Here is a 144179-nt window from a genome sequence, read left to right as displayed (position 1 = left end):
AACTAAAATTTTTGATTTCCTCATTCTCTTTGGCAATTTGGTGAACATTGGTATGCATCTTATCATTAAGCACAATAATCACCATATCAATTCAACCTTTAAATACTAGTTTCACCATTTTTGGCCGGGTTACTCAGACTTCACCCATAACATTTTTGCGAAAGTTTAATTAAATCAGAGGAACAACATTAACAATAAGAAAATAAGAAGTTCTTTCAAACATTATCAAACTCGCATTATTCATGTTATTTATTTTGAAAAGAGAAGTAGAGTTTTGATCATACTTTATCCTTGAAGTACTCCTCAATACTCTAAAATTGCAAAACTTAGAACAAACTATACTATTCAGTTTCTCAGTAAGTAATTTAACTTTGATTCCAATGAGAAGAACAAAAGAGAGTGATAGTTTAAATAGGAGAAGGGAGGAGATAAGGAGTCCTATGATGGGATATATTTGAATTCCACAATGAATGTATAAGAATTTAAATTGGTTTGGGAGTTAAATAAGTAGGAAAGTGTGTGTAACTGACTCCCATTACCCATTAAATATTATTTGGATCAGATCAAAATGACTAAATAACCCTTTGGTGAACTGACCCACTCTTTTAGATTCTAGGGTTTGTCTTATGGATAATCTGACGGTTCGTCGGTTCCACCATCAAGCCAAAACTTGATTTATTTTGACTTACTGCGATGGTAAATATGAGGTAAATATGATGGTCCATCAAAAGTTTGATTATCTGCTGTGGTGTCCATCAGCTCTTATCCAGAAATCTTAATTTTTAGCTCCATGTTGATGGTAACTTTGATGGTCCATCGAGCATGTGATGTTCCGTTAGCTTAGCCATCAATCCTTATCCAAAATGTCCCTTTTTTCCATTACTTTGATGATTTCAGCGATGATCCATCAGGTCATTGACAGTCCATCAACATTGCCATCAACCTCCTTTAACTTTATTAGATTCTATTTTCCTATATTTTTGTTCCTAGAAACTTCAATAAACACATAAAATTGCACCAAAAGAAACAAATAACTCTAAATGCGCTTACAATAAGACATTGTAGGTTGCCTCCCACTAGCGCCTAATTTATTGTCGTGGCATGACTTAGTTATCGATTACTTAGACTTCATCGTGATAAACTGTACTTAAATATTTAACTGAGTCTATTGGACTGATATATAGCTTGACTCATTGCCTGTTGACTTTGAAGACACTTCCATCTTCATTTTCAAGTCCGGCTACTCTAGATGAGTAGACCAGTGTAAATTTAAACAAGCCAGACCACTTAGACATAAGTTTACCCTGAAAGAGCTTCAGTCTGGAGTTAAAGAGTAATACCCAATCACCTTTCTAAAAATCTTATTTTTCAATCCTCTGATCGTGGTATTTCTTTATGCTTTTCTTGTACAGGTTCGCTTTTTCATAAGCCCCGAGATAGAATTGATCTATCTTATTCAGCTACCCCTATCTTAGTTCTATTGCCTCCTTCCAATTTAGATTTAACATCTTGAGTGCCTACAAATCCTTATAATCTCGCTCAATCAACAAATGACATGCCTTTCCATAGACCAGCTGATACGATAAAATCCCAATGGATATCTTAGAAATTGCCTAATATACCCACAAAGCATCATCGAACTTTCGAGACTAATCCTGTCTACTTGCATTTACTATTTTGGATAAAATTACCTTTATCTCCCAGTTTAAAATCTCCACTTTCCCACTGGTTTGTAGGTGGTATGGTCTTGCTACCTTATGCTTTTTCACCCCATAATTTTCCAATGCAGCTTGGAATACTTTGTTGCAGAAATGGGATCCTCCATCACTTATAATAGTATGTGGTACTCCAAAGCAGGAGAAGAAGTTCCTCTTGAGAAAGGCAACCTCTTTCTTACCTTTATTTTCAACCAAGGAGGAGACTTCTACCTATTTGGACACATAGTCCACAGAAACCAAGATATACTTTAGACTATAGAAGCTTACAAAGAGCCCCATGAAATCAATACCCCAAATGTCGAACAATTCAACCTCCATCATTTTTGTCATAGGTATCTCATGGTGTTTTGAGATCAACCCTTGTCTCTGGCACTAGTCACATATTCTTACAAAATCATATGTATCCTTGAATAAGGTTGGCCAATAATTGCTACTTTGAAACACTTTTCTTGCAGTATGATAACCCGCATGGTGTCCCCCAACTGTGGAAGCCTGGCGGGCTTCTAGAATATTCAGCATGTCAAATTTTGGGATGCATCTTCTAATGATATTATCTGTACAACTCTTGAATAGATATGGCTCATCCCAGAAGTACCTTTTGGCATCATGGAGGAATTTCTATTTCTGATGGAAGGAAAGATCTTTTGAAATAAGATCGCTTACCACATAGTTGGCAAAGTCTGAGTACCAAGGTACCCTTTTAAGTACAACAACAGGGATTTTCTCATCAGGGATGCATCATTAATTTCAAGTTTATCTGTGACTACCTGATTTCCCTCAAGCCCAGATAGGTGGTCTGTGACTTGATTTTCACATCCTTTATTGTCTTTGACTTTAAAGTCAAACTCTTACAGAAGCAGCACCCGTCTGATTAGCCTTGGATTAGCATCCTTCTTTTTTATCAAATATCCTTGGGTAAGATTAGAGAAGAGGTGGCCAGACTACTGGCAGAGATTCACCCTTTCACTGAGAAAAACATTTTGACTATCCCCCTAGTTATACCTTTATTTTTTTAGATGGTAACTCTATGTGGACCTAGATGCTTTGAATTATTCATGGAGGATGAGAAGACTATCCTTATAGTTAGGATCATGAGAAGTAGAGTTATAGGATCATAGTATACCATAAGATTAGGCCCTAAAATGAGTCACACATGATTTGAGGAAGACTGAATTTACTGATAGGTAAAGGTATACCGACATAGCTGAAGGTGCATCCTCCAGTAGTGTACCACCACTATCAACTCTACTAGTCGAGATACCCCTACATGGGGATGATCATGATGTAGATGCCTAGTGTATCCCAGGTATGTCCTTATTCCATTTATTTACATTATTTACACGTGTTGGGTATAATACACATTTTTTAAATTAAGGGTGGGAGATAACATAGCCTCCATAGCTTTTTTTTCATGTTTCTTTTCCTATCGGCCATGGTATAGTTGTTGAACCAACATGTCTAGGTTAATATTGTCACATATTGTGTTGTGTTTTGTGTAATTAGGAGACATTTTTGTATCTAAGGTAGTTATATGTTTTTATGATGATTTTTAAGAGAAATGATACCCCTCAAAAAAATTATTTTAGAACTATGTGATGTGTATATATATGTGGCCTTTATAGATCTCGTTAAGGCATTAGAATTAGGGACATGATAATCATTGCTAATAATTACATGAATTAGATAGGTATTAGCTTGTTATGTGGCCATGTGCCATGTGTGTATGACATACTACTTAGTCCCCTTTGTGTGTTGAATTCAGAACTTGCCCGGTTAATCTTCCCTAGGTTGTAGGATAATCGGTTAGGAAATGATCATAGCCTATTTTTTAAATGAGTCTATTTTTAGCTTAAATGACCTTCCATGTGTGAAAAAGTATCCCCTAATCCCTATTTTTAGGCATATAGCCTATTAATTTTGGTACATTTTTCACCTTCCTATTTTTGTTAAAATGAACATATTTTGTCCATGGTCTTTCTTGGATATTGTGCATCTCAACCCAGAAAAATCACTAAGTTGAAGGTGGCTATCATAGGGGTGCGTAAGTTGAAATGGGTATGAATGAAGGTATAAGAGGTATAGTAGTAGGGTTGGGTGTGGTAGAAAGGGAAAAAAGAATAAAAATAAAAAGAAAACAAAAAGATTTTGAAAAGGATAAAAAGAAGAATAAAAGAATCCACACCCAACCTGAATGTGCAATAAAAAAATAAAAAGGGAGAAATAAGGGTTAAAAAAAAGAAATTAGTTGATAAGTGGACCCCAAAGTAAGTGTAGTGCCAAGGAGGCTAAGTTATTAAATATATCCATATGTACCATACCATCCCCCAAGCCTACGTTACAAGTCGAATAAAGTTGTATAGTGATCCTAACTTGACTATATAAAAAATATGGTAAAATAAAATAAGGGCAAGCCTATGGTATTTGAGGTGCATTTAAAGTATCCTAGGTTTGGACCCTTAGAAAATTTCTAGAAGTCTCATTCTTCGGACTAATTATGACTCATAGTATGAGTCGTGAGCTGTGGTATGAGTGGTGAAGACCTATCATAAGTTGACCAATGTTAGTTGGTGGGATGATCTTGGACACTAAAATAGATATGACTTGAGGGTACGAGTCATAAGGCATGGGTGCGAGTCATATAGGTGACTCATAAAGTGGTCAGTGTTTGATCTTCCTGGTGCTGTATTCTGCTAGAGATATGAATCACGGGTACGAATCGTATACTGAGGTTACAAGTTGGTTGGATAATTTATATACTAGATAGTGTCTGATCCATGGTTGAGAATTGGTTACTGTTGGGTAGGTATCAAACGTAAGCTAGGTTGCGACTCGTAAGGAGGTCAGTCGTAATCCTGGGTTGGGTTTTTATGAGATTTAAGTGGGGGTATTCTAGACATTCCCTACTTACCCTAATATGGACCCACGACTTCGAATATACTTAGGAGTTGTTTACCTTATTATTTTATTCTTAAATACTTAGAATCTCTTCCAAAACATATCATAATTCCCTTAAGAGCTTTTAGGCCAAAAAGCTTGGGTTTCAACTATGGGATTACTTTGGGGCTTGTTTTGGTGAATTCATTCCATCAATTTTCTTGGTTTAAGGCATAATTCTCTTCCCTACTTGTAATTTCAATTAAAGGTATGATTATATGGTTGATTTCATGGTTTTTACTCTTGCATAGTTTTGGTTTTCAATCATTGATTTGGGGGTTTTGATGTTAAAGGCTTGGTTATGATTTCTTATGGTTTTAATTATGCTTTCTATCCATTAATGGTGGTTTTGGATAATGGAATTACATGGTAATGGTTTAATGGTAATGGAATTTGGTTTTAGTTGTATTATGCCCCCAAAGTGTTTAATAAAATGTTTATAAAGAAATGTTCATTGAATTGACTTATATTAATGGAACTCTTGCTTGTTTTCAACTTATATATGAAACCTTAAATATTTTTAAATGGTTTTCAAAGGTTAATAGCTAATTAGTGATGCTTGTGGAGAACATGGCCAATAGGTTAATATGGTAAATGAAAAGGGCACCGAGAGTCCCCTTAATCTAAATTGTTTGGGTATGGGTTGTACTTGCAAGTATGGTGGTATGAAGATATCACTAGTTTATCAAATATCCTTGGTTAATAAATGGATAATTGGATTGTTTGGACTTGGTTTTAATTAGGCATTGATGGTGGAAAGTGTAAGCTAAGTCATGAAAGGTGGCGATCCTGGGGGGATCAAAACCAAAAACTCATATTTACCGATATATGGTGTCTTTGATGGCCACGTGTGAGTGTCACTTTTATATTAGAGAGATTTACTACTCATCCCAAGGTTATTGCCTAGTTGTGCATCTATATGCACCGGGACCCTTTTAGTAGGGGGAGTTGAACCCATATAGCCCATGGGTGGTAAGACGGCTAAGCTACATGACCTAGGTTAAGGTTTTTAAATGGCATGCTAAACCCGGTCCCTTATCCCAACACTTATATATATAAATGGTTGTTTGTATTGGATGGTTTTCACTTGGTTTTGATGAATGACATTAATTTATCCTTATCTTGATATTCATACTAGTGTTCACCCACTAACCTATCTACTGGTGGTTGTATACCCATGCTATGCAGGAACCAGATGTTTGACTCTACCTTCATAGTAATTTATTAGGGGACAACTTATTAGACTAAAGTGGTGAGCTTCCATCCTTTCAGAAGGCATCATTTTATGTTGGACATTCTTAACCTTCTTATTTTCTTTCCAGGTATTGTTTTTGTCTATGGTTGGGGGCATGTCCCAATTAAATATTTTTATTTTTTTAGATAGAGGCTTTGTGGTACTTTTGAGGGTTGGAATGGGTGAGATCGATTATAGTATTGATCATGGCATCGAGATGGATATTGGGGATTACACTGTTGGACGTATTGTTGGTTGTTCCATCGTATTATATTTTGGGTTTGACTTTTATATTATATTTTGATATCCTCTTTGGTTTTCTTTGGTATGGATGGTTAGGTTAGTATGGAAAGACTTGGTTAGGACGATCATAGTTTTGATCTTATCCCAAAGTCTTCATGAGAGCATTGTGCAATCTTGAAATATGCTCAAAATTCAGCTCATCTAAGGCTGTATAAGGTGGCAGGGTTGGGTTAAGAAGGTGGTCCCTGGTTCGAGGTTGACTTGGGATACCCATTACAATAAGGCCCAAGTTTAGGCTACGTCAAGTTTGTATCAGAGCCTTGGTTCATGGTCAATTAGGAGTTTACAATGTCGTGTTGAGTAGAGTCTTTGTAGGGGTATGTAGTGCACCACACTCATAAGGGAGACACTGCAAGACATCTAAGAATGTTTCAGTTTCTTGGTATTATTTCTTCAAGCTTGACTTTTCAGTCTTGGAAACTCCTCTAATCCTTATTTGTTTATCTTTCTTGTCATCCCTCCTAGATATGGAACACAAGGAAATTCTTCTATCCCATCTGGGGATAATGCTGAAGGAGTACGTCCTATATCTGGCGTAGATCTTCGATCTCATTGTCTTATTCCTGATTGTACCAGAGTTCCCCCTATTCCTCCCTTTTGCTCTTTAGGTCCCTCAGGGTAATGTAATGAAAGTAGAGTTTCATCAATATATGCATGCTATTGCATAACTGGTTAGTTCTCAGGCCGAGCGGGGTACGACCAACATTATATTTGATAAGGCCACTAGGCTTGGATAGTTTATGAAGATGGGTCCTTCAACTTTTATGGGAGTGAAGGTGGAGGAATACCCACAGGGCTTTCTTGATAAGATGGAGAAAATCTTTTGGGTAATATGGGCTACTAATATGGAAGTAGTAAACTTCGCATCTTATCAACTCAAAGAGGTTGCTTATTTGTGGTATGTGGAGTAGGATAGAGATAAAGGTGATGTAGAAGAGGATGGTTTGTGGAAGGCCTTTTCTGATGCCTTCATGGATCAGTTTTTTCCTCAACATCTGAGGAAAGCTAAGATGGAAGAGTTTGTAAAACTTAGGCAAGGAAGAATGTCTATGAAAGAGTATGCTTTAAAGTTTCATCAGTTATTGAGGTATGCTCCTAATTTGGAGGCTGACATGAGGTTGAGAATGAGGATGTTTGCTTTTGGGATGAATAGAGATCTGATTTTTGAGAGCATGATAGTTTTTCTCATGAAGGATATAGACATATCAAGGCTACCTATGCATATGCATCTAGTTGAGGATGAGAAGAGAAGGCAGGCAGAATACAGAGATAGGCAGGGTAAGTGGGGTAGATTTTCTATTGTGGGAATAGTGGGAAATGGCAGAAAAAGAAGTGGGGGAGTTTTGGATCCATATCTACTGCCATTGCTCTTTACCCCCAGTAGTTGGGCGACAGGCATCATCATGATGGTGACAATTCTCGATTTCAGGGAGCCCAGTCTCAGAAAAGCAGAGGTCAGTCTATTTCTTCATGTCCTCCTTGTGGATTTTATGATAGTCATCATTAGGGATTTTTTTAGAAAGGTAAGGATAAGTTCTTTAGGTGTGGCCAAGTAGGCCATCGGCTCAGGAATTGTCCATCTAACAAGGTTGCTACAGGGGCAAATATGATTTTGGTGGCTTCATCTTCTGTACCTACACCCGATGGTGTGGAATCTTCTTCTGTTGTTGTGCCTAGTTCTAGTACTAGTCAGAACAGGTTGTATGCTTTAGCATCCCTTTAGGAATCTGAAGCATTGCTTGATGTTGTACTGGTACATTACAACTTTTCTTTCGTGACAAGAATTTTTTACTTGATCCAGGTTCTACCTTTTTCTATGTGACTCCTTATATAGCTGTCTTTTAGTTTTGACCTAAAAGTTATTTTAGATTTGTTTTCATTTCTGCCCTGGTAAAAGATCTTATCATTGTTGAATGGGTCTATAGAGGGGTGTGGTATCTGTGAGTGGTAGGCAGACTTTTGTGGATATGTTTGAGTTGGGTATGGTAGATTTTGATGTAATCTTAGGCATGGATTGGTTGCATTCTTGTTATGTAAATTTTGATTGTCGAACCCGTAAAGTCATCTTTAGGTTCCTTGGTGAGCCGAAAATAGAATGGGAAGGTTGTTCCTTAGAGCCTAGGGGGAAGTTTAATTCTTATCTTAGAGCCTAACGGTTAATCTCTAAAGGTTGTCTTTATTACTTGGTCTGGGTTAAAGATTCTAATTCGGAAGGTCCTCCTTTGTCTTTAGTCCCTGTAGTTAATGATTTTCTAGAGGTCTTTCCAGATGATCTTCTAGGTGTTCCTTCGGTAGGTAAATATATTTTGGTATTGATTTGCTTTTGGACACTCGTCCAATTTCTATTCCTCCATATAGAATGGCTCCGGCTGAGTTAAGGGAACTCAAGGAGCAAATTAAGAATCTTCTAGATAAAGGGTTAATTCATCATAGTGTTTCCCTATGGGGTGCATCGGTGTTGTTCATTCGCAAGAAGGATGGCTGTCTTCGTATGTGCATCGACGACCTGCAGCTGAATAAGGTAATAGTCAAGAACAAATATCCTCTCCCTTAGATAGATGATTTGTTTGACCAGTTGCAAGGTGCAAAGTTCTTCTCTAAGATAGATCTTCGGTCTAGATACCATCAATTGAAGATTAGGGAAGTGGATATCCCTAAGACAACTTTTTCCAATAGGTATGGGCATTATGAGTTGTTGGTGATGTCATTTGGATTGACAAATGCCCTGGCAACATTTATGGATCTGATGAACATGGTGTTTTGGTATTATTTGGATCTATTTGTAACTGTGTTTTTTTATAATATTCTGGTGCATTTGAAGAGTGAGGTAGATCATGCTAATCACCTCTGTGTGGTGTTATAGGCCTTAAGAGAACAAAGGTTGTTTTCTAAGTTATCTAAGTGCAAGTTTTAGTGGAATACTATGATTTTTTTTGGGTCATATCATTTCTAGTGAAGGGATCATGGTGGATCCATAGAAGGTGGCTGTGGTAAGTGGCCACCGACCTTGATTTACCTCTTTTGTTCGGGGATGGTTTCCTAAGGTTTTCTTATACTCTATGTATAGCTTTTTGACATTTTTAGTTAGTTTATTCACTCTTGAAACTTACAAACATATATTTTAATCTGAGATTCGATTTTGTTCTGAGGATTGTTTTGTATTGATTTTGGTTGATTATTGAGTTATAGGCTTTTGGTTTTATTCATTGATTATTGTTAAATTGTTTGAATGCTTTCAATTATGAATTCCTTTTATTGTTTCACAATAATTAGCGGTTAATCCCCTTAGCTAGGGTTGTGGGAACACCGGCTAAATAATGAAGCAGGATAAGTATTTAATCCTTCTACAATATTGTTGCTGCATGCATTATGGTTTTCATCAAGTTTATTACTCTCTTAATGGTTACAAATGTTAGGATCGCACATGTATTTACTACAAACCCAAGACAAGGTAAAGACAGGGAAAAAAGATCTCACAACAGTGATTTGGGGTAAATTACTGAAATAAGCTTATTTGTATTATCTACTTAAAATGGTTAGCTCACATATAATCAAATTGAGACCGAGATGAGATAGTTGAAATTGGGGTCTAATTTAAGGGTTAATAAGGGGATACTTTGAGAAAAAGATGAGATAAATAAAATTCAACAAAATGGTACCGATAGACAAACAGTGATACCTAACTTACCAGATTCTACATGCACAACAACTTGATAGTTGGATTGAGCACTAGAAGCCTACCGAGTTAGAAGCCAAGGGAAACATAAGACTAGTGTTTGTTTTAGACTATTTAAAACCAAAGCAGTTGAGTTTGATTACTATTTACAATTACAAATCCCCATTTACTTTTAGTATTTCCCATTAATTTTAGGAAATAAGAGATATAATTCCACGTATTCCCTTGGGATTCAATCCCAACCTAAGTTGGGTTACTATATTTTGCTTCAATTTCTTTAGCCTTATTTTGAGGCATAGCTTTGGGCGACATCATTATGTTACATGATTAGAGTTATCTTGCAATTCATTATTTATGCCATTACTTGTATTTATTCCCATAAGTGATTCTTTAGTAGGATATTAGGTTTACTGATTATGTGTTATGACTGTTCAAGGGTTTGATACTTAGGCCGATCTATTGAGATAGATATAGTGGATTTTGATATGATTCAGGGCATGGACTAGTTATCCCACTATCATGCAGTCCAAAATTGTTTTGCCAAGATTGTTAACTTAGCCATGCCCGACATACCCACTATCGTGTGGCAAGGAGCAATTAGCCATGAGCCGACAAGGATTATTTCTTATATTCATTCTAGGAGGATTATTTCAAGGGGTTGCGAGTCTTATTTTTCTTATATTCACGATGCTAGTGTAGAGAGTCCACCTTTTGAATATATTCTTGTAGTTCATGATCATCCTAATTTCTTCCATACCAATCTACCTAGTCTTCCTCCTAAGCATAGTATTGAGTTTATTATTGATCTTGAGCCTGACACCCACCCTATTTCTATGTCACGTTACAGTATAAATCCTATCAAGCTTAAGAAATTAAATTCTTGATTTTAGGATCTTCTTTGTAAGTGTTTTATTTGACCAAGTGTGTCTTCTTTGGGATCTCCTGTGTTGTTTGTGAATAAGAAAAATGGCGCCATGAGTATGTGTATCGATTATAGGTAGCTTAACAAGGTGATGGTGAAGAACTGTTATCCTATGCCTCACATTGATGATTTGCCTGACCAGCATCCAGGAGCAATGATGTTCTCTAAGATTGATTTGTGGTTCGATTACCATCAGTTGAGGATTTAAGCTGAAAATATCTTGAAGACAACCTTTAGGACACGTTATGGTTATTATGAGTTTCTAGTGATGTCTTTTGGGTTGAATAATCCCTCAGTTGTATTTATGGATTTGATGAACTGTGTGTTTAGGCCTTATTTAGATTCCTTTGTGATTGTTTTCATTGGTGACACCTTTTCATATTCAAGGAGTAGAGAGAAGCATGTGCATTATTTGTGGATTGTGCTCCAGACCTTGAGAGATCATTTATTTTTCACCAAGTTCTGTAAGTATGAGTTTTTGCCTGATTTGGTGACATTTCTTTGGCATGTGGTGTTTATGAATGGGATTATGGTAGACCTAACAAATATTTATGTTATTCATGATTGGGCTTGACTTGCTTCTTCAACTGAGGATTTTAGCTTCATTGGTTTGGCTAGTTATTATAGATGGTTCATTGAGAGCTTTACTACTATTGCAGCTCCAATGACCATATTGGCTCAAAATGAGGTTCCTTTTTTATAGTCCTAGGAGTGTGAGTCGAGATTTAGAAAGCTCAAGGGATTTCTTACTTCAGCTTTTATTCTAGCTCTTCTGATTGAGGGTAAGGGATTCATCGTGTATTATGATATTTTGGTGCTCGTTTGGAATGTGTAATAATACAATAGGGCCATTTTATTACTCATGCATCAAGGCAACTGAAGTTACATGAGCGCAACTACCCCACTCATGATTTGGAGTTGAAGGCGGTAGTTTTTACGCTCAAGATTTGGAAACATTATCTTTATGGCGTGCATTGGGAGATATTCACGGATTATCATAGTCCTCAGTATCTCATGACCCAGATAGAGCTTAATAATAGGCAGTTTAGATGGATGGAGTTGCTTAAAGAGTATGATATCTCTATCTTGTATCATCCGGGCAAGGCAAATGTCATCGCAGATATCTTAAACTGGAAGGCGGTGAGTATGGGTAGCTTGTCTGGTATTTTAGTTTCTTAGAGGCCATTGGCATAGGTCATTCATTACTTATCCAACTTGATGGTACAACTTGATATTTCATACCCTAGGAGGATTCTTACTATTGTTGAGGTGAGGTCCTCGCTATTTGAGCAAATTCATGATTGCCAGTTTGAGGATAAAAGACTTTGCATCATTCATGACTAGGTGTTAAGTGGTGAGTCTAAGAGGGTTACAATAGCTTCTGAGGCTATTTCATGAATTGATAGACACATTTGTGCTTCGGGAGTTGATGACTTGATTCATTTGATTTTACATGAGGCTCATAGCTCCAAGTATTCTATTCATTTGGGTACAAGTAAGATGTATAAAAATTTAAGGTAGCATTATTGGAGGAGTGGTATAAGGAGATGTGGCATACTTTGTAGCTTATTTCCTATGTTGTCAACGGGTGAAGGATGAGCATCATAGAACTGGTGACTTAATTCAGAGGTTCCCCATTCCCTAGTGGAATTAGTAGAAGATTACCATAGACTTTGTTAGTGGGTTGCCTTATACCTCTCATAATTCTGATGGTATTTGGGTCATTATGGATAGGTTGACCAAGTTGGCACATTTCTTTCCTATTCAGATGTCCTTCAACACCAAGAGATTGGCCAGTATCTACGTCAGTGAGATAGTCCATTTGCATAGTGTGCCTATATCTATCATTTTAGACCAAGATTCAGTGTTCACTTCTAGCTTTTAGAGAGACTTTCAGGAAGAGTTAGGTGCTCAGGTGGATCTTAGGACAACCTTCCATCCTCAGGCCGATAGATAGTTGGAGTGGACTATTTAGGTTCTCGAGGATATACTCTAAGTCTATGTTATGGATTTTTGAGGTCAATAGGAGCAACACTTAGCCCTAGAAGAGTTTGCTATAATAATAGTTACCATTCGTGTATTGAGATACATAGGAAAAAGTTGATCCTAAATTAAATAACACTGATATAGATCTGAAACAAATGAGAATGATTCATGCGATAACAAAATCGAAATCCTTTGTCTCTAGTATAGAAGGTATAGCATAGCACTATCCACAACCACCAACTGGCTGAATAGCTTCATAACCACCACCACAGGCTCCACTACCTCTTCCTCGTGTACCTCTGGTAGAACCCCTAACTCTCACATCTAAAATAAGTGTAGCTCTAAACACAAAGCAAGGGTAGTTCCTAGCCAAGTGGGTGGTCCTATCACATATATAGCAACCTCTACAACCCGACTTGATAGGAAGAGGTATGACTAGATCAAAGCGTCCACCCAAAACTACTGAGCTAGAAGACCCACTACCTAAAATTTGTAAGGCTGACTATATGGGTCTACCATGATAAATATGAAAAACCCTAGAATCCCTACCTCGAGGAGTGTGTCCTTTGAACTCTCCCAATTGGTGCACCCTCTTGGTGCTTTTCTGAGATGCTCAAAGAATACCCCTAGTCATTTTAGCATGATCCGCTATACTTTGAAATCATGCTCCAAACACTACCATCTAAGATGTAGCTATCTAAATAGAAACATCCAACCTATTCAAAAACTTTTGAATCTTCTCAGATTCAGTAGCAATGCTGACATAGGAATATCTTAACAAGGTATGAAAGCATGCCTCATACTCTGAAATAGTAATGGACCTCTGCTCCAGGTTATCAAACTAATCCTTCATCCGATCCCTCAAACTGTGAGGCATGAACCTCTCTAAAAATTCCTTAACAAACTGATCCCAAGTCATGTCGAGAGAATCAAGAGGTATGCAACCACCAAGTGACCTCCACTAATATCTAGCGGCATCCCTTAACTAATAAGTAGTATACACAATATCATGCAGCTCAAGAAAACCCATGTTATGCAACTTCTCATGATAGTCAATCAAGAACTCATAGGTATCCTCATCCACAACACCACTGAACCTAGGAGGAACCAAATGAGTAAATCTCTCAAACCTTTTTTGATCCTCAAACGAAAAAAATACACTCACGATAAATGAAGGCATGGTAAATCTGGCAGGCTGAGTACTCACCTAAGAAGGTAACATAAAAGAAGGCTGAACTACTAATCTCAGAATACTATACTCAAATGTAGGTTTTGAAGAAGGAACACCACTCAAAGTTTGTAGAGTACCAAAACCAGAAGTAGGAAACACAGGAGGATCCACACTAAGGGGTAGAAGAACTCCATCAATATACTCTAGCACAGACGTAGGTATAATACTCAAAAGCATAGAAACTCCAGTAGAAACCAAAGTAGCACCCTCCAAATGGGTCAGTATGTAAATCAACAACCCCTCCAAGACTAGGGTAGAAGAACTCGGTAGAGTGGAAGTAGGACCCATATTCCTAAAATGATCAACATAAGACTCAGGGGAAAGTCACCTAGCACTACTCCTAGATAGGGAAAATTAACATGCCTAACCACTACCCTGAGCCCCTCTATGACTCTTAAACTTACCTTTTATCCTAGGCTCTCTTCTTGGATGAAGGTCCAGCATCTCTAACCTCATGAAATCTAGTCATTACCATCTGCACAGAAAGCATAAAATATGACTTAGAACATAAGGTATGAAAGAAATTTTCACGATAAGGAAAAACTGAGGGACATTTCTTAAGGACATCCTATAGCCTCCCGAAGATCAGTACAAATATCTACATATTAATTTCTGAGACTCTACTAGACATCTCATTCTTACATCATTAAGACTTATAAACCTAACTCTGATACCAATTTATCATAACCCTAAAACTAAGGGTCACAATGGCACTTATCGTGGCAAGCCTTGACAAGTAAGTCTATCACAAAAACTAATACAAGAAGGGAAAGTAATAATAATATCCCAAAGTGAGGATTCAAGAAAAAAGTTGAACCATACAATATAATAAAATCAGAAGAACATAACCAACGACATCATACTATAATCCCAAAACCTGGTGTTATAGTGTAATAACATCACTAGTACAACTCAAGAAAAAAATACATAAGATATTCAAAATAGGAACAACTCTGTCTCTGAATGCAAAATAAATTAATAGTTTAATTAAAGAAGGGTAGTAATAAACTATGGAAGCAAGAATCTCACTGATACCTTAAATAGCTCAAGAGTGTCACCCACAGTGAACTATCATAAGGCACACTCAAACCTGAATCTATATTGAAAAGGAGTAGTAGGGGTCAGTATGGTACACTTGTACTCAGTAGGTATCATAGGCCGATTGAGCAAAGCAGAAAATAAAGCATACAAAATACATACTAAGGGTATGCCACCTATAACTAGAAAATATCCCACAATGGTAGCCTACTTCGTATATACTAACAGTTCTATAATATTGGCATACACCATAACATTACTAAAAAGAAAGACAAGTAGACAGTTATCACACATACGAGTATGAAGAAAGAAATACACATAGGTATGTAGCACACCAAGGAAAATAAATACATCAAAGAAATATAAAAAGTAGATAAAAATGCAATAGAGATGATGATCATAATGATAATGATGATGATGATAATAATGATAATGATGCCCGAGGTTATCGTATCACCTCTATATACACCTATGAAGATAAAGCTTCCCGACGTAGGACCCATGATGGGGTTCATCAACCCATATACAACCAATATCAGATACTAGTATCTATATCCATAACTTTTCTTTAGCATATCCATCGGTAAAGGGTATTAAAGATGTCATATTTTTTGTAAGAAAAAACCTGTATTTCCAGTATTTTCAATATTTCCTCAGTGGTATCAATGTTTCATGAATGTATATAATATTAAGATATGATGATCACAACCAACCATAATGAGTATTTCAAAATCCAACTAATAAAATAACCAAGTAAGCCATAATCCACACAATATTTCCAACCATCCATGAAAGTAAACATAAACCATATCCTAAGAGAGTAGAATACAATTAAATACACCATTGATAACACATTAGTCTTTTTCATTATACAAGACACGATTAATTTCATGCATACACAACCAACATTATCATAAAGGACCCTACATGGTCACTCATAGAAAATAATACTCTAAAATTACCAAATACGATAACATATAGACCATCACATAGGCTCAACATGATAATTATAGAAATTTTCATGATTAGTCTCATACCCTTAACATGATTTTGTATCGACATTAACTACCTAGCCCAGTCTGAAGGAAGTTAAGCCATAACCTATTTTGAATGCTAAAAGTCAGTCTCAAAACCTTTAATTTGAAACCTTACTCCTCATGAACAAACTCAAAATCAATTAAATCTTACAAATAGAGAATCTATGCATATAAAAAAGCCAACGATACCCATATTTCCTTTATTCAAGTTAGGGTCAAAGCAGACCCACGAAATAGATTTTCAAAAAAGAAAGGCAAAATAATAATTTTGTTTTTGAAATATGTTTTTCATATTTTTAGGAGCCTACAGCTAAAAACCCAAGCAAAATGAGCTCCAAATTTAAGAAAAACCATGTTTAAGCTTTACCGGCAAAAATCATCAAAATTTATTTTAAAATCAAGAATATAAGTTGTTTTAAAATGAAATGGAAAGAAAAGTAGTAATTATCGAATTAGAAACTGTCCATGTGAAAATGGGTCAAAATGGGGATTGATTTGAATAAATACAAGTTTTAGTCCTGACATGCCAAAATCCCCAATTTCTACCTTTAAATTCGTGTTTAAACAATAAGTACATGAAAGAATTTTGGAAAAGTAGTTGAAATAAGCATTATGGAGCTTACCCAAGCTTAAAAGTTGAGGAAATTGCTGAAAATTAAGAAATCCTATGATCCAAGTCTCAAAAATAGTGAAAAATGACAAAATAAAGTATTTGTAGGAACCTAGACTTTGCATACATGACCAAGTGTTGCATATGCGGTACGGAGTGATAAGTGGTGATTTTAACACTCAGTTGCACTTATTATTAGTGCACATTACCTTGTTTTGAATGATTAAATGATACATATTCGTGGCTAGATGCACTCATATCCACTCTTTGCAGGCATATAGTTGAGAAGATCAAAAAATATGGATCGAAGCATAAAAATGATCAGAATGGAATAGGAAAAGTGCAGCTAAAAGCTTAGAGCATAAAATGGCCTCAAGTACTGTGGTCGCGGCCTGCTAGCCGTGATCGCGGCAGTCAATCAAAGTTAGCCTGCGGTTGAATAGCTACGGACGTGTTCAAATATGCGCAATCATGCCCAAGTGGAGGAAACAGTCAGGGGAAAATTTGTAACTGCACATGCTGATCTCAATTTGAAAAAAATAAACTAAACATCATTCATTCCATTCCATTCCTTCTTACCTAATTTTTTAGGTTTTGGCTTGAGAATTTGTAGACTCTATTTTCGAAGAAGAAATATTGTGTAAATTTTTGGGTGAAGAATATAGTCACTTCCATTGTTGATTGGGAGAGCCAAATTTAAAGTAACATTCGCTTAGATCTTCTACAACTTTGATTCAATGGATATTATGGGTATATCTATGCTTGGTTATCATACATGTAGCTAAATCCCCCTTTTGGGGTTATGGGTGAATAGGGATTAAAGTGTGTGTGGGTTGTGATTATTAGCATCGAATTTTGTAGTTCATATTTATGGGTTCTATTATTATTATACTATTTTGGTTGGGATTTGATGGGTGAAAGCTCTAAATACCCACATGGGTTTGATGAGTGAAAGCTCCAAGCACTAAAAAGTTCAATACCATCTTCGAAAAAAGGGTTTTAGGTGAACTTTAGGAATCCATACATCCTCGAAAGAGGGATATGGGTACCAAAGCAATGATAGATAATTATGTGTGTAGTTTGCTAAATTTTCACTATCTTAGACATAAGGGTGAATGTGACGTTAACTATGCCATGGGTTTCATCCTAGAAATAGGGATGCCTTGATTGAGGTTGTGATTGCTAATTGTTGAACACACCCATTAGGTATTCGAAAGAATCAATGGGTGAAAGTTTGATGTTTTGTTAAAAGGCTAATATCAAAACCTATAACCAAGTCTACCCATATTTGAAATACTAAAGTGATGTTGATAATTAGCTCCCATATGTCACACCCTTAGTAATGCATAATTCCAAGATCCGTGCATAATTGTTAAAACTCTAATTATTTGTAGCCCCAAATTTATACTAGAAAATTTCAAAAAGAAACATTAGTGTAGGAACTCACCTCCCTTATTTTATATTTTTGTAACATTTGTTTGAATTTAACCTGTATCTATTATTTTGAATTAATTTGATCGCCACTCATATTGTTCCTCGTGGATCCGTCCTTGACTCCAAAGTTGGGTAAATATATTGACGATGATCACCTTGCACTTAATTAACATGTAAGTTGAGCGTTATCAGTGGGTATTGCAAATGTGGACGGATCTCATAAACACAGAACTCATGATTGTAGCACAGATATCGCATATGCCATACTCATGCCTACTTTGCCGAGTCAAGTACGTGACTAGCCACTCGCGGTTGCTATGTCACCAGCACCAGCTAGAGACTTAGATTTATCTAAGTATCTACAGACCCCCTCGAGATTCATCTAGAATCCTATGAATACAAATGGACTATGTTACCCTAGTAGATTTGATGATTTGAATTTAATGGCGTTATTAAATTTTTTTAAAAACATCATTTTCACAAAGTTGACCCCCAAAATCCAATTTCACAACTTTTTGAATTGACGGTTAAATGAGATATAAAAGCCATAAAATTATACCAACTATGTTACCACCCTAAAATCGACCTTCCAGATCTACTGGCATAGTCTGTTTTGCCAACTAATGCACTATAACGACCCTTTAGGTCATTTTTTATATTTACACTTATTTTTACTATTAGATCTTTCCCATAGATGCCCCACATCATTTATGAATTTCTAGGATTGGCAATTTGCTTATCGGACAGTTCATTTAGTTTTAGAGCCAATTCTCTGTTTAGAGTTTTTGCTAGTTCCAAATGGCCATCGAGCAAAATATTCATGAAAATGATCTCAGATGCAAATTCTAACTATGCCGGAACTCTGAAATATTGATTTTAGGCTTGGTAGAACTTTGGTTTGGGTCCCAACGGACTGATTTTATTTTGATCCAGCGGTCAAAAAGTTGAAAATTAGAAGTTTCGGTGTTTGACCTATTTTTCATCGAAACAACCTCAGATGAAAAATCTGACTTTTCCATTTTATCCAAAATGTCAAATTTTGTATGATTAAATAGTTCATTTGCACATACGGAGTTTGAATAAATCTTGAGGCATTGTTGAAAACTTGGAAAATTTTCCAAGTTTGCTGGTGCTAATGCTTATGTGATCGCACAAAGGCTACTTTTAGAGATGTTGCTTCCTCTTTGATATGATATTGGACCTTTAGTGATGTTATTTCCTCTTGGAAGTAATAATTGGCCTATAAAGATGATATTTCCTCATAGTCATGATATATGACCTATATATATAAGATGTCTTATAAATGTGATATGTCTCATAGTTATGAGTTATGCCTTATATAATTAAGATGCCTCCTAGATGTGAAACGCTTATTGATATCATGCCTCCTAGATGTGAGATTCCTCCTCTATGTAAGATGATTATAGATATGCCTTATGGCTTATAGAGAGGTTATGCCTTATAAATACTCTATGGCTTATCTAAAATGATATGAATTATCAATATGATTATTGAGTTGGGTTTTGGATATGTATGTGGGCCAAATGTTGTGATTATAATGTTATAATTGTTCCAAACACATTATTAGGCCTAAGGTGGTGTTATGTTATGATTTGACCATTGGGGAAATGTCTGTCCTTGTAAAGGATATGATTTTAGTTTATTGATATATTAATGCTTATGGTTCAATTGTATGAATACTGGTGATGAATTGCATTGATTTGGTAAATTCATGATCATTGAATTGATGATTGATATGATTCTGAATAGATTATAAAATTATTATTATTGTCACTAACGAAGGGCTAAAGCCCACTTTCTACCTTAAAAATGGATTTCTTCTTAATAATAAATGGTTTTTAGTGAATAACTTACATGTAAAGAGGTTAATAATGATGTTTAAAAAGATGTGAATGGAACAACTTTTCATCTATAATTTGATGCTACTAATTATTTCGGTCTTGAGAAATTATGACCCTTTATTCCCTTTTATAATGATTTAGTCTCAAAGTTCACTCCGAGCAACAAACATATAAATTTACACTCTTTTAGCCACGATTTGAGCCCATGCACTAATCATATCTAGATACACATCACTCAAATACAAAATAGATAAAGATGATGGATAGATAATATAAATTTAGGGTAAAACCCGATGAAAGTTATAATATTCATATTATGTATATATGCTTATTGATAATGTGATATTGAGGATGAGTGATGAATTATGGAAGTATACTCTACCTTTCTTCACTGTTCATGTTTATTTACTTTAGCCCTTGTAGGGCTTTTTCTTTACTTTAGCCCTCATGGGGCTTGAACTTTATGTTAGCCCTCATGGGGCTCACTTTCTATTATTGACATTGATTTAGATATTATAATACTATGATGACACCTAGATATATCGGAGGATGTAATGATGATATGATGATACCCGACAAGGCCAACAAATATTATAATGATGTGATGCTACCCGACAAGTTCGGAGGATATTATGATAATATAATGACAACTGATAAGGAAAAAGGATGATTATATTGATATGCCTATATGTACATCTACCGATTTAAGTCTGGCTAGTCCCATCCATGACAAATATATATATACCCGACAAAGTTGGAGGATGATTATGATTAGTATGATGATGATGATAATAGTTATAAGGATAAATATGGTTATGATGATGATGATGATGTTTAAAGTATTGTGAATTTTTTGGCATTCATTTTTGTATGTGCATTTCCTATCACCAGTATGCGCCTATATCTATCAGCTTAAATGGAGGGGCTCGTATAGGTATGAATGATGACTATGCCTTATGGTGTGTTGTATATTGATTTAACCTTCTAAGCCTAGGGAAGTAGGGGAGTGTGATAGGCTTAGTTAGGTATTTGATTGTCTAGACTAGCCAGTTACTCGTGCTGCTATTGACATTATTATTATCACTGTTATTATCATTGTTATGATCATTGTTATGGCTAGTATATTATAGATTGGTCATTGATTAGGTATCGAGACTTGTGGCATGATTTTTACTTATTTATCTTATGATTATATTATTATGCATGACCAGTTGATTACTTAATATAGGGATTAGGACCCTGAGTATTCTAGCACTAGCTCCTTCTATGATTATAAGGTCTTAAATGGCTAGTCTAATGATCTAGGTTATACTTTGAGTAGATCTTCTTATATATATATATATATATATATATATATCTTTATTTACCTTTACTTTGTATATTGACTAGTGATATACGATATAGTGTTTAGATTCCTAAGCATGGCATGAATTAAGAGAGTGCATTCTTACTACTTCCTTAGCCTTAATATGTTAAGTTTCTTGGACATGAGTAGGATAGGTTATCCTTATTATCTTTTTGGTGTCTTATATGGTAGTTGGATATTTGGGTGTAGGTTTCCATTTTATTTATATGTTATATATTCCTACTTTATCTTTGAAGCTCATTCGGAAGTTTCCTACTAAGTACCATGTGTTTGGTAATCTTACTACACTTTTGCATCCTACAGATCATAGTACAAGTTATCACCATTAATGTGTGCATTATATAGAGTAGCCATGGTTCAAAGACTTAGAGTGAGCTCCTGACATTTGGAGCATTACTTATCTCTCTCTTATGTATTAGACTAGTCTTTATGTTGTATTTAGAGATAAGTTATATCATAGTAATCATTTGTATTTCAGTTTGAACTCTTGTTATACTAGCAGTTCTTTTACTAATACAGCCAGGTCTTAGGATTATATTATGTAATTGATCTTATATTTTAGATATTTCACATTATTTTCTTTATCTATCTGAGTAGTCCATTACCAGCCATTTAGGACTATGGGTTTGGCTATCCTACTGGTGGGTTATCGTAGATGCCATCATGACCTTAAAAATTAGGTTGTGACAAATTATTATCAGAGACTAGGTTTCACCAGTGTATTAGTACAAGAGCTAAGTGTTAGTAGAGTCCTGCAGATCGATGAGAAGATGTTCGTAACCTATCTCTGGGAGGCATAGGTTCATTCTTAGGAAATGTATTTCTTGACTTCTTTTTGCGTGTCAGCATCGCTATGAACCTTAAAAACATTTTTTGACTATATTTTATCCCTAAATAGGCGATTCAAGATGGTCGATAGATGCAAATAAGACTTTAACACATGTTTTCAAAGCTTCAACGTAGTATCAGATAGAGAGTCAGATGGATATTAAGGATCTTCAGCATCAGCTAAGGATTTGGGGCCAGGTAAGGCTCTAGTAAAGGTCGTGACTACTTCATCACTTTGAGGTTCAGTATTGGGGATTTAAGTCATGTTGCAGACAACTCTCAGCAATGGATAATCTTTAATCATTGAGCAATTCTCAAACCAAAGTTGGGTCTATTGGTGTTCAGTAGGGTTCTTTGCGAGATTGTGAGTATGAGATTGGATTTCCCGTGTGGGCTAGGCATTTTCCTATGCTATATCCTTCTGAGCAGGTCATGGTGCATAAAGTTATAAGACTAGCATTGTTACTTTATTTGTCAATAGAGAACTTGATAACAGCTGGGTCTTTCTTCTCTCAGATTGTTGGTCATTTGAGAGCCATAGAGAGAGTTTTTATTAAGACTTACAAAGGTTGCAGCAAAAGGCCATGACCTTGGTATCATGCTATTGGTATTTTATCCGTGAATAATGATCCTTCTGGTAGAGTTCAGCTTCACTTACAGCATATTGGATCTATACAAGTAGCATTTTCAACTATGAGTGGTTCTTAAATTAGTTGTAGTAATTGTAGTAGGCAGAGTTCTCATAGATCATTATGGAGTTTTTTGTATGGGTCTTTAGGCTATAACGTTCATTCTAGATTATGAGTGGTAGTATCTTAAAGTATTCTAGGATCTTATTTTGGATGTGTCGTGATGGTACCCTAACTTAGAAAGTGCCCCAAATATGAGTTAGTTGATTAGATAGAGCTAGCATATATTCCCCGCCATCCTAAAGTTCTTCAGACAAACTATGATTGCAAAAAAAATGATCATTAGTAGTAGAGAGTGCTCTCAACATTAGTTAGCCAGCCATTTGTGCTCAGTTTGTGTTCTCGCTATATTGGTGATTGAGAAGTTTTCTACGGTGGTAAAGAGATTGGATATTGGTCTAGAGAGTGTCCTCAATGTAGGATTAATAGTCTTTCAGCTTATTCAGATGATCCTCTTGATGATTGTGGCATGTTCAGTTAGATATAGTGCAGTTGGTGCCTCAGTTGATGATTTAGTTGGTTAGTTCGAGTTTAGACCCATTCAGATTTATTCTTCCTTAAATTTGTCAGGCATGAAGTTATGGATTTCACCATGATTGGTGTGATTTATTTCCATATATTTACCTTTTCACTATGTGTATTGGGATCTCTATACCTACTAATAATTATATGCCTTGATGAATTCATATTGATTATTGTGTGTCTTGTAATTGAATTCATGATTATATGACTACCTCTGTAGCTTATTTGTTTTAGTAGTGGATGGGGTAAATCTATATTGATATTTGCTCCCTGTGGATGTAGCTTTTGGATTTGAGTCTCATTTATCTTGGACATTGGTCTTATTATGGCCCTTGAGTGGTACATGATATTAAATTTCATTTTGGTAGTATCTATTTATTATATTTATATTGATATTATTGTTACAATTGCTATCACTACTTGAAGTTAGTGATATTATTACTTGATATTATTGATCCTCCTTGGGTAGCTGTATAAACTAGTGTTATCTACTTAGAGTTTTATTTCTTTGCAATTCTTATCTAGTGGCTTGAGTAGATATATCCCAATTTGATGATTTCTTTCCCATAGCAAGGCGAGGTTGATTGTTTTCCCTCTTGGTTAACTATTTTAGAATAATTGTGGAGTCAATTGTGGTGTCAAAGGTAAGTTGATATTCTGTGGTTCTATATGGTTTTAGAGTTAGCAATTTAGTTATATTGCCCACTTTTGAGTTTGAGACTCTTATACTTGCGCCTAGGTTGCAAAAGCTTTTTGCCTTGGCTAGTTGTTTCTATATGTAGCTCATTTGTTAGATTGACCAGTTTTGGATCCGTTCTTTGCTTATGGATATATGATTGCCTGATAGTGGGTTTGATTTTAACATTGAGATGTGCTGAATTTATATCTTAGACTTGTTGTATTCATCTCCGGGTGATGGTTCTCCCTTGTTATTTGTATGGAGATTGGATGCTTCATTCTCACCTTGATGTGATTCTTGTCTTCTATGAAGTTAGGAAGATAACGGTAGGTGGCCTTTTCAGTGATCAGTTTCTAAGTTAGCAAATTGGAAACTCCTTGTCTTAAGTTATTTTATTTTTTTGGTGGTGATCTTGACATTGACCTTGGTTTTGAGATTGGTATTTTTTTCTTCTTCCATGATATGATTCATGAATGGATCAAGTGATGATTTTCCTATTTGTGTGGATTTAGAAAATCCCTATTTCAGAGGTTGTTTGGCCTAATGAGGCTTGGTGGAGTGTTTCTCCTCGATAAAATGAGCCTATGGCTATTCTTTGTTGGGATACAGTATTGGATTGGTTAGGTTCCGGCTTGAGTGCTTTTCTCTGAGTTGCTAAAGTTTTGCCATCACTAGTGTGATTTGTGGACTTTATGAGTTCTTGAGTATGCTTTGATTGTTCATGCCCTCCAGAGGATATGGAGTTGATTTCCTATGTTTTTATCCTTGGTGTTAAGATTTCTTCTTGGAATTGTAGAGCTTGAGTGCAACCTCTATTTTCAAATTGTCTTAGTTCAAATGTCATGTATATGCTAGGATGATAAGTACTTAGATGAAAGCCTATGGACCTGGTATTGGTTCTCTCATTTTTGACCTAAAGTCTTCAGTCTACTTTGAAAATTTTTGATGACATGCTCAGTGGAGGTAGTATGCTTGAGTTGGATTTAGTATGGTTTCATTCTCGACTGATGGGATATCTTGAAGTGAATCATTCAGTGAAGAGTAATTATGCCTTAACCTTCTGGATTTCAGTCTTCGTTGCCATCTGGACTAGCGGCACCATTAGTATAGATTACATTCCTTAATTATCTCAATGTGTATGGCAAGATAGCGCCTTATGATCTTATTCTCACATTTGTTGTATGGACTTTCAGCGGATCAGCTTCAGCTCTTCGAGTTCTTTGTGATGAGATTACATGAATGGAGTTCATTTCATTTTTCTCCTGGTTTGGGTTAGATAGCAAGTATGGATCGGTAAAAGAAGGTCATTTTGGATTTGGAGTCAATTTTAGGACTCATGCCTTGATTCACTTTTGGCTTGGATAAGCCTTAAATTGATTTGTGCGGGTGTCAAGATTGTATCAGTGTATTGTGGTTAAGATTTGCATGCATCAGCCATTTTTGATTCAGTTGAAAGACAACTAGTGGTTGAGATTGAGCTTAGACTGTTTGGAAGTGAATACAGAGATCTTATTGGAAAAGGGATACTCATGGCAAAATCCCTTAGAAGTGTTCTCTCTTCTTGGAGGTTATCTGGGAAATCATTCTCAAAGCATGAGGGCCCAGTACCTCTTCATTTTGAGCTTTTGAGATTTTTCTATCCATTGACTTTTAGGGACAAAAGTCCTTGTAGCAGTGGATATTGTAATGACCCTTAGGACTTTCCTGTAGCTCCCCCAAGTCATTATGACTTTCAGGGACTAACAGTTTATTGACTAGGAAGTTCGTTTAGTTTTTAGAGCCAACTCCCTATTTAGAGGTCTTTGGTGGTTTTAAACTCCACAAAAACTTTAGTAAAATGATCTCAAATGCAAATTCTGACCATGTCAGTAGCTCCAGAATATCGATTTAAGGCTAGGTACACCTTTGGTTCGGGTCTCAATGCACCCGAGATCATTTCGACCTATTTGTCGAAAAGTTAGAAAATTGAAAGTTTAGGTGTGGGACCATATTTGGTCGGAATGACCTGGGATGAAACATCTGACTTATTCATTGCATCAGAAAAATCAAATTTAGTATGGTTACATAATTCATTTGTGTATATGATGATGGTTATGATGATGATGATGTTTGTGGTATTTTGAATTTTTTTCATTCGTTCGTGCATGCTCATCACTTATCACCAGTATGCGCCTATATCTATCAGCTCATATGTGGGGGGAGGCTACATAGATATGGGTGATGACTATGACTTCTGGTGTGTTGTATGTTAATTGAACCTTTTGAGCCTGGGCGGTGGGGGTACATTAGGCTAAGTTAGGTATTTGGTTATCGGACTAGCTAGTTATTTGCATTGTTATTTATATTATTATTATCATTCTCATGATCATTGTTATGGCTAATTTATGAAAGATAGGTCACTGATTCGGTATCTATATTTGAGGTATGGTTCTGACCTCTTTATGTTATGATTATATATTATAAATGACCAGCTGATGACTTGATATATGGATCAGAACCCTAAGTATTCTAGCACTACCTCCTGCTATGATTATGACGGCTTAAATAGCTAGTCTAATGATCTAGGTTGTACTTTGAGTAGACCTTCTTATGTATATGTGTGTGTGTGTATGCATACCTATCTCTATGTAGCGATGGTTTTATCGTATATCCCTTCCTTTTATTGATTCAGATTGTATATTTATTCCTTGCCGTTTTATACTTCTATATATCTTCCTTTCACTTTTACTTTGTATATTTGCCAGTGATATACGGTATAGTGTTTAGATTCCTAAGCATGGATAGAATTATGATAGTGCATTCTTATTACTTTCTTAGCCTTAATATGTTAAGTTTCTTGTACATGAATATGATAGTTTATCCTTATTATCTCATTGGCTGTCATATATGGATGTTGGATATTTGGGTGTAGTTTTTCATTCTACTTATATTTTTTATATATTTTCTTTATCTTTGGAGATCAGTTGGCAATTGCCATTTTAGTACCACATGTTTGGTACACATACTACACTTCTGCAGTCTCTAGATCATAGTACAGGTTAGCGCTGTTGATGTGTGTATCATGCGAAGCAACCCTAATTTGGATACTTAGAGTGAGCTCCTAACATTTGGTGTATTACTTATCTCTCTCTTATGTACTAGACTAGTATATATGTTGTATTCGGAGATAATTTATATCATAGTAATCATTTTTATTTCACTTTGTACTCTTGTTATATTATATGCACTTGTATTGATACCACCAGGCCTTACGATTATATTGTGTAATTGATCTTGTATTTCAGATATTGCACATTCTTCCCTTTATCTATCTGGGTAGTCCGTTACCAGCCATTCCAGACTACGGATTTGGCTTGCCTACAGTGGGTTATAGTAGGCGTCATCATGACATGAGAAATTGGGCTGTGACATGTACAAATCAACAAATATTGACTGAAGTCAATATAAGACTTTTCAAGTCACCAAAAACCACAAACTCGCACAAAACACAACGAAATGCACAGAAATCGTGCCAAGCATCCCCACACCTCAAAAATGCCACAAATCAACCATAGAGAGGGATAAAATGGTCAAATAACACAAAAATAAATATTTCACATAATTCACCAAAAATTAGGTCATTACACATATCGGGGCCCAAATCAGCCCCTAAATTCTAGGGATTTAAAGTCCTAATTTCTACGAATTTATAATAAAATGGGGTAGAATTTGATGGATAAAATAATGAAAAATGACCAAGGAATGTTAGGCTAGCTTACCTTAGCTTTAATGGATGATTGCCAACTCTTTCCTCTCTTTAAGCTCTCAAAATGGTGAAAAAATAAAAGTGAAAATGAATGAGAAATTTGGGTGAAGAAGAGGATTTAATAATCCCATGTGTCGCTTAAGCGACTCAATGATCGCTTAAGCAATCCACCAAAAATTTTGGCCTTCGCTTAAGCGGTCGAGCACTACTTAAGAAACCTCCACATAAGTGACAAGGCCATCGCCTAAGCAGCTGGGTTGGGTCCAAAGGCGGTAGCTAAAGCGATCCCCTTATCACATAAACGACCACCGCTTAAGCGGTTGTACTAGATAGTGCCATGTACCAGATTTGCTAAGTTCAAAATAGACACGGATTGGGTGCTTGAAATTTGTTCTAAATTTTGTTTGCGCAAACAATTAAGTGTAATGCCCCGAATCTAGTACCCAGAATGCTACACGGTGCTCATGACCCCGAAGGACCATAAACTAACCTATGACTGATATTTGTACCTGTACATTGCATAATATGACATAATAATGCGGAAACATGCACTGAAAGGCCATAAGGTTCAATACTAAACATAATCTTAATAATAATATAACATCTATGTGGGGTAATAGAATACCCAAACCAAAACTGGAAAAAATTACTGAAGGCTAAAACATGATAGTCTAGAAAGCCTCTAACTGACTGAACTCTCTGAGTAAGGAGTTAATGAGATATGTCCCCAACTAACTCCAACTAATAAACTAATTAATGAGATAATAGGGAATAATCATGTCCTCAAATTATGAGGACTCACTTCTAACTCTGACTGCTAAAACTGGAATCTACTGTTGATCTAGAGCTCGTGTCTCTGAACCTATGGTGTAACACAAAAAGAAAGCACCATAGCGCAAATGCGTCAGTACAATGGAATGTACTGAGTGTGCATATGAGGTAGGCTATACGCAAGGGTTCACATGAATGATCAATGCTAACTGATTGTCTAACATGTATGTAAGAGTACATGCATGAATACATAACTGTAACTGATATCGTGATAACATGATTACTGAATCTGAATATTGATAACATGACATACTGATAACTGATAAAACTGATAACATGAGTGACTGTATCTGACAGTCCTAAATCTAATGAAACTATCTGAGTTCTATTTTGTATCTGAGTCGACTGTATCTGACAGTCCTGAATGCTGAAGAACTATCTGAGTTCTTTTACTGAGAATGATACTGAAACTGTGGGAAGTAGTTATCTGACTGACATTCCCCTGATACGTGATTATTGTTGAGTTGAGGTCCAATCTGTAACCCTAATCGGAAGGGTGTCAATATTGTGCCACTAGTAAGGACAACCTGTGGGCGATCCTCATCTGATAGTGTCCCCTATACGAGAATGGTGGGGCCTTTATCTGACCATTCTTATCCACCTCATCAAACCTTATCGGACAGTGTTGATGTCTCAACCTATGCTCACTTCATAGTTCTAGAATACAATGACTTCTAAGGATCATACCCTCATCTGATAGTGTGTGTCCCCATCCTTGGGTTCACTTGGTGCTAATTTCTACTCCCATCTGAATAGACACTGAACATGATTTAACTAAACTAGACATGGGGTGAAGTCAAAGGATTCGTAACTTGACTGAGAGTATCGAGAAAGCATGACATGTCTCTAGACACACAGCTAATGTTTCGGGTACAAGTACCCCCAGGACTCGATGGAAATAAACTGATGAAGCATGACTTCTTGAATACATAATAATAACCATACTCCATAATTCATTTATTGAAGCATTTCATCAAATAGGTGATAAGCATAAACTTATACATACATGGGGATTTCATGATATTAAACTAGTTGGGCATTTTTCCTTCATCTAGGAATTTAATCAAACATATTGTAGGCATAGTACATGCAAACATCATTATTCAATAATTAAACATCATGGTTTAATTCTAATTTCATCATTCAAGGGTTTAGTCATAGGTTTGCATGAATCTATATCAATAATAATTTAACCCACATAGAATTTATCACCCAGCATGGAGTAGAAATCAATTTCTCATTATCAACATGAACAAGAGCAGCCCAATCATGAAATTCAAAGGAAAATCCATAAACTTGAATTTAGAAAAGGGATTCTTGGGTTTCATGGACGAAAAGAGTCCATGAATGAACACTATAAATACCTTAGTTCATGATTTTGTGAGGACTGATAGTGAAACCTTCTTGAATTTGAATCCCCAATAGAAAACCTAGATTGTTCTTGAGAGAAACTAGTATATTTTGGATGAAGAATGGCTAAATCACGTGTGATTGGGTTTAAATAGGGGTAGGAAATTGACCCTTTTAACCCTTGAACGCGTCTTGTAATTTCAATAAATTTTTTCCGAACTGGGCCCCTAGCACGATGCAGCGCTATCGCGCTGTGTCAGTAGAATTTTACAATTGGGAAACTGAGGGATGGCGAGATGCGGAGCCATCGCATTGCCCCTTCCTTTGTGACATGGAACTTTGATGCGACGCGGGGGAGATCGCGCTGAGACACTAAGAAAGTACAATTCTGAATTTGGGCCCTGGCTCTGTGTGCCATAATTGCGAACCGCTACTGGAATTTTCCAAATGCCATTTCCTCTTGTGGCGCAGCACGCCACTGACTAATATGGTACTGTTTTACGATGGGAACTTGAAATAGTCAAAACTTTTGACCCGATTATCGGATTTGGGCGAATCTTATATCAATGAAAAGCTTAATGAATTTCCCACATGACAAAATTTGAAAATCTTGAAAATTCCTCATGGAATAGTCATCATTAAATTTAGAAGGAAATACTAGGCATTCTTAGGACAAAATTAGCTAGGAAAAAGTATAAGGTATTACATTAAGCTACAATACTAAATTCAACATTCTGGACTTAATGATACTATCAAAACTCTCACCCAAGATCATTTTAACAAAATTCAGGGCCCACACCTATAGTTTTATTTTTCATATAATCTTTCTAATGGCCCAAAATGAGTCCGAAAGCCTTGGGACCTGAACCAAGGATAGACCTAGCCTAAAATCAATATTCTAGTGTTGATGACGCTATCAAAATTCCTATCTGAGGTCGTTTACTAGGAGTTTTAGTATAAGACTAATTCTTTAAAAACAAAAGCTCCAAAACAGGGAAGTAAGCCTAAAACCCAAATAAACTATCTGATAATCAAACCAATAATTTTGACAAGTCATAAATGACCTGTACCAGCTGTGGAAAGACTCAAAATATCAAAAATACATGTAAATAAAAAAAATTACCTAGAGAATCATTACAATAACCTTTGATTTGCCTTTGATTTATAAATAAAAAATCAACAACGCCTATATAAATGAACTTTTTTCAAGAATAAACCGTACTCCTATGTTCATCTTCCGTAAGTTCACTAGTAATTTTCTTCTTTGTTTTTCCTTGAATTTCTTTATTCTTTACGCTATCATTTGTTTTTTCCTTTTAAATTATATCATAGATATACTTATCAATAAATTTCATTACTTCATAAATCAATAACATTATATGTTCTATTTCAGATATAGAGGTTATGATTTTGTTCTGTAGCTTATTCTTTCTCATATGTCGTTAGTGATTTTTCTGCAGTTAAACCTAGTTTTTTCTTTTGGTTCTCACTTGGTATTCAGTAATCATCATCAACATTGGTTCCTCGAGTAATTTGGATCGTGCAAGGCTCATTCTAGGAATAAAATTCCAAATAAGATCTTTTGTATACCCAAGACTCAAACCCGAGACCTCTGGTCAAGAGTGGATTAATTCCACCACTATATCACAAATCATGTTGGTCAATATTTAATTCTTTGAAAATAATTATTAATTGAAATAGAGGTATGGACTGCGTACATCTTACCCTCCCCAGACCTCACTATGTGGGAATACACTGGATTTGTTGTTGTTGTTGTTGTTGTACGGAACACGAGATATGGCAAGAAAGTAAATACTTTAAACTAATGTTATTTACCATGGTTAAGAGATTAAATGAAGTAAAATATGTGCTATTTAATCATGGTTAAATAACATAAACTCTAAATTCAAACACATGATATGTAAGAATTAAAAGAAAATTTTGGAAAAGAAAGACAAAAAAGAATTGTGGAAACTTTTCTTCTCCGTTTTTCTTGAATGAATAATAGCTTTGTACAATATCCTATATATACAAGTAAAGAACCAACTTAAGGACTCCTAAATAAGGTACATAATAACTAAGGGGATACATTTCTAAATAAGGTAGGAAACTAAGAGGATATTCTTCTAAATAAGGTAGGAAATACTACTCAATAAGGATATTCAATAGATTTACCGAGGGTGTAGAAAAGAGATAAAATAATATGTACATAAAATAATAGATGCAATGATTGCTGAAGTTGGGAAAAGATCATCATAATAAATTCAGCCCAAGACATATAGTCTATCATCAAATAATGTTGAGGATTCATCAGACGAATAATGAAATGGGTGAATAAAATGGGTGAACCAACCCGTTCCAATGAACAAATAACAGTATTATCCCAACACCTCCCTCAATTTGAAGGGGACGAACGAACACCAAACTTGCCTAAAACACTATGATGAAGAGGACCAGTGAGTGATTTTGTGAATATATCAGGTAATTGAGAGGATGGTGGAATAAATAAAAGTAAAATAAGTCCATATAAAAACTTTTGTCGAACGAAATGACATTCAATCTCAACATGCTCTGTTCTTTTATAAAACACGGGGTTCTTAGCAATATGTATTGCTACCTAACTATCTAAATAAAGAGGCACAGTCAATGATATTGGAATGGAGATATCTTGTAAGAGATAAAGCAACCATGTGAGCTCAGCAACCATGTACCTCATAAAATGATACTTAGTCTTGACGGAGCTAACAGAAACAAATGTTTGCTACTTTAAATTCCAAGAGATTGGAGAGCCCCCAAGTGATATATAAAATACACATGGATTTTCTTGAATTTGGACATGTTCCTCAATCTGAATCACAAAAGGTAAGAAACTCAAAAAAAGAAGAGGCATTAAAAAAATAACCTAAACCTGGTTCCTTGGATAAGTAACAAAGAACAGATAATGCGGTAGTAAGATGAGGTACACGAGGATCTTGCATGAATTGGCTATGTTTTTGAATAGTGAATGCAAGATTCAGCCTTATATGAGTAAGATAATTCAACTTACCAAGGAGATGTCTATATACAATGGGATTCGGAATAGAATCTCCATCATTTAAACTTAGCTTTACCATAGAAATAAGAGAAGATGAAATAGGTGACAAATGTGTGACATTAAATTCCTTTAGGAGATCTTCAAGCTGCGGCTGAAAGAACTACCTTTCATATCCAAACTCGGGGTCCTACCCCTGTCTTTGTGAAAGTATGATGCCATAAGGTTCCCTCAATACCTCCATACCTAAGAAAAAGTTTAAATCTACCAAATCCTTTATTATAAACTCCTCATGTAAAAGTAATTTCAATGCGTGAACCTCTGCATTGTCATTACCTATCAAAATAATATCATTGACATATAGTACTATTGAAATAGATGAGTCAAATTTTTTCAAAAATAAAGAATAATCATTAAATGAACCCTTTAAAATTAAGAGCAGCCATGAAACTTGAATACCAAGAGATTGAGTGAACCCCTTAAAATTAAGAGAAGCCGAGAGCTTTGAGTGCTATTTCCTAGAGGCCTACCAAAGTCCATATATAGACTTCTTAAGCTTACAAACATGAGTTGGTGATGGTGGAACAATCCCATCAGGGAACTACACGTAGACTTCCTCATGGAGATATCCATGTAAAAATGAATTATTAACATCTAATTGATAGAGCCCCAACTTTTTTTATAGTTGCAGCTAGAAGACATTGAATAGTAGTTATTTTGACAACCAGAGAAAAAGTCTCATTAAAATCAATACCTTCCCTTTGTATGTATCCTTTGACTACTAATCTAGATTTTAGAATTTCAATGCTACCATCACTATGTTTTTTGAATTTATAAACCCACCTATAAGGGAAATCCTTTTTTTAGGGGGTAGTTGGACCACGTCCCAAGTGTTGTTCCATTCAAGGGCCTAAAGTTCTTTGTCCGTAGCTTCTTTTAAAAACTTATGCAACATAGCTTGATTATAATTGGAAAGTTCTTGAATATTATAAAACTAATTCCACATATTTTGATTATTAAAAGTTAGATTTATGATAGAAAGAGAGACTGGGGAGACATAAGATAAGAAATAAGAAGAGTTTACATTAGCTAGGTGCACAAAATATAGTCTTCTAGATGACTAGGAATCTTGTTTTCTCAAGTTGATGATATCCTAAATGATAAAATATTATTTGTGGAACAAACATGGGGATGTATCTGGTCCATGAAAGTGGATGGAACATAAGATTGTACCTAGTTCATAATAAGAGAAGGAACACAAGGTTAAACCTAATCCACAGTAGTAGATGTAAGAGGCAAAGTTGAAGTGATTGATGAGGGAGATGGGATACTTTAATTAGTGTCAACATTATTATTAGAATCAGTAGTTGGGATTAATGTATGGACTGGAAAGTAGGAATCATTAGATTTAAAATAAGCAAAAGGAATGACATTTTTATGAAGCACAACATCTCTAGAAATAATGATTTTCTTAGTATCAAGAACTAAAAATTTATAATCTATATTTCCATGTGGATATCCTGAAAAGACATATGCAGTGACCCTTGGTGCCAACTTAGACCTTTGAGAGGATAAACTGGATACAAAACATTTACATCCAAAATATCTAAGATTATAATAGTAAGGTGATTCTTAAAAAGGACCTCAAAGGGCGTTTTTTTGTTAAGGATTTTAAAGGAAATCTATTGATTAGATAAGTTGCAGCCAAAAAATATCCACCCCAATATTGAATGAGAAGATGTGATTGGCATAAAAGAGCCCTAGATGTTTCTAACAAATGTCTATGTTTTTTCTACCATACAATTTTGTTGTGGAGTAGATACACATAAAGTTTCATGTTGAATCCATTTAGAAATAAAGTATTCTGACTGTGTTGTGTCCCTCCCTAACTCAATAACATTTTCAGATCTTACTACTTTGACCTTGGTTTGAAATTTCTTTCGACCATAGTTAAGAAAGATTTGAGGATTATGAAAGCATTTGACTTAATGCTTAACAAAAAGGTCCATATTCCTTTACTAAAATCATCTACAATGGTAAGAAAGAATTTATATCCATCATGTGTTGGTTCTTTATATGGTCCCCAAGCATCAATATGTATTAACTCAAAAATACCTCTTGTTGAGATGTTACTAGTAGAAAAAAGCAGCTTGGATTGTCTAGTCATAGGATAAATCACACAAGGAGTATCAAAATTCTAATAAGAAGAAATAGAATGAAAAGAAACATTTCTCATATTATTCAAAGGCATATGCCTCGGTCTATAATGCCATAATTTTTCTTTTATTTTAGAATCAAATAAAGCAAAACATGAACTAGAAGTGAAATTAAAATTGGACATCTATTACTTGAAACTAAATTGAAACCTAAACTAGGACTTATGATTTTCTTAACTGGGTCATTTGAAAGAAGATCTGACTGGCTTGATTTAAGTATATAAAGCCCATTTTTTTCTCTGCCAACTTTCAGTGGGCTCCTCAGAAATGGGACCTGAAACATGAAACAAGAAGGAGTAAATAACACATAATTATTGAGTTGCTAACACAATTTCTTTATAGACAAGAGATTGAACTTGAAAGAGGGTATTTATAAAACATTGTGTAACACAAGATCTGGTAGTGTACAGACTATTCCTAAATAGTTTACTCTTACTTTGTATAAATTAGGGAGACTCACCATGAGAGTTTTAGGTAAAACATTAAGATCTGACAAAATTGTTTTATTGCAAGTCGTATGCTGATTAGATCCACTATCTAATGACCAAGAATTACTATCAATGTTAACTATGTATGCATAAGAATTGAAAAACATAACTTTACCTATAAAACTCATGCTGGCAGAAGCTTTGGGAGTATTTCCATCCTTTTTTTCAATCTTGAGTTGTTGAAGAAGTTATAACCGGTTTCCAACATTTTCCTGTATCAAAGACCTAATATTTGGACCATTACTGTCTACCTGTTCTTCAGCAATGTAAAAACTACTGCTGACTTGAGTTGTTCCTATATATTTTCTCTACTTTGTGAACTTAAAAATAGTAGAAAATCCATAAATTCTATAACATTGGTACACAGTATGTCCTATTTTCTTATAGTAACAACAAATTAGATCATTATTCTTAAAATTAAAACCAGACTTCTTTGCTTTATAACTATTCAATTTTCTTTCTCCAGGTTGATTAGAGGCAACAAAGGATGATCAATCACCATGGTAGACTATTGGAACATGAATCTCCATCTCCCAATAGAAGGCAAGGGAGAAGATAACAATATATTATTTCTCACGCCGATGAAAGCATTATTCAATCCCATCAAGAACTACAACAATCTTTGATCTTGATGGGCCTTTTTCCCCTTTTCCTTAGCACCACACTCAGAGATACATGTTCTAACAAAAAATGTATTCAAGGAATCTAATTTATCCTATATTCTTTTTAGTTTAGTGAAATAAGTTTCACTTGTGTTTACCTGAGTTGTTTAACTTAACTATTTTTAAAGTTAAAATAGCTTGGCTCCACTTGCCTGACCAAATCTTTTTCAATATCCTTCCATAGATCCTTTATATTTCTAGAATATAGCATGCTCTTTTCTTCGAGAGGGAGTTTAGTAGCTATAACAGGACCATGCCATTGTACCTATTCTAAGAACTGTGCATATTGGAATCTAGGGACGGAGAAACCAACGATACAATAGGAAATCCCAATTTTTTCTTTGCTAAAAAAGAAATTATTATCAGCCTTCTTCAACCTCCATAACCTTTGCCTTAAAAATTAATGCAAACAAGATTCATTCTTGGGTAATTCAAGGGATGGAGGTAGTAAGGGTGACTTTTATCTACTATCTTAATTGCAGAAGACTAAGTAGTTGGAATAAAGCATCTCGGGTTTGGACCCTTAGAAAATTTCCTAGAATCCCATTCTTTAGACCCAATATGACTCATGGTACAATCCATATATTAGGGTACAAATAGTGAAGTCCTACCGTAAGCTGACCAATGTTAGTTGGTAGGATGGTTTTGGTCATAGGAATGGATATGACTAAGGGATATGTGTTGTATGGTTAGATATGAGTAAAATAGGTGACTCATAAGGTGGACAGTGTTTGATTCTCCTAGTGTTACATTCTGCCAGGGATACGGATCATGGGTACAGATCGTATGCTGAGGTTATGGCTTAGGTGGATGAGTCATATACTAGATAGTATTAGATCCATGGTTGAGTCTTGGTTATGATAGGGTGGGTATCAACCATGAGGGATGTTATGACTCGTAAGGGGGTCAATCATGACCCTGTGTTAAGTTTTTATGGGAAGTGGGGGTATTCTGGATATTTCCCTACTTACCCTAATAAGGACCCATGATGTCTAATACACTTAAGAAGTCATTTACGTTATTATTTTATTCTTAAATACTTAGAAACTCTTCATAAATATGTCATAATTCTCTCAAGAGCTTTTGGGACAAATAGCTAGGGTTTCAACTAAGGAACTACTTTGGGGCTTGTCTTGATGAATTCCTTCCATCAATCTTCTTATTTCAAAGCATCATTCTTTTCCTTAATTGTAATTTCAATTAAAGGCATGGTTATTTCATGGTTTTTATCTTGCATGATCATGGCTTTTAACTATTGATTTGGGGTATTTGCTATTAAATATTTGGTTATGATTTCCTATGGTTTTAATTATGTTTTCTATGCATTAATGGTGGTTTTGGACAATTGAATTGTATGGTAATGATTTAATGGTAGTAAAATTTGGTTTTGGTTATATTATGCCCCCAAGGTGTTTTATAAAATGCTTATAAAGATATGTTCATTACATTGGCTTATTTTAATGGAACTCTTGCCTATTTTTGGCTTATGCATGAAACCTTAAATATTTTTAAATGGTTTAAAAAAGATTAAGGCTAATTTTTTATGCTTGCGGAAGCATAGTAGTCTCCTAAAAGGTTTAATATGGCTAATGATAGGGCACTTGAACATCCCCTTAATCTAAATGGTTTGCCTATGGATACCACTTTCAAGTAGGGTGGTATGACGACACCATTGGTTTATTGAATAACTTGGTTAATAAATAGATGATTGGATTATTTGTTTATGGTTTTAATTAGGCATTAATGGCGGGGAGTGCAAGCTAAGACATGGAAGTTGGTAGTACCAGGGGATCAAAACCCAAAACTTATATTTGCTGATATGAGGGGTCTTCAATGGCCACGTACGAGTGTCACATTTTTATTGAAGGGATATAGCTAGTAATCCTAGGGATATTACCTAGTCATGTGGCTACACGCACTGGCACCCTTTCAGCAGGGGGAGCTATACCTATATGGACCATGGGTGGTAGGATAGATAAGCTTCATAACCCAGGTAAAGGTTTTAAATGGCATGTTAAACTCAATCCATTTTCCCAGAACTTATAATATATATATATATATATATGGGTGTTTGAGTTGGATGGTTTTCACTTGGATTTGATAACTAGTGTTCACCCACTAACCCGTCTATTGACAACTGTATACCGACGATATTTAGGAATCGACCGTTTGAATCTTCCTTTATAGTACTTAATTTGAGGAAATCTTATTGGACTGAAGTGGTGAGCTTAAATCCTTTTGGAAGGCATCATTTCATGTTAGACATTCTTAGCCATTTTACTTTTTTTTTAGATATTGGCTTTGGCCATGGTTGGGGGCATGTCACAACCAGATATCTATATTCTTTTAGATAGAGGCTTGGTGGTACTTCAGGGGGTGTGTATGGCTGGGATCAGTATTGGTGTCGGCTTTAGCATTGGCGTTGGTGTTGGGGATGACATTATTGTCAATATTATTGGTTTTTCCATCATATTACATTTTGGGTTTGATTATTATATTATGTTTGGTACTTTTTAAATGGTTAGATATGGAATAGATAATTGGTTTAGTATGGTTAGACTCAATTAGGTTGGTCATAATTGTGACCCTATCCAAGAGTCTTCATGAGAACATTATGCAATCTTGTTATATGCTCAAAATTTAGCTTATCCAAGGTTGTATACGATGATTGGGTTGCGTTAGGAGGTGGTCCCCAATCTTGGTTGGACTTGGGATGCCATTACGATAAGATATTTAGGAATGTCTATCTTTTTTGATATTCTTTCTTCAAGCTTGACTTCTCAGTCCTGGAATCTCCTCTAATCCTTGTTTGTTCATCTTTTAGATTATGCCTCATAGATCTGGAACACAAGGAAATTCTTTGACCCCATGTGGAAGTGATGCTAAGGGAGTACGTTCTACTCTCAAGGTTCATCTTTGATCTTATGGCCCTATTCCTGATTGTACTAATGTTTTTCTTATTCCTCCTATTACTCCTTAGGTTCCTCAAGGAAACATGATGAATGCAGAGTTTCATCAGTCTATGTATGTTATTTCCCAACTGGTTGTTTCTTAGGACGAGCAGGGAATGGCTAATGTTGTCTCTGCTGAGGCTGATAGGCTTGGACAATTTATAAAAATGGGTTCTCTAACTTATATAAGAGTGAAGGTAGAGGAAGACCCATATGGCTTTCTTAATAAGATAGAGAAGATCTTTTAGGTAATAAGGGCTACTAATGTGTAAGAAGTAAACTTTGTGGCTTATCAGCTCAAAGAGGTTGCTTATCTGTGGTATGAGGAGTAGGATAAAGATAAGAGTGGTGTAGAAGAGGATGGTTTATGGGAGGCCTTTTCTAATTCCTTTATGGATCGATTCTTTACTCAAGAGTTAAGGAAAGCTAAGATGAAGGAGTTTGCGAACCTCATAAAAGGGAGAATATCTGTGAAGGAGTATGCTTTGAAGTTCCATCAGTTGTCAAGGTATGCTCCTGATTTGGTGGCTGATATAAGGTCGATAATAAGGAAGTTCGCTTTTGGGTTAAACAGAGATCTGATTCAAGAGAGCAAGACTTTTTTCTTATGAAAGATATGGACATATTGAGGCTGACTATTCATATAAAGTAGGTTGAGGATGAGAAGAGAAGGCAGGCTGAATATGGAGACAAATAGGGTAAGTGGGGTAGGTTTTTTAATCAGAGAGATGCCTGGTCTCAAGATGGTCGAGACTGTGGAAAGTGGTAGAAAAATAAGTGGGGGAGTTCTAGTTCCTTCTTTATTACCAGTTCTCCTTACCCTAGCAGTCAGGCTATAAAGTAAGAATAGTGGTATAATTCTGGGTGCAGGGAGCCCAATCTCAGGCAAATAAGGGTTCATCTATTTTTTTATATCCTCCTTGTCAATTTTATGGTTGTCCTTATTAGGTATACTGTGAGGAGGAAAGGGATAAGTTATTTATGTTTTACCAAGTAGGCCATCGGCTCAGGTATGTCTGTCCAACAAGGTTGCTATGGGGAAAATAAGTTTCTGGTTGTTGATCTTCTGTTCCTACTCCTAATGGTATGGCATATGCTTCTGTTACCACTCCTAGTTCTAGTGCTGGTCAAAATAAGTTGTATGCTTTGACATCCCATCAGGAATCTGAGGCATTACCTGATCTTGTTACTGGTATATTACAACTTTTCTCTCGGGATGTATATTGTATGATTGATCCGAGTTCTACCCTTTTCTATGTTACTTCTTTTATAGCTGTGTCTTTTGGTTTTAATCCAAAGATTATTTTGGATCCATTTTCTATTTCTACCTTAGTAGGCGATCCGGTCATTTCTAAATGAGCCTATAGGGGGTGTGGTATCTATGTGTGGTAGACAGTCTTTGGCAGATCTGTTTTAGTTAGGTATGATAGATTTTGATATAATTTTAGGAATGGATTGGTTGCATTCTTGTTATGCAAATTTGGATTGTTCAACCCATAGGGTCATCTTTAGGTTCCTTGGGGAGCCGAAAATAGAATGGGAAGGTTGTTCCTTATCACCAAGGGGGAAGTTTATTTCTTATCATAGAGATCAAAGGTTAATATCTAAGGGTTGTCTCTATCACTTGACCTGGGTTAAAGATTCTAACTCAGAAGGTCCTTCGTTGCATTCAGTTCTGTTAATGAATGAGTTTCCAGAGGTCTTTTTGGATGATCTTCCAGGTGTTCCTCCAGACAGAGAAATAGAGTTTGGTATTGATTTGCTTCCGAACAATCATCCAATTTCTATTCCACCGTATAGACTGGCTCTGGCTGAGTTAAGGGAAATCAAGAAACAAATTAAGGATCTTCTAGAGAAAAGGTTTATTCATCCTAGTATTTCTCCATGGGGTGCACCAGTGTTGTTCATGTGCAAAAAGAATGGTTCTTTTCATATTTGCATTAACTGCAGGCAGTTGAATAAGATAACAGTCAAGAACAAATATCCTCTTCCTCGGATAGATGATCTGTTTGACCAGTTGCAATGTGCCAAGTTATTTTCCAAGATAGATCTTTAGTCTGGATACCATCAGTTAAATATTAGAGGGGTAGATATCCCTAAGATGGCTTTTTGCACTTGGTATGGACATTATGAATTTTTGGTGATGTTATTTAGATTAGCAAATGCCCTTGCAGCATATATGGATTTTATGAACAGGGTGTTTAAGCAGTATTTGAACCTCTTCATCATTTTGTTTATTTTTAATATTCTGGTGTTTTCGAAGAGTGAGGTGGATCATGCTAATCACCTCCGTGTGGTGTTACAGATCTTAAAGGAACAATAGTTATTTGCTAAGTTCTCTAACTATGAGTTTTGGTTGAATATTGTTGTGACTTTTTTAGGTCATATCATTTTTACTAAAGATAACATAGTGGATTCACAGAAGTTGGCTGTGGAGAAGAAGTAGCCTAGACCTACGACTTCATCTAATAATTGGAGCTTCTTGGGTTTAGTCGGGTACCATAGGCAATTTATAAAGAGTTTTTCATTGATAGTTTCTCCTTTGACTAAGTTAACTCAGAAGAAGGTTATATTTTCTTAGTCGGATGCATATGAAGGGAGTTTTGAAAAGTTGAGTATAAGTTAACTTCGGCTCCAGTTCTGACCTTGCTGAAAGGCAACAATAGGTTCGTAGTTTATTGTGATTCATCTGAGTTGGTCTTGGTTATGTGTTAATGTGTCATAGAAAGGTGATAGCCTATGTTTCCAGGCAGTTAAAGGTGCATCGGAGGAACTATCCTACTCATGATTTAAAGCTGCTGGCCATTGTGTTTGCTTTTAAGATATAGAGGCATTATTTGTATGGTGTTCACATGAATATCTTTTTTATCACAAGAGTTTGCAGTATGTGTTCTCACAGAAAGAGCTTAATCTTAGGCAGAGGAGATGGCTTGAGCTTCTCAAAGACTATGATATGAGTCTTTACTACCACCTAGGTAAGGGTAACTTGGTTGTTGATGCTCTTAGCATGTTGTCCATGGGTAGTTTGGCTCATGTAGAAGAAGGAAAATGCGAATTGGTGAAGGATATTCATTGTTTGGCAAATCTTAGGGTTCTTCTCTTAGACTTCAAGGATAGTGGTGTTGATGGTCAAAGAATTTATTAGATCATTTCCTGGTATGGGGATTAAGGAGAAGCAAGTGTTGGATTCTACCTTAATAAAAATCAAGGGTGGAGTTAGTAGGGAAAAGGTGGTGGCTTTTGAGATTAGCAGCGATGGTACTTTGCAGAACCAAGGGAGGTTGTGTGTTCCTGATGTAGATGGTTTGTGACAAGGGATTTTTACTGAGGTACATGAGTCATGATATATTGTTCATCCTTATTCTACTAAGATATACCATGATCTCAGCAAGATCTATTGGTGGAGTGGCATAAAGTGAGATATGGTTAACTTTATGTCCAAATGCATGATATGTTAATAAGTTAAGGTAGAGCATATAAGGCCTGGTGGATTGTATCGAGAAATTGAGTTTCTGGAATGGAAGTGGGAGGAGATCAATATGGATTTTATTACTGATTTTCCTTGGTCCCGGAACCAAATTGATTAATTTGGGTCATGGTGGATAGGATGTCAAAGTTTGTACATTTCTTGCCTGTGTAGACTAACTTTTCGGTGGGGGATTATGTAAAGCTTTATCTTCAAGATATTGTGAAACTACATGGGGTGCCTATTTTGATTATTTCCAATCGCAGTATGTAGTTTACATCCCGCTTTTGGTAGTCTTTTTAGAAAAGGTTAAGGACGACAGTGAGTATGAGCACTGCTTTCAATCCACAGTCAGATGGGCAGTTAGAGAGAATTATTCAGACATTGGAGGATACGCTTCGAGCCTGTGTGATTGATTATGGTGGCAGTTGGGTTGAGCATATACCTTTCGTAGAGTTTAATTATAATAATAACTATCATAAGAGTATTAGTATGGATCCTTTTAAGGCATTGTATGGTAGAAAGTGTAGATCTCCTATTGGTTGGTTTGAGGTCAGTGAGGCTGATTTGTGTGGTCCGAATTCAGTTCATCAAACTATGGAAAAGGAGAAGGTGATTTGGGATAGGCTCAAGGTTACCCAGAGTCGTCAAAAAGTCCTATGAGGATGTTAGTCATAGAGACTTAGAGTTTGTAGTTTGGGATAAGGTTTTTCTTAAGGTGTCACTTATAAAGGGAGTAGTACAGTTTGACAAAAAGGGGAAAGCTCAGTCCTCGGTACATTGGTCCTTATGAGATTTTGCGAAGAGTGGGCAATGTTGTGTATGAGTTGGAGTTTCCATCTAGCTTGCATTTAGTTCATCCAATATTCCATGTTTCTATGTTGAGGAAGTGCGTTGGTGATCCATCTTTGATTGTTCCTTTGGAGGGTCTAGATATCTCAGATTTCCTTTCTTATGAAGAGGTCCTAGTTGAATATTGGATAGGCAAGTTCGTCAGTTGTGGACCAAGGATGTGTCTTTGGTTAAGGTTCTATAGTGGAACCATAAGGTAGAAGAGGCCACAAGGGAAGCGGAGGAGGACTTAAAGTTCAAGTATCCATTCTTATTTTTTGCTCCTGATTCGTGCGTAAGGTATGTGTTCTTGAACATAGCTTTATTTTTTGAGTTTGTTAAATAAAGATTTTCATCTCTTGCATCTTTGTTTTCTATTTTGTAAAGGTAAGAGTAGAGACATCAAAAGGTGGGATTGATGTTTGATAATACAAATGATTGTGCGTGGTTAACAATACCTTATTCGTCATTCGAGGATGAATGTTCCTAGTGGGGGAGACTGAAACATCCCGAGTTTAGATCCTCAAAAAAATTCTTGGAATCCCGTTCTTTGGAGCCAATATGACTCATGTTATGAGCCGTATGCTGGGGTACGAGTGGTGAATTCATGTTGTAAGCTGGCCAATATTGGTTGGTGGGATAGTTTTGTTCATTAGAATATATATAAATTAAGGGTAACTGTCGTAAGGTTGTGTATGAGTCGTATAGATGACTCATAAGGTGGATAGTATTTGATCCTCCTGGTGTTGCATTCTGCCAGGGATACGGATCATGGGTATAGATCATATACTAAGTTTACGACTTGGGTGGATGAGTAGTATACTAGATAGTATCAGATCCATGGTTGAAGCTTAGTTATGATTGGGTGGGTATTAATCGTAAGGGAGGTTAGACTCATAAGGGGGTCAATCGTGACCCTGTGTCGGGTTTTTATGGGATTTAAGTGGGGGTATTCTGGAGATTTCCCTACTTACCCCAATAAGAACCCATGACTTGTAATACACTTAGGAGGTTATTTACCCTATTATTTTATTCTTAAACACTTAGAAACTCTTCCTAAACATATCAAAATTCTCTCAAGAGCTTTTGGGAGAAAAAGCTAGGGTTTCAACTAAGGAATTACTTTGGGGCTTGTCTTGGTGAAATCTTTCCATCAATCTTCTTTGCTTAAGGCATGATTCTCCTTCCTAATTGTAATTTCAATTAAAAGCATGGTTACGTGGTTGATTTCAAGGTTTTTCTAGTGCATAATCGTAGCTTTCAACAATTGATTTGGGGGTTTTATATTAAATACTTGGTTATGATTTCCTATGGTTTTAGTTATGTTTTCTATGCATTAATGGTGGTTTTGGACAATTGAATTGTATCGTAATGATTTAATGGTAATGGAATTTGGTTTGGTTATATTATGCCCCCAAGGTGTTTGATAATATGCTCATAAAGATATGTTCATTGTATCAGCTTATTTTAATGGAACCCTTACTTTTTTTCGGCTTATGCATGAAACCTTAAATGTTTTAAAATGGTTTACAAAGGCTTAAGTCTTATTGGTTATGCTTGTGGAGAACATGGTAGTCTCCCAAGAGGTTTAATATGGCTAATGATAGGGCACTTGAATGTCCCCTTAATCTAAATGGTTTTGCTATGAATAATTCTTGCAAGTATGGTGGTATGATGATACCACTGGTTTGTTGAATAGCTTTGGTTAATAAATGGATAATTGGATTGTTTGTTAATGGTTTTAATTGGTCATTAATGGCGGGGAGTGTAAGCTTAGTCATGGAAGGCGGCGGTCCCAGGGGTATCAAAACCCGAACTTTATATTTTCCAATATGAGGGGTCTTCGATAGGATGGTATTAGGGGGAGCTGAACCCATATGACCTGTGGGTGGTAGGACAGCTAAGCTGCACAACCGAGGTAAAGGTTTTAAATGGAAAGTTAAACCCGATCCCTTTACCCAGCACTTATATATATATGTATGGTTGTTTGCATTGGATGGTTTTCACTTGGATTTTATAATTGGCATTACTTTATCCTTATTCTGAGTTTCATGCTAGTGTTCACCCCCTAACGCATTTACTGGCGGTTGGTACCCACGCTATGCAGGAACCGACCATTCGACTCCTTCTTCATAGTACTTGATTCGGGGACAACTTATTGGACTTAAATGGTGAGCTTCCATCCTTTCATAAGGATCATTTCATGTTGGACATTCTTAGACTTTTTACTTTCTTTTTGGAGATTGGATTTGGCCATGGTTTGGGGCATGTCCCAACCGGATATTTGTATTCTTTTGGATAGAGGCTTTGTGGTACTTCAGGAGGTAGGTATGGGCGGGATCAATATTTGTGTCTTCCTTAGCATTTGCATTAGCGTTGGAGATAACATCATTGGATGATATTGTTGGTTGTTCCATCGTATTACATTTTGGGTTTGATTATCATATTTTGTTTGATACTTTCTAATGGTTTGGTATGTAATGGATGGTTGGTTCGGTATGGTTTGACTCGGTTGGGTCGGTCATGATTGTGACCCTTTCCCAAAGTCTTTATGAGAGCATTTGCGATATTGTTATATGCTCAAAATTCAGCTCATCCAAGGCTGCATATGGTGGTTGGGTTGGCTTAAGGGGACAGTTCCCAATCCTGGTTGGACTTGGGATTCCCATCACGACAAGGTCCCGATTCGAGCTGCGTCATGAAACAACATCATCGACCAGTGTTGTCTCTTCTATTTCATCAGAGAACTGAGCAGTATTCATCATGATGAAAAATTAAAAAGGATACAAGGTGATTGAAAACAAGAATCGAAATATGAAAATTTGAGACAAGGTGGTTGGAATCAACCTTGCTTTGATATAATGTAAGAATTGAAAGAAAATTATGGAAAAGAAAGACAAAAAGGAATTGCGGAAAATTTTCTTCTCCTTTCTCTTGAATAAATAATAGCTTTGTTCAATATCCTATATATACAAGTAAAGAATCAACTTAAGAACTCCTAAATTAGGTACAAAATAACTAAGGGGATGCACTTCCAAATATGATTGGAACTAAGAGGATATTCTTCTTAATAAGGTAGGAAATACTACTTAATAAGAACATAAAAGTGATTAACCTAGGGTGTAAAAAGGAATAAAATAATTTTTGCATAAAATAATATATGCAATGATCTACTGAAGTTGGGAAGAAATCATCATGTTAAAGGAGACCCAAGCCATGTAGTCCATCATGATATAATGTTGAGGCCGCAGCAGATGAATAATGAAACGGGTGAACCAACCCGGTCCAATGAACAAAATACAGTATTATCCCAACATGATAAGCATTTATTAAATTGACGTATACGCTGGATGTAGATTAGGCTCGTACCTTAAGGAATATTCTTCTTCTCTTCAAGGATAGTATTTCTTTTATGAACTTTCTATGATGGGGCCAATTTTCAAACCTTCCGAGTCAACTATCTTTTAAGCACTACTCGAGTATACTTCTTGTACAACATATACACCATCCCACTTAGCTGAGAACTTTCTTCCATATTGATGAGAGGTGTTAATGGGCCTTATTACAACAAGAACTTGGTCACCCACTTGAAAGCATCTAAGGAAAACTTTCTTATTAAAAGATCAAGATAGGCAGGCTTGATAACATGCCAGGCTTTGTTGTGCACCTAACCTTTTTAATCCAAAGCCTCCAATTGTTCAAGATGTAACCTAGAATTCTATTCATCAGTGTGTCCTTATTTAATTACAAGCCACAATGATGGAATTTGACACTCAAGTGGTAGGACTAATTCAACTCTATAAACAAGTGAACAAGGATTTGCCTGTGTTGGGGTGCAATATGTCGCCCTATATTCCCAAAGAGCTTCTTCCATTCCATATATCTTTTATACTTTGACACGAATTTGTTCAACAAATTATAAAGTGTCTTGTTGAATGCTTCATCAAGACCATTGGCAGCAGCATAGTACATAGAAGAGTTGCATTGCTTGAAGCCAAAAAGATCACATATCTTAGTCATCAAATTATTATCAAATAGCTTACCATTATCCATTGGTATATATCTTGGAATTCCATAGCGATAGATAATATTGACTCGAATAAAGCTTGCCACATTCTCTTTCTTTACTTCTTTCAATGAAATAGCTTTGACCTATTTTTAAAAGTAATCAATTGCAGCTAGGATGTACAAATGTCTACCGGAAGACTTCGGTAATGGTCCAATAACATTCAATAACTATTCTTCAAATATCCATGAAGCAACAATTAGGTGTAATACCTCTGGGGGTTGATGTATGAAATTTGTATGGATTTGACAAACTTTACACCTTTGAGTGTAATCCATACAATTTTTCACCATAGTCTTCCAATAATAACCCATCCTTTTTATCTAAAAATAAAGCTTTGGCCCAGACTGATGCACCCCACATACTCCAGAATAAGATTTTTGCATAGCTTGAATAGAATGATCTGTGCCCTAATAACGTAAGAGTACTCCATCAAATGATTTTCTATAAAGTGTACCCTTATAGTAAAGAAAGTGAAGGGATCGTTATTGGATTTCTATCTTCCTTGAAGGATTTCTGGTAAAATTCCATAGTACAAGTAATCAATTATTGGTTTCCACCAGTCTTTAATCTCGGCCTCAGAAGCAGTGATGACTTGTTTAACTTCCTCTACAGTTTTATTTGGAGGTGGTACTACCCATCTTTAGCAAATGATGACTTGCATTTGATTAGGAGATAGCAATGAAGAATCTGAAGTTCCCAATGTATCATCCCATTTGTTTTTCATCATAGGGATGTGTTAAATAGTCTCCTCTCCAAGCCAACTTATTAACCTCTTAACATAATCACGATAAGGAAGAAACTCAAGATTCTTGACCTCATAACTACCTAAAACTTGATTGATCACTAACTTGGAATCTCTAGAGACTTGCAATTGTAATTTTTTCATATCGACAACCATTTTGAGTCCAAGTATAAGCGTTTGATATTTAGTAACATTATTAGAACAACATTATGTTAAAGTGAAGGAATATGGCTAAATTTACCCATTGGGAGTGATAAATACTACACTATCTCCTTCATGATGTGTAGTGCCATCAAAGTACATTTTCCAAGGAGACTAGATTTCTACAAACATAACATCTTCATAAGGTAGTTCATCAGATTACTTCTAATCATGAGGAATTGGATGATTGACTAGGAAATCTGCCAACACTTGTCCTTTTACCGCCTTTTGAGAGATATATACAATTTAAAATTATTGGAATTATAGGTACCACCTTGCTAGTCTATCTCTTAAGACAGGCTTGGACATGAAAAACTTGATAGGATTTTCTTTTGAGACAAGTCGTACAACATGAGCCTGAAAGTAATGCTTCATCTTCTAAATTGAGAACACAAGTTCCAAACACAACTTCTCTATAGGCGAATACTTTATCTCATTTGGTGTCATCATCCTACTCAAGTAATAAAGGGCATTTTCTTTCCTGTCATGGTTTTCTTGTTCTAGAAGTGCCCCTACTGATCCTTTTTATGCCGCAATATATAATATCAATGGATTTCCAAGTAAAGGAGATATAAATACTGGATGCTTCATCAGATAACACTTTATACTCTCAAAAGCATTGGTGCAGGACTTGTCCCATTCGAAGGGTATATCATTCTTCATAAGATGACTTAATGGTTGACACCTCCCAGCTAGGTTTTAAATGAATCTCTTAACATATACTAACTCTCCTTGCAATCTTTTTAGTTCGTGAATATCTTTAGTCTCAAGCATATTCAAAGGAGCATCTACCTTATCATGATTAATTTCAATCCAGCAATGTCAAACAATAAAGCTAAGAAAGTTTCTAGAAGCAACTCCAAAAGCACACTTCAAAGGGTTCATTTTGAGTTAGTATCTTCTAAGCTTTTCAAATACCATTCTCAAATCATATAAGTGGTAATCTCTCTCTCTCTCTTGATTTCACCACTATGTCATCAATGTAACACTCAACATTCTTATGGAGCATATCATCAAAAAATTATGCATAGCTATTTGGTAACTAGCACCAGCATTCTTTAAACCAAAAGGCATTACCTTGTAGCAATATATTTCTTTAGGTATGCGAAGGGGTGTGATTTCTTCGTTTCTTGGTTCCATAAGAATTTAATTATAACAAGATCCATCCATGAAAGACAATGCCTCATATCCAGTTGTGGAATCAATCATAAGATTGGGTATCGAAAGAGGAAATTCATCTTAAGAACATACATTATTAAGATCCCTAAAGTCAACACAAACTCAAATTTGTCTATTCTTCTTTCTTAAAGGTACTATGTTTGATCCACGTAGGATACATGAATCTACAGACAAAACCTGATTTGATGAGCTTGTTGACTTTAATTTTAATTAAAGGGATTAATTCAGGTCTAAAACAACATTGAGGCTGCTTAATAGGGTGAGTACCTCTCTTCACAGCGAGGCGATGAACTGCAATTTTAAGATCTAATCCAATTATTTCTTTGTAGCTCTAATCAAATACATCTCTAAACTCCATAAGTAACTCAACATACTTGTTTTCTATATCTACATCTAGTAAGGCGCTTACATATATAGGCCTTTGATCTTCATCAGTCCCAAGATTGACTTCTTTCAGTGAATCAACAGTATTTCTCACCCCCTCCTAAAGTTTAGGTGGTGTATCGTTAGCATCTTCAATCTCTTAAGGATCACCATCATTGAAATAAATATGATGACATGTGTTGATAGTAACAAACTTTTCTGCGATCTTCACATGTTGGAGAGTACCTTCCCATCACAAATTGTGATGTGACATGATTATTCTACACTTTCTATATCTACATCACGCTCCCTAGTATGAACTATAGCATGAGTTCTTACTTTGAGGACATCTTTACATGAAACTAGGACTTTCATTTCTTACCTCATTCTAGAAGGAATCAAACTAGAGCAACTTTTGAGAAAATTAGGATCTTTCACATAAACATGTTCTTCCTTTTATCTAATTGTTTGACAACATACCTTTTATCTATCATCATTCTTTGAGTAGGATTTAGATTATGGTTCAACCCTCCAAATGTTTTATGCGGGAGCTTTCCTAGCTTAAAGGCTTCAGCGGGATTATATCCAACTTTTTCCAATAACTTATAGGTGTTTGGGTCAAAACCTCACTCATGCCCTTTAAAGGAAATATTTTAAATGGATCAATATTAGATGGCTAGACAAAACCTTCCACAGATCTTGAAGGTGACTTGATCACATCAATTTGCTTAATAAGAAAAGTTAACCCTCCTGATATATTTTGTTGCAAACAAGATAATTGGAATTCAACCTTCTTTTTCTTTGGGACATAGTGAATAATTGGAGTCACCTTCTTACTCGACAATGCCATAGTGATCTTAGCTACCTTCTTCACATCAAAAAATGTTGGAATCTTTTCTACCACCGCCTTTGCCTTTCCCATTGACTCATGATTCTTCTTTGTAGCATCAATCTCCTTAATAAGAACCACATCGCTAACATTTACCTTCTTTTTGATATGTTTCTTTAAGTAAAATTTTGTATCTGCAAAATGGGCTTCTGCTTCTATAAAAGGCTCATCATCACCAAATACCTTCTAGTAGAATCCATTTTTAAAGTACTTAAAGCATTGACGATAGGTGGACATGATCACTTTGTTATCATGTATTGATGGCCTTCCTAATAAGATGTTATATGAGGTCTTTCCATCAATTATATACATTAACACGCTTGAACACATATCCCCCATGTTGATTTCCAGTCTGATAGAACCTATAGTTCTTTGTGCCCCTTAATTTAATCCTTAAATCATAAGATAACATTCTGACAATACATCTATCGAGATTCCAAGCTTCTTCATAGTGTGAAATGGGAGAATATTGACTCCAGAACCATCATCAATCATATTTTTTTTAACTTTCTACTTGAGCACATCTCCAACCATATACAAGGGATGATTGTATGATGCCTCACCCAACAAGAGGCCATCATTAGTGATGTGATATTCGCATCACAAGTGTTCACTTCATATGAAAGAGACATAATAGGTTCTTGATGTGACAAGATTAACAAAAATGATGAGTCTCCCATTGTTATCTCTTCTTTATCAGTATTGTAAAATAAGGCTTTGATTCCAATATAAGATATTTCCACATGAAACCAACTTGCCATGAATTCCTCAGTGTCACTGGATAATGAGGCTTTGGATGATAACTTCTCAATCTTCAACCTTCTTACATTCTTCTCCACTATTTTCTTTTGGGTTCTTTTATCATCTTTACTTTTGCTACTTATTTGCTTGGCTTCTTTTGTGAGCTCACTTTTTGATGTCTCTGGCGAGTCACCGAGATCTATCCTTCATCATTAGTGTGTTCAATAAGAGATTGCATTTCTTCTAATGGTTTCTCTTTCATTATCGCTTCATTCATCTTAGGAAGGTTCGGTGGCCTGCTAATATCAATGGATTCAAAGTCACCAAATTTAATAATGTTTTGCGGGGCTGCAACTAGGCCACCATCATATTCATATACTTCAACAAAGTTTTAATAAAATATGGGATCAAGTGAACCAAAAGTGACAGATACTTTATTCAAACATTATTTCTCATATTTGAGCAGTATATTTCCTTCACAGGCTAAGTCCATGACCTTTTCCTTGAACTTAAAACACTTTTCTATAGGATGACCTAACAACTAATGATATTTGTAGTAGTTTGGTTCATTAGTCCTCCCAGCTTCATCTGGAGGCTTTATTTTAGGTAACTCAAAGAGTTTTAACAAAAGAAGTTTTTCAAAAATTATTGGGACATCTGAGTTTAAAAATGCATTTTAACACCCTCCAATTTTGAGAATTTTATTATTGGACCTCTAATGTTTGAAATGTCTATTTTTGACTTAAATTGTGTTTAAGCATATGAATGGGGTATCCCGAGAGAGTTTTGGAATTTTCAGATAGGGTTTGAGGTGGTTTTAGACCACAAAGACAGTGAGCCTCTACAATATCACCGTGTCAGGAGGCTACACTCCATGATAGCCAGTATAATAGGGAGGATAAACTCCTTATTTAGCAGTGTAGAATAGAGGTTAGCCTCCGCGATAAGGTCCGTACCATACTGTTATGTAAAAATTCATGTAGTTTTGTTTTGTTTACTTGGGATGAGGGGTATTGGGATCTTATCACCTCTGCACGACCCTTAAGAATTATATAATCTAGTCCTTTTATTTTAAGAGATTAAAAATCCCTACTTCCACTCTCAAACTCAAAACCCCAAGAGAGCCTAAGGATTTCATCATATGTTCTTCTTTCGAGTTTCAAGCTCTGAATTACTTTCTAATTCTCTTGTGTCTAAGACGGTACCTCAATCCTTGTTCTTGTATTTTCTTAATAAAATTAAAAGTGGTTTATTATTCATGGTTTTGACATTGGGTTTTGAACTATGGATTGAGGGTTTTGGATATAAATTGTTTAGATGTTTTCTCATGATTACAATCAAACTATTATGCTTTGCATGGGTGACTTATACACTCATAAGGGTACATGGGAATGGTAAATAAACTAAGGGTCGTGGTTATCCCTAATTTGATGATTTTTCCTTGATATATGGTTTTGGAAATTGTGTTCCCTCAACTAAAATTGTGGAATTGATGATGAAAACTTTCTCATTCGGTTAGACTTTCTCATTTATAATAATGCATTGGCATAAAAGGTTGATGAACAATGGTATGATTTTATTGAACATTAGGGTATGTGGATTCCCCATGTGAATGTTAATTGAACCTAAGGGGTCATGAATTTCCCCTGTGTAATGGTTAATGGATTATGTCATGATAATAAACTTGCAAGTCGGTTTAGTATGATGATACCAATGGGATGCCTAAATGTATAATCAGTTTAATAAATTGGGAATGTGTCTTAAATATTTTAATTAGACTTAAAAGTAGATTGTGTAGCCGAGCCATAAAAGTGGAGGTCCCAAGGCACAAACACTATAGACTGTGCTAGCCGGTGCGGGGGTCTAAATGATCAGAAGGTTTGTGTCCCACTTATTATTATTACACAATTGTGAAGTTTGAGTCCCCCATGTTATATAAATTGGTTCTTAAGTCACCTTTGATTTATGCCAGGAGATTTATGCCAGGAGATCTGAATCCCCCATCAGGCATATGATGTATGATTATCCTCTGGTTCGTACAGCTATATGTCCTGGGGCCCTTTCATCTGGGGGAGAATTGGGCCCATTTAGCTCATAGGTTCCTTGATTATGATGGTTATGCTATAAAATCCATGCTAAGGTTTTAAATATTCATTCTAATCCCTATTCTCTTTCCCAGCATATGATATATATATGTATTACATATGACGTTGTGTATTGGTTTTAATGGTTTCTGTATTTTGGATCATAGAATTATTTAATCCTTTATCCCTAATTTACATGATAGCACTCCAACCTCTAACTATCTTTGAATGTTGTATCCCCACGGAATGCAGGCATCAAAAATTCTTCTACCTTTCCTACTAGTGATCAGGTGTTCATGGATACTTTGTGAGTTGACTTGAAGTGGTGAGCTTCCATCCCCTAAAAGACTTCATTTCACATTTTTGTTTCCTATATCTTAGACTTTGTTTTAGACTTATTTTTGGCTATGATCGGGGGAATGTCCCAATAATTTATTGGTATTCAGTTTTGTTAGAGGCTTTGTGGATAATTGTGAACTTGGGTGTTGGTTATTGGTATTGGCTGACTGCTTATGGACATATGATCCATGTCTTGAGTTTACCCTTATTATCTTTTTATGTGTTCGGGATTCAATTGTCGATAGTGTGTATGCGTTTTTGGTTAGGTAAAAGAGGGAAGTCTTTGGTCCACAACAGACTTGAGATACCCATCATGGTCAGGCCCTGTTTCGGGTCGTGACATGGATATTCTTTTGCGTGCATGTCCATTAAAGTTATCTTTTTGCTGGAATTATTCTGGAAAGATGAGATTTTCAAACTTTTCTTTTAAATTAGCTTTGTGTTGACCCTTAATGGTGTGGCATTAACATACATCGCCTCATTACTCTCAGACTTTGGCACAAATTTGTCTTCTTTCTCCAGTTCTAGTTTGTCCTTTCCTTTTTGGGGCTCATTAATAGATGGTCCTTGATTTCCACTTGAGGACATGCTTATCTCCATATTATGAGTGCGTGTAGCAAGTTCTTCAAATGACTTGGGCTTGATGACCTGTAGAATGTAACGAAGTCCATAATGTATTCCTTGAATACACATTTCTATCCCAAAAGCCTCACTAAGTTTGTCTTTACAATTAAGACTCATATTCCTCGATTGATTGATGAACTCAATGACACGTTCTTCTTCTCGTTGGCACATATTTGTAATTTCAACCATACTTATGATACATCTCATGCTATAGAAACGATTGAGAAATTTATGTTCGAGTTGTTCCCAACTATAAATGAAACTAGACTCGAGGTCAGTATACTAATCAAATATATTTCCTCGCAAAGAGATCACGAACTTTTTACAAGATAATCTCTATAAGTTCCACCATTGTTGCATGTTTCAACAAAGTGTGCAACATATTTCTTTGGGTTTCCTTTACCATCAAATTGTTGAAATTTTGGAGGTTAATAACCTACAGGCATCTTCAAACCATCAATTCTTGAAGTATATGGCTTGGCATATGTAAGAGGTAGTTTGGAAGCAACATCATACTTGTATTTAATGTTCCCATCATAAAGTCCTTCAGTTGATGAATTGGGATTAACCTATCAATAGATACTTGTAGTTCATTAGCAAATAGTTTTTGCATCATAGATGAGTCTCCTTTGTCTTGGTCCATCGGATGCTTCCCAGGTGCATGACTTGAGCCTCTCTCCTTAACACTTTCAACTTTTTCTGTAAACTTGACAATTTGATTATCTTGATCTTGCACATATTTTATTAGTCCTTCAATCACCTTTGTTAAACTTGCAAGATGTTCTTCAACAGTTGAGGTGTTAGTCATCATTGCTTAGATAGCCATTGAAGATGAAGGATTAAAGCATGGATTTTCCCTCAAACTGAAATCTTTGTAAAATAGTTCACGTGGAGTGATTGGAGAAAACTTAGTGATCAATACATGATCATCGTTATGCATGGTGTGGTCCTTAGTCTTAAATGGCTAAGTCGATCCAAAGTCTTCTCAATGATCTTAGCGATATTCTCCCCTTCTTCCAACTCATTAGGAAAAAATCTTGCCCCCTTTGAAGACGAAAATCAAGAACAAGAGATGATACGGATGACACTTCAAGTGTTTTTTGTACTAGAAAGTTTTCTTTGTTCCTAGTAATGGGCCCCACACTGTCCATGGTAGCATCAAGTATGTTGTCCACCTCAGAGGAAAATTTGGAGTCAGTAGCCTTAGCAACAACAAATTTGGGGTAAACTTTCTTGGACGCCATTTCAATATTCTTAAATAGAATGATTAATGTGAAGATGTGAGAGGTAGAGAAGGTCCCACTAGGCATTCCAGAATTTGTAGATGACAAATTCTTTGCATCGAGAAAAATAATAAGCATGACAGTAAAGTTGAAGTAACAAATTATATTATTAGATTTCAAATATAATAAGTGATACAATCTCTATGATAATCCTTTGATTCTTCAAAGTAATATAAACTTGGACTTGAACTTGATTTGGATTCAAGGACTTGAGTAGATTGATCTTGAATCTTTATTTTCAGACTTGAATTTGGATATTAATATTTCACAAACACTTGGATGATTGCCACGAATGATAAATGTGAACAAGTAACTTTATCTTTGAACAAAATCCCCTTCGTTCTTAATCTTGAAGTTGATCTTGAGCTTGATTTCTTGAAACTTATAACTTGCAGAGAAATTATGGTTTTTGATTTACGAGCTCTCTTTTTGCATCTTGTTTCTCAAAATCCTCTATTTGTCAATTATGAGGACCCCTATTTATAGTTGGAGGGGTAAGGTAATTGTGTGATGATGACATCCAAATAACACATCCTATCGTAGAATAATATGGTCGCTGGCAAAATATAGTAACCCAACAGAGGTTGGGGTCGAATACCAAGGGAACACATGGCTTTGCAGATCTCAGCAGTTGTAGTCAATGAGTAGAACAAGAAAAGTAAAGTAGGGAGGGGGTGTAGTAATATTGAGTAAGTAACTATATTGACTTCTGTCGTAATCAGTGTAGGTGAACACTAGAATTATGTTCCCCCATTTTCTCAACTCCGTAGGCTTATCGTACTTTTTTGAACCAACCTGATACTTTACATGTAGAATCGATAAGTTATGTACCTTCTGTAGTCTTTTGAACGAGCAGAAGAATTTTACCTTTTACCTTTTGAGTCTTAGAATGTCGCCTTACTAACCCTTATCTTGATCTTAGTTAACTATTACCTTTTGAGTCTCTAGTTATTAGATGAAACCTAACCATCTTACTAAGATAGAACCTGGAAACGTGGATCGACAGTTAAACTCCAAATTACTCTTGTCTTTATCTTTTCCTTGTCACTACTCCTTTTTTGGAGTAAGCAGCAATATCTTGGTGGGATCCTAATGTGTTCACCTATTGATAAAACTATCATAATGAATATGAATCAATACATGCATGGGTATCGGTTCAGAACAACGAAAGCACTTCCCCTACTTCATCAATCCGCTAGGGTTTCCACAACCTAGCTATGGGTTTTAGATTCTCATGCTTGTGAAAAGATCAATACCATCCATATTTGAAAAAATAGATGAAATCACAATGATAATAAGTAATAAAACCCACAACCGTAACTGAATTAATGAACCAAAGTCAATACAAGAAAATCCCAAGAACAAAATTAGATCTTGGAGTCAAAATATGTTGTGAATATCAAAAGTGCGTACCTCCTACTAAAAAAAACATATAAAAGGTATTTATAGTACATGAGTAAACCCTAAAACCGAAGCCCGAAAATAGTAGAAAACAAGGTCGGTGGCCACATATGGTCCGTACTCGCAGTCTGGCACCGAGCGCAGGTAGTACCTGCGGTCCTAACCCTTGGTGCATGTACAAACTGCAGGTATTTAATGAAAAATTCCTGCAAGTTTAGCTCTTGGTATTTTGTCCTTGTGACACTTTCTTTTCCTACATGTGGTCCGTAGGTTGACTTAGTAGGTGTCGGGAGTCATCTTTTCAGCTCTTATTTGAATTCAAATATACTTTAAACCTAGTCAAGCCGAAAAGTGTCCCAAACATCCATAATTCCTCCAAACATAGCCAAAACACCTTTTTTCACCTTTTTCATGAACTAATTATTCAAAACATGATTTCCTACAAAACATACCTAAAAAGCATCATATCTAACAAAATAACCTCAAAAACATGCATTTTTTCTCGTTTTAAGCATCGAAAGTGTTATATTTCTATAGCACATCAACATCTTCAACTTAGAATGTTTGCATGTACTCATGCAACAAAACATAACAAACACAAAAATGACACCTAACTAGGAAAATTTAAGCTATTCAAGGTAGCCAGTCAATACTTAAGGCTCAAAACACACCACCCTCTTCAATCTTACTTTCCAAAACAAATTTATATGAACCTTAAGCACAACAATGTGACACAACGGGATCAAGGTATGGCAATTACATTCGCAACATATAACCACTCATATATACAAGTTATACTACCTGAAATAAGAAAATAGGTAGCAATATAACTTAAGTTACCTCACAACAAGGATGTCCCACTCACTCATATAAAATCATACATGTCAATGCAGGGATGGTCAACAGACACTCATACTCAGATGCGAAGTTTCAATCAATGCATGTCAAATAACATAGGCTTGCCTTTATTTTCTCTACCTTACATTCAGATAGTCAAGTTAGGATCACTATCGGACTTTTCTCAACTTGTAATGTAGGTTTGGGGGTTGGTATGGTATATATGGACATATCAAGTGACTAAGACTCCTTGGCACTACACTAACTTTGTGGTCTCACTTACTAGTCAATTTTCTTTTTATTCCACCCTTATTTCTCCCTTTTTATCCTTCATTGCACATTCAGGTTGGGTGTGGTCTTTTACTCTTTCTTTTTTAAAAAAAAAAATTCTTTTCATTTACTTTTTCTTTTCTTTTTCTACCACACCCAGCCCTACTAACGTTTTTCTCTTATTTTTCCCTTCTTCATACCCATTTTACATTATGCACCCCAGTGATAGCCACCCTCAACTTAGGAATTTTTTCTAAGTTGAGGTGCACAATGTCCAAGGAGGACCAGGGATAAAATAGGTTCATTATATTATAATTGGGAAGGTGAATGGTGAAACAAAAAAACTACTACAAGGCTCAAAATAGGGATTAAGGGATATAATTTACATGGAAGGTCATTTACGCTAAAAGTAGACTAAAATAAAAAATGGCCTATGATCCTTTCCTAACCGATTATCATTCAACCTAGGCAAGACTAACAATGTAAGTTCTAAATTTGTCACACAAAGGGAACTAGGTAGTATCACACATACATAGAACAGAGTCAATATTACCAACTACTACCTATCCGGTTCATGAAATTGTTCACAGTTGATTATCATGTCCTTAATCCTAATGTCATAACAAGGTCCACAATGTTCACATATATATACATTCACACAGTTCTAATATACAAATTTTTGGAGGGTATCACAAATCAATCAAAATATGACTATTGCTCTAAATACTTAAAATCTCCTAATTACACAAAAACCAAAACACAATACAAAATAAACCATATTACAGCACAAAATGATCCTAGACATGCCGGTTCTACAACCATATCGTGGCTGGCGGGAAAATAAGCATGGCAACAAAAACCCACGGCAGTATAGTATGTCCACCCCCAATGAAAATTTTTGCATTGTCCTCAATGCGATAAAATAAAATAAAATAGGGGAAAGTGAGAATATTCCTGGGATGCACTAGGCGCCCGAATCAGAAGCATTCCTAGATGAGGGCATATGAGCTGGCGTAGGTGGTGTGGTAGCAGTGCACTACTGGATGATGCACCCACTGCTATAGATGCACACCTCTACCTATTATCATAAGCAGACTCCATCGAATCATATCCTGCCTTTATAACGGCTTGGTCATATAATAAATTAGGGTCCTATAAGTTTTCTATGTGACCTTTTTTAGTCCCAAATGTTGGGACCTCTTCATTACTCTCTGCGAAGAAATCAAACTATGTTAGTGTGCATGAAGGTGATACCTGAATCACCTGGGGTATAATTGATGGAGTGGTTGTAACACAACTCTCTATAAGAGAGGGTACATCTTCTTATAAAATATTAAACTCCTCTCTCATCTAGACTAAATTTGGCATTTCTGTCTTTATATATCGGGCTGTAATCCATCTCTCAAAATCATCAAACCATGTATGGAAGTCAATACATAGCTTGAACAGTGCAGTACTCAGTGCAACCTCCCATTGGGCCTATGCCTACTCAAATTTAGTCCTAACCCCTAAACACATCTGCTCGTAAAGGGTGGTCACCTCAGTCTAAACAACCCTCACTCTAGTATTTGTAGACTCTGGCTGTCTACTAAGTTCTGCAAAAACTTACTAGATATAATGATCATACCTGAAGTAGGAGTTGTAGTAGATGGGTGAGTAGGCTCTAAAGGTAAACCCACCGACTCAGAGGTCAAAGTTGGGGCAGAAAAAAAGTAGGTAGTGTCCCCTCACCCTGAGTACTAGAGTCTAGATCCTCTTTTTACTCCCCTATCTCCATAATGTTAATAGCCATATCACCTCGATGTGCCTCATTGAGATCTGTGAAAACTGTTGGGTCCTCAGTATAGGCTCGTGGTACTATTTCCTATTGTCTTGATCTTCTAGAAGAGCATAGATAGGCTAGATCCCTTATAGTCCTAGCCTGCACAGTCGTCATTCCAAGTACCCTCTCGTTTACACCTGGTATCTTAGTTATATCAGCCTCATGGCATAGCCTCTGAATCATGCAAGGGAATGCCAAATCGCTCAACTCCTCAAAGGCTCTGTTGTGTAACTCATACCTGAGGATGGAAAAAAAATCAATAATATAATTGGTCATCATATAAGCAATCAGTATAGCTCCCTACCATGTTAATGTATTATCTAAAATAATGGGTATCAGTCTATATCTAATCAGTAATCACCAGAACTTGGCCTCAAATGTTAATAGGCCCTTGTTGATTATAATATGCCCCTCAATCCACAGGGTTGCATCAACCAAAGGTTAAATATAATTGGCTATCCACCTAACTATCTCTACCCTCTCAAGTCGGTGCTCAACCTCCTGCAAGCTATGTCAATCACGTGAGATCCTTCATTTGTGGTCACACTTAACTCTAGATGTAGGAGTAATGTAATTTGGGCCAAAGATAACTCTGCAGATAATCTATGTCGATATGTTAACTCTGACCCTTTTGACCAGTGTGTGCTTAAGTTATGGCTACCGAGAAAATCTGATCAAGCTTGTATGTCTTTGCATCGGAAGGACTACGGTAGCTCTGTAGGATGCATAAAATTCCCACACCATAGCCAAAATGTAAGAACCAAGTATCCTAGTCATTAAATCTAGCTGATATCTATCAAATATTGCACGCATTTATGGTACTCGATCTAGCCCTAATAGTTTAATCTATCACTCCTTATAAATGCACCTCGTAGGACTGTCGGCCTCCCTTATACGACTGTAAATAATAAAGATGTCTATCATCCCTAGCACAAACCACCTCTGATATCCCTCCTCAGGAGGTGTATCTAAAATATATGTGAGAATAAGACTCAACCCCTTCTATACTGACTCATTGTGGATAGCTTTCTCTATACCCTTCTTAGAATAGAGTATATCTGTTTATTATAAATGTGTAGTGGTACCCTCATCAAACTAGGGAACCACTGATGACTCCTCTTTCCCTACCTCATCGGATGAATCCTAGGACCCCTCCTTAGACTGAGGGGTCCTGAGCAGCAACCTGTAGAGTAGACTCAGACTCTGTCTCCTAATAATCCTCAACATCATTAGGTTAAAAAGTGTGTGGTGGTGATATCCTGGCTGACTTCATCCTCGATAGGGCTGTAGCTTACTGAGCATTCTAGAGATTCTGTCTTATCATGACTCTACGTGTCACCACAACTGCAGAGTCTCTACGTTACTGCATCGGGTATTCCTCCAATGAATCGCTAGGTTCAGGAGACTCTGCTCATCGCCTCAAAGTATCGGCCTTCATATTCTTCATAGACTTATGTGTCATCTGTACTTGCAAAACCAATTGTTAGTTTCCAACAAATGTAAAGGATAACAAAAGTTGAAGAAAAGCTCAAAATTCAAAAAGTTCATATTTTCTATCAATTTTCACACTCCTATAACCTATTTGAAATTCTAACAAGTATAATTTACGCACATTTATCATAAATCACAGCTTTCAAAGCAAACAAACATGTTCAACTATTGGTATTACTTTCATTCATTTAAGTTCAACTTTCGATTGGGGCCTAACTTTAGATTTTTCTTCAAAATAAGACCCAACATTAAGTTTCTTTTAGGATACTTCAAGGTTCCTACATACCAGAATGATATTTTCTATATATTTTGCAATGGAATACACATATCAACTTGTTTAAACAAGAGATACATCAATACATAAGAAATAGGAGCCAAAAAAGTTACCTTTTATATGAAGAATCGAAAAATAATAATGAAGAAGTCAAGCAAACCAAAGTTGGAATGTGTTTTTAGCGTGTTGGAACAAGTTGGTATCTCAAACAAGTGAGAATTTAGTCTTTACTTAAGTGTGGGGTTAGTTGGTATTTGAAGAGGAAAGTTTGAATTCAAAGAGAAAAGTGATGTTTTGAGGATTAGAATGAGTTAGAATGAGGTTAGGTTGTTTAAATATAGGTGGGGCATTGTTTTCGGTCATATATAAGTGTTGGTGGGACCAAAATTTAAATTAAAAATTGGGCCAAAAATTAACCAACCCGCGGCAGCTACTTGCAGCGTACACTTGCGGTCAGATTGCAGGTGCAAGTACCACCTGCGTCCAGCAGGTGCTAGGCGCATGTGTCAAGCCAAAAATTTTGACCCATTTTCCAGCAGTCCATACTTGCCATTTTGATAGTTTTCTAGCTACTTATGGTCTCGTAACTTAAGTTTGTGGTCATAAAAGCAAAATTAGATGACAAAGTCCACAACCTTACACATTTTGTTCATCCTCAAAATTTCATCTTTTTGGCTTATTACTCAACTTATCATGTGGGACTTGTGACCATGATGGGTTGATGACATAGTCCCCTTACCCAAAAATCAATGAATGTAGCAATTTTGTATCATATTTCGGGCAAGTCCATGAGCTAAAAACCTACAAAAAGAATTTTAAAAAAATGTGAACACTAAAAATAGTGGATTTCCTCCTACTCTGCACGTGATTTAATGTCATGGCACAACGAGTCTATGTTGGTTACTCATAATTCACCAACAAGCCCATGGGTTGCCTCCCATGCAGGGCTTAATTCAACGTCGTAGCATAACGTGGCTATTTTGACTACTCAGAATGCATCAAGATAACCATAGGAATATCCTATAGGCTCATCAATAAAATTAATAACTGATACTAACCTCATGTCAGTTTCCTGCTTCATTAACTTTCGAATGTTGAATATAGCCTCCTCACCATTGACTTGAACTTTTAGCTCACCTTTCTTTATGTTAACTATAGCTTTGCCTCTAGCTATAAATGGTCTTTCCAATATAATGGGCATCTCAATGTCAACCTCACAGTCCAGGATGACAAATTTACATGGAAAGATAAAGTTATCCACCCTCATGATTACATCAAAAGAGATTCACACATTCCTCTTCATTATGTGGTCAGCCATCAATAGTTGCATCAAAGTCGATTCCAAAGATTTCAAGACCAATGCTTAAATATAAGCATCAAAATTAATATTGGCTCCTAAATCACACAAGACTCTGGCAAATTGGGATGACCCAATAGTACATGGCATAGTGAATACACCGAGATCACCCACTTAGACATAATTGTACTGCAGTATTGTATACCATAAGTACCTCAAATATCGCTCCTTTCTTACTTGTGACCAATTATTTCATGAACCTGGTGTATCTAGGCATCTGCTCTAATGCCTCTAGATTAGGTATGTTCAAGCTCAATTCTTTTAACATATTAATGAATTTATTGAACTTACCTTCATCTTTATTCTTTTTTAATCTCTGAGGGAAAGGTAGGGGTGATTTTGAATTCAGTTTGATTTCTGTCTCAGTTTGATCATATGTTACCTTCTTAGACTCAATATCAGATGTATCATTATTAATAGCTTTTACAGTAGGTCATGGGGGATCCATAGTATTGATACCACTTCTCGTGGTAATAGTAAGTACGTGACCAATATTCTTTAGATTTTGCATCGTGATTCTCGAAAGGGTGCCTGGTTTCCTCTGATTCAAAGTTGCTGACATCTGCCCAAATTGGTGCTTCAACTGCTTGATAGTAATGGCATGTGACTTAACCTTCTAGGTCAATCTTGGAATGTCGGCCTTAATCTCTTTAAGGTTGATCTCTTGATTTTCCTAACCCTCTACCAGCTTAGCCATCATCTCTTCTATTTTGGATTCTGCATATTGTCTTCCAGGTGGACCATATTTATCTCCCTTCTCTCTATAGTTATCCTTTTTCCTCCAATCACCATCTCGCTTTGTACTTCAATCTCTATATTTGTCATAATAGTTTCGACCTTAGTTCCCATGTCCTTAGTCTTAAAAACCTACAAATAAACAATTCATATAATTTGCTTCATCCTTCAATTCTAAATCGTAAGCTTTGGAAGCTAACACCTATGTTTTTATTGCATTTACCTTTTAGAAGTCATTGTTGCAAGCTGCCTTGTAAGTATCCCAAGATCAGCTACTTTCTAGTCGTAGGAGGCACCAATAGCATAAGTTTCAGATCCCCTCTCAGCCTCCTGAGTTTGCCACCCTTGGTTAGTGAGTGAGATTTGATTTAACATCTCTAAAGCTACCTCATTGCGTAATCTCATAAAAGCTCCTCCAGATATGGTGTCTTTCATGGCTCCAGAGGTAATGGTCAAGTCTCAGTTAAATATCTCTAATAAGTTTGTCCCTGACAATCTATGATTGGGCACCATACTCAGCTTCTTCTTGAACCTAAACCATGCCTCAAATATAGAATCTGACTACAGTTACTTGAAGTTATAAAACTCATCCTTGAGCTACAACATCCTAGATGGAGGAAAGAACCTGTTCAATAATTGCTTGCGTAACTCATTCCATGTAGTGGTAGAGCCTCTTGGCAGTTCTGCTAACTATAAAGATGTTTCTCCTATAAGTGAGAAGGGGAAAATCCTTCGTCTAAGTGCTTCCTGATTCACCCCTGGATTTGTATATGAACTGCAGATCTTGATGATATTAGCAAAGTGCAAATTTGCATCATCTGAAAATAGACCTATAAACACACCCTTCAGATTTACAAGTTGGATCATTGCACTCGTGATGTCAAACTGGATATCTAGGGGGAAAACAAGAGGACCTATGGCTCCAGTCTCTGTCGGTTCAATGTATCCCAAATCTTCTTCAATATCTATATATGACTGCACATACTGGTATGATAGAATCATTTGAACATGGGCACCTTTAGCTCTACTCTAATTTCTACCGAGTATTGCTTGGTGGTCTGGTGTTTGTCTTTGCTCAGCTATATCTGCCTCCCTATCTACTCATTAAGCTTCATCTGTTGCCTTCCTTTCAGCTTCATCTTAAGCTAACAGCTCGCCAGTCTAATGATCAATAATATATTATACCCTTTCAGGAGGAGGGGGAGGTACAATATCATGATCCCCTTTACGAGTTTCATCTCTTTTATGCTTAGACATCCTACCAGGTGTTTGTAGGATCCTCTATGGATTTAGGTTCAGTGGGAGTAAGGTATTACCTCTACTCCATATTCTAGGCATACATTGGTATATGCCCAACTAAGAACAAAAAAAAACCCAAAAACTATAACAACTTCAAATCATAAATCAACATTGTGGTCCCTGGCAACGATGCTAAAATTTTGATGACGTTCGAACAATACTTCCTACCAGATGATGATATGGTAGTTTTCAAAATATAGTAATCACACTGAGGTTGGGTTCAAATACCAAAGGAATACATGGATTTAGAGATATCAGTAGTTATAGTTAACAAGCAGAACAAGAAAAGTAAATTGAGGGGGGTGTATAGTAATCTTGAGAAAGTAACTATATTGACTTTGATTGTAATCAGTGTAAGTGAACACTAGGATTTGTATCCCCACTGGTTCATTTTAAAGGCATTTTACTCATCCCTAACTTGTACTTTTACATTGTGGAATTTATTTACTCAAAAATCATGTGTTTTGGATATGGGTTTGAACTTGGGTTGAGGTTTTTTGGTGTTTAACACTTGAATTACTTATTCCTTGGTTTAAGTAGATTATTCATGTTTTAACTGATGGTTTTTGGGACTCAATTGATACATTATGATATTGAATGGAATGGGTAGCATGGTTTCCCAAATTGATGAATTTTTGGCTTGGTAATGGTATTAACCTCAGCCCACCTTATAAAAATTGATCTTGAATTTGGATACTTGGATGATTTAACTTAAAGGACCTTGGTGCCATGATTTATATTTTAAATGGAACATGGGAGTCAAATGGTTACATGGATTGGTGTGGAATAATTATATAAGCTTGCAAGCATTTGGTATAATAAAACTAGGTTGTTCAATTTTTTAATAAAAACTCCTTGGTTTATGGTATGGTTTATGTGCAAACTATTTTAATTCAGGCTTACAAAGATTTGGGTATCTCACCTTAAAGGGGTAGGTCCTGGGGGCCAGTACTAGAAACCATATTTGTCGGCGTGTGGGTCCATGTGACCGTGTGCTTTATGCACATATTATATTTTGGATATGGTGTCATTACACTTTCCTCAGTTTCTATAGTACATGCAAATAACATGCACTAGGTACCTTTCTGTAGGGAAAGATGGACCCATATAGCTGAATCACCTAGACTTGAATGATTTAAAAACAACTCCATTTTTGTGCGTCTAAGTTGGGTACGACAAGAGACTTGAGTCGTACCATTGGTCATGAATCATACCCACCCTGCCCTTGATCATTCCATGAGGGTATCATACTATTTTATATACAATATAACCCCCCATTGATCGTAACCAATGCACATGAGTCATATACTACTCACTGTATAGAGGGAAGCCTCAAACCAAGTGGACTATTTTTGTGACAAGTGAATCTTATGAGTTAGGGGTGATTCGTACCCTTTAGATACGACTTAAGGGTTCCCACTCATACCTACAATAATATGGTGGACCTAGGAGAAGGCTAGGGTATTATTTAGGGTACGATTACTAAGAGAGTCATATGGGGGAGTCGTACCCCTGGACGAGGTTACTTTCTGACTTTTTACAAAGGGCTTTGTCGTCATTTACCTTGCCTAAAACCCTAAGTCATTTTACTATATAAGGCATTGTAGCCTCCTACGCCCTTATTTTACAAGGCTCAAACACTCCAAAATACTCTAAAAGCTTCTTGGAGCAAGATTGGAGGCTAGGGTTCAGAGGGAGCTTATCTAGTAGAAACAAAGATCCAAGATTATTGGTGTGTCATATTGTTTAAGGCATGTATCTCTTCTCCTCTTTAAATATCTCTAACCTATGTATTTTATAGTTGGATTAGTACATGATGGTTTTAAAATCAATGAAAAGGGTTTTGTGTCCTAATGATGTATGATATTGAATCTTCTTAGACTTATGTTTATATGTGATATTGATTATGAATTTCATGTGTGAGTGCTTGTTGTATATAGATTAACATGATGGTCTTGATTAATTCTAATCTTGATAATATATACCATAGAAATGGCCTTGTTGAAGGTAAGCACCCAAGGTGTTTGTGAAAATGACTAAGTGAGTTTTCTAGTCATATGTTGTTGAAGTATTGAAGTAGGTAAATGGACCAAATGAACATGGATGAATGATAAATGATGTGTTAAATAAATTATGAACCATGTGTAATGAAATTGATAACCTTAGTTGTTGTCTAATGAAAGGGTAAAGTCCCTAGATATCAAAATAAACTTAAATTATGGTAAGAATGTGGCATAGAATTATTATAAGGGTCTTGATGACCATAAATTTCTATATATGTTGAATTAAGTGAAGTAATTATCCTATCGAGATGGTTGACCAAAGAAGGCTCCCTAAGGACTATGTGGTCATGTATAGTGTCGAATTGGATAAAATGGTTAAAGTCCTTAAATGTTGTATTGAATCTATGTTGATTCATGGGCAAAAGATTAAATTCCCAAATGCTAACTAATGATAGTTGTGATGGCTTGAGGTCAAAGTCCCTTGCCTTATGAATGGCTTGAGGTGAAAGTCCTTTACCTTATGATTATCTTGAGGTTTATGTCCCTTGCCCAATGATATTTCTCGAGGTTAAAGTCTTGGGCTTAAAGAGATCTCTTGAGGTCAAAGTACCTCACCAAAGGAAATGACTAATGGTTAAAGTCCAGGCAAGACATAAGGTTAGAGTCTCTTATCTAATGAACAGGCATGAGGTTGAAGTCCCTTGCCCAAATAATTGTGGATTTGGTTAGAGTCCCTTGTTTGAATGAATGTGTAAGTGATTAAAGTCCTTGACTTATGAATAAGTGTGTGTAGTTAAAGTCCCAAGTCTAATGATAATATGAATGTGGTTGGAGTCCTTTGCCTATTGAGAATGTTTGAAGCTATAAGTGTGGGAGGTTGTAGTCCTCCACTTTATGAATGATAAATGAGCACTTAAACCATATTGATAAGACTTTCTCCTTTGATTTCTATGTGATATCCCTATATGTATGGGTAAGTGTATGAATGTGATAAAATATTATATATTGACTTAATGTTGATTGATGATGATATTTTATCACTTATCCTTGAGTTACATACTAGCGTTCCAACTACTAACCTTCTCCGAACACTATTTCTCCATGTGATATAGGGGCTGGAGCATCTTTTTCTTTTCCTGTGTAGTGATTAGTAGATTGAAACGGTTTGTGCATTGACTTAAAGTGGTGAGCTTCTTTACTCTTGAAGTTCTTCACCTCTTGGTCTCTTATGATTAGACTTAGACTCATTTAGACTTGGTTTGGCTATGGTCAGGGACTTGTACCAATATATATATATATATATATGTATGTATTGACTTCATTTTGTATATAGGTATTGTGAACAAATGTGAACTTGGGTGCGGGTTAGTTATTATGAATCTAATGTCAACTTATGATATTATTTCCATAATCTTAACTTATGAATTGGAGTTTCTTCGACTCCTATTGTAAAACAAGATGTTAGGTCGGGTTATAGCAGTGACCTCCAGTTCATGTGAGCTTGGAGTACCCATACGACATGGCCCAGGGTTTGAGTCATGTTAAGTTGGTGTCAGAGACTCGGTTCATGGTCAATTGGGTGTTCACAATTCCATTTCAAGTAGAGTCTCTTTTATGGGTGTGAAGCGTGTCATACTTATAATAGAGGGGCTATGATACATCTTAGGAATGTTTTCCTTTCTTGTGTTTCAATCTCAAGCTATAAAGTCTAAGGTTTTGAATTCCTCTAATTTTGTTTCTATCTTTCAGATCATGCCTCCAAGGAAATTTTATACTCAAGAAAATACCTCGGCCCCGACTGAGTGTCTTATGGATAAAGCTCGTCTAAATTTTGAAGTTCAAACCCGGGCTAGGGCTGCGATATCTGGAAATCCTCATAGAGTTCCACCAACCAACCCTTCATATGAAAGTGAATCCCTCCTTAGTCCCTTCAAGGAAATACTTCTAATGTAGAGTTTCATTGCTCTATCAACCTCTTGACGTAATTGGTGGCCTCTCAATTGGAGCTTGGTGATCCGGCTACCATTTCTTCTGAGGCCACAAGAATTGACCAGTTTATGAGGTTGAGCCCTCCTATATGCATGGGTATGAAGGTTGAGGAAGATCCTCAAGGCTTCATCGATGAAATAGAAAAAATTTTCTGAATCATGCATGCATTAAAAATTGAGGGTATTGAGATTGCTTCCTACCAATTGAAATATGTGGCGTACCAATGGTACGAAGGGTGGGAGTTGTCTAGAGGTGTTGATGCTAGTCCGACTTCATGGATGGATTTCTCTGAGGCTTTCTTAGACTGCTTCTACACCTCCTCCCGCACTAAAAGGTGCTATGTCTGCCCCTGCTTCTATTTTTGGCACTAGTGATAGCCAAAACCTCTTGTATGCACTTGCTACTCGCCAGGATTCTGAGGCATCCCCTGATGTTTTCACGGGTATATTGAGATTTTTCTTCTATGATATGTATTGTTTGCTTGATCTAGGGTCTACTCTTTTTCATGTGACATTGTATGTGGCTGTGTATCTTGATTATGGTCCCAAGAATATGTGGGTTCCTTTTTTGATTTCTACCCTGATGAGAACTTTGTGGTTGTTCTAAGAGTCTATATGGGATGTGTAATATTTGTCGGCGGTAGAGACACTCTTGTTGACTTGATGGAGTTAGACATGGTTTATTTTGATATCATTTTAGGGATGGATTAGTTGCACTCTTGTATGCTACCTTAGATTTTTAGTCCCGTAGGGTCATGTTCAAATTCCCTTATGAGTCAGTCATTGTATGGGAAGGTAGTTCTCTTGTTCCTAAAGAGAGATTTATTTTTTTTCTTAAAGCTAGAAAGTTGATTTAAAAGGGTTGTTTGTATCATTTAGTCAGAGTTAAAAATTCTAACTTGGAAGAGCCTTCCCTAGAATCCATTCCCTTAGTGAATAAGATTCCCGAGGTATTTATTAATGATCTTCTCGGTGTTCATCCTGATAGGGAAATTGATTTTGGCATCAATCTTGTTTCGAACACAAGTCAGATTTCCATCCCTCCTTATAGAATGGCTCCGACGGAGCTAAAAAGATTAAGGAGAAATTGAAAGATCTCTTAGATAAAGTTTTTATCTGTCCTTGTATGTCTCCGTGGGGTGCTCCTATATTGTTCGTGTGCAAGAAGGATGGTTTCCTTCGTTTGTGCATTAATTATCATTAGTTGAACAAAGTGATCATAAAGAATAAGTATCTTCTTCCTAGGATCGATAATTTATTTGATCAACTTCAGGGTGCGAAGTGTTTCTCTAAGATTGATCTTAGATCAGGTTATCATCAGCCTAAGATTAGGAATGCGGATATCCCTAAGACTGCCTTTAGAACCCGGTATGGTCACTATGAGTTTCTTGTCATAAACTTTGGGTTGATCAATGCCTCAGCGGCATTCATGGATTTAATGAATAGGGTTTTCCATCAGTTCATGGATATGTTTGTCATTGTCTTCATTAATGATATCTTAGTGTACTCTAAGAGTGAGGCAGATCATGCAGATTACCTCTGTGCCATATTGCAAACTTTAAAGGATCATTGTTTGTATGCCAAGATCTCCCAAGTGTAAGTTTTGGTTGAAATACATAGCTTTTATTGGTCATGTCATCTCTAGTGAAAGGATTATGGTAGATCCTTAAAAGGTCGCGGCGGTTAAGAAGTGGCCTAGACCTATCACTCCAACTGATATTTGAGCTTCTTGGGTCTAGCCGGTTATTATAGAAAGTTTGTGGAGAGTTATTTTCTATGATAGTTGCCTCGTTTATCAAGTTGACCTAAAAGAAGGTCAAGTTCTTGTGGTTTGATGAATGTAAGGTTAGTTTTGAGAAGTTGAAAGATAAATTAACTTCGGTTTTGGTTTTGATCTTGCTCGAGGGTAGTGATAGTTTTATGGTGTATTGTAATGCTTCTAGTGTCGGTCACGATTGGTTATTGGTTCAACATAGTAGGGTGGTGGCCTATGCTTCTAGGCAATTGAAATTTTATGAGAAGAACTATCCCACCCATGACTTAGAGTTATTTGTTGTGGTCTTTGCATTGAAGATTTGGCAGCATTATCTTTATGGTGTTCATGATGACATGTTTTCCAATCATAAGAGCCTTCAATATGTGTTTACTCAAAAAAGTTGAATCTCTAGAAAATAAGGTGTCTTGAGCTATTGAAAGACTATGATATGAGTCTTCATTACCATCTCGGTAAGGCAAATATAGTCACCGATGCTCTTGGCCGTGTGTCCATGGGAAGTTTGGCCCATATAGATAAGGATAAATGGGAATTGGTGAAGGACATTCACCGTTTGGCAAATATTGGAGTTCGACTTACGGACTTTGAGAATGGTGGTGTGTTTATGCATTCGGTATCTCAATCATCTCTTATTGTTGAGATAAAGAAGAAGCAAGTATTGGACCACGAGTTAATAAAGATCAAAAGTAATGTGGGTTAACACAAAGTTATAGACTTTATGATTATTGGTGATGGTATCTTGAAGTACCAAGGAAGGCAATGTATTCCTAACATCGATGGATTGAGGGAAAGCATCATGGTCGAGGCTCATGGAGCTCGTTATACTATTTATCCCAGTTCCACCAAGATGTATCATGACCTTAGAGAGTTCTATCAGTGGAGTAATATCAAATGAGATTTGTCTAACTACGTGGCCAAATATATGGTTTGTTAACAAGTGAAAGTTGAGCACATAAGGCCTAGTGGTTTGTACCAAGAAATTATGTTGCCCAAGTGGAAGTGGGAGACAACTAATATGGATTTCGTTACTAGTCTCCCTAGATCTCGATGGAAGATTATGGTAAGTTGTATCTTGCAGAGATCATGATATTGCACGGTGCTCCGGTGTCTATTATCTCAAATCATGGTCGTCCATTTTCATCCCACTTTTAGAAGTCATTACAAAGAGGTTTAGAAACTAAGGTGTGCCTTAGTACCACTTTTCACCTGCAAACGGATGGGCAAGCGGATAGAACTATCCAAACATTGGAGGATATGTTGCGGGCTTGTGTAATTTATTATGGTTGTAGTTGGTATGCCCACTTTCCTTTGATTGAGTTAGCCTATAGTAATAGTTACCACTTAAGTATTGGAATGGCATCTTTTGAGGCGTTGTATGGAAGGAGATGTCAATCTCCCATTAGGTGGTACAAAGTTGGAGAGGGTAAGTTGCTAGGCCCTGATTTAGTTCACCAAGCCTTAGAGAAGGTAAAGATGATTCGTGAAAGGTTGAAAACTTCTAAAGGTCACCAAAAGTTCTATGCAAATGTGAGGCGTAGGGACTTTGAATTTAATATGGGCGATTGGGTATTCTTTAAAGTTTCTCCCATGAAGGGAGTGATGCAGTTTGGGAAAAAGAGGAATCTTAGTCCTCGGTATGTTGGTCCCTACTTGATTGTAAAGAGGGTTGGCAATGTTGCCTATGTGTTAGAGTTGCCTTCTATTATGGACTCCATTCATCCAATTTTCCATCTGTCCATGTTGCGAAAATGTGTGGGTGACCCTTCTTTGGTTGTTCCCTCAGAAGATGTTGGTATCTTGGACTCTCTATCCTACAAGGATATTTCAGTGAGGATCTTGGAAAGGCAAGTTCACCGATTATGAATGAAAGAGGTGTCTTCAGTGAAGGTTCTATGAAGGAACCAAAAGTTTGAGGAAGCTACTAGGGAGGCATAAGAGGACATGAAGTACAAATACCCGTATTTATTTCCCATTTTGGAAGATGTGATGGAGGTATGTGTTAGATTTCCTTGCTTGATTTATGTCTTTGATAGACAATGGGCTGAAGTCCCCAATTTTTGAAATTGAGCTAAGCCTTGGGTTAAAGTACCCAAGTTTGAATTGATTTACGCCTTGTTAGACGGTGGGTTCGAGTCCCTAATTCTTGAAACTATGTGTGTCTTATTGTGATGGGTTTAAGTCCCCAGTTCATTGAATTGATTTATTTCTTTTATAGGTGGTGGGTTAAAATGCCCAATGCTTTGAGTTGCTTTAAATCTTTGAAAGTCGATGGGTTGAATTCCCTAAGTTGTGGAATGAGTAAGTGCTTTATGAGTAGTAGGTTTGAGTCCCTAGTCTAATGAGATAAAATAGTTGATTAATGATGACCATAATATGTGTTGTGTTGTATCCTCGTTGTATGCTTATTTCTAACTTGTGCAAGGGTTAGATTGATGCATGTTGATGTGTTAACTTATGCTTATGCTTGACTTTCCCCTTATTCGAGGATAAATAATCCAAGTGGGGGAGAACTAAAACACATAGACTTGAACCATTGAAAAATAATTCCATTTTTGTGCCTCTAAGTTAGGTACGACTAGAGACTTGAGTCATACCCTTAGTCATGAATTGTACCCACCTTGCCCTCATCTTTTGTACCTTTATTAGTCCATGAGGGTATCATACTATTTCCTAGATGACATGACCCCCCCTTAGACATAACCAATGCATACGAGTCGTATACTACTCAACCGTATAAAAGGGAGCCGCAAACCAAGTGGACTATTTTTTTCATGAATAAAGCTTACGATTTAAGGGTGATTCATACCCTTAGAGATGACTCAAGGGTACCCACTCGTACCCACAATAGTATGGTTGACCTAGGAGAATCCTAGGGTATGAGTTAGGGTACCACTCGTACCCTAGGGTACTATTACTAAGGGAGTCGTATGGGGGAGTCATACCCCTGGACGAGGTCACTTTCCAACTTTTTGCTAAGGGCTTTGTGGTAATTTCTCATGCCTAAAACCCTAAGTCCCTTCACTATATAAGGCATTATAGTCTCCTAATACCTTATTTTACTAGGCTCAAACACTCCCAAACACTCTAAAAGCTTGTCGGAGCAAGATTGGAGGATAGGGTTTGAAGGGAGCTCATCTAGTGGCAAGAAGAAGACAAGATTGTTGGTGTTTCATATTGTTTAAGGAATGTATCTCTTCCCCTCTTTAAATATCTCTAAACCCATGAATTTCACACTTGGATTAGTAAGTGTACACGGTGGTTTTAAAATCAAATGAAAAGGGTTTTGTTGCCTAATGATGTATGATGTTGAATCTTGCTTAGACTTATGTTTATATGAGATATTGATGATAAATTGCATGTGTGGGTGCTTTTTGTATATTGATTAAAATGAGGTTCTTGAGTAACCCTAATTTTGATAATATATACCATGGAGATGGCCGTATTGAAGGTAGGCACCCAAAGTGTTTGTGAAAATATCTAAGTGAGTTGTCTAGTAATATGTTGTTGATGTATTGAACTAGGTAAATGGCCCAAATGAACATGGATGAATGATAGATGATGTTTTAAATAATTATAAACCATGTGTGATAAAATTGATAACCTTGGTTGGTGGCTAATGAAAGGGTAAAGTCCCTAGATATAATAATGAACTTAAATTATTGGTTGAACCCAAGTATGGTGAGAATGTGGAAGAGAATTATTGTAAGGGTCTTGATAACCATAACTTTCTTTGTATTTTGAATTAAGTAAAGGCATTGTCCTATCGAGATGGTTGAGCAAAGAAGGCTCCCCTAAGGACCATGTGGTCATGTAAGTGTCGAATTGGCTAAAATGGATAAAGTCCTTAAATGTTGTATTGAATGTATGTTAAAGCATGGGCAAAGGGTTAAAGTCCCAAATGCCAACTAATGATAGTTGTCATAGCTTGAGGTCAAAGTACCTTACCTTATGAATGGATTAAGGTTGAAGTCCCTTGCCTTATGAATGTCTTGAGGTTGAATTCCCTTGCCCAATGATATTGCTTGAGGTTTATATCCCACGCTTAAAGAGATCTCTTGAGGTCAAAGTACCTCGCTGAAGGAAATGGCTTGTGGTTAAAGTCCAAGCAAGACATGAGGTTAGAATCCCTTGTCTAATGTAAGGGAGTAAGGTTGAAATCCCTTGCCTAGATAATTATGGGGTGGTTAGAGTCCCTTGTTTGAATGAATGTGTAAGTGGTTAAAGTACTTGACTAATGGATGTGTGCATATGATTAAAGTACCATGTCTAATGATAATGTGAATGTAGTAGGAGCCCTTTGCCTATTGAGAATGTTTGAAGCTATAAGTTTGGGAGGCTGTAATCCTCCGCTTCATGAATGATGAACGAGTGCTTGAAGCATATTGATAAGACTTGTTCCTTTGCTTGTCATATGATATCCCTGTATGTATGGATAAGTGTATAAATGTGATAAAATGTGACATATTGACTTGATGTTGATTGATGATGATTTTTATCACTTATCCTTGAGTTACGTGCTAGCGTTCCAACCTCTAACCATCTCGGGATGCTATGTCCCCACGTGATATAGGGGCCAAAGCATCTTCTTCTTTTCCTGTGCAGTGATTAGTAGATCGAAGCAACTCATGCATTGACTTATAATGGTGATCATCCTTACTCCGGAAGATCTTCATCTCTTGGTCTCTTTTGATTAGACTTAGACTCATTTAGACTTGATTTGGCTATGGTCGGGGGCTTGTCCCATATATATATTTATTGACTTCATTTTGAATAGAGGTATTGTGAACAACTGTGAACTTGGGTGCGAGTTAGTTATTATGAATCTAATGTCGACTTATGATATTATTTCTGCAATCTTAACTTGTGAATTAGAGTTCCTTCGACTTCTATTGTATGATAAGATGTTGGGTCGGGTTATTAGGGTGACCTCCAATTCAAGTGATCTTGGGGTGCCCATACGACATGGCCCAGGGTTCGGGTCATGTCAATAGCCCATGGGTGTCTTTAGGACGGAGTGAGTTGTACAATTCAGACTAATAGTTTAAATTATCATGTTCATTGTCTTTTACTCTATCCCGGTATCATATATATGTATATATAAATGTTGTGCATGTGGTTTTGACTGTTTTTTGATAAGTGCTCTACTTTATCCATTTCCCTCGAGTTACATACTAGTGCTCACCCCAATGACCATCCCTGGATGCTGCATTATTTCATGATGTAGGGTCTGAGGGGTTTTCTTTTACTCCTGTGCAGTGTTAGGTGGTGTGGTATGTCAGTTGAGTTGCTGTGAAGTGGTGAGCCTCTATTTTTCGGAAAGCCCTGTCACTTCATTAGTTTTTTTTCATATTTTGGGAATTATGAATCCTTTTTGTCACAGTCAGGACATGTCTCGACTTAGTTTGGTATTCCTGGTTTAGAGGCTTTGCAGATAAGTATTGGGTTATTTGTTTGTTTTGATTCTTAGAATTATCACTTGATTTATCTATCCTTTTTATTGCTATTTTGGTTAAATTTTATTATTTATATTTATGGTGCTCTTGAGGTAAGGCTAAGGTGGTTGTCCCTGACCTATGGTGGGCTTGAGATTGCCCTTCACGGCCAAGCCCGGGTTTGTGTCGTGACATTGCTTCGCTTCAAATTCAGTCGCAGCTTGAGCTAATAGTTTCCCATTAATTAATTAATTCTTTTTTTCTTATGTCACTGAGCTATTCTCATGTCATAACATGCTTCATGAGTTTGGTCCAGTCCATGTTTTAGTTATCGACTCCTCTATCATGTTAGTGTTCAAAACTCAATGTGGGAATTTCATGTTCAGATGGTGTGAAAGGGTTCCAATAATATCAGGAGAAGTGGTGAAGAAAATGTGGGAATTGTAGCTCCTTCTCCTAACCTCTCAGCTTAGTCAATTATCATTTGGCGTTGAATGACCCTAAGGAGGGGATATTGTAACACACCAAAAATTTAAAGCTAAGATTAGAACCATGCTTCAAGTATATGTAGGGTCAAACATTATATTGATAGAATGGGAAGTGATTTAGAGATGTATTAAGGTACAAGTAACTCCTAGCTTTCGGCCAAGTTAAAACCTTCTATACCGATTGATTCCTTGAGAAATATCTTGTTATGGTCACCTGCAAATGAGCAGAACTTCTAGATCCTGAAGTATTTTTTAGCTCAAGATCCACCAAATGATTAATACTTGGATTATATTTCCAAATCATCTGGTTTTTCCTTAATCAAATATTAGAGTAAGAAAATATGGCCATTATAGTAAAGCACTGTTCGACAGTTTGTTGTCACAAAACAAACCACAACCCTGGTTACATTGAACGATCGTACAATAGTATCGTCTGATCAAGACAGCCCCAGACATTTGAAAGCTGATAATTATTTCCAACCACATTAGTTAACCACTACCATGGTTAGAAACCACGATCTTAGGTATAATCTTGAATCCTAATGTTGACCCTGTTGGAACCTTCAACCTACAAACCAAGGCACGATCATAGGTAGGTCCCATAATTTCACCAAGGCTCATCTAATAATGTTCAGAGAGATCACATCCAGCTCTCTAGCAGGAAACCACCCACGATCATCGGTTGGTCACACAATTATGGGAAGGTCTCGTACATCTCTTTCAATCGCTTTTTTAGTTATAAATTTAAAAGGGGAAACACCAGTCTTTTCCCACTATTTTAACATCAAAATCACATTGTTTAAGTTATTTCAAGACTGATTATTAAGATTAATATTTCCCTAAGCCCTCATTACTCAGAATAAATATTCAACATAGAGAAAAAAATAATTTCTTTCCCTAAGGAAGAGCTAGGGTTAATCTTCTTCAGGCTTCCAATTTCAAAGATTTTCTTTAGGGTTCTTATCTATAAGTATGAGGGATTTTATCAATGGGCATCCTCTCACCTATTGAGTCCTAAAGTTAACTCAATTCCTCAGTTTAATTCTTTCCCCAGAGCCTAGGTTTCATGAATATTGTGAATTTCTTGATATTTAATTATTTATTTAATTATACAGTATATATTCATTACTTGGTTTTGCATCAGTTTACCATGTTACATGCATCGTGTTTAGACTATATCAATTATTTCCTATCTCACATACTTATTACATCCAGAGTACTAACCATATACTTTCTTTTGAACTATATTGCTTCAGAATATAGGTTCTGATTGTCAGCATCCAGATCATGCTCAGTACGATCTTCTACTATAAGTGCCGGTACTTTGGTGCGTCCTCATCATAGCTTTTTCAGTTATGAATTCAAAAGGGGAACATTAGTCTTTTGCCACTATTTTAACATCAAAATCATACTGTTTAAATTATTTCAAGGCTGATTATTAAGGTTAATATTGCCCTAAGCCCTCATTACTCAGAAAAAATATTCAACATAGAGAAAAAAGGTGATTTCTTTCCCTGAGGAAGAGCTAGGGTTAATCTTCTTCAGGATTCCAATTTCAAATATTTTATTTAGGGTTCTCATCTCTAAGTATGTGGGATTTCATCAACCGGTATCCTTTTACCTATTGATTCCCAAAGTTAACTCAATTCCTCAGTGTAATTCCTTCCCTAGAGCCTAGGTTTCATGAAAGTTGTGAATTTCTTGATATTTCAGTTCCTTGATACGATTGAGTTATAAAACCATGCTTCAACATGAATTTCAGTACCCCTATATGTTATAATCTAAAATCCTAATTATATTATGAACTCTATATTTGTTGGGCTTGAGTTAAAAAATTCTTAAATGCACTAAGTTTATAAAATTGGTATAACATTGGCATTCTTCAAAGTTGGCGGGTTATAAATATCTGATGACTTAGGATTTCATGCATATACCTATGAGTATACATTCCTCAAGCTTACATAGTTTTTAATGCTTTTAGATAATGCATTTTTTTACTCTTCAGATTATTATTATCATTGAGTATTACACTTATCAATGTCATTCAGTTAGGAGTAGTACTTAGCACCAAGCGAACGCAGAGATGAAGGCTCACTCGTCAGATAGGCTGACACCTTTAATAGAATTCCTTATGTCCCAGAATAATGGAGCCACCATAGGTTATAAAGGGTCAGCCCTCAGATTGAGATTGATACCTTAGTACTTTTAAATATTAGTTTAGTGGATCTCGTCAGTCAATATTCATACCTTGGCAAAGTACTGGACACCCTTCTAGATGGGGTTCCAAGTTATACCCTGGTTAGCTTAGATTGGGGTATGTCAGTCATTAATAACTACCACAATACATAAACCAAGGTTCAGTTTTAAATACTTGCATGACCTTGTATTCAGTTATTTAGTTAATCATACAGTACATGTTCATTACTTGGTCTTGCATCAGTTTACCATGTTACGTGCATCACGTTTAGTCTATATCAATTATTTCCTATGTCACATACTTAGTACATCTAAATTACTAATCGTATACTTTCTTTTGAACTATATTGCTTCAGAATATAGGTTTGTGACGCTCAGCATCCAGATCATGATCAGTACGATCTCTACCACAAGTACTAGTACTTTGGTGAGTCCTCATCATCTGAAGACTAGTATGAATATTTTATTTTTTATTTATTTTAATTTTGAATAGTTAGAGTTAGCTGGGGGTTTATCCTAACAACTCATCTTATTTAGAGGTTTTCAGAAAGTCAGATAAATTACATTTTTAGCTTTTGGGTAGTTCAGATATTGTCATTTGGAGCTTATTTGCCTAAATTATTATTCAAATTTATTATTTATGCATCAGTGACTTTTAGTTATTTTCAGTATTCTTTGTGTCATTTAAGACAATGGGTTAGCATAGGGTCACTTGTGACTCTAAGCACTATGTTACGTCGAGGGGGTAGTCTTAGATTGAAACAAACTAGTTATGGGATTTATATTTTGTGATTACTTTTACTATTATATACCCGTTCGGGGACTTATATTCTTTTATGGTTGGTTTGTGATATCTGATATTGAGTGCTGCCCATGAGGAGGCTTCATTTGACATCATTGGCCTTACTTGTATATTTGAATGGCTTTATTCTAGATATGATACCCGTGTGGGGGCTTATTTTAATAATATAGGCCTCATTTGATCATTGGTTTCCTTTATCATGATAGAAATATCAAGTTAGGGCTTGACGATAATGAATTATGGACATATTGAGTTGATTCTAGGCTCACTTTTATATATACATATTGGATTGGATATCATCATATTGTGTTCATTGTGAGCATTATATCCTCATCCCATACATATACATTCATGAGTCACTGGTACGATATGAAACATTATTTTGTAAAAAAATGACATACTTTTATGAAAACCCTCTCGTGAAAACAAGCTAGAGAAATGAGTTAAAATTGAGATTCAGATTGAGATATGAAATATACTATATGGATTATGAACCGCCATGTGTCCTACTTGGTAGCTACGAGCTTGGTGGGTGTATACAGAAAGACAAGCACTGACTTTCATCGTTCATTCTATCCACATTCATTGCATTGCATTTGCACATGTATCTTGCTTGTTTTCCTTAGTTTCCTTAAATTTTGATTTCTTTTAGTGTATTTTCATATATATATATATATATATATATGAAACACCCTAGGTTTTTGTAATACCCCAAACTTTCTTTAAGTCAAATCTAGTCTCCAGAAGGGTTAGTAATGACTTTCTAAATGATTAAAGTTTAAATCAGATAGAATTTCCTCAATTTTGACTTTTTATGATGTGAAAAATTAAATTAGATTTCCAACGATACCAATTTCGTCCAACTCCGGTATCAGAGTAAAAAGTTATGGACATTTTACAGAAAAGTGTTGGAACTGCTCAAAAGTGATGGACCATCGCCTAAGCCATCGTGACTAAGGTAGTAGATTGTACTTCTAGTCTAGTGAGATGGACAGAACCGACAGACCGTTGAGCTAGTGACGGACCATCGCTGACGAGGCAGAAATTTTTGGTTCTGGCCAAATGCGACGGTTAGGATCAATGGACCGTCAAACCAATGATAGACCGTCGCCCAAACCATTGCCACTTTTTATCAGCGATTTTAAGCCATTTTTAGAGGGTATTTGGGTCTTTTACACCCATTTTAATCCCTAATTATATCAGACCAGAGAACATAACTTTATTATTCACATATAACACCAAATTAGGGTTTCTCTCAAAGATCAATCCCCAACAACAAGAAACCCTAGGTTTTTAATTCCAAGTCAAGAATTCAAGTTTTTCTCCTCCAATCTTCAAGAAATCATCCACCCAGGTATGTCAAGTGTTGATTCATGAGTTCCTTTCACCCATGAAGTTCAAAAACCCCTATTTGAAATATGAACTTTGGATTCCATGGTATGAATTGAATTATATCCAGGTTTATGTTGTTGTTTGATTTCCAAGTTGAAGTCTTTAATGAATATCATAAAAATATGTTAGTATGTGGTTGAAATTCTTTCATTGGAAGTGTAAATTGTTGTCATGATGTATTATTTCAATATTGATGCCTGAGCCTAAAGATATGCATAAAAGGTGTTTGATAAAATGCCTAAGAGAATAGGAATTATGCCTTATGACTCATTTGTGACCAAAATTGATGAATCCATGTCTCTTATGTTCGATATGACTCCCACATTATTGTTATGCTTCGTAATGGATTGGTGTAATGCTCATGAGATTAGTCTTATGAAATTATGATATGTTTACATCCATTCCTATTCATGTGTAAGCTTATAGCATTTGAATACTTCATGAAAATCCCCCATGATTGTACTATGAATTGTTGACTATGGTCATGTGTCAAGAAGTGTCATGTCTTGTCAGTTTTAAGCTATCGAGTACTGGGGTACTTGTACTTAACAATTTAGCTGTGTGCCGAGAGCTAGTGTCATGTTTTCCAGATACTCTCAGTCAAGCCATGATTCATAAAACTCAGTCAGTTATATGACTCAGGAAAACTTAGTAAATTCAGTATTTACCATCCAGTCCTACTTAGTAACCTTACTAAATCTCAGTAATATCAGTGATCTCTATAACCTCAGTTAGTTATCATATCTCAGTAGTATTTCGTGATTTAATGGAATTTAGTGAATACAGTTCTAATCAGTTAAACAATACGATCAGTAATAATTCAGTTCAGTTTAAATTAATTTAGTGTCTCTTCAGTTAGGTGTAGGATTAGCACCGAGTGAACCCAAGGATAAGGACTCACCTATCAGTCAGTAGAGGGACTGATCCTTAGAAGTAATTCTTGCATTCCAAAACTATGTAGCCAGCGTAGGTTGACATATACCCTATGAGTTTAGGGATTATACACCTCATTTGAGTTTTTCTACAAGGAGGGGTTAACGGAAGAGCTCCCTTTCAGAGAGGGTTTACTTACAACTTGTCTTTACCCGTGGCATGGTACTGATACCCTTCTAGCTGGGTCACAGGTTGGACCCCACCAGTTCAGTTTTAGGGTATATCGGTTAGATAATTACTTCTCGCGGTCTCATTCTCAGTCTCAGTAATAGAAATTAGTTCAGCTCTATTGAATTAGGACTATCAGACACAGTCACTTAGTTAATAGTATATTAATTATACGAAACTTATATTATTAGTATTCGGTTTTAGGACTGTCAGATACAGTCAATCAGACCAGTTCTTCATAATTAGAACTGTCAGAAATAGTCATTCCTTTATCAGTAATATGAAATCAGTTTCTCAGTACTCAATAGACTAAGTCATTCAGTATCCCAATATTAGTTCTCAGATATTAGTAAATCCACGTTATTAGAATTCATGAGTCAGTGTTATCACGATCTCTGTTATAGTTACATATTCATGCATATATTCTCGCATTCATGTTATTTAGTTAGTTAATATTGTCATGTATATGAACCATTGTATTCAGCCTACCTCACTTGCATACCAGTGCATTCAATCGTACTGACGTATTTGTGCTATAGTGTTTTATCCCATAGGTTCAGAAGCATGAGCTCCAAAGCATTCTTAGTAGTTTAGATCCATCCTGCAGCAGTAGACTTAGCAGCGAGTCCTCATCATTTGAGGATATTATTATTTGATAATTTTATTCTTTTAGTACATAGTTTATTTCAGTAAATAGAGTTAGTTGGGGGATTGTTCCATCAACTCTTTAATCAGACAGTTCAGTTTTAGAGGCTTTCAGACTACAGCATGTTCAAATGGTTATTTCAGTTATTTTGGTACTGTTATACCATATTTTTAGTTAGGTATCAGTATTAAACCTTATGGAAGTTTAATTCATGATTCCGCATTTATGATATTATTATTATTATTCAGTGCTCAGTTACAGATATCAGTCATAGGTTAGCTTATGGTCCTTTAGGATTATGAGCACCATGTAGCATTTTGGGTAATAGATTCGGGGCGTTACAGTTTTGATCCTTAGAAATTTCTTGAGTTTTTTCCTTTTTTACGTCATATGACTTGGGGTACTTCTCATATGATAGGGTACAACTAGGTTGGTCTTGGTCATATATTAACCAGTATGGGATGGTTGGTTTCTATCAAAGGTATGATTAGACCATACAAGTCATATATTAGGGTACTAGTGGTAAGATGTCAATCGTATGTTGCCCTATGTTAAACCTAGGTGATTCTATTTTACCTAGGGTATTGTTTCATGGTACTAATTGTATATTTAGGTATAATTTGTCTTGGGTGATCATATATGGTACAATATTGGCATCCAAGTGGAGGCCTTGGGTATGATATAGGGGTACCAATCGTACCCTAGGGTACGATTAGGGAGGGGGTGGTTGTACCCTCCTTCGAGAATTTAATATAGTTTAGGTGGGGATATTCTAGACATTTTTTCTTATAACTCCTTGGGACCTCACAAATTATAACACTCTTACGACATTATTTACCCTATTATTCTAATCTTAAATACTTAGAAACTCTCTCAAATTCTCTTAAGGCTCTTGGGTCAAGGATGTCTAGGGTTTCATCAATAAGATCAATTTGAGACTTACAAGGGTGATTTCTCTCCATCATTTCCATAATCTAAGGCATGTTACTCTTTTCTCATTATTAGTTCCAACTAAAGGCATGTTTTATGAATTATTTTGATGGCATAATTGTTGTACGATTTTGGGTTTTTAAATATAGGTTAGGGGTTTGGTTATAATAGTTGGTTATGGTTTTCCCATGCCTTTTCCTTATAGTTTTCATAATATAATGATGGTTTAAATATTTGGTTGCATGGGAATTGTTAATTGGTACTCAATTATGGCTTTGGAAACACTATGCCCATAACATGTTTGATGAAATGCCTATAAGAATGCTTTTACTATATTGTTGGACTTTTAATAGAACTATTGTATGGTACAACTTGGTAATAGAACCATAAATAGTTTAAATGGTTTGGAATAGTTAAATGGTAAGTCTTGGTGGCATGGTTATGGTTTAATTGAACATCCTTGTGGGGTACATGCGAATCTCCCAAGCAACTAAATAATGTAATCTATGGATACATGAGAATCCCTTCTTCTCTAAAAGGTTGGCTAAGGACATTGCTTGTAATTTATAGTCGGTATGATAATACCACTACTTATAGCCTTAGTTAATAATAAGTGGAATGGTGGTTTTGGTTATGTGATGATGGTTTTAATTGGAAAATAATGGCGGGGTGTGATAGCTAACCGTGAAGGTGTGAGTCCAATGGACAAATATTAGAAACTCATGTTTACCGACATGAGGATTGGTCATGGTCACCATATATGATACTTACGGGGTACACGGGAATCCCTTAAGTACACTTGTAAATATATATCATAGAGGGCAAAGGGTATACGAGAATCCCCTACCCCTATGGTATCTTCAATTCATGCGACGACTACACATATTGAGGCCCATTCAGGGTGTTACACTAGACCCATATAGCCCGTGAGTAGTTCTAAGAATTTAAGATACACATACCCAGGTTAATGGTTTTAAACACATGCTAAACTCGATTACTTTTCCTGACATGGATATATATATATATATATATATATATGCGTGTGTATGGATATGTATGTATATGGTGGTTTACTTAGTTTTAAAGATGGGCATTATTTTAATCCTCGAGTACTTGCTAGAGTTCACCCGTTAACCCTTTTTCAGGCGGCTGTATCCCCACGCGATGCATGAACCGATCATTCTAGTCCTCCTTCTTAGTGATCAAATTCGAGATCAGTCGTTAGATTAAAGTGGTGAGCTTTCATACTCAAGAAGGCTCCATTTCATATCATGGATGTCTTTACATACTTTATTTATTTTATTGACTATGGTTTTGGATATGGTAGGGGGCATATCACAATCGGATATTATTTTACTTTCGGCTAGAGTCTTTATGAAACTACTATGGGTTGGTATAAGCAGTATCGGTAGTGGTGTCAACCTTAGTATAGGCATTGGTATTGGGGCTGATACCATTTGATTATATTTAAGATTCTTCCATCCTATTATGTTATGTTATGGACATGAACTTGGTAATTATATCGGTTTGGCTATAGTTATTGGTTGGCATTGGATGGTTGGGTTGGCTAGGATTGGTCATGGTCATGGACCTATCCCAAAAATCTGAAACTATACAAAATGCTATCTTGTTATATGCTCAAAATTTATTTGACTCAAGGTATGCATTTGGAGGCTGGGTTAGGTAATGGGGGTGGTCGCGGATCCTGGTTGGACTTGAGATGCCCATTATGACAAAGCCCAAGTTCGAGTTGTGTTAAGTTGGTATCAGATCTTTAGGTTCATGGTCAAATGGGAGTCCACAAAATCGTATCGAGTCAAGTCTCTTTTAAGGGTATGTAACATGCTTTACTCATAAGGGAGAGGCTACAAAACATTTAGGAATATTTCTTTTTCTTATGTTCTAATTTCAAGTTGTAGGTTCTAAGGTCCTAAAACCCTCTCTAATCCCTATTTGTTTGCTTTTCAGATCATGCCTCGATGATCTGAAGCTCATAGAAACTCCTCTATCCCAATAGAGAATAATATTATGGTACATGCTCTACTCAGGGGATCCATACTTGGTATAGAGGTCTAGTCCCTGATTTCTCTGAAGTTCCACCGGTTCCCTCTAGTCCTCCTTAGTTCGATGTGACGAATGTAGGGTTTTTTCCATTGATTCATATGATTGGTCAGTTGGTAGCTTCTTAGGCCTAGTGTGGTGTATCTGGTATTTTATCTTCTAAGGCCACAACGGTTGGCCAGTTTATGAGGTAGAGTCATCCAACTTTTACTGGTGTTAAGGTAGTGGAGGATCCTCAAGATTTTCTTTTTAAATTGAAAGGTTCTTCAGGGTGATATAGGCCACGAATATGGAAAGGGTAAATTTTGCTGCCTATCAGCTAAAGGATGTGGCATACCAATAATACGAGGAATGGTATAGGGAAAGGGGTGATGTCAAGGAGTCATCTTTATAGGAGACTTTCTCCAATGAATTTTTTGACCGCTTCTTTCCTCGGGAGTCGATAAAAGTGAAGGCAGAGAAATTTGTTAATCTGAAGCAAGGGAAAATATCGGTCAAGGAGTATTCCTTGAATTTCACTAGTTGTCTAGATATACTCCAAAAATGGTATCTATTATGAGGGCCAGGATGAGGATGTTTGCTTCAGGACTGTCTCATGAGTTGATCCTTAAAAAAAAGACTGCCTTTCTGATCAAGGACATGTATATCTCTAGGTTGGTGGTTCATATGCAACAGGTAAAGAAGGAAAACAAAAAGTAGGTTGAGATAGGGGAAATACAGAGTAATAAGTGTAGGTCCTCTGAGCAAGGTGGTGTCCAACAACAAAGTGGTACAGATTATGGTAACTTTCCAAAGAAGAAGTGAAGGGGTTCTATTTCTTACTCTAAAGCTAGTGCTCTTTACCCGAAGCCATCGTGCGACATATGTTAGAAAGGAGGCAATAACTTTAGGGCAAAGGATGCCCAATCTCAGGCTAGTGGAACTCAGTCAGCTTTATAATATCCTTCTTGTAGGTTTTGAGGTCGGTTGCATCGAGGTTTTTTATGATGAGGGAAGGGACAGGTTCTTCAAGTGTGGTTAGTCAGTCCATATGCTTAGAAACTGTTCAATTTATAAGGTTTCTTCAGGAGCAAATAGGGTTCCGATTACCTCTTCATCTACTCCTGCACTGAAGGGTGCTGCTTTGGCATCTGTTTATGCTTATGGTACCAGTGCTGGTCAGAACCGTCTATATATACTCACTACCTAGCAAGAGTTTGAGGCATCGCCTGATGTCATGACTGGTATGTTGAAACTCTTTTCTTGGGGTATTTATTGTTTACTTGATCTGGGGTCTTCTCTCTTTTATGTGAGCCTATTTATGGTTGTATATTTTGGTTTTGGTCCCGAGGTTATTTCAAACCTATTTTCTATTTCTACCCTGATAGTTGACTTTGTGGTTGCTAAAAGAGTCTATAGAGGGTTTGTGGTATCTTTTGGTAGTAAGGAAACTTTAATAGATTTGTATGAATTAGATATGGTGGATTTTGATATTATTCTAGGTATGGACTAGTTACACACATGCTACGTGTCCTTAGACTATCGAACCCGTAAGATTATTTTTAGGTTCACTGGTGAGTCAGTTATTAAATGGGAGGGTGGTTCCCTAGATCCTAAGGGGAAGTTCATATCTTATCGATTTCTCTAAGGGGTTTCTCTATCATCTAGTTTGAGATAAAGATTCTAACTCAAAACGTCCTTCTTTGTATTTGGTTTTAGTGGTGAATGAGTTTCCTAAGGTCTTTTCAGATGATCTTCCTGGTGTTCCTCTAGATAGGGAGATTGAGTTTGGGATTGACTTGGTTCCGAACACTCATCCAACCCTTGTGGCCTCTCGATTGGTGAGGCTATTGAGTGTAAAGATATCTCGACTAGAAGAGCAATTATACTGTAATAGCCTCTCCACTAGAGAGGCTATTGAAATGTAAAAGGCTCATGATTGGTGGAGCAATTGAAATATAATAACCTCCCGACTGGTGGGACTATTGAAATGTGAAGAGTTCTCAACTGGCGAAGCTATTAAAATGAAATAGCCCATCGACTGACGAGGTTATTAAAATCTAATGGCTCTCGACTGACAGAGCAATTGAAAATTAAAAGCCCCTCGACTGGTGGAGCAATTGGATTTAAAGAGCTCTCAACTAGTGAAGCAGTTAAAATGTAATAGCCTCTCAACTAATAAGGCAATTGAAATATAAAGAGCTCTCGACTGGTAAAGAAATTAAAATGTAATAACCTCTCGAATAACATGGCTATTGAAATATCAAAATATCAAAATTATAAGAAGGGCACTTAAAGAAAGATCAAAATATCCAAATTTGAAGGTGAGTGCTAAACAAATTCAATTGCCCATATTTGGAGGTGAGCTGATGTCCTATAGAAATATAGCACTTTCGACATATAAAACACGGAAAATATGCAAGTTTTTGAGGCCTTTTTGTTAGATATGATCCATTTGGAAATGTTTAGTAGGAAACCATGTTTTGGATGCTAAGTTCATGAAAAAGGTGAAAAGGGTGTTTTTGGCTACTTTTGGAGTGATTATAGATACTCATGATGTTTTAAGGCTTGATCATGATCAATGTATGTTCGAGAGTCTAAGAAGAAATGAAAAACTAACTCCTAACATCTACTAAGTCAGTCTACGGACAGTATATAGACAAAGCGGGTCCCAAAAATCTGAAATCCTGAGAGCTGACTTGCAGGACTTTGTCCATTCATAACCTACGGTCTGTACCTTTGCCTTGTGCCAGATCGTAGGTACTACCTGTACATATGCCAGACCGCAGGTACAGAGAGCAGGTGGCCACCAACCCAATTTTCTCCTAGTTCATCCAGTCTTGGTTCTTAGGGTTTTCTTATGTACTATAAATACCCCTTATGTACTTTTTTGTAGGAGTTACACACTTTTGACACTCAGAAATATACTTTGAATTCAAAATCCATCTAAGATCTTGGGATTCTCTTATATTGACTTTGATTGATTTATTCATTACAGTTTTGGATTGTTATTTATCTTATCATTGTTATCTTATCTTGAAACACCTAGGAGTCGAACCATTAGAAAATTTCCCTAGTTTGAGGATTCTGGAATAGGTATGACTTAGGGTACTAGTCATACCCACTAGATATGACTTAGTAACCCTTTTTTGTACACTAGGAAGTATGGTGGAGGTTACATACTTAATAAGATAAAACTTGTTCCCCCCATGGTCGTATGTTAAGGTATGAGTCATACCAAGCTAAGTCGTATGATGTTTGACACTTGATCTAGAGTAGACTATTTTTGGTATGGGTTAGGGTATGGTTTAGGGTACTAACTTGTAATACCCTGTACTTCTACCTAGCTTGAAATTATTCCAAGTATATTAGAAACTTACTTTGAAAGATGAATCCATTTTTATATACATGAAATTTTTAAGATTTTCCATTTTTGTCATGTGGGAAATTGAATTATCTTTCCAACAATACTGATTTTGTCCAAATCTGGTATCGAGGTAAAAGGTTATGGCCGTTTTACAAAAGCAGTCAAAAATTCCCAGGAACGACGATGAGGGCTGACGGACCATCGAGCTAGTGACGGACCATCGCCCAAATAGTTATAGCAGATGTAATGAGACCACCTTCTACCGAAGGGCGACGGCTCAAGCCGATAGAGTGTCGATCTAGCAATGGACCATTGTAATTCTTTAGAACTTGTACTTCATGAAATCTCCAACTTATTGTATTATGGATTATGATGTTAGTCATGTATTTAAGAAAGTCATGCTTTGTCAATTTCTTCCTATCGAGTCCTGGGGGTACTTGTACCCAAAAATTTAGCTGTGTGCCTAGAATTAGTGTCATCTTTTCAAGATACTCTCAGTCAAGCCATGATCCATAGAATTCACTCAGTCTCATAACTCAGGAAAACTCAGTAATCTCAGTAGTATTACGTCAGTCAATGGAACTCAGTTAACTCAGTCCAATTCAGCGTAATTAATCATGTTCAGTGTCTATTCAGATGGGAGTAGAAATTAGCACCGAGTGAACCCAAGGATGGGAACCCACCTGTTATAAGAGGGTATGATTCTTAGAAGCAATCCTTGCATTCTAGAACTACATATCCAGTGTAGGTTGAGACATCATAGCCTGTTATATGAAGGCAGATGAGGTGGCTTAACTTGTTATATGAGGGTTCCCATTATTCTCACTGGAGTTACCTATTATAAGAGGGTTACTCATAGATTGTCCTTACCAGTGGCATGGTATTGACACCCTTCCAATTCGGGTTACGGATTAGACCCCAACTCAGCTATATTGCGTTATTTGGGGCATGTCAGTTAGATGAATACTTCCATAGTTTCAGTTACAGATCAGGACTGTTAGACACAGTCATTTAGTCTAAGTAATAGAACTCAGATAGTTCTACAGAATTCTATACTGTCAGATAAAATCAACTCAGAACAATATGGAACTCAGCTTGTTCAATCAGAACCTAGACTGTCAGATACAGTCGCTCAATATCTGTTATTTCAGTTATACAAATATTAAATCTCATGTTATCAGTACTCAGACTCAGTAATCATGTTATCACAAACTCAGTTATAGTTATTATGTAGTCATGCATGTATTCTCACGTTCATGTTATGCGGTCAGTTAGTATAGTTCATGCATGTGAACCTTTTTGCATTCAGCCTACCTCACATGCATACCAGTACATTCAAATGTACGAACGCATTTACACTATGGTGTTTTATACCATAGGTTTAGAAGCACGAGCTCCAGAGATCAGTAGCATTCCAGTCTCAGCAGTCAAAGTTAGCAGTAAGTCCTCATCCTTAGAGGACATAACCATTACTTTATTATATTATTAATTAATTTATTTCAGTAGTTGGAGTTAGTTGGGGACATGTCCCATTAACTCCTTATTCAGATAGTTCAGTCAGTTAGAGGCTTTTTAGACTATCATGTTCAGACAACTTATTTCAGGGTTTTTTTTTGTATTGTGACACCATATCATTCAGAGATTATTTATTAGTTTTGAACCTTATGGCCTTACAACCTTTATTTTTGCATTTATATAGTATATTATGCAGTGTTCAGGTACAGATATCAGTCATGGGTTGGTTTTTGGTCTTTCGTGATCATGAGCACCGTGTAGCATTTCGAGTACCAAATTTGGGGCGTTACAAACTTGGTATCAAAGCCAAAGGTTCAATAGTATCCTAGGAATTCTGAAAGCCACATCTAGTAGAGTTTTGTAGTTGGGTGTGTTGTGCACCACATTTATTTACAGGAGGCTATAAAATGTTTTAGGAATAGTTTCCCTTTTTCAGTATTCATGTCGTCCCAGTGAGCATTAGCCCAAATCTAACTCTCAGTCTAATCCATTTCTCCCTTCCGTTTATATATCATGCCTCCCAAAAGGGCTAACAAAAGGAGAACTAGGAATCAATCAGCACCACAGCCCATCCAAGCAGATTCCCTAGATGAGCATGTCATTCATGGTGAATTCAAAACCGACTCCCTAAATTTATCTTACTCAATAGTAGCTCAGAGCAATCATCAGGCTATTGTCCCACCTAGGCATATGATTCATGCCCGAAAGAGTGAGGTGGGGAACATAGGAAGAAAGAAGTAAAGAGAGAAGATAAGAGAGCAAGGATAGGTAGTTTCAACTTTGCTCAACCCAAATCAGAAGAAGGAAACCGTTCTTAATTTTGTCCTAAGTCAGTACTTTTAGCTCCTTCTTCAGCAAGTGCTCCAGCTCCTAAGTTCAGGGATGGTAATAGAGGTAGAGCGTCAGGCTCTAAGTCTCAGGCAGTGTCAGTAATGCCCGAACTAATCCCTTTTGTCAGACTTGTGGTAAGAACCACTAGGGTGATTACAGAGCTGGCAGTGATGTCTATTTTGGATATGGTAAGCCAGGCCACAGAGTCAGAGATTGTCCCCAGCCAGGTTATCAGGGTCAGCAGGATCGTTCCCCATCTCAGTTTGGTAGACCAAATCAACAGGGTGCCACCTCTAGTGCTACTAGTAAGCAATACCTAAATCGTTTTTATGCTCTCCAGTCCCGACAAGATCAAGAAAATTCTCCTGATTTTGTTACTGGTATGTTACAGATCTTTCATGTGCATGTTTACGCTTTGCTAGATCCAGGAGCTTCTTTATCTTTTGTTACTCTTTATATAGCAGTTGATTTCGGAGTTACTCCTAAAATTCTAGCAGAGCCCATTTCAGTATCTACCCCAGTTGGTAAAACTATCATAGCCCGATGGGTATACAAGAACTGTTCGATTATGAAATTTTAGAAAATCACCTTAGCAGACTTAGTCAAATCAGAGATGACTTATTTTGATGTCATTCTTGGCATGGATTGGCTTCATTCGTTCTATACCACAGTTGACTGCAGAAACAAAATAGTCCAGTTCTAGTTTTTGAATGAACCTATCCTAGAGTGGAGGGGTAGTACTTCAACTTTCATAGTTCAACTTATTTCCTACCATTGGGCACAGAAAATGATATCTAAAGGATGTCTCTATCATCTTGTTTGAGTTAAGGACACTAGTTCTTAAACTCCCAGTCTCGAATTAGTCCCAGTCATGAATGAATATTTAGATATCTTTCCTAAAGATCTTTCAGGAATTCCTCCCAAAAGGGAAATAGACTTCGGCATTGATCTTCTTCCAGATACTCAGCCTATATCTATTTCTCCATATAGAATGGCACCAGCAGAACTCAGAGAATTGAAAGATCAATTGAAGGATCTCTTAGATAAGGGATTCATCAGACCCAGTATGTCCCCGTAGGGCGTACTAATCTTATTCATGGGCAAAAAAGACAGTTCTCTCAGAATGTGCATTGATTACCATCAGCTTAATAAAGTCACAGTCAAGAACAAGTATCCTATTCCCAAAATTGATGAATTGTTTGAACAACTTCAAGGTTCCAGTTATTTATCTAAGATAGATCTAGCTATCATCAGCTCAGAGTCCGAGAATGTGACATTCTAAAAATAGCCTTTTGTACTCGGTACGGTCACTTTGAATTCTTAGTTATTTTCTTTCATCTTACCAATGCCCCAGCAGCTTTCATGGACTTGATGAACCATGTGTTCAGGCAGTACTCGGACATGTTTGTTATAGTCTTCATAGATGACATTCTTGTATATTCCCGCAGTGAGCATGATCATGCAGACCATCTTAGAATCGTGCCTTAGACTCTTAGAGATCATCAGTTGTTTGCCAAATTCAGTAAGTATGAATTTTGTCTAAGGTCAATAGCATTCCTTAGACATATCATTTCTGGTGATGGCATTAGAGTTGATCCCAAAAAGACTGAGGCAATAAGAAACTAGTCCAGACCTATCTCTCCATCAGATATTAGGAGTTTCTTGGGTTTTGCTGGATATTATAGATGGTTTTTAAGGGATTTTCATCTATTTCATCCCCTATGTTCAGATTGACTCAGAAGAAAGTCAAGTTTCAGTGGCAGTTCCTTGCGAGAAGAGTTTTCAAGAGTTGAAGACTAACTCACCTCAGTTCCAGTTTATGCTCTTCCAGATGGTTCAGATGGGTTCGTAGTGTATTATGTTGCATCTAGAGTAGGTTTGGGTTATGTCCTCATATAGCATGGTAAGGTCATAACCTACGCATCCAGGCAACTTAAATCTTATGAGAAGAATTATCCTACTCATGATCTTGAGTTAGTAACCATAGATTTTGCCTTAAGGATTTGAAGGAATTATCTATATGGGGTTTATATAGATGTGTTCATAGATCATAAGATCCTTCAATATGTCTTTTCTTAGAAATATCTTAATCTTTGTTAGAGAAGGTGGTTAGAGATCTTGAAAGATTATGACATGAGTGTCCTTTATCATTCGGGCAAGGCCAACGTCATGGCCGACGCTCTCAGTAGACTATCTATGGGTAGTGTTGGTCATGTTGAGGATAGTAAAAATAAGTTATCTTAGGAAATCCATCATCTTGACAGACTATATGTTCGCTTAGTCGATTCAGAGGAGGGTGACATATAGGTTTAGAGTAGTTTAGAATCGTCTCTAGTTTCTGAGGTAAAAGAAAAGCAAGATAGAGATCCCAGTTAAGTCAAGTTGAAAGAATCAATCAGGGATCAAAAGTAGAGGTGTATTGTCAGGTTCATCTGTGTGTTCCATGTGTAGATGACTTAAGGCAATGAATTCTTGAAAAAGCTCATGGTGCGCGCTACTCTATTTATCCAGGGGCCAAAAAGATGTACTGTTACTTGTGGGAGATCTATTGGTGGAGTGGAATGAAGAGAGATATTGTAGATTTTGTGGCTAAGTGCTCTATATTTTAGTAGGTTAAGATAGAGCATCAAAATCCTAGTGGGTCCATACAGGAGTTTAGTATTCCTACTTGGAAGTGGGAAAAAGTGAACATTGACTTTGTAATGGGGTTACCTCGTACTTGTCGCCAGCATAATTCAGTCTGGGTCATTGTAGATAGAATGACCAAATCATCTCTTTTCTTTCCAGTCCATACCTCTTATTCAGTCGAGGATTACACCAAACTCTACATCAGAGAGTTGGTCAGACTACACGGTGTTCCATTATCTATTATCTCAGACAGAGGTACGCAGTTCACCTCTCATTTTTGGAAAGCATTCCAAAAGGGTCTTGGTACCCAAGTTTATCTCAGTACCGCCTTTCATCCTCAGGTAGATGGTAAAGTAGAAAGGACCATTCAGACTTTATAGGATATGCTAAGGGCATGTGCAATTGATTTCAAGGGTAGTAGGGATGACCACTTGCCTTTAATTGAGTTTACATATAACAATCGCTATTATTCCAGTATTTGTATGGCTCCATTAGAAGCTCTCTATAGTAGAAGATACAGATCTCCAATCGGTTGGTTTGAAGTTAGTGAGGCCTCAGTCATAGGGCCTGACTTAGTATTCGATGCCTTAGAGAAAGTTCAGTTGAATAGAGAAAGACTTTGGGCTGCTCAGAGCCAACAGAAGTCTTATACAGATGTGAGAAAAAAGGATCTCAAGTTTGAGATTGGTGATTATGTCTATCTAAATATCTCTCCCATAAAGGCAGTGAAAAGATTCGGCAAGAAGGGAAAGCTCAATCCCCAATATATCGGTCCCTTTAAAATTCTCTGTTGCTTCAGTAAGGTAGCTTATGAGCTCGAATTGCCTTCAGATATAGCCTCAGTTCATATAGTCTTCCATATCTCTTTGCTCAAGAAGTGCATAGGTACCCAGCAGTTATAGTCCCTATTCAGAGCATAGATATTTGGAATAGCCTCTCTTATGAAAAGATTCCAGTCAAAATTCTTGACTACCAGACTCGTAGACTTAGGAACAAAGAAGTCCCTCTAGTCAAAGTTCTTTGGCGGAATTAGTCCATTGAGGGAGCTACTTGGGAAGTAGAAGCAGACATATAGATCAAGTATCCTCACCTCTTTTCCACAAACTCAGATCTAGCTCAAGGTAACATTTCTTCTTAAGCTTATTTGGTTTCATGTTTATATTTCAATTAAAAACTTGGTACACAGTTTATGCTCAGAATTCCATTATAAACATGGTATTAAGTACCACTGCATTTTCAGTCATGCATTTATATGTTAGTTCAGTTATATAATCATATATCAGACGTGCATTCTCATTATGAGAACCTTAGTCCATCAGAACACTCAGTCATACATTCATGAATTAGTTACACATGCATTAGATATACGTGCTCAGTATGATATATTCAGTTATCAGTCATGTCAGTCATGAAATCATGTTCTAGTCATTAATGTTTATTATGTACGTCAATTTATCTTTTCCCCTCTCGCTCAGTCTCATTCAAGGATGAATGTTCTCAAAGGGGAGATATTTTAGTACCCCGTACTTCTATCTAGCTTGAAATTATCCCGAATATGTTAGAAACTTACTTTGAAAGATAAATCCAATTTTATATACGTGGAATTTTTAAGATATTCACTTTTTTCATATGGTAAATTATATTAGCTTTCCAACGATACCAATTTCATCCTAATTCGGTATCGGGGTAGAAAGTTATGGCCATTTTACAAAAAGCAGTCAAAACTGACCAGGTGCGGCGATGAGGGCCGATGGGCTGTCGAGCTAGTGATGGACTGTCACCCAAATAGTCGCAGTGGAGGTAGTGAGACCACCTTCTACCTAAGGGCGATGGCTCAGGCTGACGAACCGTTGCCCAAGCCATCACAGCAGAGACAGTGAACCCCTATTCTGCCTAAGTGCAATGGTCAGGACCGACGGACCGTCGTATGGACCGTTGTACCTACCATTGAATAGATGATTCAGTTATTTTAAAGTCATTTTTAAAAGGGTATTTGGGTCTTTTCCACCCGTTTTAACCCCTAATTATATCAGACCAAGGCTTATAAGTTCATTATCCATCTACAACATCAAATTAGGTTTTCTCTCAAATATAATCCCCAAGAACAAGATCCAAATCATTCTTCAAGAAACTAAGAGATTCCAAGTTCTTCAAATCCAAGAAATTCAAGAAACTCACAACTCAGGTATGTCATGTTTGTTATTCATGGGTCCCTTTCATCCATGAAGTTCAATAATCTTTTTTCAAAATCTAAGATTTGTGTATTTATGAATGTTCATGATTTAAATTGAATTGAAATTCATGTTCATGATGTTGTAGGGTTTTATTCGTGTCTTAAATTACCTATTCCAATGATTGACCCTAGGATGTCATGATTTTCATAATAATCATGATAAATCCTTAAATTTACACATTGATTGATGTATCCATGATTATTAGATGTGTTGATGATTGTATAACCAAAACATGCTCCCCATGTGTTCGATTAAATTCCTGTGTGAAGTAAAAGTGCCATACTAGTATGATAATATGAAATCCCCATTTATGTACAAGTTTATGCATATCCAGTGTTTGATGAAATATCTAAGTCAATGAATTATTGATATATATGTAGCCATTGTGGTGCTTTAGAACTTGTACTTCATGAAATCTCCAACTTACTGTATTATGGATTGTGATGTTGGTCATGTATTCAAGAAACTCATACTTTGTCAGTTTCAGAACGGAACATAGCTAGTTCCATCAGAACTAGACTGTCAAATACAGTCGACCAATATGAATTATTTCAGTTATACAAATACCAGTATCTCATGTTATCAGTACTCAGACTCAGTAATCATGTTATCATGAACTCAGTTATAGTTATTATATAGTAACGCATTTATTCTCATGTTTAAGTTATAAAGTCAGTTAGTATAGTTCATGCATGTGAACCTTTTTGCATTTATCCTAACTCACATGCATACTAGTACATTCAAACGTACTGATGCATTTGTGGTATGGTGTTTTATACCATAGGTTCAGAAGCACGAGCTCCAAAGCATCAGTAGCATTCCAGTCTCAGCAGTCAGAGTTAGCAGTGAGTCCTCATCCTTCGAGGACATGACCATTACTTTATTATCTCATTAATTAATTAATTTTAGTAGTTGGAGTTAGTTGGGGACATATTCCATCAACTCCTTATTCAGACAGTTCAGTCAGTTAGAGGCTTTTCAGACTATCATGGTCAGATAGTTTATTTAGGTTTTGTTTTGGTATTGTGATACAATATCATTCAGAGAATATTTTATCAGTTTTGAACCTTATGGCCTTAAAACCTTTATTTTTTCATTTATATAGTATATTATGCAATGTTCAGGTACAAATATCAACATAGGTTAGTTTGTGGGCCTTCGGGGTCATAAGCACCGTATAGCATTCCGGGTACCAAATTCGGGGCATTACATAATTGTACCCCTAGGTATAATTCTAGGGTAAGTAAATCATACCTTGGGTAATGTATGGGTCTTTTGTGAATCCTAGGATACAAGTTAGGATGGCACTCGTACCCTAGGGTACAGTTGAGCTATGTGAGTTGTACCCTCCTACGGTTTTTTTCCATCTTTTAAATTAAAGGCCCTATGGTTATTTCCCACCCCAAAACCCTAAATTCCTATCTCTATATAATGTCTTGTGTCTTTTTAAACATCCATTTGGATGATTAAAACATTCCAAAACCCTCTCTCACACACATTTTAAAGATATGGAGGCTAGGGTTCCAAGGGTGTTCATCTAGAGGCAAAGAGGAGTTAAGTTTCTTTGGTGAATCATCTTATTTAAGGCTTGTGACTCTTTCCCTTTTTACTAACTCAAAAACCATGTATTTTAAACATGGATTAATATTTGTAAATTTTGATTTTGAAATCAAATGATAAGGATTTTGTTGCTTAATAATGAGTAATGTTTGCTCTTGCTTAGACTTGTATTTTTACGTGATATTGGTAATGATTGGAAAATGTGGGTGCTTTTTTTGTGGTTTAACAAATGGCTCTTGAGTAACCCTAATAATGATGATTTTTACTTTAATTTTAGCATTGGTAAAGGCATGCACACAAGGTGTTTGTGAAAATATCTAAGGGAAATGTCTAGTCACATGTTGATGACGTTTTGAATTAGGGAAATGTCCTAATGAGTATGAGTGGTTGGTAAATGATATTGTAAGGACCTTGTTATCCATGTAATGAGTTAATTATGAACTTAATGGTTTGATGGCTAAAGGGGTCAAAGTCCCTAAACATAAAATTGAACTTGAATTGTGTTTTGAACTAAAGTGTGGTATAAGAATGCTAATGAAGAATGAATGGTTTAGTAAGGGTTTTGATGACCACAAATTGAAATGAATGATGATTTAAATCAAATCATTGACCTATTAAAGTGTGTGATTGATTTAAATGGTTTCATGAAGACCTTGTGGTCATGTATGGTGTGGACTTGGCTAAATAGGTTAGAGTCTTTAAGTGTTGAAATAAATTTCATGGATGTAAATACATGACAAAAAGGGTTAGAGTTCAAGTGTCGACTAGTAATGGTAATAAGACGGATTGATGTTAGATTCCCTTGCCTAATAAGATAGCTTGTGGTTAGAGTCCCTTGCCTCATAAGACGGATTAAAAATAGAGTCCTTTGCCTAATAAGATGGCTTATGGTTAGAGTCCCTTGCCTAATAAGAAAGCTTGAGGTTAAAGTCCCTTGTCTAATAAGATGGCTTGTGGTTAGAGTCCTTTGCCTCATAAGACATCTTTAGGTTAGATTCCCTTGCCTAATGAAAATGCAAAAGGTTAGAGTCCCTTGCCTAATAATATGAAATGTGGTTAGAGTCCCTTGCATAATAATATGTCTTGAGGTTAAAGTCCCTTGCCTAATAAGATAGCTTATAGTTAGAGTCCCTTGCCTCATAAGATAATTGAGGTTAGAGTCCCTTTCCTAATAAAAATACATGAGGTTAGAGTCCCTTGCCTAATGAAAATAAGTTTAGAGTCCCTTACCTAATAAGATGGTTTATGGTTAGAGTCCCTTTCCTAATAAGATGGCTTGAGGTTAGATTCCCTTGCTTAATAAAATGGCTTGTGTTTAGAGTACCTTGCCTCATAAGAAGGATTGAGGTTAGAGTCCCTCACCTAAGGAAAATGCATGAGGTTAGAGTCCTTTGCCTAATGAAAATACATGAGGTTAGAGTCCCTTGCCTAATAAAATGGCTTGTAGTTATAATCCCTTGCCTCGTAAGATGGTTTATAGTTAGAGTCCTTTGCCTAATGAAAAGCATGAGGCTAGAGTCTCTTGCCTAATGAAAATACATGAGGTTAGAGTCCCTTGACTCATAAGACTGCTTGAGTTTAGAGTCCCTTTCCTAATGAAAATGCATGAGGTTAGAGTCCATTACTTAATAAGAAATTTTCAAATCTATAAGGGTGGTAGGTCGGAGTCCTCCATTTCATGTCTTACGGTTGAGTGTTTCATGATATTTGCAAATTATTGTTTCTTTTTTGGCACGTTATGTATTCATATATAATGTATGACTATGTATATAAATGTGGTTGATTGTGATTTATTGACTTGGTTTTTAATAATGACGCAATTTTTATCCTTATCCTTGAGTTATATGCTTGCGCTCCAACTGCTAACCATCTTCGGATAGTGTGTCCCTATGCAATATAGGGCCAAAGTATCTTTTTCTTTTCCTATGTAGTGATTAGGTGTTCGAGCAGTTCAAGTGTTGACATTGAAGTGGTGAGCTTCCATACTTTGAAAGGCTTACATTTCATAGCCTCTCTATCTTATGTCACAGAATTATTTAGAATTGGTATTTGGCTATTGTTGGGGTATGTCCTGTCATATCATAGACATCAGATTAGTAGAGGTTTCATGAACAAGTGTGGATTGGATTGATGGTTTTGACTCTTAGAACTTTTATTTGAATTATTTATCTTTTCCTACTATCTTGATTGGATTTCTCTTTTCTATCATTATCATTATCTTAAGGTTAAACTAAGGTGTGGTCTCCGAACCATGGTGGGCTTGAGATACCCATCACGACAAGGCCCTAGTTTAGGCCATGAAAAGCTTGGTATTAGAGCATGATTCAAGGTCGTTGGGTGTCCACAAATTTTTGTCGAGTAGAATCCTTTTCATGGGTCCGTAGCGTTCTATATATTTAAGAGGGAGAAGGCTACAAGGCATTTACTAATATTTCTCTTTCTTGTGTTCTATTTTGGGCTATAGAGTCTAGAGTCATGAAACGTCTCTAACTCCTAACTTCCTCTCATTTTATATCATGCCTCCCTAAAGATCGGGTGTTCATACAAACTCTGTTGGAACCTCTGTTCCACCTGAGGAGAATATAGAGGGGACTCACTCGGTTTATGGAGTGCAAACCTGATCTAAGGTCCTTGCTCCTAACTATTTCACCCCACGTAGAGTTTCGTTAGTCCCTACTAGTCTTCCTCGATCTCCCCGAGCTAGTGAAACTTATACTTAGTCGCCTTAGGGAAATATCTCTAATATGGAGTTCCATCAGTCTATTCATATGCTTACTCAGTTAGTGGATCCATAGTCTCATCAATCTGACTATGTTGGTTAAGATGCTCATTCATCTTAGGTCATTCAAGTTATCCAATTTATGAGGTTTACTCTCTCAACCTTTACAGGCTCTAAGGTTAAGGCGGATCTGCAGGGAATCATTAATAAAATGGAGAAAATCTTTAGGGTGTGCATGGTACTAATTTAGAGGATGTGGAGTTCACTTCCTCTTAGTTGAACGATGTTTCTTATTAGTGGTATAATGAGTGAGAAGTAATAAGGGGTCATGATACTGAACAGGTAGTATGGGATGAGTTTTCATGTGCCTTTCGTTCCTCAGGAGTTGAGGAAAGCTAAGGCTAAAGAGTTTGTGAATCTGAAGTAGGGTGAGATGAGTATCAAGGAGCATACTCTAAAGTTTCAGTAGTTGGCTCGTTATGCTCTAGAGTTGGTGTATAATATAAGATACTAATAATATAGTTTGTTTCTAGTTCATCCCATGATTTGGTGCTGGAATGTAAGGCTGCTATGTTGAATAATGATATGTACATCTCCAGGCTAGTGGTTATTATATTGTAGGTTAAGAATGAGAAAAAGAAGCAGGTAGAGATAATAGAAAGTCAAAATAAGAAGTTTAGACATTTAAAGCAGGGTGCAGGTTAGCAAAACTGTGAGAGAGATAGTAGATAGTGGACTAAGAAGAAAGATTGGGGAAATTCTTATTTAGCAGCTAGTGTTCCTTATCCTAATCCTTCGAGTAATTGCCATTTTTAGACTATTATTGGTCCTAAGGCACAGGGTGCCCAGTCTCAGGCTAGTGGAGCTCAGTCAGCCCCACCTTACCCCCTTGCCATTTTTGTGGACAGCTTTACCATGGATATTGTGAGAAGGGGAGAAATTGATGTTATAATTATGGTCATCTTAGTCTTATGCAATGGTATTTTCCTTTAGCCAGGGTTTCACAAGAGATAATAAAATTTTGACTGCTACTTTTTCAGCTCTTGACCTAAGGGAACTACTTTTGGTATCGACACTGGCTGAAATCGTCTTTATGCACTTTCTACTCTTCAGGAATCAAAGGCATCCCTAGATATTGTTGATGGTATGTTACATCTCTTTTCCAGTGATGTTTACTGTTGGGTTCTACCCTGTCTTATGTGACCCCTTATGTGGTTGTGCAATTTTATATTGATCCTGAAAATATTTTTGACCCTTCCCTGTATCTACTCCCATAGGTGAGTCTTTTGTGGCTATAAAAATCTATAGGGGTTGTGTGGTGTCTATCTTTCATAGAGAGACATTGGTGTATTTGATAGAATTAGATATAGTGGATTTTGATGTGATCTTGGGGATGAATTGGCTCAATTTATGTTATGCTTCTCTGGATTGTAGGACCCGAGGGGTCGATTTTCACTTTCCTTATAAGCTAATATTAGAAAGAGAGGGGATTTCCTTAGTACCCAAGGGAGGTTTATTTCCTCTCTTAGAGCCCGAAAGTTAATTATTAGGGGGCGTCTGTATCATCTAGTTTGGGTTATGGATTTTGACTCTGAAAGTCCTCCTTTGCAATCTGTCCCTGTGTTTGATGAATTTCCTAAATTATTTTTTGAAGATCTTCCTAGAATTCCTCCCGCTAGGGAAATAGATTTTAGTATTGATCTTTTACTGGATACCCATTCTCTTTCCATTCCACCTTATAGGATGGTTCCAGCTGAACTAAAGCACTTAAGGAGAAACTAAAAGATCTTCTTGATAAGGGCTTTATTCATCCTAGTGTCTCTTCATGGGGTGCTCTTGTGCTTTTCGTGTGAAAGAATGATGGTTCCTTTGGATGTGTATAGACTATCGTCAACTGAATAAGGTGACTGTGAAAAATAAGTATCCTCTTCTTAGAATTGATGATCTTTTTTATCAGCTTCAGGGTGCTAGGTGTTTCTCTAAGATTGATCTTCATTGGGGCTATCTTCAGTTGAAAATTTAGGAGGTTAATATGCCCAAGACCTCTTTTTAAACCCGATATGGTCATTATGAGTTTCCGGTTAAGTCATTTGGGTTAACTAATGCTCTAGTTGCTTTCATGGATCTTATAAATTGAGTGTTCGGATAGGTTCTACATTTGTTTGTTATAATTTTCATCAATGATATCTTGGTGTACTCTAAGAGAGAGAAGGATCATGCCAATTACCTTCAAATTGTGTTACAGACTCTTAAGGACCAAAAGTTGTATGCAAAGTTTTCTAAGCATGAATTTTTGCTAAGTTCAATGAGCTTTCTAGGCCAAGTTATTTCTACCGAAGGGATTAAGCTGGATCCACAAAAAGTTGAGGTAGTCAGGAAGTGGCTTAAACCTATGACTCCAACTAACATTAGGAGTTTTTTTGGGTTTGTCTAGGTATTATAGGAGATTTATGGAGAGTTCCTCATCTATTATTGCTTCGTTGACAAATTTAACTCAGAAAAATGTTAAGTTTTTGTAGACAAATTCTTGTGAAGGTAGTTTTGAGAAGTTGAAGGATAAGTTGACTTCTGGACCAATTTTGACCCTACCTGAGGTTACTGATGGTTTTGTTGTGTTTTGTGATGTGTCCTGTGTGGGAATGGGTTGTGTGTTAATGTTGCATAGTAAGGTCATAGCCTATGCTTCTAGGGAGCATAAGATTAATGAGAGAAAATCTAGAGTTGGTGGTTCTGGTCTTTGCATTGAAAATTTGATGCCATTATTTGTATGGGGTATATATGGCTATTTATTCAGGCTATAAGAGCTTGCAGTATATGTTTACTCAGAAAGAGTTAAATCTCAAGCAGAGGCGGTGGCTCGAGCTACTTAAGGATTATTACATGAGCATTCATTACCATCTAGGTAAAGTTAATATGGCTACTAATGCTCTTAGTAGGTTGTCTATGGGGAGCTTATCCTATATTGATTAGGATAAAAAATGATTGTTGAAGGACATTCACAAGTTTACCAATTTAAGAGTTAGTTTTTTGGACTCTGAGGATGGAGGAGTGATTGTTCAAGAAGTGGTTAAATAATCTCTTGGTTCGGAGGTGAAGGAGAAGCAGACTTTGGATCCCATACTTATACAGATTAAGGATGATGTGGGTCAGAAAAAGCTTATGGAATTAGAGATATGGGGACATGGCATATTGAGGTATCAAAGCAGGTTGTGTGTTCTTGATGTTGATAGGCTGCAGGAAAGGATTTTCATTGAGGCTCATAAGTCTGGATATACAGTTCGTCCAGGATTAACTAAGATGTATCCTGACTTGAAGTAAATATACCGGTTGAAAATATAAAGAGAGATATGGAAAATTTTGTTGCCAAATGTATGGTTTGTCAACAAGTTAAGGTTGAGCATTTGACATCTGGTGGCATATCTCAATAGATAGAGTTGCCCATATGGAAGTGGGAGATAATAAAAATAGATTTCATTATGGGTCTTTCGTGGTCTCACAATTAGTATGATTTTATTTGAGTCATCATTGATAGGGTAACTAAGTTTGCTCACTTCTTGTATGTGAGGACTAACTACTCAGGAGAGGATTGTGTTAAGTTGCTCATTCAGGATATTGTGCATTTGCATGGTGCATAAGTGTCCATCATTTCAGACAGAGAGACACAACTTTCTTCTCACTTCTGGCATTTATTTCAAAAAGGTTTGGGCACTTAGGTGAACCTTAGCACCGTTTTCCACCCTCCCATATTTATAATATTGATGTTTTACTTGAATTAAGTTTAGGGATGTTAAAAGGGTACTTTGGGAAAGTTTTGAATTTTTAGAAGGGGTTAAGGGTCATTTTTGGATCCTGAGGTAGTGAGGGTCCACAATAAGGCCGTGTCACGGAGGTTAACCACCGTGATATTGGCGTGGCACGGAGGCTAACCTCTGTGATATTGGCAATCCTTGTCGTTGTTTTAATTTCATCTATATTTTGATTTTTTTCACTTGGGGTGAGGGGTTTTGGTCTTTTCACCCCTTTTACAACCTTTAAACATAAAATAACCCTATTCCCTTCAGTTTTCAAAGATCAATTCATCCTCTTTCTCTCTCAAATTCAAAATCCAAGAACATTCTATGGTTTTACAGAGAATTCATCATACGGGCTCCAAACTTCGAATTGACTTCAGTTTCTTGCGTATTTAAGGATGTTTCTCTTTCCCAAACATGAAATTTTATGTTTTAGCATTAAATGAATGGATTTTCATGTGATTTAAATTGTGGGTTTTGAAATTGGGTTGAAGGATTTTGATTGTTATGGATTGAACTACTTGTCCTATGCTCTAATTGATTATTCATGCTTCAAATTGATGTTTTTAGGATTGATTTTGCATGGTATAAATGGTTGTAATAGGGGACATGGGTTTCCCTAAGTTGATGAGATTTTGGCTTGATAATTGCATTAACCTCGACCAATTTTATAAACTTGATATTAAATAGGGAAAATTACATGGGTTAACTTGTTTTTGAACCTAATGCATAGCATTAAAGGATAAATGAATGAAAAATGGTTTTGGATAGCCTTGGTGGCCTTGGTTTTGGATTTGAAATGGAACTTGGGAGTCTAATTTGTTTATTGGATTGGTATGGCATAAATATATTACCTTTCAAGCATATTGGTACAACGATACCAAGTGGTAAATGCCTTAATGAATGAATCCTGGGTTAATGGAATGGTTTAGGTGCAAATTGTGTAAATTTTGGCTTAAAGGGGATTGTGTAGCTCACCACGAAGGTGTAAGTCCCGAGGGGCGAACACTAGAAATCATATTCACCGGCATAGGGGGTCTATATGATTATGTTCTTGGTGCACACATGATATATATATATTGGAATGGTTATTGCCTTCGTGGATTTAGTTTTCCCTTGGTTTTTCCTCTGTTTGTGTGGTTAACACACACTGGGGGCCTTCTATCTGGGGGAGTTGGACCTATATAGCCTGTGGGTGCCTTTAGGATGGATCAAGCTACACAGTTCAGGTTAAATCTTTAAACTCCCATGTTCATTGACCCCTGTCCCTACCACGGCATCCTATATATGTATATAACTGTGGTGCATATAGTTTATGACTAGATTTTGGTAATTGCATTGTGAGGACACCTTTTATTTTTTTTCTTCTTGAGATACCTCTATGTGAATTACTATGATCATCCTTACCTATAGATGATTTTTCTATAGAAATATGAAAACTGAGTGAAAGTGGGAAAGACATGAAGAAATAATAGAGTGAAAAGTGTGATTGTTTGGTCAAAGACTCCCATAATTTATCTGTACTATTATGTGTTGATAGATTGTGGAGTTTGATACCCCATTTTTAGAATATGGATCATTTATCCTACAAGAATAAGAGAAGAAAGTATTAGAATTGTTCTCAGATAGGAAATTTAAGAGAGATAGAGTTAGGCCCTATGGCCAAGTGATGCGTTTGAAATAGGAGACCAATGTGTTTTTTCTGTGAGTTCCACGGATGATGTGGTTCCTCTTGCATTAAAAGAAAGCTTTTTAGATCTAAGGAGAGATGGTTGCTTCTATGGACCTGAGACATTTTATCCGTCTGGTTTTGTATGATGCTCCCTGATGAGTGCCTCTTTAAAGAAAATAGGTTAACTTATGTTGAATCCTTAATTTTAGGAGAGTGAAAGTGATTCATTGTAATTTATGACCTATATAATGTAATGTAAGAGATTTTTGACTTTTGGAGCAACTAGAATGTAAAGTTTCTCAATTGGCGAGGCAACTTAAATGTAAATGTCCTCAACTGGTGGGGCAGTTGAAATATAAATGCCCTCGTCTGGCAGGGTAGTTGCATTATAAAAGCCCTCTACTAGATGAATATAATGTAAAAGCCCTCGACAAGCGGGACGAATACAATATAAAAGTCCTCGAATTGTAAGGCAAATGAAATGTTTAAGGGAAAGGTTTGAAGAAAGACTTATGTCTTAGATCTTGTGACTAAAGTCGGATGAATATAGTGATCATACTGACACTGATATTCTAGAATTTTTATTAAAAGAGAATGGTCAATGCTTTTGAGGGTTTCTTGAGAAATTAAAAATATTTTGAGTTCCACACAAGTCAATCAACATTATTAAACAGAGTGGACAATATTAAACATGTCATATGAAGTATATACGTACAACTAAAGAATGTTCAGTGAATACAAAAAATGTATTATATACGATGAACAAAGAACATGTATCAAACAAAGAATTTGTAGTAAATAAGGAATAGAAGTTCATCCAGCTGAGGTGATGATAAAAATTGTGTATACAAATGACCTATGGATTCTAAGAGTATATTCACCTAGGTTGGTAGAGAATATTCGAACAATTGCGAGGAGGTGCATAGTAATCTAAACAGCTAGACTCAAAAACTAAGAAATTTTGAATAAAATTTTGAAGAACTGCAATACACAACTCGCATGTTCAGTGTGTGATAGTGTATGACCAAGACTATAGGTTCATGCTTATGATTAAATAAAGTGAAAACAATGTGTAAAAGTTTTTAGAATATACAGATACAATATATTAAACAAATAATGAATCAAATAATTGATAAAACTACTTATATGTGCAAGTAATGTAAAGAATTTATGAGCAAAACGCACAAATAATTTGCATAATTTACGGTACTTGAAACAATAAAGAATGAAGAACATAAAAATACCTTAGTCAATTAAAAAATTGAGTCTATCATAGTTAGAACCTGATTATGGCATCCCCAGCCTAGTCGTCATACTGTCATGCTCTATTTTTACCAAGGATAACCAAAGCATGATTTATGAACTCTAAAAAAATTAATTTGTACCGAGATGCTGCCTAATTTGTGTAACGCCCCAAATCTGGTACCCGGAATGCTACACGTTGCTCATGACCCCAAAAGATCACAAGCTAACCCATGATTGATATCTGTACCTGAACACTACATAATATACTGTATAAATGCGAAAATAAAGGCTAAAAGGCCATAACGTTCAAAACTGTAACATAACTGATAAAACGTAACATCTGGAGAGAGTATGAAATTCCCAAAACAACTGAAGTAACTGTCTAAACAAGCTAGTCTGAAAGCCTGTAAACTGTCTGAATACGGAGTTGATGGGACATATCCCCAACTAACTCCAACTACTAAAATAAATTAATTAATGAGATACTAAAGTAATGGTCATGTCCTCAAAGAATGAGGACTCACTGCTAACTCTAACTGCTGAGACTGGAATACTACTGATGCTCTGGAGCTCGTGATTCTTAACCTATGGTATAAAACACCATTGCACAAATGCGTCAATATGTTTGAATGTACCGGTATGCATGTGAGGTAGGCTGAATACAAGGGTTCACATGCATAAACTATACTAGCTGACTGGATAATATAAACATGAGAATGCATGTATAAATACATAATAACTATAACTGAGTTCGTGATAACATGATTACTGAACCTGAGCACTGATAATATGACATACTAATATCTATATAACTAAAATAACTCATACTAAGTGACTGTATCTGATAGTCTAGTTTCTGATGGAACTAGCCAAGTTCCGTTCTGTTCTGAGGTGAGTGTATCAGACAGTCCAAATTCTATAGAACTATCTGAGCTCTGTTACAGAGATTGAATGACTGTATCTGACAAACCTTATTCTATACTAAAATTGTGTGAAGTATTCATCTAACTGACATACCCATAATACGCCATTATGGCTGAGTTGGGGTCCAATATGTAACCGTCACTGGTAAAGACAAGTTATGGGTGACCCTCATCTGACAGTGTCCTAAAAAGAGAATGGAGGGACCCTCCTTTGATAGTGTTTATCCACCTCATCAACCCTCATCTAACAGTGTTGATATCTCAACCTATGCTGGCTACATAGTTCTGGAATGCAAGGATGACTTCTAAGAATCACACCTTCATTTGACGGTGTGTGTTCCCATCCTTGGGTTCCCTCGATGGTAATTCCTACTCCCTTCTGAATAGACACTGAATATGGATTACTAAACTAAACTAGACTAAGTTAACTAAGTTTTGTTGACTAACGAAATACTATTGAGATTACTATATTACTGAGCTTTCCTGAGTCACATGACAAACTGAGTTCTTTCAACATGGCTCGACTGAGAGTATCTTGAAAACATGATACTGGCTCTAGGCACACAGCTAAATTGTCGGGTACAAGTACCCCCAAGACTCGATAGCATGAAACTGACAAAGAATGACTTTCTTGAATACATGACCAACATCATAATCCATAATACAATAAGTTGGAGATTTCATAAAGTAGAAGTTCTAAAGCACCACAAGGGCTACACATGTATCCATAATTCACTAACTAAGACATTTCATCAAACATTTGACATGGATAAACTTGTACATAAGTGGGGATTTCATATTATCATACTAGTATGGCACTTCTCCTTCACATAGGCTTTTAATCGAACACATGGGGAGTATGCTTTGGTTATACAATCATCAACACATCTAATAATCATGGATACATCAATCAACATGTAAATTTAAGGTATTATCATGATTATTAGGCAAATCACCACATCCTAGGGTCAATTATTGGAATATGTAATTTCAAACATGAATCAAAACCCCACAACATCATGAAAATGAATTTCAATTCAATTTAAATCATAAACATTCATACATACACAAATCTTGGATTTTGAAAAGAGATTCTTGAGCTTTATGGGTGAAAGAAACCCATGAATCAACACATGGCATACCTGAGTTGATGATTTCTTGAAGATTGATGAAGGAAAACTTGAATTCTTGACTTGGAATTAAACACCTAGGGTTTTTTATTCTTGGGGATTATCTTTAAGAGAAAACCCTAATCTGCTATTGTAGATGGATAATGAACTTATAAGCCTTGATATGATATTATTAGAGGTTAAAATGGGTGGTAAAGGACCAAAATGCCCTTTTAAAAATGACTTAAAATAGATGAATAAACTATGCGGCGGTGGGTGCGATGGTCCATCGCTAGGTCGACGGTCCGTCGGTCCTGACCGTCGTACCTGGGCAGAATAGGAGTTCACTTCCTTTGCTGCAACGGCTTGGGCGATGGTCCGTCGTTAGCTCGACGGTCCATCGGCCTGAGCCGTCGCTTTTAGGAAGAAGGTAATCTCATTACCTCCACTGCGACAGCTTGGGCAACGGTTCGTCGCTATCTTGATGGTCCGTCGGCTCTCACCATTGCACCTGGGTAGTTTTGACTGCCTTCTATTTTTTGGCCATAAATTTCTCTTTCGATGTCGGATTTGGACTAAATTGGTATCATTAGAAAGCTAATTTAATTTTATCCTCAAATAAGACTGACTGAGAGGGGAAAAGATAAACCAACGTACATATTGAACATGAATAACTAGAACATGATCTCATGACTGACATGACTGATAACTGAATATATCATACCAAACATGCATATCTGATGCATGAGTAACTAATTCATGAACGCATGACTGAGTGTTCTGATGAACCAAGGTTTTCACAATGATAATTCATGTTTGATGCATGATTATATAACTAAACTAATACATGAATGTATGACTGAATATGCAATGGTATTTAATACCAAGTTTATAATGGAATTCTGAATATCAAACTGAAAAATCTTAAGGAGAATTGTTACCTTGAGTTAGATCTGAGTTACCGGCGAAGAGGTGAGGATACTTGGTACGTATGTCTTCTTCTTCTTCCCAAGTAGCTCCCTCAACGGACGAATTCTTCCAAAAATCTTTGACTAGAGAGACTTCTTTGTTGATAAGTCTACGAGTCTGGTAGTGTAGGATTTTGGCTGGAATCTCTTCATAAGAGAGGCTATTCTAAATATCTACCCTCTGAATAGGGATTACGAATGCTGAGTCACCTATACACTTCTTGAGCAGAGAGACATGGAAGACTGGATGAACTGAAGCTAGATCTGAAGGCAATTTGAGCTCATAAGCTACCTTGCCAAAATGACTGAGAATTTTGAAGGGACCGACATATCGGGGACTGAGATTTCCGTTCTTGTCAAATCTCTTCACTACCTTCGTAGGAGAGATATTTAGATAGACATAGTCACCAATCTCAAACTCGAGATCCTTTCTGCATATATCTTCATAAGACTTCTGTCGGCTCTGAGCAGCCTAAAGTCTTTCTCTGATCGATCGAACTTTCTCTAAGGCATCGAATACTAAGTCAGGCCCTATAACTGAGGCCTCACTAACTTTGAACCAACCAATTAGTGATGCGCACCTCCTACCATAGAGAGCTTTGAATGGAGCCATACGAATACTAGAATGATAGATGTTGTTGTATGCAAACTAAATCAAAGACAAGTGGTCATCCCAACTACCCTTAAAATTGATTGCACATGCCCTTAGAATATCTTTTAAAGTCTGAATGGACCTTTCTGCTTGACCATCCGTCTAAGGATGAAAGGTTGTATTGAGATGAACTTGGGTACCAAGACCCTTTTTGAATGCTTTCTAGAAATGAGAGGTGAACTAGGTACCTCTGTCTAAGATAATAGATAATGAAACACCATGCAATCTGACCAACTCTTTGATATAGAGTTTGCCGTAATCCTCGATTGAATAAGAGGTATGGACTAGAATAAAAAGAGCTGATTTGGTCATTCTATCTAGAATAACCCAAACTGAATCATGCAAGTGACAAGTACGAGGCAAACCCATCACAAAGTCCATGTTCACTTCTTCCTACCTCTAAGTAGGAATACTGAACTCCTGCATAGACCCACTAGGTTTCTGATGCTCTATCTTAACCTTCTGACATGTAAATAACTTAGCCACAAACTATATAATATCTCTCTTCATCCCACTTCATCAATTGATCTCCCACAAGTCACGGTATATCTTTTTGGCCCCTTGATGAATAGAGTAGCGCGCACTATGCACTTCTGCAAGAATTCATTGCCTTAAGTCATCTACACCTAGAACACACAGACGACCCCAAAAATGCAGAAACCTCTCTCCCCCTTAGGAGAAAACCTCTACTTTATGATCCTTGACTGACTCTTTCAACTTAACTAGGCTGGGATCTCTATCTTGCTTTTCTTTCACCTCAAAAACTAGAGATGATTCTGAACTACTCTAAACCCATATGTCACCATTCTTTGTATAGACTAAGTGAACACCTAGTCTGGCAAGCTGATGGACTTCCTGAGCTAGCATCTTCTTATTATCCTCAACATGAGCAATACTACCCATAGACAGTCTACAGAGAGCATCGTCCACTACATTGGCTTTGCCCAAATGATAAAGGACACTCATGTTACAATCTTTCAAGAGCTCTAACCACCTTCTCTGACAAAGATTGAGATATTTCTGAGAAAACACATACTGAAGGCCCTTATGGTCTGTGAACTCACCTACATGAACACCGTATAGATAATGCCTCCAAATTTTCAAGGCAAAATCTATGGCTGCTAACTCAAGATCATGAGTAGGCTAGTTCTTCTCATGGGGTTTAAGATCTCTGGAGGCGTAGGCTATGAATTTACCATGCTGCATGAGGACACAAACCAAACCTACTCTGGATGCATCACAATACACTACGAACCCATCAAAACCATTTGGAAGAGACAAAACTTGAGCTGAGGTGAGTTGAGTCTTCAAATCTTGAAAACTCTTCTCGCAAGGATCAGACCACTGAAACTTGACTTTCTTTTGAGTCAATCTGGACATAGGGGATGCAATAGAATAAAATTCGTCAACAAACTGTCTATAATAGCCAGCCAAACCTAAAAAACTCCTGATATCTGATGGAGAGACAAGTCTGGGCCAGTTTCTTACCACCTCGGTCTTTTAAGGATCAACTCTAATGCCATTATCAAAAATGATATGTCCAAGGAATGTTACTGGCGTTAGACCAAATTTGCACTTACTGAACAACTGATGATCTCTGAGAGTCTGAAGCACGATTTTGAGATGGTTTTCATGATCACGCTCACTGTGGGAATAGACAAGAATGTCATCTATGAAGACTATGACAAACATGTCCAAGTACTGCCTTAACACCTGGTTCATCAAGTCCATGAAAGCTGATGGGACATTGGTAAGACCAAAGGACATGACTAGGAATTCAAAGAGACCATACCGAGTACGGAAAGCTATTTTCGAAATGTTACATTCTCTGACTCTTAGTTGATGGTAGCCTGAAGTAAGGTCTATCTTAGAGAAATAATTGGCACCCTGAAGTTGGTCAAAAAAATCATCAATTCTAGGAAGTGGAAACTCGTTCTTGATCGTGACTTTATTGAGCTAACGATAATCTATACACAATCTGATAGAACCATCTTTCTTTTGAACAAATAAGAATAGTGCAACTCACGGGGACACACTGGGCCTGATGAATTCCTTATCTAAGAGATCCTTCAACTGTTCTTTCAGTTTTTTAAGTTCTGCTGGTGCCATTCCGTGTGATGGAATAGATATAAGCTGAGTATCTATAAGAAGATCAATGCCAAAGTTTATTTCCCTTTTGAGAGGAATTCCTAGAAGATCTTTGGGAAAGACATCTGAATATTCATTCATGATTGGGACTAATTTGAGACTTGGAGCTTCAAAACTAGTGTCATTAACTCTAACAAGATGATAGACACATCCTTTAGATATTATTTTCCATGCTCGAAGGTAGGAAACAAGATTACTTTTGAATGCTGGAGTACAACCCTTCCACTTTAGGACAGGTTCATTCAGAAATTAAAACTAGATAACTCTATTTCTGCAGTCATTTATGGCATAGCAAGAATGAAGCCAATCCATACTGAGAATGACATAAAAATCAGTCATCTCTAATTTGACTAAGTCTGCTGAAGTGACTTTCTAAAATATCATAATCGGGAAGTTCCTGTATACCCGCCGAGCTATGATGGTTTTACCCACAGGGGTAGAGACTGAGAAGAGCTCTACTAGAATTTAGGAACTGACTCTAAAATCAACTGCTATGTAAGGAGTAATAAAAGACAAAGAAGCTCCTGGATCTAGTAAAGCATAAATATGCACATAAAAGATCTGTAACGTACCAGTAACCACATCAGGAGAATTTTCCTGATCTTTCCAGGACTAAAGAGCATAAAGTTTATTTGGGCATTGCCCACTAGTAGCACTAAAGGTGGCACCCTACTGATTTGAGGGACTGGACTGAGCTAGGGAATGGTTATGCTGACCCTGATAACCTGACTGGGGATAATCTCTGACTCTGTGGCTTGGCTTACCATATTCGAAATAGACATCGCTACCAGCTCTGCAAGCACCCTTGTGGTTCTTACCACACGTCTGACAAAGGGGATTAGTTTAGGCATTGCTGACACTGCCCTGAGACTTAGAGCCTGGTGCCCTATCTCTACTACTATCCCTAAACTTAGGAGCTGGAGCACTGGCTAAAGAAAGAGCTAGAACTGATGACTTAGGATGAAACTGAGAACGGTTTCCTCCTTCTGATTTGGGTTGAGCAAAGTTGAAACTGCCTGTCCTTGGTATCTTAGTATTCTTCTCCCTCATCTTAATTTTTTGCTCCTCTATCTACTAAGCATGAGTCATAAGCCTGGCTAAAGTCATGTCACTATTCAACATCCCAAAACTACACTCGTTGACCATACTATCATTCACCCTAGAAACGAACTTACTCATCTTGGCCCTGCTGTCTACAACCACATGAGGAGCATATCTGGCTAATTATGTAAACTTAAGAGAATACTCTTTCACCATCATATTTTCATACCTGAGGTTGATAAATTATAACACTTTAACTTTCTCAGCTCTAGGGGGAAAATCTATTTATGAATGTGGTAGAAAACTCCTCCTACTCAGTAGGCCCTGCATCTATAACCCTCTTTGAATTCTACTATTTGTACCAAGTATAAGAAACATCCTACAAATGATATGCAGGTAGCTCCATATTCTCACTAGAAGTAACCCCCATTATATCTATCACCTTCTGAACCTAGTTGAGGAATTCCTGAGGGTCCTCATCTAACTTTGACCCAAAAAAGGATGGAGAATTCATTCAGGTAAAGTCCCAAATCCTGGTTGTAGCTGAATTGCCCATTGGGTTGGCTGGAATGACAGTTGGCCATTCATTTTGAGCAGAAACTGACTGAGCAAGAGTAGTGAATGCAGTTCTGAACTCTGTACGAGAAATATGTTCGCCCAAATGTTCTTCGGGCTGAGGGGCTGGTTGATTCCTGTTTCTTTTTTTAGGAGGCATGTTCTATAGAAAAGAGGGAGAAATAGATTATAATGAGAGATTGACTTGAGATTTTTCTCACTGGCATATCATGAATAATGAAAAAAGAGAAACTATTCCTAAAACATCTTATAGCCTCATGCACATAAATATGGCGCACAACACAACCATGTACAAGACTCTACTAAATGCAGCTTTCAGACTTCCTAGGACTCTATTGAACCTTAGGCTCTGATATCAAGTTTGTAACACCCTAAATAGGGTACTCGGAATGCTACACGGTGCTCATGACCCTGAAGGACCACAAGCTAACCCATGACTGATATCTATACTTGAACACTACATAATATACTATATAAATATGGAAATAAAGGCTGAAAAGCCATAACGTTCAAAACTGTAACATAACTGATAAAACATAACATTTGAAAGGGGTATGAAATACCCAAAACAACTGAAATAATTGTCTGAACATGCTAGTCTGAAAGCCTCTAAACTGTCTAAATAAGGAGTTGATGGGACATGTCCCCAACTAACCCCAACTACTAAAATAAATTAATTAATGACATAATAAAGTAATGGTCATGTCCTCGAAGGATGAGGACTTACTTTTAACTCTGTTGAATGCTACTGATGCTCTGGAGCTCGTGCTTCTAAACGTATGGTATAAAACACCATAGCAAAAATGCATCAGTACATTTGAATGTACTGGTATACATGTTGAATGCAAGGGTTCACATGCATGAACTATACTAACTGACTGGATAACATGAATGTGAGAATGCATGCATGAATACATAATAACTGTAACTGAGTTCATGATAACATGATTACTGATCTTGAGTACTTGAGTACTGATAACATAAGATACTAATATCTGTATAACTAAAATAACTGATACTGAGCAACAGTATCTAACAGTCTAGTTTCTGATGGAACTAGCTGAGTTTTGTTCTGTTCTAAGGTGACTATATCTGACAGTCATGAATTTTATAGAACCATTTGAGTTCTATTATAGAGACTGAATGATTGTATTTGATAATCCTGATTCTATACTAAAACTGGGGGAAGTACTCATCTAACTGACATACCCCAAATACGCCATTATGGCTGAGTTGGAGTCTAATTTGTAAACTCAATTAGAAGGGTGTCAATACCGCGCCACTGGTAAAGACAAGCTATGGGTAACCCTCATCTAATAGTGTCCCCAAAAGAGAATGGTGCGATCCTCATTTGACAGTATTTATCCACCTCATCAAACCTCATCTGACAGTGTTGATGTCTCAACCTATGTTGGCTACATAGTTCTACAATGAAAGGATGACTTCTTAGAATCACACCTTCATTTGACGGTGTGTGTTCCCATCCTTGGGTTCGCTCGATGCTAATTCCTACTTCGTTCTGAATAGACACTGAATATGGATTACTGAACTAAACTAGACTGAGTTAACTGAGTTTCGTTGACTGACGGAATACTATTGAGATTACTATATTACTCAGCTTTCCTGAGTCACATGACTGAGTGAGTTCTTTCAACATGGCTCGACTGAGAGTATCTTGAAAACATGACTCTGGACTTAATTGTCGGGTACAAGTACCCCCAAGACTCGATAGCATGAAACTGACAAAGCATGACTTTCTTGAATACATGACCAACATCATAATCCATAATACAATAAGTTGGAGATTTCATGAAGTAGAAGTTCCAAAGCACCACAAGGGCTACACATGTATCCATAATTCACTAACTAAGACATTTTATCAAACATTTAACATGCATAAACTTATACATAAATGGGGATTTCATATTATCATACTAGTATGGCACTTCTCCTTCACATAAGATTTTAATCGAACACATGGGGAGCATGCTTTGGTTATACAATCATCAACAAATCTAATAATCATGGATACATCAATCAACGTGTAAATTTAAGGATTTATCATGGTTATTATGCAAATCACCAAACCCTAAGGTCAATCATTGGAATATGTAATTTCAAACATGAATCAAAGCCCCACAACATCATGAACATGAATTTCAATTCAATTTAAATCATAAACATTCATACATATACAAATCTTGGATTTTGAAAAGAGATTCTTGAGCTTCATAGGTGGAAGGGACCCTTGAATCAATACATGACATACCTGGGTTGATGATTTCTTAAAGATTGATGGAGGAAAACTTAAATTCTTGACTTGAAATTAAACACCTAGGGTTTTTTGTTCTTGGGGATTATCTTGAGAGAAAACCCTAATTTGATGTTGTAGATGGATAATAAACTTATGAGCCTCGATCTAATATTATTAAGGGTTAAAATGGATGGTACAAGACCAGAAAGCCCTTTTAAAAATGACTTAAAATAGATGAACGAACTATGCGATGATGGGTGCGATGGTCCATCGCTGGATCGACGTTTTGTCGGTCCTGACTATCGCACCTGGCAGAATAGGGGTTCACTGCCTCTACTGCAACGGCTTGGGCGATGGTTCATCGCTAGCTCGATGGTCCATCATCCTTAGTCATCTCTCTTAGGAAGAAGGTAGTCTCACTGCCTCTGTTGCGATGTCTTGGGCGACGTTCTGTCGCTAGCTCGATGGTCCGTCATCTCTCAGCGTCGCACCTGAGCAGTTTTGACTGTCTTCTATTTTTTGGCCATAACTTTCTCTTTCGATGTCAGATTTGGACAAAATTGGTATCGTCGGAAAGCTAATTTAATTTTCCACATGATAAAAAGTAAAAATAATAAAAATTCCACGTATATAAAAGTGGATTCATTTTTCAAAGTAAGCTTCTAACATACTTAGGACGATTTCAAGTTAGGTAGAAATACGGGGTATTACTATTTGTAAGGAGAATAAGAAAATCTATTTAATTATTTTCATGTATGACTTGTATTTTAATCTATAAAAATTAGTTTAGATTCTAGGTAAGGATTCAAATTATTCTGAAGGAACGAAATTAGGCATCCTTTATGATTCACAAATATGATACCCGATTAGACTAAATTTATCAAAGAAAAAAGAGGTAAAATTATTTTTTGAAAAATGTGAGTGTGTAAAATATGTCTAAAATAATGTAAGAATGCATGTATAAAAAATAATGTGTCAAATGTATAAATAGAGCCTATTATAAAAATTTATATGCAAAAGTATATGTTATAATATATATATATATATATATATATATATATATGTAATGAAAAGTGCTCTTTTATGACAAGAAATCACTTTTTGTTTGTAATATATGAAAATAAAGGTACTTTGGATAATATATATATATATATATATATATATATATATATATATATATATATGGGAATAGTATATTCAAACAATAATTTTTATTTGATGAAAGTTAATGAAAGAATAAGTTGTAAAAATAATAGTGGAGATTTATTTTAAAGGAGTAGGCTACGATATTTTTCTAACAAAGATGTGAATTAGCTAACCAAATACTTGAAATAATTCAATCTTTTATGTTAATATTTATAGTATAAATTTTGCCTATGCGTGTGGTGATGAATATGTAAGTAAAGGAAATTTCCACTCAATGTCCCAAAAATAAAGTTTTCACTATACTTTTATCTTTGTGTACAATTATATGAATAAGAAAAAAAATACATATATAGAGTTCGAACTCCTTTTTGAATACTATTTTCGAAGAATATCTCCAAGAACCTATGTAAACACTTGATAAAAATGTTAGTAATAAAGAAAATAAATAATTATCAAAATAAATTAAAATATCTATATATATATGTGTATAAATGTATATATAAAAATAAAATTTAGTTATAAAATGGGGCCAGATTAAGTTTAGATACGTCATGGCTACGAAATAATTGGTCGGATTATCGACCGTCCAAAATAGCCTTACCAAGATAAGAATCGTAAAACTTTTGTATTGTCTTGATATTATAAATATTAGTCACCGTCCAAATTTATTTATTCTTTGTTACTTATTTGTATATGTAATGTCCATCTTTTTATTTGTGAAAGCCTCAAAATTACTAAAAAAAAATTCATGGACCACTTTAGTGTAGTATCGTATTATTATTTGTGCGACAGTATTGTAGAAAGCAAAAAATTATCCAAAATAATGTCTCAAAATAGTGATACAACAGTGGTGACGAGACAATAATGGAGTTCACCGAAAATAGCTCGATTGACATTGAAAAAGTCATAATTGATGCAAAAAATAGTCCGCCATAGAAACACAATAGTACCAAAATAATCACAAGTTACAATAATAAGGATAAAAAATAAAACAACAATGAAGAAGATCAGAGTAGTGAACGAAGCTTGTCGGAATAAATGAAGCATCACCAGAGAACAACATTGGCCTATCTGTGCAAACACTAACACATAACATATAAAATCAATAAAATTCAGTCCACTGGAGGTGAAAAGTCAAAGTAATAGTGACCATCATCATTGCTGCAACATTTTTCACCAGAGCAACACTGAAAAAAGAGCAAGCATGGCCAGATCTAACCTCTTTCAGGTGAATAATAGCAAAGGATACTGGGAAAGAGGTACGATCAGCAGCAGCGGTGGTGCACTGGATCTTACCGATCATCACTTCTAGAACAACAATGATTAGAAAGAAAAAAAGATGAGAGAAAGAAAGAGAAAAAAGGGGGTGGGATGGTGGTGTTGCTGGTGAAACTACAGCATTTTTCTGGTGATGGTGGTTTCAACAATATTCAGCAGCGGAGCTCTGCCTTTGACAATGAATAAATGCGAAAGAGAGAGTGAAAATCTAAATTGCATGTGTGAATATGTGTTGTGCATTTTTTTTTATAAACAATTCACCCCCTCCCCTTTTATTTATAGCATAATTTAGCCCCTTCTTTGTCTAAAAAAATAAATAAGTAACCCCTCTTGTCCCTTGAAGTGTTATTAACTATTGGATTGTTCATCCTTTTAACCAAATATAATGACTCTTTTATCAAAGGACGAGAATCTTGACTCATCATCTCAAATGTCAACTTTTATAAAGAGATGGGACCTTGATTTGATTGATTTGTCATTTTGCATATTAAAGTAATTGTTCTGACTTTTAGATTTGTGGACTATGCTAACTAATGTACAATATACGTGAGTATCGATATATAATTACAAAATGTAAACATTAAAAATATAATTATCTTGAAAAAATGTATTATGTGGTAAATGATTAAAATTGTATTGTACGATAAAGGATTATAGTATTATGTTGTGTATGTGTGCAGATGACTGTGAAAAATTTAAAATAACAATAAATCAATAAAAATCATAATATTGACGAAATTAAGAATAATTATCAATAAATTATGGAAAGTTAAAATATGATAATAAATCGATAATATTAATTACTCTAGTTGTATCATCCGACTTTTTTTCCTTTTTAGTTAATTTTTAAAAATTATATATTTTTATAGTTAACATATTTTATTTTTTAAAAATTTCATGTTACCTTAATAAGATAATTTCTTATCACAAAAATATCTTAACTTTATTTTAAGTTACAATTATTTTTTAAAAAAGTTGTCATTTATTCTTAAATTTCATAATCAGTCAAATATTTTCATATAAAATTGAGATCGGATGAGTAAACGGAAGACAACAGTCCCTTATATTGTATGTACGAATCTAACAGTACTCTACTAAGTATATGTTGAAGTGTGCTAGCTTTGTTAGACGTTTGTCATGCTTAGACCAATTTAGTAAGATCAGAGGTTTAAAATCAAACTTCAAAAAAAAAGTCCTTATTTTTTTTGAAAGAAAAGATTGTAATATATATGTTTATTTAATTCTACTTTTCTAGCTTTTTAAAATCGATGTCAATAGTTATATTTTATAATAAATCTTTTTACCAACTCATTTGCAAAGAAATATCATCATACTTATAGCATATAAAGTAAGAATATCAACAATGCAAATTTTCAATAAAAACTATATAATATAAAGTTTGAATAATAAATTTGACTTAAGAATTTAATAAGCTAATATAATAATATTGAAATAGTTTTTCACTGCTTCAATATAATGATTACTTGTTGCATTGCTTTAAATCTTAAAGAAAACAACCTAGGAAAAATTTAATTTTTTTCGAAACAAACATCATAGGTTTTGAAATTGCAAGAGATTTGATCATTTAGGTAACTTCAAAATACTCAATAATAATAAGAGAAAAAGAATAACAGACGAGAGAATATAACAAGGCAAAAATATAATACATAATTGATACCGAAATAAGAAATTATATGATAATTACCTAACCATTCAACAATTATTGCAACAATCCACTATTAAAAGATAATAAAGAATTATACTTGTTAGCTCTAATTTACTAGCAGTTTGATTGTTAATAGATAATGAAAATAGAAGAAATATAACATAAAAAAAGTAAGCTAGGAAAAGAGAACAAACCTAAGCGTGTATGAGTCGAATATGAGCAATTCCTAAATCAACTAATTAACAACCTAAACATCTAATGAGCTAAATACACAAGATACAAGTAAATAAAGTTCTTGGATCCTAGGAAATAAATCTATTATTATTGTATTTCTTAGAGAATTATAGTCCAGAAGATGCTTTACAAATATAGAGGGTCAACTATTTATAAGCAACAATGCTTAGGTTTTGTCCAATAAAAAAATGTCATCAAAGCCCTAAAATAATAAAAACTATGCCCTTATGCCACACATCCAATCCACTGGAGGGCGCCAACTAATATTTTCACATAACTCAAATTTGTATAAGCTCGTCCATGCACCAGCCTGACATTCATGTTTTCTATATATATTTTACTGTGTCAACATGGGTAATATCTCACTGATCCTTATCCTGAATGAGATAGTGTATCTTCCATGTTTCTTGGAGGAGGCCTACCGAGATTGATCTAAGGTGGATTTAAGCACCTCAGTGTTGTTATTGGGGCTTATTTAGTCTTGTTTGAGGATAATTTGAGTGCTTAATGAGTCAATAATAATATAATTTAGCATATAAGTGTTTAAGTACTTGATTACATTGTTTAAGGTGTTTTTAAAATAAGTTTGTACTTAAATTGGTCACTTAGAGTGAAAACGAGAAAACTAGTGTTATCAGTTGGAGCTAAATGTTGTTCTAGTTAATCTTATTGAAGTCTAGTGTGTGTGATGAGTTCCTACTAGTATGATTATGTAATTATGTGTGGAAAAACTTTTTATAGTGTTTGTGGTTGTTGTATTACTGTTATTTTTATCATGTTGTATGCTTGCGACGTTTGACTATGGTCCTTTGTCTTGAGCCGGGGGTCTATCGAAAACAACCTCTCTAATTCTTCGGAAGTAGTGGTATGGACTGCATACATTCTACCCTCCATACCCCACTAAGTGGGAATATACTGGGTTTGTTGTTGTTTGAGTTTCAATTTAAATAATTCAAGATTCAAAACCAAGTGAAAATATCAAAGGGGAAAAACTAGTATTCTTAGCTTAAGTTTCTAGTTCGCCGTCTTGGATGTTGTGTTTTATTGGGCTCTAATTAGTGGCATTTTATGATATAGGATGCTTGGTTAGTTGATTATTATGATATATGGATGATACAAAAGCTGTAAATCAAGTGTAAACAACATCACAAGGCTTGGAATGGATAAACAGAAGCACGAGACAAGATTTAATGTAAAACGGACCTCTTGGAAGTCCATGGAACGTCACGGGGATTATCTACCACTATGGGGTTATTGACATACGTAGGATGATTCCTAAGGTACCCAAAACAGCATGTATCCGATATTATGGCATTTTGCACACCCTAGATCCCGCTATGAGCTCTGCGACGCGAACCCTAGGTCAGTTTCGACAGTATTGTCCTCCTATAAATAGGACATTTAGACATAATGCTAAACACCTTGGACAACTTTGAACCCTGGATGTAGGCTATAAAACACTTCAATTAGGGTGTTTCTTTCTTTACTTTAGTTTTTTATAGATTTTAACATGATTTCTACCTTTGCGATTACTATTATGTCCATGAGCAGCTAAAAGTCCCCTTTTCGGGGTTAAGGCCAAGAGCAAGATTACTATTTCTTTGAATTGATTTGGTTTTGATTGATTATAATATTTTGTTGTTTATTTATCCTTGTTATAACTATTTTAAGGATTGGATACCCTTAGAATACAACCATTATTATCTTGTAAGCTCGAGAGAAAAATAAGAGGATAGAACGTGGGGTAAATAGAGTAGGATTATAAGCTTCTACAGAATTAATTTGTAATTTGCATGTAGGATAGATATATACCTACGTGACCTATTTGGTTCACTATTATATGAAATATAAAGGCGATTAACTTATTTCTCACATCCCCGTCCAACGATGTAGTTGTGAATCTATGTTAGAGATAGGTGATTAGAGGCTCGAGAGACCATGATCATAATATCAATCCTGTGAATCAACAACCAAGATAATTAAACTAACCAATGAAGTTCAATAGCTTAGTATGATTGTTCGCACCTAAGTTTCTCCTTATTGATTGTCTAAGAAATTTACTTTTATGCATTGTCTACTTTGATTTTAGTCTACAACTCTAACACTCTTTCAGTTACTTTTGCACCATTTTAATCATAATAGTGAACTACAATTAGATAGTTATTAAAACAAGTCTCTGTGGGATCAATACTTGGATTTAAAGGGCCACTTTACTACTTGGTGAGACCACGTACATGTGCATGTGTGCTTGGGCGCAACAAGTTTTTGGTTTCGTTGTCAGGGACTTAAAAGTAGGCAACTAACTTATTTTTAATTTAGCTATATTGAGTTGTACATAGTTTAGTTTTTTTTTCTTTTTAGTTTTTTTTACTTGTTTTATCACGCTTCTTGATATGGCAGCCATAGATAGATAGTTTTTAAGTGTGATGATTCTTGTTTTTTTATGGATGAACCTACTAAGAGGCTTTTTGTCCAGATTTTGATGAAAGTGCGTAGATGGTACCTTAACAAGATGAGGTGGATACTATTCTATCTATGGAGCAGACCATAAGTTGGTGTGTGGTTTGTGGCAATAGTGACCACTCTGCAAATATGTATGGTGCTAATCTGAGTCAATCATGTTTGTGGGCAATGCTCAAAGGCCAAATTATGGTAATACATATAACCCAAAGTGGAAGAATCAGGCACCAAACAATTCATGGAACAACAACCAACAGCAGTAGTTTTAGCAACAGCAACAAAATGCATAGGCCAATAACATAGAGAAGATGTTAAAGAAGATCATGGCCACCCAAGAATAGATGGCGGTTGAACTTAAAAATTGGTAATTACTTCAGAAGTAGTTTGAGTGTCAGTTGGGCCAAATATTGCAGAAACAAAATAACAAACCTCAAGGTAGTTTGTCAAGTGACACTGAACCTCCTGAGCAAGTAAGACAAATCACATTAAGAAATGGTAAAGAGCTAAATGAAAGGCCTCTAAAGACAACTAAGGAGGTACATGCAGAGTTGGTCCATCATACGATTGCAGACAAAGTTGCTGATAATTTGAGAAAGTCTGAGTACTTAAAAAATAAAATTGCTGAACAAATTAAGAAGAGAACACCACCACCATTTCCATAGAGGCTCATAAAATCAAAGAAGGATACTAGCCAATTGGTGGAGCAAACACAAGAATTTCAGCCATTCAACTATCATCTTTCTCTTGAGACTGAAATAGAAAAGGTAAATAAGAGTGAGTGTGTTATGGATGGTGTAAATTTTGAAGTGGGATTGGTTAGTCCTCATTCAAAAAACTTTTCTACATTATGTTTAGATGATGACATTGTAATGACCTTTCAGGTCATTATCCATATTCAAGCCCATTTCTGCTGATAGAGCTTCTCTATAGCCATACAAAGTCTTACGAGGACCAATAGTTTAGTTACCTGGCAGTTTGTTTGGTTCTCAAACCACTTTCTCAATTAGAAGTATTTTTTGGTCCTAATTGACCACTAAGCAAAAACTTTAGTAAAAAAACCTCGTATGGAAAATTCAACTTCACCAATGCATCTGGAACGTCAAAAACTATAGGATTTCATATCTTATTTGTTCAAAACAAACCCCAGATTGACCAAAGCTCAGAACCAAGTTCATAGCTTCAACCATGCCTAGTGTTAACTGAGTGTCATGAGAGTGATGGTCAAGGCGCGACCGCGGCTAGGTAGAGGGTGCAACCGTGCTACTTGACGCCTGAGAAAATCCTATTTAAGTGTTGTCTTAGATGATATCTTGGTCTGTTGTGCCTCCTTCTTAAACCTTAAACCCTAATGGAGTGTAAAACCTTCTAAGTGAGTCTTATGGGTTGAATTAGAGCTTAAACAACATGTGAAATTAAATTTTGCTATAATCTAAGGTTAAATCTCTTCTCGTTTAGTATTGATTTCATGATTTCTTGACTCAAAGCCCCTAAATCATTGAGGCTCAAGTGTTGCTCCAAATTTGATTGATTGACTCAAATTGCTTGAGAGTTATAACTCCCTAAAGATAGTTGAACAATAAGTTGGTTTTGGCACCTCATTTTCCAAAGTTGAAACCCACATAGTGTTTTGGTGTTATCTTGAACCCATGGTACAACATTGCCATAATGGGTATTGTTAATCTTGTTGTAATGCTTAGATTGTATTTTTGATACCTTGTCCTATGGAGGAAGGAGCTTCAACAAAAGGAAAGGAAAAAGTTGTTGGTTCGTGAGTTTCTTGGACTCAAGATAGGTTAGGCTTAATTGTAGTTAAATTGAGTAATTGCAGTATAATTGTTGATATCTTGTAAGATTGGGTAGGTATTAGATAATAAATTGTTGAATGGTAATAATTGGGTTAGTTGGTTCTTATAGGTTATTGAATTTGCAAGGTGATATATTTGACCCTTATCCTAGAACCTTGGATGGTCTGCTTCTCGTTTTATGAATAGTATGATACTACACTAGTTGCTCTAATAGATGAGAATGGTATTTCTCCCTAACCTTAGGATTATATTGATCTTGCTAGTGCTTAGTTAGGAAATGACCTTGGTGTTGGATTGACTTAGTAAAAATACTTGAAGAAGGTTTCAATGATAGGCTTAACAAGGACTGATAAGCCCTTATGATGTGATTTATACAACTTCGCCTAATCCGAGTAGATTATAGCCTTGTGATGGTGGACTTTGGCATTCTTGGAATATAGGAGTGGGACTTGACCCTCCTTAATCTTGGACTATGAAATTCCTTAGAGACTTAGATGTTAGGTGATTGTCTAAATTATATTATGGAGATTATTGATGGTTAAACCTCAGTTATTGGATTATACATGTGTTTGATGGTTGGTTAATATGTATACTTGATGGATTATCTTGTAGTCATGATATGGATAGCCTTTGGAAAGTGATGATTGTGTATATACCATATAAATACTCATGCTTATGTTTATGCTCATGTTATGTGGTAATGCTTAGTAGGAAGGTAGGGTGATGCATGTTCTCTTAAATCCTTATTACCCTATTATTGTGGTCTTATATTTGCTTATTGATATAGTTATATATGTATATATATGTTGTTACCTTGAGAAATATGAAATGGCATGATAATGCATGGTGAATCTAGAAGATGTGTTAATATAATGATAATACTCGGTGAATCCAAAAGAGGCAATAATTATAATATTGCCCGGTGAATTTGGAGGATATGTTGATGCATGATATTTACTAGTGAATTTGGAGGATATGTGATGCATGATATTTACTAGTGAATTTGGAGCATATGTTGATGTATGATGTTTCTTGATGAATCTAGAAGATATGTTGATATTATGATGTTGCCTGGTGAATCCAGAAGATATGTTAATATTATGATATTGCCCGATGAATCCAGATAATATGTTGATACCTGGTCAATTCGGAAGAGGTAAAGATGTTATGATGCCGTGTGGGGAAAATTTACATTAATGCATTGATGCTTGTAAGATTAGGCTATGTGGGGCCAAACTGCTTTTGTACTTGGGATATGATGTCTTCTTTGGTAATTGGTTATTCATTCCTTGTCCTTATTCACTAAATAGAACTATGATCCTTGATGACCCTAATTGGTAACTAGAAGTAACTTATGTCTATTAATGGGTTAAGGCTAATTGGTGTATGAAAACTTGTGTGGGACTATGGGCTTACCTAGAAAACCTATTCAACTTAGAATGATGGTTATGTTATTGAATTTTTTCTAATAAAGTATATTATGTGATAACTAGTTCTTTCTAATAAATGATTATGACTTGAATACTAGAAGTCTAGTAAATTAGTTGGTGGACCTTACTTGCCTAAAATATGGAAACTAGTCCTTAAGGTTGTGATATGCTTAATGATAATAGACTTAGTGTTGCATGATGAATAATTATGTCAACTTCTAATATGTGATGTTGAGGTAGTTTAATTGGTGACTTATACCATAGAAATTTTAGTTAGGGAATGGCCTTGTCATAGATGAATAATTGATAGTAGTGGTAACTTGTAGCTTTTCTCTATTGAATAGCTAGTAACAATGGCTTATAGAAATAGAGGTTAACTAGTTTAGACCTCACATGGAGTTTATTGGTAATTTAGAGGATGAGTAATTATATGATTATGCTATAACAATATTGGTTTCATTGTGATTAGATTACGGTATGGATATTAGATGTGGTTCTAGTTAATAAGCCATGGTGGGGTTGTGCTACCCGGAGCTTCAACAAGTGTGGAGTAGTTGTGTTTTATTGTATTATTAGTTGATCTATTGGTGTACTCTCCAATGGTATAAGATACCATGATGGTTTCTTTGTATTGTATTCTTTTGGTGTACTCTCCAATGGTATAAGATACCATGATGGTTTCTTTGTATTGTATTCTGTGACGAGTTCTTGGTTGTGTTCTTTTATGTGTACTTTCCGACAGTATGGGATGTCATGGTAAGTCTTATGTTTTATACCTTTGTGATGTGTACGTGTTGAATATGAAATTACATGATTGATATTAGGTATGTAACTTTATGCTTCCAAAATGATACTCATTTGATATGATGATTATGAAGTCTATTGATATAGTATATCGTGCTATTGCCCTAGTAGTATAGATATTGTTATGGTGATAAGGGAGAAGATTCAGGTTCGATCCTATAACTTGACTTTAATTTATTGTCTTACTTTAGATCATTTTTATATTATAGTTTAGCTCAGTCGGCTGATGATGCCTACTAAGTACCTGTGTTTTGGTACTCATACTACACTTTTGTACCTTTTTTTGTGCAGATCCAGGTTCTAGTTGTCATCGTTGAGCTAGTTTATGCTGCATTGACTATCTGGAGATAAGGTGAGCTCTTGGAGTTCTAGTTGCCCTCTTTCCCCTCTATCTTTATTTGTATTTTATTTCTGAGACAAATATATGAGATTATTTAAGACACTTGAGACTTAGAGTTATAAATTCTATTATTAAGTCTAGATGCTCTTGTACTAATACTAACAAGTCATGGGCTTGGTACTGAATACTGGTTGTCTTTAGTTGTGAAATGTTATTATTTATCTTGTATTCATATATAGGGTTCGCGTTGGACATTTCTACTGAGGTAACCCATTACATTAGCTCTGGGTTATGGTATTGACTTACCTACCGGTGGGATATGGTAAGTGCCATCATGACCAAAATTCATGTTGTGACAAATTGGTATCAGAGCCTAGGTTTCACCGATATTATTGGTACAAGAGCAAGTGTCTAATGGAGTCCTATTGATCAGAATATTGATGTCTATTTCCTATCTTCGAGAGGTTGTGGGACATTCTTAGGAGTCATTCACTTATTTCATTCTTATCATTCTAAGAGTCTGAGTTGGTTTGTAGGATACTCTGTTGACATTAATCTTTTGCAGATGCCCATGAAACATGCTTCAGAGATACGTAAAGAGGGTATCGAGACCCAGACTCATGATTTATCTCTCATTAGGGATCAAGGTGTAACTCCTCAAGATCATATTCCTACACCCAAGCCTGAGACTCCTCCACCTCTGCCAGAGTGGACCAAGGACTAGCCCAGGCTCCACCAGGATTTTATCCCCTCATCTTTTCTTAGGGATGCTTTGGTTTAGCTATTGGGTATTATTAATAGTCTGTAGTCTACTACAGAAGGAGTGTATCCTGTATCTATATCTCCTAGAGTTAAGATTTTTCCTATTCTGGCTGTTGTTCAGTCAACAATTGTTTAGTCAGTTGTGACCCAGCCTTCTATGTCTGCAGAGGAGAAAAAGATGTTGGGTAGGATCTTGAGGTTGGCTGTACCTAGATTTGTTGGTTCTCTTAGAGAGGATGCACTTGAATTTCTGACTGCTTGAGAGAATAGGTTTTGTAGGTTAGTCCTTATTAAGATACGTGGCGTGGACTACACCATATTTCTATTGGACTTGTCTGCTAGATTCTGGGAAGGGTTTTTATGAGTTCTAGACTAGTTAAATCTTCCTCTTTCTCTTGGGCTCAGTTTTCTAAGATATTCTTAGAGAAGTTCATGTCGTATAGCCTTAGAGATCATTTAAGAGATCAGTTCTCTAGGTTGGAGCAGGTTTCTATGACAATCGCTGAGTATGAGTCTCATTTCCATGAGTTGGCTAGACATACAACTTTTATATTAGATACTAAGTATGAGAGAGTTCACTACTTTGTGAAAGGATTGAGACTTCCTATTCGGATGGCTACTCAGAGTTTAGTTGTTGCAGGTAGGACCTTTGCTGAGGTTGCAGATCATGCTAGGGTGATGGAGGACATGCAGCGAGAGAACCGTGATAAGAGGCCTAAGTTTCAAGGCAGAGTTAGAGGGAGTCATAGTAGTTCCCAATTCAGGGGTGGTATTTCTTATGCTGGACATCCTCCGCATCTATCTCTCCAATCTCAGAGTCAACTAGTTTAGGAAGCTCTTTAGACCACTGATAGGGATTAGTTTATTTCTAGTGGATGCCTAAGTAAGGGCGGTGATCAATCTATGAGAGGTTGATATATGGGCCATACTAAGCGTCGTAGCTATGCCGAATCGGCCAGATATGTGAGTTTGGGTTCTTCTTGTGAGTCTTGTTTTACTTATGGACTGCCTAGTCATTTCTCTAGAGAATCCCCTAGTCAAGGGGTGATGATTGTTTCATCCCAGGGAGCTACTCTCATTAGGATAGTTTACCCCTCAGGTAGGAGTGGTGTGCAAGGTCATAGAGATAGTTACCAGGGTGCTCGAGGTGGTACTCAGGCAAGCAGGGCAGGTGGTCGTTCTAGTGCCCAGTCAGGTGGCAGGGGTGGTCAGTTGTATACAGTACCTGCTTGGCCCAAGGCTGAGACTTTGGATGTTGTAGTCATGAGTGCAATTCTGGTATGTCGCAAGTCGGCTCTTTCTTTATTTGATCCTGGATCAATTTATTCTTATATATCTGCTTACTACGCACCACAGTTGGAATAGACTAGTGATTTATTATCCATGCCACTGCGTGTATCTACTCCCGTAGCTAATTCTTTAGTAGTAGATCGGGTATTTAGATCATATGTTATGATAGTTAGTGATGCCGATACTTATGGTGATATTATTTTATGGATATGTTAGATTTTGATGTGATTCTGGGCATGGACTGGTTTTTCCTCTATCATAGGGTCATGGATTATTTTGCTAAGACTATTACCTAAGCCATACCTGGCGTACCCCCAGTCATGTAGTAGGAAACAATTAGTCATGCACCTACGGGGATTATTTCTTATGTTTGTGCTAGACAGCTTATGTCGAGGGGTTGTGAGTCTCTTGCCTATGTGTGTGATACCCACGTAGAAAGTTCAATGCTTGACTTTGTTCCTAAAATGCATGAGTTTCCTGATGTGTTTCCTAACAATCTGCCTGGTATCTCTCTTGATCATCAGATTGAGTTTGTTGTTGATCTTGAGCCTAGTACCCAACCTATTTTTATGTCACCTTATCTTATGGCTCTGCAGAGCTTAAGGAGCCAAACTCTCAGTTCCAGGATCTTTTTGGAAAAGTGTTTATTAGATCGAGTATATCCGCGTAGGGAGCCTCTATTTTTTTGTAATAAAGAATGATGGCTCGATGCAGATGTGTATCAATTATAAGTAGCTTAATAAGGTGACAGAGAATAACCATTATCCTATGCCTCACATTGATGATTTGTTTGATCAGATTTAAGGTGCTGCTATATTTTCTAAGATAGATTTGAGGTTCGGTTATCATCAGTTGAGGATTCAGGATGAGGATATCTCAAAGATAGCCTTTAGGAACCTTTATGGACACTATGAGTTTTTTGGTAATGTCTTTTGGGCTGACTAATACCCCAGCCATGTTTATGGACTTAATGAACCGCGTGTTTAGACCTTATCTAGACTTCTTTGTTATTATGTATTCGAGGATTAGTGAGGAGCTCGTGCAGCATTTGAGGACTGTGCTCCAGGTTTTATGAGAGCATGTGCTTTTTACCAAGTTCTCCAAGTACGAGTCTTGGCTTGAGTCGGTGTCTTTTCTTGGACACGTGGTGTCCTAAGCGGGTATTATGGTAGACCCATCTAAGATTTTAGCGATTCATGATTGGGCTAGGCCTACATCTTCGACTGAGGTTCAGAGTTTTATTGGGTTGGCCGATTATTACAGGAATTTTGTTAAGAGCTTTGCTACCTTATTATCCCCTATGACTAGATTGACCCAGAAGTAAGTTCCCTTCCGATGCTCCGAAGAGTGTGAGTTAAGCTTTGAAATCCTCAAGGATTGTCTCACTTTATCCCCAATGTTAGCTCTTCCAGTTGAGGGTGGGGGATTTATTGTGTTTTGTGATGCTTTTGGTGTTGGTCTTGGTTGTGTTTTGATGTAGCGGGGTCGTGTCATTGCCTATGCTTCTAGACAGCTTAAGGTGCATGAGCGCAATCACCCCACTCATAATTTGGAGTTGGCGGCGGTAGTTTTTGTGCTCAAGATTTTAAGGCATTACTTGTATGGTGTGCGTTGTGAGATTTTTACCGATCATTGTAGTCTTCAACATCTTATGACCTAGAGAGATCTTAATGCTCTCCAGTGTAGGTGGATGGAGTTGCCAAAGGATTACGATATATCTATTTTGTATCATCCGGGTAAGTCTAATATGGTGGCGGATGCCTTAAGTCAAAAGGCAGTGAATATGGGTAATTTGACTTGCATTTATGTTATTAGAGGCCCTTGGCACGGGACATCCAGTCCTTGGTCAATTTGATGTTTTGCCTCGATATTTTAGATCTTGCGAGGGTCTTGGCTTGTGTGGAGGAGAGGTCCTCCCTATTTGAGTAGATTCGTGACCGACAGTTTGAGGATAGTAAATTATGCCTTCTCTATGATCAAGTAGTGAGTGGTGATTCTGGGAGACACACCATGGATTCTGAGGGTATCTTGAGATTCAAGGTCGCATTTGTGTTCCCCAACTCGATGATTTGATTCCATCAATTCTGTACAAGGCTCACAGTTCACGATATTCTATTCATCCCTATACAACCAAGATGTATTAAGATTTAAGGCAGTTGTACTGGTGGGATGGTATGAAGAAGGATATGGCAGATTTGCGGCTCGTTGCCTATGTTGTCAGCAGGTTAAGGACAAACATTAGTGATCGGGTGGACTGACTTAGAGATTGACCATTCCCAATTTGAAATGAGAAATAATCACCATGTACTTCATAAGTGGGTTACCTCGTACTTTCCATGGTCACGATGGTATTAAGTTTATTGTGGATCGCGTGACCAAGTTCGCGTGCTTCATTCCTATTCAGATGACCTTCAGTGCCAAGAGATTAGCCTAGGTTTATGTATAGGAGATAGTTCATTTGCATGGGGTCTCTGTGTCTATCATATCAGATTGTGGTTCTATGTTTATTTTTAGATTTTGAAAAGCATTTTAGGGGGAGTTGGGTACTCAGGTGGATTTGAGTACAACCTTTCATCCACAGATGGATGGTAAGTCCCTGCAGACTATTCAGGTGTTGGAGGATAAGCTCCAAGCTTATTTTATAGACTTCAGAGGTTAGTGGGATGAGCACTAAGTATTGACAAAGTTTGCCTACAACAACAGTTATCATTCGAGTATTAAAATGGAACCTTATGAGGTATTTATGGTAGGCGGTGTCATTCCTTCATAGGATGGTTTTAATCTTCCGAGGTTAGACCTTGTGGTACAGACTTGCTTCAGGAATCATTGGATAGAGTCAGGGTAATTCAGGATAGACTGAGAGCAGCCCAGAGTAGGCAGAAGGCCTACGCCGATCATAGACTCCGTTTCTTGAGATTCAGAGTTGGTGACCATGTATTCCTTCATGTTTCACCTATGAGAGGCGTGATGAGATTTTGGAGGAAGGGTATACTTAGCCCTCGCTGTATTGGCTATTTTGATATTCTCTAAGTAGTTTACGAGGTGTTTTATGAGTTGGCCTTACCTCTAGACTTTGTCGTTGTTCATTCGGTTTTAGATGTCTATATGTTACAGAATATATTCCTTATTCTTCTCATGTGCTTAGACGGAACTCAATCCAATCAGACGAGCAGTTGACCTCTGTGGAAGATCATGTGCTTGTATTTTCTAGTGATCTGAGGCAATTGCATACCAAAGAGATTTTGGTAGTCAAGGTCTAGTGGAGGTATCTCCTAGTAGAGGAAGCTACTTGGTAGATCAAGAGTGAGATACGGGTCTAGTACCCTCACTTGTTCAAGACTCCAGGTACTTTCTTAACTTTTACTTTTGTGGATGGAAGTCCCTTAGTAGTGGATATTGTAATGACCCTTCAGGCCATTATCCATATTCATGCTTATTCTACCAGTAGAGCTTCTCTATAGCCGTCCAAGGTCATTAGTGACTTATAGGGATGATAGTTCGATAACCTGATGGTTCATTTGATTCCTAGAACCACTTTCTCAATTGGAAGTCTTCGTTGGTCCTAATTGATCACTAAGCAAAAACTATGGTAAAACAGCCTCATATGCAAAATTCAACTTTCCCAATGCATTCTAAATGTGGAAAACTATGGGGTTGCATATCTCATTTGTTTGTAATGGACATCAGATGCATCTCGAGGCACTGAACGAAGCTTGTAACTAAGTTCCTAGCTTCATCCATGCCTAGTGTAGACCAATATGACACGACTGTGATGGTCAAGACGTGACCATGGTGCCACAACAGCAGCTAGGCGAAGGGCATGACCACCTACCCAAGGCCTGAGCAAAGCCTATTTATGTGTTGTCTTGGATGAGATTTTGGTCTTTTGGGCCTCCTTCTTAAACCTTAAACCCTAATAAAGTGTAAAACCTTCTAAGTGAGTCTTGTGGATTGACTTGGAGCTTAAACAACTTGCGAAATTGAATCTTGCTACAATATAAGGTAAAATCTCTTTATAAGGTAAAATCTCTTCTCATTTAGTATTGATTTCATGATTTATTGACTCAAAACCCCTAAATCATTGAGTCTCAAGTGTAGCCCCAAATTTGATTGATTGGCTCAAATTTCTTGAGATTATGACTCTCTAAAGGTAGTTAAACAATGGGTTGGTTTTGGAACTCAATTTCCAAAGGTGAAACCCACTTAGGGTTTTGGTGTTATCTTGAACCCATGGCATAAGGGTGTCATAATAGGTATTGTTAATCTTATTGTAATGCTTAGATTGTATTTTTGATAGCTTTGCTTATAGAGGAAGGAGCTTCAACGAAAGGAAAGGAAAAGCTTGTTGGTTCGTTAGTTGCTTGGACTCAAGGTAGGTTAGGCTTACTTGTAGAAAAATTGATCTTTATTGTAGTATAATTGCTAATATCTTATGAGATTTGGCGGGGTTTAGATAATAAATTATTGAATGGTGATAATTGGGATTAGTTGGTTCTTTTAGGTTACTGAATATGCAAGGTGATATGCTTGACCATTAGCCTAGAACCTTTGATAGTCTGCTTGAAGTTTCATGAATAGTATGATAATACTCTAGTTGCTATAATATATAAGAAAGGTGTTGCTCCTTAACCTTAGGATTATGTTGATCTTGCTAGTGCTTAGTTAGGAAATGACTTTGGTGTTGGATTGACTTAGGAGGAATACTTTAAGAAGGTTTCCCCGATAGGCTTAGCAAGGATAGATAAGCCCTTATGATCTGATTTAGATAACTTAGCCTAATCCGGGTAGATGTAAGACTTTTAATGGTGAACTTTGGCATTCTTGGAATATAGGAGTGGAACTTGACCCACCTTAAGCTTAAACTATGAAATTCTTTAGAGACCTAGATACTAGGTGAGTGTCTAAATTAAGTCGTAGGGATTATTGATGGTTAAACCCTGATTGTTGGATTATATATGTGTTTGATGGTTGGTTAATATGTATACTTAATCTATTATCTTGTAGTCATGATATGGATAGTAGTGGGAAAGTGATGATTGTGTATATACCTTATGAATACTCATACTCATGTTTTTGCTCGTGTTATGTGGTAATGCTTAATAGTAAGGAAGGCAGATACATGTTCTCTTACATCCTTATTACCCTATTATTGTGCGCTTGCATTTGATTATTAATTTGGCTATGTATGTGTATGTATGTTGTTGCCTTTAGAAATGTGAAATGGCATGATGATACCCGGTGAATCCGGAAGACGTGTTAATGTTATGATAATGCCCGGTGAATCCGGAGGATATGTTGATGTATGATGTTGCCCGGTGAATCTGGAGGATATGTTGATCTATGATGGTACCCGGTGAATGCAGAGGATATGTTGATGTTATGATGTTTCCCGGTGAATTCGGAGGATATATTGATGTTATAATGTTGCTCGGTGAATCCAAAGATATGTTGATGTTATCTTGTTTCCCAATAAGTCCAGAGGATATGTTGATGTTATGTGATAACGCTCAACTTACATGTCAATTTAGTGTAACGCTGTCGTCATCAATATATTTACCCAACTTTGGAGTCGGGGTCGAATCCACAGGGAATAATATGAGTGGCGATTAAACTAATTTGAAACTATAGCTACAAGTTGAATTCAAATAAATGATACGAAAAGATAAAATAGGGGTTTTTAATTTGTGAATTATGTCCTAATTATTTGTAACACTGTTATTCCATCTAATAATTCATTTTGTAAGTACTAATTCAATGATATTAAACTAACCAGAGCTATGGTTACCAAGATGCTTAAAAATTAGGGTTGTGAATCACTTATGAGTTCCAATTAATAATTTCCATTGTAAGAGTAGTTGATTCCTATTATTTACCCATTAGTTTCTCAACTTGACAGGGTAATTTATCCCTCAATTCTCTTAAACACAGAGGATATATTATTTATTCAACTATTTTCTCATGTAGATCAATCCTGCTAAGGCATTCATCGTTAATATAAGGTTTAGAGGCTTGAGAATTCATGTAAACCTTTTCTGTTCCCAACACACACTTTCCTTTTCGGACAAGTGATGTTTAAGGGCTCACTCTTCAAGTTTACAACCAAGAAAAGTCATTAAAGTGAAGAAAGGTTTATACAATGTTCATTACTCATAGAACTCAATTGGATTCATAACCCAAAATCCATTTTTCACATCAAGGCTCCCATAACCCTAGTTATGAGAGGTTAGCCACACATATCCATAGAAGAAATAGAAAGCATCTTTGTATTATTCATAAAAAAATTCAAGATTTACTTACAAAGGTTACAAGAATTTGTTCTTGAATCTTCAATAGAGATGGAATGATTAGATCCACAAGATTTTCTTAATTGGAAAAAATACTACCTTACAGAAAGTTTCAAGTATAGAGGATATGATAAAAGATGAAACAAAGATAACGACTCCCTCTAATAAAACCTAATACCGGTATTTATATGTTCCCAAGTAAAAAGGAATAAAAATTTAAGTTTAGAAAAATTTCGTCTAAGTTGGTGGTCAAGTTGGTGGTCCATCGCAAAACTGGTGGTCAACCATTTTGACTGTCCTTGGCTCCTCTACAATCCTGGATTCTGTTTGGGTCTGGTGGTCAGTTTGGTGGTCAGTCTCAAAGCTGGTGGTTCACCATTTTGACCTTCAGTGAGTTTTCAGAAATCTTGAATGTGGTGATCAGTTTCGTCGTCAGTCCCAAAGATGGTCGTCCACCATTTTGACCTTCACTGAGTGACCTAAAATCCTGAATTTTGTTTTAACTTGGTGGTCGAACTGGTGGTTAGTCGCAAGACTGGTGGTCCGCCATTTTGACCACCAGTGAGTTTCTGAAATCTTGAATCTGGTGGTCAGTTTGGTGGTCAGTCGCAAAGATGGTGGTCCACCATTTTGACCTTCACTGAGTGTCCTGAAATCCTGAATTCTATTTTAACTTGGTGGTCGAATTGGTGGTCAGTTGCAAGACTGGTGGTCCACCATTTTGACCACCAGTGAGTCATTTTCCAGAATTTCACTGTGATTTCACTGCATCGTGGCGCCTCCTTACACTCCATAAATTGCTACACACACCTATGGGTCGTAAACTACAGACTCTTATGAATTCATTGATGTTTTACATATGTCAATTGGACTTCTCACGCGCTATCAATGGTCCAATACATTTCAGGACTCCAAATAGAGTCAATTTCCGCATTTTGGTTTCATTGAGCCATTCTGAGCCTTGTTGAGTTTTTTCCACTTGATTTGAAGCTTTTATATCATTAATATATCATCATGATACATTAAAAAACATCCTAAAGCATTAGACACCACAAATTATCGCTCAAAACATCACAACATCCAAGATGGTGAATTCAAGACACGAGCTAAGCATAGGCTAATTTCACTTTGATTTTTAGCTCTTTGTTTTGAATCTTTTCTTGATCCAATTGACCTATGACCATTATAACTAAGTTGTTTCACATATAAATACATAATAACAACCTTATTAACTTATTAAAATACATTATAACCCAACACAATAAACTAGACAAACGCCTAGCTCAATCTTGTCACACTAGTTTTCTCGGTTGAACTCTAAATGTTCAAAATGAATCAAAAATTATGTAAAAACACCATTAAGCATTATAAACCCATATTTGGACACATTAGTTTACATTTATGTCATTATAATCACATATATCATAAGAATAATCCTCAAAATAAGGCTAAAAAGGGCTAAAATAGTAATGCTAGAATACATAAATACACCTAACATCAACACCCCACACTTAAAACCTTGTTCGTCTTTGAACAACTCTTCAATCGAAGTATCATGGGCTGCATAGATTCCACACTCCTTCTACATTTAATAAATTCAAGCTAGTACTACAATGACTACATATAATGCAAGTTTTTACACTAAGCATGTCACAAACATAATGGAAAGCTCATGAATCCTACTTCCAAAATATCCTAGCCTCAAGAATTTACTCACCTTATTGGAAAACTCATGCTTATTATTCAGTCAAATACATCTTACAAATCACCTATATTCATCAAACATATGCCTCTCACAACAAGAGAGTTACCCATAATCACTCACAATAATGCAATTTATAACTATGGGTACAAGAATCAAATTTTGCTCTCTCTCACAAAGAATTCACAAGTTACACATAATGAACCATAGGCTTTCCCTTAGTGTAATGCTCCACTAATAGTCAAATATAAAGCTTAAGATCAAGTAGGTCTTTTCTTGATTGTAATGTGGGCTAGCAGAAGGGTAGGAACAATTTTGGCCAAGAATAGTGACTATCCTCTCTAAGCGCTTCAATACACTACCTTATACATTTAAAATATATATTCAACAACCAAATTACACCAGAAATTTATTTTTTTGGTTCACCCCATTTCTTTTTGTTTTTCCCCAACTTTGTTCAAGACATTAACAACAATTATGATAGGAGTACTTCCCTTTTTACATCACAAGTCAATTCTCAACTCTTCTTCATATACCAGTTATTGTTATGCACCCCTATAGTAGCCACTCTCAACTAAAGCTATTCGCCTTGGTTAAGGTGCACATTGTCCTAAATGGACCAGGGCCAAAATAGGTTCATTGTAGCAAACCTGGGCAACAAAAAAAACTGAAATTTCTTTCATACTTTCTATAGTTCCTAACCATCACAATTTAGGAACACAATGAACATTTCCTTAGAGTTTCACTTTCACCTTCCTCCTTAAGTTTCTCAAACCTTCCTACTTAGTCCTTTATATTAAAGCACTTAGAAGATTTGGATGAAATTAAGGTCAATCAAGGAAGGGAATTAGGCTTCAGATGAGGTTTCCAAAGAGAAGGCTAAAGGCTCAATGGGGATAACTAAGATAATGCAAAAGGGTAGGTAAAAGAAGGTATAAAATTAGGATATCAAAGAAATGCCTAAATCATCTCCTAAACTCACATTGTTTATTTCACTTCACATACACACCGGACAAGTTCTAGATATCACATGCAACAAGGAATATACAAAAATCTCACATGCACATGGAACATGCTCAATTCATAGAGGATCATCATAGACTCTCAACCAAACAATAGCACAAATTCAAAATTAATCCAACAATTACAAGAGTCACAAACATGAGCCTAAGAGTCTCAAAAATAGCAATTCCCACAATTCAACATGCATTTACAAACAACCCACTTGCATCATGTAATAAAAAATAGCACCAACAAAGATACCTCACTTATTCCAAACCTAAAAACAATTAAATTGAGCCAAAATTTGGGAATTTCGCCACCCCACACTTAAAAATCTACTTTGTCCCCAAAGTGAATTTTTAAATGAAGCGATAGAAATACTCCCTAAGGCCTCTAGGCCTAGCTAGATGCGTCTTTACATAGAGGAGATCCTTGGAACCCCACACTGATTTTATACCATGCTCCTTAGCACAAGATTATGGTACTCAGACTTCCCATTAACCTGTGGCTCAACCAAAAACAAAACTACCTGAAATAAAAATTAAAGACTGAAAATTAAAAAGAAAAAATACCTTAGCTTGGGTTGCCTCCCAAGAAGTGCCTAATTTAGTTTCGCGGCACGACTTAATCATGCTTTTTTCTCCACCTTGAGGATATAAATTTCACCCCCAACTTAGAATCCAACTTTTTGCCTTGCTCATAAGGAGATGGTATAAAGATTAAGAAGCCGAGTAATGGATGATGCATGGTAAACAACTTGGTCTTAAAGTGAGGTGTGTTTTTATGTTGCTTATCAAGTGTAAAATAAAGAATATAGGATTCTTTCTCCTCATCTTCACACTCTTCCACTATTTTAAATGATTCCACAGATAAGATATCATCTAAACATATTGTGGAAAAATGCTTTGAGTGAGGCCCAACTAATTCTCCTTCAAAATTTATACTATCTACTACACACCCACTTTTATTCACCTTTTTAATGTTAGTCTTAAGATCAAGATGACAATGGAGTGGTTGCGATTCTTGAGTTTTATTCTTAAATTGGCTAATGTCCTCCTCATATTCTTCTTTTTTTAGCCACTATAAATATGGTGGGAGTGGTAACTCGTTTAGCTCTTCCCACGATTGTGCTTGATTCTCTAAAATTTGTTTTATAAATTTGTTTGCTTGAATCGTGGAAGCACACATATCTTTAGAATGATCAATTTAACCACAAGTCAAACACCAAGTTATAGTTCTATCTAAATATGGACAGTAAGCCTCATAATGTGGTCTCACACAATAATCACAAGAATTGTCATCACTCCAAAAACCATCTATCCAAGTTGACATCTCAAAAAGGGGTGAGAACAATAAAAATAAAAAAATAAAAAAAATAAAAAAACAAACAAAACAAATATTTATAAGTTTGAATTCAAGGAAGTAAACTGAAATTCCAAACTAACTCAATACGCCAAATTATTCCCCGACACAGTGCTATTTTTGATAACGCTCAAGTTACACATTAATTTAGTGTAACGCTGTTATTGTAAATACATTTACCCAACTTTGGAGTCGAGGTCTAATCCACAGGGAACAATGTGAGTGACGATTAAACTAATTTGAAACTATAGCTACAAGTTGAATTCAAATAAATGATACGAAAAGATAAAATGGGGGTTTTTAATTTGTGAATTATGTCCTAATTAATTGTAACAGAGTTATTCCATCTAATGATTAATTTTGTAAGTACTAATTCAATGATATTAAACTAACCAGAGTTATGGTTACCAAGATGCTTAAAAATTAGGGTTGTGAATCACTTATGAGTTCCAATTAACAATTTCCATTGTAAGAGTAGTTGATTCCTATTATTTACCCATTAGTTTCTCAACTTGATTGGGTAATTTATCCCTCAATTCTCTTAAACATAGAGGATATATTATTTATTCAACTATTTTCTCATGTAGATCAATCCTGCTAAGGCATTCATCGTTAATCTAAGGTTTAGAGGCTTGAGAATTCATGTAAATTCCTTTTCGGACAAGTGATGTTTAAGGGCTCACTCTTCAAGTTTGCAACCAAGAAAAGTCATTAAAGTGAAGAAAGGTTTATACAATGTCCATTACTCATAGAACTCAATTGGATTCACAACCCATAATCCATTTTTCACATCAAGGCTCCCATAACCCTAGTTATGGGAGCTTAGCCACACATATCCATAGAAGAAATAGAAAGAATATTTGATTTATTCATAAAAAAATTCAAGATTTACTTACAAAGGTTACAAAAATTTGTTCTTGAATCTTCAATAGAGATGGAATGATTAGATCCACAAGATTTGCTTGATTCTAAAAAATACTACCTTACAGAGAGTTTCAAGTATAGAGGCTATGATAAAAGATGAAACAAAGACAATGACTCTCTCTAATAAAACCTAATACCGGTATTTATATGTTTCCAAGTAAAAAGGAATAAAAATTTAAGTTCAAAAAAATTTCATCAAAGTTGGTGGTCAAGTTGGTGGTACACCGCAAAACTGGTGGTCCACCATTTTGACCGTCCCTGGCTCCTGGCTCCTCTACAATCCTGGATTCTTTTTGGGTTTGGTGGTCAGTTTGGTGGTTGGTTGCAAAGCTGGTGGTCCACCATTTTGACCATCAGTGAGTTTTCTGAAATCTTGAATCTGGTGGTCAGTCGCAAAGCTGGTGGTCCACCATTCTGACCTTCACTGGGTGTCTTGAAATCCTGAATTCTATTTTAACTTGGTGGTCGAACTAGTGGTCAGTTTCAAGACTGGTGGTCCACCATTTTGACCACCAGTAAGTCACTTTCCAGAATTTCACTGTGATTTCACTGCATTATGGCGCCTCCTTACACTTCATAAATTGCTACACGTGCCCATGGGTCATAAACTACAGACTCTTATAAATCTAGTAGTGTTTTACATGTATCAATTGGACTTTTCAATGGTCCAATACATTTCAGGACTCCAAATAGAGTCAATTTCTATATTTTGGTTTTGTTGAGCAATTCTGAGCCTTGTTGAGTTGTTTCCACTTGATTTGAAGCTTTTATATCCTTAATATATCATTATGATCCATTAAAAAAACATCCTAAATCATTATAAAACATAAATTAGAGCTCAAAACAACACAACATCCAAGGTGGTGAATTCAAAACACGAGCTAAGCGTAGGCTAATTTCACTTTGATTTTTAGCTCTTTGTTTTGAATCTTTTCTTGATCCAATTGACCTATGAAAATTATAAATAAGTTTTTCACATATAAATACATAATAACAACCTTATTAACTTATTAAAACACATTAGAACCCAATATAATAGACTAGACAAATGCCTAGCTCAAGCTAGTCACGCTAGTTTTCTCGGTTGAACTCTAAATATTTAAAATGAATCAAAACTTATGTAAAAACACCATTAAGAATTATAAACCCATATTTTTACACATTAATTCACATTTATGTCATTATAAGCACATATATCATAAGAATCATCCTCAAAACAAGGCTAAAAAGGGCTAAAATAGTAATGGTAGAATGCATAAATACACCCAACATCATTATGTTTATACCCGGTGATCCAGAAGAGGTACTGATATTATGGTGCTATGTGGGTTAAATTTACATAAATGCATTTATACTTGTGAGGTTAGGTCGGGTGGGGCCAAACCGCTTATGTACTTGGGACATGATGTCTTCTTTGGTAAATGGTTATTCATTCCTTGTCCTTATTCACTAAATGAGAAGTGTGATCCTTGTTGTCCCTAATTGATTACTAGAAGTAACTTATGTCTAATAATGAGTTAAGGATAATTGGTATATCAAACCTTGTGTGGGATGGGCTTACCTAGCAAACCTATTTGACTTGGAATGATGGTTATGTTATGGAATTTCACCAAATAAAATGGATTATGTGTTAACTAGTTTTTTATAATAAATGATTATGACTTGACTACTAGAAGTCTAGTAAATTAGTTGGTGGACCTTACTTGCCTAAAATATGGAAACTACTCATTAAGGTTATGATATGCTTAAATGATAATAGACTTAGTATTGCATGATGAATAATTAGGTGACTTCTAATATGTGATGTTGAGGTGCTTTAATTGGTGACTTATACCATGGAAATTCTAGTTAGATAATGGCCTTGTGATAGTATAATAATTGATAGTAGTGGTAACTTAAAGCTTTTATCTATTGAATGGCTAGTGACTATAAGACTTGTAACCTAGTGGCTTACGAAATTAAAGGTTAACTAGTTTAGACCTCACATGGATTTTATTGGCAATTTAGAGGATGAGTAATTATATG

This window comes from Capsicum annuum, chromosome 3 (assembly GCF_002878395.1).
Source record: "Capsicum annuum cultivar UCD-10X-F1 chromosome 3, UCD10Xv1.1, whole genome shotgun sequence".
In the NCBI taxonomy this organism is placed as follows: Eukaryota; Viridiplantae; Streptophyta; class Magnoliopsida; order Solanales; family Solanaceae; genus Capsicum; species Capsicum annuum.
This window is presented reverse-complemented; position numbering follows the sequence as displayed.